This window comes from Anguilla anguilla, chromosome 19 (genome assembly GCF_013347855.1).
Source record: "Anguilla anguilla isolate fAngAng1 chromosome 19, fAngAng1.pri, whole genome shotgun sequence".
Classification (NCBI taxonomy): domain Eukaryota; kingdom Metazoa; phylum Chordata; class Actinopteri; order Anguilliformes; family Anguillidae; genus Anguilla; species Anguilla anguilla.
The window spans coordinates 10,742,995-10,885,614 of NC_049219.1; the positions used below are offsets into that span (position 1 = coordinate 10,742,995).

Below are 142,620 nucleotides of genomic sequence, written 5' to 3' on the forward strand. Positions count from 1 at the left end.
AAAAATAAATAAATGAAGTAATATTATACACACATATATATGTAAATATATACAATATAATATAATATCCACAGTTTGTATATGTCCTAATCAGATAGCTAATATCAGCTATTAAATATCATGAAATATTGTGTGTATATACATACATAAATGCACACACACACACACGTAGTGGTATTTAATGGCTGGTCTCAGGTATGTGTAGAGGCTGGGTAGCAGCAGTCAGAACGCTAACGGATCGCTTCTCTCTCATCTTCCCCGCGCGGCCATTTCACACGGCCCTCTTTGCCGCTCCTCGCTGCTTTTAAAAGCGTTTCCGCGGCGACGGGGCGGGTCTCAAGGGCCCTGCTCGGGCTCTGGGCTCTCCCCGAGCCGTGGCCTCGCGCGACTCCTCCGGCGGGCGGGGGGGGGGGGGGGGGGGGGGGACTCTGCACGGGACGACGCCGTTCGGTATGCGGGAAGCCGAAGAGCGAGCCAGCGCCGTGGGTGATGGATCGCCACGGAAACGCGCTTACCCCCCCCCCCCCCCTTCTTCTGGAGGAAGAACAGTCAGCCGCGCGTGGGGCAGAGCCTGCGGCTGGGTGGCGGTCAGGGTTTTGTCCCAGAATGCAGTGCGCAGGTGGTTTAAACTTTCCGCCAAGCACGCACGAAGAAAAGACCGCCCATTACAGGCCTTGGTCTCTTACACTCCCCCGCTCTCTCTCTGTCCGTCTCTCCCTCCCTCCCTTTCTTTCCCTCAGATCAAATGTCTCTCACTCTCACCATGTGCTGGCCTGTCTCCCTGTAACCCCCGTCACCCGTGACAACAGCAGCTGGAGTGAAACAGGAGAATCACGAACGCGTGGTCGCTGGAAACGCAAGGCGGCTGACAGACCGCGTGCGTTTTAAAACTGGGACTGACACAGCGGCGTCTCTGCCAGGGAACATCAGAGGAGGGGGGGGGGAGGAGTCTGGAGCAACCACAGCTCCTACAGAAGGGCCTACAGAGTGTGACTGCAGGGGGGGGGTTACTCTAGCAGTGGCTGCATAGCATGTGGGGCGACATAGCTCAGGAGGTAAGACTGATTGTCTGGCAGTCGGAGGGTTGCCGGTTCAAACCCCGCACTGGGCGTGTTGAAGTGTCCTTGAGCAAGACACCTAACCCCTAACTGCTCTGGCGAATGAGAGGCATCAATTGTAAAGCGCTTTGGATAAAAGCGCTATATAAATGCAGTCCATTTACCATTTACCATGCACAGTTGCCTGTAATGTGTGTGTGGCTGGGGGGGGGGGGTTTCACAGTCACAGTCCGCACCCCCAGCACCGTGCCGCGCCCCATAACCGCGAGGAAGAGGCGGGGACCATATCCCGACTCTTCGTCCTTCGTCACCGCGGGAAGGCTTTCCGCCGCTCTCTGGCTTTAGGGCCGTCTCCGGCGGCAGAGGAAAAGCGTTTCCGGCGTTTTCTCCCAACAGGAGCGTTGGGGGGGATTATGCAAATGAGACGTTAAGACCCTCCCTCAATCGTACGTGTGACCGTTTACACTTTTACCTTCGCTACGCGTGCGGTCCGGAGCCCATCTGTCGAAATTCCCCCCCACCGGAGGAAGAGCAGAGAGAGAGAGGGAGGAGAGAGAGAGCAGGGGGAGAGAGAAAGAGAGGGGGTGACAGAGAGAGAGAGAGAGAGAGGTGGAACTGACCTGCCGATGAACCTCTGACCTGTCACTACTCAAGGTCATCGCCAAGGGCCACCAGTAAACTGTCAACGACCCACCGGCCCCTGCCCCGCCTCCTCCCCTCTCCCTCCCCCCCCACACACACACACACGGTGGTGTCAGCACAGGGGGGATTACCTATCACACACTCTAATCGGAGCTTAAGGCAGAGCAGGAGAGGCCTCAGTGATACCTCAGATTACAGGCGCAAATCTTCCCTAATCTCTCACTTTCTGGGCTGCGGCCAAAGGAGGCAGCAGCCATGGGCGTGAACCTGCCCCTCACCAGAAGACGGACTGACTGACTGACGGACGGACTGACTGACTGACTGACAGGCTTGCGCACTAACAACGCTGTTCCACTTGAGGCAGCAGAGAGCAGGCAGGCCTGTGGAGGAGTGATAGTGGGGGATGGGAGGTCAGTCTGTCACTCTTACTCTACATACTGCACCTGCAGAGGAGCTGACATTCTCACCAGCACACAGTGGAGCCAAACACTGAAACCACACAGATACACACTACCCACAAACACTCACACTGACACTCACAGACACACAAACACACATGTACAATCCCCCACACACACACACACACACACACACACATATATATATAACACACACACTCCCTCCGTCCGTCCGTCCCTCCTTGGCACACACACACGCACACACACTTCCCTTTAAAGTGTAGGCCATGTGAGTGGGAAGAGAGAGGGAGACTCGGTGGGGGTGGTGGTGGGGGTGCGCGTGGGGGGGGGGACACGGGGGCGGACACAGCCCCTGGTGCAGACCGCTCTGGCTGCGCTTTATAAATAATCTTTATATTTAGAAACGTCCCCCCCCCCCCCCCCCCCCCCCCCCGCAGTCTCTTCTCTTTCAAAGAAGAGACGCATAAAGGCTCGCCCGAAATAGCGCTCGGCGGGGTGCTGAGGCACGTGGCGCCGCGGCCGCTTTCAAAGGCCGGCGAGTAGCGCTGCCACGGCGACGCAACCTCCCCCCCGCGAGAGAGAGAGAGAGAGAGAGAGAGAGAGAGAACAGCAGCAGGCCGGAGAACCACTAATGTCACGCTAACGTTCCGCTAACGTTCCACTGATGTTCTGTGAACGTTTCTGCTTAACGCGGCACAGAGCCGATCGGGCAGCCAGATTAAATTGCAGACTCGGAGGAAGGTTCTTTTTTAAATGTGGGTTAAGACGGTGGTATTTTTAGGCTTTCCGTGCCACTCCTCCACGCGTCCCTCTCTCTGAGCGAGCGCGGTGCTTGTCTGGCTGAGGAACATCTGCAGAGGTTTCCCAAGGTCAACCAGGACTACTAGGGGTCACTCAAGTTAACCAATCCGCCGCCACCACAGATCTGACTTCAAGAGGCCGACACTAAAGGATTTGACCCATACAATTAGACACAATACACGTTCAGCAATAATGCATAATACATTAAATAATGACAGTTTTTCATTTAGACAACAATTCTTTGTGCATGTCCTTTAAAATACTTCTCAGGTGAAAGCCGGAACACAAATGCCCAGGGCGTTGTTGCGCCAGGGTGTATTTGAACAGGCGCACCTCCTGAGTGGTGGCAGTGAGTCAGTATTGGATTTAGCTCCCCTCCTCCATAAAGTCCACAGACTCTTGGCATCGCTGTGACTCCCAGAGTTTTCCGCCACTGAGAGAGAATCCTGCTGACAGCTTAAGCAACGTAGCCACTATTCCTGAACAAGACACACACACACACACACATGCATGCACTCTCACACACACACACACACACATGCATGCACTCTCACACACACACACACACACACGCACGCACTCATACACTCTCACACACACACACACACACACATGCATGCACTCTCACACACACACACACACACACACACACGCACGCACGCACTCATACACTCTCTCACACACACACACACACACACACACACACACTTGCCAATGAGGGGGGACACCACCTAATCGCGCGCACACACACACAAACACACTCAGACACATACAAACAGCAACACAAGCGCACAAACGCCAATGAGTGGGGACACCCAATCTCACACACACACACACACACACACTCAGACACACACATGCACGCACACACGTACGCACGCATGCCAAAGAGGTGGGACACCACCTAATCCCACATACACACACACACACACATACACAGCAACACAAGCACACCCTTTCACTAGCGCCTGCTCAGCCCGCAGTCACATGCGTCAGACGCAGCCGCCCAGGCTACTATTGTGCTTATCTTGGCCAGGGGAGCCGCCGCCCGCCACGTGTGTAAACATCAAACTGCGCGCAGCGGCGTCGCACGAGGAGCGCAGAAACAGAAACTCAGGAGCGCCGCGGGAGAGAGAGGAGAGAGCACAGGCACAGAGAGAGAGAGAGAGAGAGAGGAGAGAGCACAGGCACAGAGAGAGAGAGGAGAGAGCACAGGCACAGAGAGAGAGAGAGAGAGAGAGAGCACAGGCACACAGAGAGAGAGAGAGGAGAGAGCACAGGGACAGAGAGAGAGAGACAGAGAGAGAGAGAGAGAGAAGGTTAAATGCCTCCCCCTCTATCCTGACATGGGTAAAAAAAAACAAATCAAGGCCACAGACCGACTGGCTCAAGTGCCATTTTGGTTATGGAAAGCAGAAGGGAGCAATCTGACATGGCCAGCATTGCTGGGCTGAATGGCCTGTTCTCATCATGCTATACTATGCTATGCTATGCTATGTTATGCTGTGCTATGCTATGCTAAGCTATCATAAGCTAAGCTAAAATAAGCTAAACTAAGCTAAACTATGCTAATCTATGTTATGTCATGTTATGTAATCGCACATTGGACGCCGCGTTTGTGCCCTTGCATAGGCTAAGCACGCTATCCCGCATGAATTGCCTCAATAAATATTCATTTTTGTCAACTGCCACAATTTAAAAATAATACATACACATGAAAGCAAGCCATCATGGATAAGGGCTTCCGCCATGCACAGTAAATAGAAAATAACGATGTGGGGTAAGTAGGGAGATCTGTTCCATTTGGGAAATAAATGATTGGATTACTTCCATGACCTCTTCGCCTGCGCTTTTACTATCTTTTTTTTTTTTTTTTTTTTTTTTTAATTTGACCAAAACCCCGATAATGGCCTCTTAAAAATGCCATCCCCATTTGTGTCCGTGTAATGACGTCCGCGTAAAAAATCTCCGTTTGTACGAACGGAACAAACAAACGCATGTGGCTAATTTACTGGGCGAAGTCGGGAACGCAAGCGTGCGCATTTAAAATGGCGCTTCTTCGGGACGGGAGCGACTTCTCGGTCCGTCCCGGGAAAACCTAATCAGCGCGTGGCCTACTTCACTGGGGTTGACCTGCAGGCTGGGGGGCGCGGAGGGGAGGGGAGGGGGGCAGAGGGGGGTTCAGCGTGGGGTTAATAATATCAGTGCAGATTAACCTGAGCCCAGCGAGGCAGGGGGCTCCATATGGGTCACGCAGAGGAGCTAAATTAACTCCGCCCCGCGCTGCGCCGTCTCCCAGCGACCGGAGGCTCCCGCGGCCCGCGGCCTCGGAGAAACACGAGCCGCCGAACCGCCGAACCGCGCACTCTCCCCTTCTCTTTGAAGACCGACACGCATCCAACATCAACCCCCTGCCAATCACCCTCCCCCGCTATTGACGCGCTGCGATTAGCGGCCAATCACGGAGAGGAGGAAGTAAAGCGGGGCGTCATCTGCGTTAAACGCTTCAGCGTAATCACCTCTTTTGCTTTTACGCTAAACAACGGATCGTTTGCATTTTTTACACCGAGTTTATCATCCTTTCCGACACGTCCGCGGGCAGACTCCTCATACGCAAACTCTGTGATTTATAGCTTATTTTCCGTCTGCATTTTAAGATGTCATAAACGCCGCCACTAAACACTAAACACCGCGATCTGCGTCTGCAAGCCCGTGCTGGTTTATCAACTGTGTAAAAGTTCAGATTTATGCACACGCCTCTGACTGCTGCACAGGCAGACGTCCATTTTAAATTTCCCCGTTTCCGCCCATAAATGACCTGGAGGTTTGCAGCATTTACATTGAAATGGTAACAAGGTCAAAGGTCAATCACTGACAAAAAAGAAAAAAGGAGAAGAAAATGAATGTCATTAAACACAAACGGTATCATAAAATCCCTGCCCCTGCTTTCAAAACACCAACAATAAAGGCAGCCTGTTCTCATTAAATGCTCTGTAAGTGTGAATTATGCATGAGGCTAACTTTGACGCGTACAAAACAAATACTCAACATCAAATGCTTACCAGCAGGTCCGTCCCCTTTGCTCCTACAGGACAGCGCTGTTTTGGAAATGAGCTGATTCTGCATACAGGGGATTGATTAAGGGTTCTCAAATCAACAACCGGGCCTAAACTGACAGGACACCTCTGAGGTAAATCAAAATAGCAGCTGATGCTTCCATTACCCCGAGGGCAAATCAATTCACGATACGTCACGCTCACGAGCGCGTGTGCGTGTGTCAATCAGCATGCGGCACGCAACAGGTGTTTAGGCTGGCCTGAAGCGTCGTGTTCAGACTACGTTTCCCAGAAACCCAGAGAACCCGCGCAGGAGCGCACAGGCTGGACGCCCCGCACAGAGGGGAGAACGCTGTGGTAGCGCAGTGCAGTACTGTGCGTCTGACCCAACACAGTCACCCCACGCACAGCTGCACAGCACTCACAACACAGGCGGAATGTCACTGCGTTCGGCACATTAACCCTGGGGTGCTGAACAGCTGGGCCAAACCTGGAACTTCACTCATACAAATTTAAAGACCAACACCGCGGTAAAGTTGTTAATACAGCACTAAAAAATACCCCATTTCTACAGGGTAAAAAACCTGACCCCTCCTCATGCCCAGCCCCCCCCCCCCCACCCCCCTCCATCTGGCTCTCTCTGATCAGCTCTGCTCCTGTAGGTGTACAGAGGGGGGGACACATCAAGCTCCCCGCCAGTGTCTGATGCAGCACCAGATCAAACGGGCAGGAACGGGCGCTTTGATCATGAAAGACAAGGAGGGACAGAGCACGCTCGCTCACGCATGCTCACACACACACACACACACACACACACACAAGCATACACAGAAACACACACACACGCACACATACACACACGCATACACAGAAACACATACACACAAGGATACATTCACACACACAAACAAACACACACCCACACAAAATCCCTCCCCTGTATTTTAAGCGTGTTTACGTTTCGCACAGACGAAACCGCAACGTAACCAAGGCAGCCTGTCAATCATTTCGGGGGGTGTGCCCCGGTGACTGAACGCCACACCGCTCAGGATTGGCCGCGGTTGTACCGGGGGCCTGGGCGCGGCGGCACCCGCCCTCCCGAACGCACCTGGCAGGTGCACAGGTGCGCTGGGCCCGTGACGCGGTGCCGAAGCGTGAGGAAACGCCGCTAGCCCCGGCGCGCGCGGGGTCGAAGGTCACGGCGCTCCCGCCGGCCCGGCTTTCCCACGCGCGCACGTTCCGCAACCAATGCGGCGCGAGCCGTCGCAGAGCGCATCCCGCCACGCGCGGGAATCAAACTGCAGCCAAACCGGCGCGGAGAACCGAGCTTTCAGACAGACGTGCGCTCGCCGCCGGTTTCGTTAGCAAACGAAAGACGCGTCACCGTGCGACCGTCCGACAGAGAAAAGCACAACGAGCAGGAAAACACTCTGAATAATATTCTGAAATTCCACAATATCCAAAACAGCGCAGTTAATGGGCAGCCTGTATCATAGTATTTTTAGCCTGTAGTAACAGTCGGAGTATTCAGTCGCGCTAATGGGAAGGAAGGTGATTCGCGCACACTCTGCGCCAGAGCATGGAAAATTCAACACTGAGGCCCGAGCGGCGGCGGCGGGAAAGTACACACAACCGCGGAGGGGGACTCTGATAAACGCAGCGCTGACCGACCGTCAAGGTGACGCCACCGGGGGAAAGTCGCGATAGCGGCTATCGGCGTCCGTCAAACAAGACCCCGGCCGACTGGCCAATCGCAGTCCAGAAATCAGAAGGGTGTGTGGGGGGTCCCGCACCTCCCCCTTTCACCTCAAACGGACGCAGCTGTTTGTATGGGACCCCGGGGCCAGTCGGCCATCGGCTCTTTGATGTTCCACGACAGAGAAGACACGAAGCCCAGCGCACAACAAGGCTTATGTAACTAGCTGGAACGCCGTCTCCACCATTTTGTGTGCTGCTTTTCCATTCACGGCTGAGGAACAAACATTTCACACAACCCGTGGAGGCCCATGGGCTGGATTCTCTCTGATTCTGCACAAATCTGTTTAACACACACCGGCCCATATACTGTTACCTACTGATTGCATATTCACCATCTCACAGTACAACTCCACCACCAGCTACTGCAGCGTCTGATTCCATTAGGATTAAAGTGTCCCCATTAGCCAGGGCCTGGTTATCAACGCTGACTCCTCTTTATGGATAATGACTCCTCACTGGTTCTGAGTGTGTAATATGATGTAGAATTCCCACTGTTTCGGGCGCAAGTGCCTTATATACACATTCTCAATGAAGCAAAGTTCAGTATGGCTCATGAGTGCAGATTGTTTTTTGTCAAAAACCCTACTGTGGTCATGGACTCCCCATTGGCCAGGTTTTGACTGTGCCATGAAAGCAGACTCACCATTGGCCAGGTTTTGACTGCGCCATGAAAGCAGACTCACCATTGGCCAGGTTTTGACTGTGCCATGAAAGCAGACTCACCATTGGCCAGGTTTTGACTTTCTCGTAAAAGCAGATTTCCTAGTAACTAGAACCTACCTGTACTCATAAAACAGCACCCAGCTGGGTCCCCCACAAACCAAGCAATTATACAACAAGGCACACCGTCGCACCAGGATATTCCTATTCACTGTGTGTGTGTGTGTGTGTGTGTGTGTGTGTGTGCGTGCGTGCGTGTGTGTATGTTTTGCGTTAGTAAGAGCCCGAATAACTTACGACTAAACCGCTTATTTCATTCTCTTTCAAACACACTAAACCACTTTCTGAGTAAAAGCTTCAACAGCCAGCAGCGCTACGGAGAAACAAAGAACAACATTTTTGCCTATTAAGCGTTCCCTTGATCCAGCAGACACTCTGAACAGCCCGCTTCCCTCGCAAACAAACAGGGAAATAACGAGAAGAGACATTTCCAGGAAAAGAAGAGGGGGAGGGAACAGAGAGTGGGAGAGTAGTGGAGGGAGGGAGGGAGGGGGAGTGAGAGAGAGAGAGAGAGAGAGAGAGAGAGAGAGGGTCTTTCCAGGTGTTCCGCTCTTTGAAGGAGGGATTCCTCCTCAGGAACAGGCTAAGTAACTAGCACCCCCACGGTTGCCATGCCAACCCACTGGCTCTCTCAGCTGCGAGTGCTCGCTTCTGTAATTACCTCAGTGTCTGGCCTCTGTGTAATTACCCACAACTGCATTTCTGCTTTACTTCCTGCACAGGGACCCTGGGCAGCACACATTTGCATAATCTGCAAAAAAAGATAAGTACCTTGTTTTTTAAAAAAAAAAAAAAAAAAAAAGGTCATGTACATAGCGCGGGCTAAAACATTAAAAAAAAGAAGAAAAGTTTAACAGTGACATTTGCACGAATTTAACTGGAGCGAGTCCTCTCTGGTGAAACCCACAGGTCCAGAGGACTGTTGAGCCGTGCATTCTAGTCCGTAGCGTGTCCTGCATGTAGCGCCCAAGGCACGCTCACACGCTGAGCTCATGACAATCAGGAGCGACCGCGCAAAACAACGCAGTCACCCACTGTTATGCCTCTCAGACGCCTTCCCATCATGCAATGGGCCGTCTTGGCTAAAACTGACCCAGTTCAAGTGGGCGGGTTAGAACAGAATGTCTCGGAGCACTTTGTGCGTACCGGCAAGCTACTGGTACGTTTGCCTTTCACCAACGTTCAAATTCCCGTGAATTAATTTATTATTATAATCAAACATGTCTCCTGGGGCTTCAGAAACACACAAATGGAAAGTCAATAAAACGTCAAGCAATCCGGCGGCGGATAAAAGCGACGGAACCACCAGCGGAAAACTCCGGAAGCTTCTGCGGCTCGAGCTCTTCCGCAGAGGAACGAGGGGGGCGTGGCCTCAAATCAGTTAACGGCTGAATTCCACACCGGACGTCAGGACGCATTTCAATCAAGCCGGGTTCCAAATGCGACCAATCAGCTTCACCCGGGTCGTGCAATGGAGGCGGAGACCAATGGAGGGTGCTCCAGGGCCAGGCCAGGTGCAGCGCTGGATGCTCTAATCTGCAGGTCAATGACGATCCCAGGCCGGCCGAACGGCCCACGCTGCGCCGTCACTCAGTCATGTGCCACCCAGCACAACCTCACTTCAGAGCTGAAATGGTGTCTTCTTCCCCCACCGCCCCCACAAAGTGGTGTTTGGGTAGTGTGCGTACTCCATCCATCAAAACATTTCGAGAGCAGGAGACCGTGGAAACTTCTGACTTGCGTTGACGCGCAACACCGCCTGACACACTTTGATTCGACCTTCTGCACGGGGGGGGGGGGGGGGGGCTGGGGGGGGACATGCTGACTGACTTCACTGCTGGGAACACTTCCTTGTTGACACGCTGCCCCTCATACTCAGTGTTCAACCAACCAAAACGCAATTCCCCCCCCCCTCTCACCCCCCTTCAATGAACTCCAATCAAACAATAAAAAATCCAGCGCCATTTCCACACAAGCCCAGGGCTTTGCTTGTACTTTTCCATCCCGTCGTGCGGTTGCACTTCAACGCGGTTTCTGAATGGGCAGACACCTCCCCATGGGAATGTTTGCCTGGGCCTTGTTGACTGTAGGCCAGGGGTGTCAAATCCCTGGAGGACCGCGTTGTCCGCAGGTGTCTGTGGTTTCCTTTCAAACGCCAGCCAACTGAGGCCTTGAGAACGAGGTGTACGGATTCTTTAGCCAATCAAAGGCTTAGATTAATCACTCGCGCCGAAACGTACTGAAGTGCCGGCAGACGCCGCAGCCCCCCAGGACTGGAGTTTGACACCCCCGCTGCACACTGAGCCGGGGCACCTGGCAGAATGAGCCAGCCATTGTGTTCAGCTTTAGTTCAGGCTTAAGGATGAATTACATTACATTACATTACAGGCATTTAGCAGACACTTTTATCCAGAGCGACTTACACAACTTTTACATTGCATTTACACCGTATCCAATAATGCTGGTTAAGAACCCTGTCAAGGGTACAACGGCAGTGTCCCACCGGGATCGGGCCTGTGTCGAACCCCTGACCTTTTTAGACCAACTCCTTACCCATTATACGACACTGCCGCCCAAGCACTGGTACTGTTAATCATTTGGTTCAGCTTTAGTTCAGGCTTAAGGAAGGTCAGTTACTGGTACGAATCTGGAGGGGGGGGCGGGAACTATATGTTGGAATAAAGTACAGTTTTGGCCTAAGTCACATAGCACCAAAAAAAAAAAAGAAGATGGAGGCCGAGTTCACGGTGAACTTCCCGTGCTCGACTGGATAATGTTCAAGTTAATCGCTCAATTGAGACGAAGAAGGAGCTGTTCCTCACAGTCACACATCGAATGACCCCCCGCCTCGCCGCAGCGTAAAGGCAGCGGAGGAGAAAGCCGTTTGATTTCCGCATTTCCCAGATCACACACAGAGGGGGGGGGACGTTTCCTGATGGCACCATTATACCGTGGCTCCCTTTAACCACAGCCAGATAAAATGGAAATTGAGAACTGTTGCGTTCTTTACAACTCTTTAAATATTAGGCGCCTATGTTTCATCCCTCATCCAAATGACCAAGATATAATGTTATACTTAATGAATCTGATGTACTGATTTATTCCAACATGATGGCATTGAGTGAGTGATAATGTTGAATCAGTGATCTACTGTGTAAATGCAATGATTTGACCCGAAAACTGGCAGCATCTAGGTCGGAAACTCTCTCCCACCGCCACGGACATCTCTGTCCGTCCGTCCGTCTGTCCGTCTAACCCCCGAGCGAGCGGCGCCTCACGGTGAGCTGAACCAGTCTGACCCGGTTGGGGAGGGTCTGCGTGGACAGGGCAGTGTGGATCCTCCCCTCTCTCCCGGAACCTCCAGCGTCGGCTGGTCGGCGGCGTCCGCCGGCGGTCCCACGGCAGCCGGCCTGTAAAACAAGCAGAGGATTCACTGCTTCAGCGTGGCGTTCCCATCATGCTTTACTTCCTGCCCCGAATTTGGACCAGGTAAGCCCCTGCAGTGTGGGAGGCCTGCAGACAATGGAGGGGGGGGGCAGGGTGCTCTAGTACCCCCACCCCTGAGACCGCAACTACTTAACACAACACGGGCCTCCCGGTAAAGACAGGAGCGCTAGGATGACCCCAGAGCGGCGTCGCTCCCCCGTGCTAACCGCTAACCTGCGCGGGTCTCCTTTCTGCGAGGGGCTAATCCAGCGGTAACCTGACCGCCACCTCGGGGCCAGTTCAGTTCCAACCCGGCTCCCCCCCCCCCCCCCCCCCCGGGCCAGATGAGACCGGGGGGTCGCGGGCCCAGCTGGCCGACGGCGCAGACTTGGCGGTATCCTGCGATGTCTCGGGTTCGGTAAAAGCACTTCACTGAATCAAAAAGGCCGCCAGTGTGCCAGTAATGGAGAGGGACAACTGATGCTGGTTAGCCTCCTCTCCTTTATAATATATTCTTACATTTGCACAAGGACATACCCTTCATCCATGATCAAATACTCAAACTCACAATGCAGCTTCACAGCCCACAAAGCACACACACGTACACACACGTACACACACGCACACTCAGACACACGCCCCCTTTGGACCCTGACACACAAACACAAAACAACTTCAGAGACATCCCAACACAAACATACACCTACTATGTCAATAAAGTGTGGACGGCTTAGCATTACTCATTAGCTTGGGCGACACCCTTTTGTGGAGCCTCCCAAAAGCTTTTAAATTCACCCATTAGCCAACCTGCTTACACAGCTGGGCAAGAACTGAACACACTGAGGATGGATGCAGGGCAGAAAGGTGGGTCATCTTTAGTCTCTGTGCTCCTTAATGATTAACACTGCAAGGGTGTGAGATCGCAAACGTGCAATCACAATGTTCTTAACTGAACATTCTAAACGCTGATGTCACAATGGAGTTCTAGAACCCTGGAAAAAAAAAAAAAGAAGAACATTCAAAAAAACCTACTCCTCAAAGGGTTAAACCACAGAAAGGAGGCACTTGTGTTTGCGTCCATTTCTCGTTGAGAATGATGATGACCGTTATCTGAATTTAGCACGGCGGCGCTCAGGCAAAGGGCTGCGTTGCATTGCATAACGTCGCATTTCATCACGTAACGTTAGCGCATCACGCGTAGCGACTCACGGAAACGCCAGCCCAGCACGCATAGGGGTTCCGAACCTCGCAGCCGCGCGCAATTACCGCGTCCCCTTCGCTAAGCCCCGCCCCACGCCAGCGCGGGCGAAGAAGCCCGTTCGCTCCGTACGGAACGGCGGCGGCGGCGGCGTTTTGGAATCCCACACCTTTGGCATTGCAAGGATTTCGTTGGTGGCGTTCCAGGCGGGAGGCAATTAAACCACCGCCCCCGCCACCCCCCCCCCCCCTCCGCCGCCCCGTGACAAAGAATTTATTTTGTGTAACAAGTGGCCTCGGGCATGTTCTGTGCGCTCCTCCTCACTCAGTTTACTGAAAACACCAGTCATACAATAGTCATTTCGGGACATTGTGTGATGGTCGATCCGTGCTGTAAATAAGGTAGCCTGCATCACATGAGTTTCAGCATAATCTGGGGCAACACAAAGTCTGCTGGGGTGAGGGCATAATGCCCCCTATCCACATTGATACCCACTCACTATGCGCTGGGGTGGTGCGGTTCACCTAAAATGGGGGCGGGGGATGGGGGATGGGTATGGTGTCACAGCCAGCAGACGCTCACATAGGTGTTACAGCTAGCGGTTAGCCACGCTATCAACAGGCCTGCATTGCTACAGTGTGCCTTAAAGCCTCCAGTATAGCTCTGTGAGAAGACAGCATTACAGGTAGCACACGGGTAGCACACGGGTAGAACACAGGTATTTGGGCACTGCCTCTGCGTAGCTCCAGAAGACTCCAGAAGGGAAAGTGCGTGCAGAAAAACTTTTTGTAAAGTCTTTCTTTATGCAGTATATATTTAGACAACGTGCCCTCATACATACTTTAGCCTTGCTCGACCCTGGTTGTGACAAGAATCAAACAAGTATATTTAACCATTTAAGGTGTAAGAATTTTGACAAACATTCCAAAAAATCCACTCTTCAAAGGGTTCATACTATCTTCTTTGAACACTTCAGTAAACTTTTTTTTTTTGTGAAAAAATCTTTACCAGGAGGAAAATACACGCCTGCATCTTGAATATTTTATTCGGGATAATTCAGTCAGCCACCCCCCCCCCCCCATGTTTTAAATGCACATTACCATTGCATCAATGAACAGCTTTTTGATTATGATTAATACCGCCCGGATGCGAGGGCACATCGCGTTCGCTCTGCGCCAGCAGCGTCATCCACAGCACGCGTGACACAGACAGACGGCCGACTGCCCGCCCGCCCGCTCGCCCGCCCGCCCGCCCTGTTCGTGACGCACGGCAGGAAGCTGTGGGCACGGCGGGAAGCTGCCCGTCAGGAGGCGACCGACGACCCGCGAGACGAAAGAAGAGTCAGACCCGACGAGCGCTCGCGCGGGGCAGGTGGATTATGGGATATCCCCGCCGTTACGCAACGTCTTTTCTAGATGGTAATTGGAACAGAGCCCTGGGAGCCCTCGCCCCCAAACCGACCCCACGCGGGAACAAACGCACCGTGAGGGGGGGGGGGCACTTTTCTCTGGGGTTGATTTAAGAAAAAAAAATTATTTTCGGCCCCAAGTTGCTTTACATTTAAAATTCATCCATCCATCCAACTATTATCTATACCCGCTTATCCTGGGCAGGGTTGCTAGAGCCTATCCCAGTGTGCATTGGGTGAGAGGCAGGAATACACCCATACCGCCAATCTATCGCAGAGCACACACGTCATTTCGAATTCAGTCAAAGTTTACTTATTTTATTTCCTCTACAGATGACCTTTAAGTCCTGTGCTACTGCAGAAACACCCTTCTCCGTGAGGTCCGGCCTAGTAACAAAAAATGGAACCAAAGCCAGAGGTTAGGTTGGCAGTCCCTGCCACTATTGTGGTGACACACTACCACTCAGCGCTTCGCTTGGTTTCCGGTATCCCAAAACAGACCGTAAATTACAGATATAGCTCAGCTCAGCTCCCATCGTACTGCGCGAGCTCAAAGACGAAGCCGGGAATCCGAGCAGCGGGAATTGTCGGGAATGCCACAGGCACCCGGAGCAGGCTCAGCGCGCGTCTCCTCGTCCGAGCAGAACAACGGGAACCGCGCCGACTGCCGCTCGCGCTCGAACTACGGAGTGAAAAGCAGACGCGCGGAATCCCTCTGAAGTGCCAGCCGGAAAAGCCCACACCGAACCAAACTGAGTCAAAACTACAACGAGGTTAAATGACACCGGCATGGTGTCACACAACTGACCGTACCGTCACCCAGCTAGGGAGCGGGGATGCCATTCTACCCCCCCCCCCCACAATGCGCATGTGACTTCGATGCTGCACATTACTGGCTTTCCTGTTCTCCTGCTATCAGCTGTGACAGAGCACAAAGGCTTTTGATGCGCGTGCTTAAGACAAACCCGGTCCTCTGTGTCTTATGAGATATGTCTGACAGTGTCCGACAAATCTGATGATGCTAATCGAATGAACAGGACTGCGCATAAGATTTAAAAAACAGCCAGCGTTCGACGACTCATACACCTGGGATGCGCACAAAAACCAAGGACTGCACACGCGTCATAAATCCCATGTTGGTTTTTCGTAGGAACATTTTTAAGAAAAAAAAGTATGAATAATTTCTGTGGAAAGTTTTGTGAACGAGGCCCATTGAGTGCAGATCGTTCCTGAATGTAGGCCCCCGTTTCAGAATTACCCGTTATCTCATGTACATAACTCTCCTCCAGATAGCGAGGTCAAGTACCGAACTTTACCCTCCGTTCCCACTCCCTGCTGATCTGCATTTCTCTGCAACCGAGGAATACCTGGAGTCACATTTATATGACCTTTACTTCACACTTAACATGTACCGTAAATCCAATTAGTTACTAATTCACTCGACACATGATTTTTAACTGGAAAATTTTCTTCCTCTCCCCCCTCCCCCTCCCTCGATGCACCAAGGACACTGTGCTTATGGAGGAGATTAAAATCTTCAGCACTTTCAACCATAATCCTATCCCAGGTTTTTATTTTTATTTTTTTTTACTGAGAGAATCAACTTAGGCACATTTCCAGCCTTGTACACCATAATCTAATACAAGTGAGAGAAATCCCCATTCACTTCAGAATGAACGGGTACAGTCAGGGAACAGGACTGGCGGCTGAAGACCTGGTGTTCTTTATACCATCTTGGACATGCATGGAAGACGCGCACGTGATTGGACCCCCCGTACAGCCCCCAGCACCTACTCTAAAGCCACGCCCACAAACAGGCAAACGTACACACAGCGGGACCCAAGACCAGAGGTCCTTGCCTGCCACGTGTGCCACACAAAACACACAGGCAGACGCAGGCAATCACAAGACAGATCCAGGTCACGTGACCAGCAAGTTCACCAACCAGTGCCCACACAATCTCTGAATGACACCCTCAGGTTTTCTGTTTTACAAGATCCCCATATCTACTAAAGCATTTATAGAATGCAGCTATACAGTTGCGATAAGGTCCCCTTTGATCTTGTACTTTCTGTCCTTTTACCCTATCGCACACGTGTTGGCTGACACTGCACTAAAAGATTAAACTTTCCGAATTGGAACCCAAGGTCATTTCAAACTTGTGGGTGGGTAAAAAAAAAAAAATGCACAGCAAGATTTAGCAAGAAATGCACGTGGGCATTCAGTAAGTTTCCATTTTTGTGTGTATCTGCAAACATTTTTCCATTGAAAAGCAATAAAAATCAATACTTCCACAAAGTCAACAAGCTGTGGAACACTTTGTTAGGCCCATTCAATGATGCCATTATTTGTCTGTACTACACATACCTTGCTTGCTTTCAACTAACAAGCACAGAAGTATTTTCAGGAGACACAGTGTGTTCCCCCTCCATGCAAATTGGAACACCAAACATTCTGTCATGTCATTTATTTAGCAAAATTGCTGCTCTTGGTGCAGAAGTTCTGATTAACATTCAAACAGGACATTCCCTTTAACTCTACTATAACAGGCTTTATGAATAAAACATGCCTGTACCCTTTGAACACTGCATTGAAAAATGCCTTGGCCTTTGCTATGTGAGAGGAACACTCGTGTTCCAGGTGCTAACCAGCATGTTGGTGTACTGCACTACCAGGAATCACAAGCGTCTTGTGTGTTGATAATGGTGCCACCTGGCACCTTATCACTGGAAGCCTGCTGACCTCAACGTAGCCATATACAACAGAAATACGGGTGGGCCAGTGGAACCCAGCGGCCTCACATCTCGGACAGACCTAGCGGGAAAGGGACGACCTGAAGACTGGGGCGTATATGGACGTATACTTGTGTATGTGTGCGTCTGTAGGCCCAGTATCCATGTGTGCGTGAGTACGGGCATATAACCAAACTGCAAAAGAAAAAAAGAACTTAACGTCCACAAATATATCACTGCAACCTGCTTTTACCGCTTTTGGCTATATAGCGTTGGAAATACAGCCTTTGTTTTGCTTGGCAGTATTTTTTACATTTCCGGAATGTTTGCTAGCTTGCTCATTTACCGAGCTACTTATTTATCCTATAGCTTGTTCAAGCTAACTATTACGCTCCAGTTAAATTAACATTACAAACTATCCAGGAAGAACTACAAATACAACTTAGATACGTCTAGTTGATGGGATACGAAACTTAATTTTAAGTTTACAAATAAAGTCCAATGGCAAGCCAATCAGCATTCCGAAGAAAGTAAACCAGATTCTGAGCAGTCTGTGGCTGACGTAGTTCTTAGGTTTATGTAATAACTTAATAAACGAATGTCATGGAAATTGATAGCAAACGTTATATGAAATACAATTAATGTAAGACATTACCACTGTAGTTTTTAGTAGTTATAATGAAGCCTGTAACAAAAACTTAAGATACTACCTGCAGTGCGAAATGAACGCCGAACGCCAAACACCGGAAGTTGGCAACAGCTGCTGACAATTTAATGTTGGTAGTCGCCTGGGTGAGTTACTGATTGTCAGAAAAAAGTCATATTATAAGTCAATATTTTTTATGGAAGATGGACATAACTGTTCCGGTGGAAGTTATGCATAAGTCTTCAGAGGGTTGGTAAGAAGATGCTAATTTAAGTGACTGAATATAGCCCACAAGAGTGTAAACCCTTGTTAAAGCACATATTTATAACGGAATCTGCATGTGAGAAAGAGCAATACAAATTTACAGAACAGTGCAATAATGTACATGGATTATTGTAGTTTTAAACGGGATAATATCGATTGTCACGATTGTGTTGTGTGTTAATGTGTCAGAAATTCCCACATCTTGTTGTTAGAATTATGCAGCACCACCGCTGGCTCTTTTCAGTTTAAAAGTTGATATATATATTTTTTTTTTTTACCAATAAGAGTAACGGTAAACGTTTTTTCGGCAGCCTTCCCCCTGTAGCAGAGGGATAGCTAGCTCTTTGTCATTCCTTGACAAAAGTCTAGACCGTTTACCTTAGGTGGCCTTTAAATTTAGTAATGTCTTTTTATAAAGCCATTTCTCGTTTCATAGACAAGGTCTAATGCACAGAAGAACTAATGCTAACATATAGAGATTACTCAAACGGGGGAATAAGCCAGTGTCTTAAAATATCTCTTTAATCCATTTTGCCGCGTTTCAGCACCCTCGCTCCAATTTCCCATGCGGTGCTTCGGGAGGCACACATCTGCAGAGGACTGCAGAAGAAAGGCGGGGGAGGGAAAAGGCGCGTCTCGGAATTCCCGCCACGTGCCCTCAAATCCTCCCATCCTATGCTAATAACTGTTTCCCAGTTGGTCTGGAAAGAAGCTACGGTATCTAGAGTCGCTGTTTGATTGGTCTGAATCGCAATGCCTATGCAAATCGTGTTCTATTTCGCTAATGAAACGCAATGCAAAGCCCTCAGACAAGAAATCCTTGCGCGTCTAGTACTATGTTAAAGTAGTGCGCGTAATTTTATTGACATATTAACATACTAATATTATATAAAAACGTATCTACCATTCATGTGGATTTAAAACGCCTAATCCTCGATAATCCTTGTCGACCGTATATGCATTTTCAGTAAAGTTCTGGTAAAGGTTATACCTAGTTGGCAAGGCGGAGGAATATATCCACCCCTCCACGCGTCAAAATATTGCCGTTAAGTAGGGGCGACCTCACGAGCGAAAGCCCAGACAACCGAGAACGGGGTTGCGCATGTATCTACCATACTGTAAACTGATTGTTAGTTTAGCTTCTGCTTTATTTTAATGTTAATTTGCAAACGTCCTGTTTTTTAAATCAGGATTATTTTGGACAGAATTTGTTTGTGCAGTTCCTATACTTGGTACTGGGAAATCTTTTTACGGATTTTTTTTTCTTTTTGGACCTGGATCTACAGTAACTATATCAACGTTCGTGCCAGACTTGCGGTGGATTTAGCGCACTGGATTGACCCAATCAGCTTGCTAGCAGGCAGCGAGCTCATTTATCTGAACCCTTTTCCTTTCCCCGGATTTGGATCATAAACTACCGATCATTGGACTTTTCGTTGTTTTGAATACGTCTTAATATGCTGTTCGGCTCATTTTCCCATATTTACAGCCCGACGACTATGGATCACTTGCCGGTGAAAATACAGCTTCAGCCAGGTATGGAGGGTTTTCCATAAAAGTTAACAAGACATTACACTTAGCGAACTACTGACCGACTGTACGATGTACAGTGTAACGCTAAACAGTATGCAGCTGCATTTAATCTCACCCAATAGATCGAATGAGCAACTGAATTCCCCTAATTTGCGATGCATCTTTGCATGGACCGCCGAAGATCAGTGTGCCAGTGCATGGTCTTATTCCGTGACTTGACCTTAAAAACCTGAAGCCATTTTGATGCTTGCTAGCCAGGGGTCTTGATTAAAACTGTGTTATGTATCTTGTTCTAATCTTGCGGGGTTTTTTTTATTTACAGTAAAAGTGGAGAAGGAGCCATTTGACAAGGTTTATCAGTTTGGATCCGTATTGGGCAGTGGTGGATTTGGAATTGTGTACGCCGGTAGTCGCATTTCGGACGGGTTGCCGGTAAGGGACCCCTCTCTTTATTTCGAATACAGTGATGATCTGAGCACGTGGCGCTATGCCACAAAAAAATGCATTTTGAATAGCTGGACATTTTCATCTATTTATTTTATTCTGTTTCTTTCAGGTCGCCATTAAACATGTGGCCAAGGAGAGGGTGAACGAGTGGGGCACGATTGTAAGTAAAGAGACGAATTTACCATTTTACGCCGTTTTTATGTAACGTTAATGTAACCTAGCTACAGATACCATTTTAAGTGCATTTGTTAGTTAGCGTGTCCGATTCGATCATATGTGGCTAATGAACGCAATATGGGTTTTCCCCCTAGAATGGCGCTATGGTTCCTTTGGAGATCCTGTTGATGAAGAAAGTGGGTTCCACGTTTCGAGGCGTGATAAAGCTCCTGGATTGGTACGAGAGGCCAGACGGCTGGCTCCTCGTCATGGAGAGGCCCGAGCTGGTCAAGGATTTGTTTGACTTCATCACCGAGAAGGGCGCGTTGGACGAAGAGACGGCGCGGGGGTTCTTCCGACAGGTCCTGGAAGCCGTCCGGCACTGCTACAGCTGCGGAGTGGTCCACAGAGATATCAAGGACGAAAACCTCCTAGTGGACCTACGCAGCGGAGACCTCAAGCTCATTGACTTTGGTTCGGGGGCGATTCTCAAGGACACCGTGTATACAGATTTCGACGGTACGCGCACTGCTGGATTTTCGTTTCATTGCGTAAATCATATACCGAGAAATCGCAGATTATACAGCGAGTGCAGTAGAAACAGGGAAATTGGCGAATGCTTGGCGTTAGTTAAAATGCATTAAAATCCTGTGCTTTTCTTCCAAGTTTTTTTAAACTAGACACCTGGCTATTAGCAACTGCAAACGTTGCACTATTTTTAGGACAGTATCGAAGTGCATTGGTAGTGATGGATAAGGATGGTTAAGTTTGAATCGCCAAATATGGTCGCTCAGCGATATGGATGTTCTGCTCCTCTGAGGTATCCCCAGAACTGTGATGCAGCAACATCTTCGCGATGACCTTAAATGTTGTTCCGTATAATTTAACCCTTCCGTTGCGAACGTTTGTACGGAATACAAAATGTGCTAGTACTTTACGTGCCCTATGGGCTTATGTTGGGGGAAAATAGCCGAATGGGTTCAGTATGAAAATACGTGTTTTACTGGGTTAGATAGTAAAACGTTGTTCGCAAGTGTGTTTTTAGATTGTCATATGAGTCTCGCATATATGCAAATCATGCTACGCAAGCACCTTCCCCCCGCATCCATTTTAGTACTGTGGAAATACTCAGCTGACACTTCACATCTGTTTGTTGTGAAACCTGAGCACGCAGTCCACGTGATGCGCACGTCACAGATTCGTGTTTTTGTTTGGTATCCAAGATACTCGTGCCCTTGGAGAAGGGGCGGGGCTGGGGGGGGGGTGTCACGCAGCTTTTATTTCCCTCTGGCTGGGGGAAGAGACTGGGCTTTGTTTAAACAGAGGAGCGGGTTTAAAGGTTATTCTCATATAAGGACTGAAAGTGAGTTTTCAGTCTGGCGCCCTAAAATAGCCGTTGAAACTCAGCAGCGAAGTACGTTTTGCCCTCCGAGTTCTTCCTGGACTTTATTTTTGGTTCGCTGGTTGTTTTTCATAATCGGCTGACCAGGGTTATGTCGGGGGGGGGGGGGGGGGATGCGGGAGTCTGGTCTGATCCTGGGCCAAAAACGGCTCTGTTACAAAAATGTCCAACAACAAAAGAGTGCGAAACCTCATCAGGCTTCAGAGAACGAGGTTTTCCGCGCTTAAAAGCATTGTGTAGGGGACTATGGCGGTAATGCAGCGCTGTAACACCGTAGCATCACGACTAATGTCTGTTTGTTCGTTTTTCCCCCTCCTTTCCACATTTGATCTTGCGTGCAGGCACGAGAGTGTACAGTCCTCCGGAGTGGATCCGCTACCATAGATACCACGGGCGCTCGGCAACAGTGTGGTCGCTCGGCGTGCTGCTGTTCGACATGGTCTGCGGGGACATCCCCTTCGAGCAGGACGAGGAGATCCTGCGCGGGAGCCTCTGCTTCCGGGGGAGCGTCTCTGCAGGTGCGCATCCCCAAAAAAAGTGGGGCCGCCCCCCCTCCCCCCCACCCCCCCTCCCCCCCTGGCCGCCGTGTTCTGCGACGTAGCGTTGTGGACGTAGCATAACCCCCGCTCTCTCTCTCTCTCTGCCCCCCCCCCCCCGCCTCCCCCTCAGAGTGCCAGAAGCTGATCAAGTGGTGCCTGTCCCAGCGGCCTTCGGACCGGCCCACGCTGGAGCAGGTCTTCGACCACCCGTGGATGCACTCGAGCGCCACCGCCAAGACGGACGACCGCGACGCCATCCGGCTGCGCGCCATCGACGCCGGCGCGTCCAGCACCAGCTCCAGCAAGGAGAGCCTCTGAGACCCCCCTGGCCCTGTCGGGCTGGTGGGCGGGGCTCACGGTCCTCACGTTCACACTGGGCTGCTAGGACATTCACCTTCCTGTCACATGTACCCTCCCCCCTCTATTTTTCAGTTTTTTGAAACAGAATGTCCCCCCCCCCCCCTCTCAAATAAGTCCTTTTATTGTTTTTGTACTTTCGTTTCCTCATGGGGAACAGTAGTGTTTGGGTGGTCTTAGCCAGCATTTGTTCATTTTGTATTTAATTTTTGTTTTTTAATTTGTTACACAGATGGTCTAAGAGTCTAGAGACCCTTCCATCCAGACATGCTGGCTGCTCTTATAGAGCGCGGACAACTTTTATTTGCGTTTGTAATTTTGTCCGGTTTTCGTTTTGAGTGCCTTTTTGAAAGCTGCTTTTGTGGGATTTTGTCTCTTTTTTTTTTTTTGCCAGTTATTAGCGTTTGTAATTTGCACACTATGGAGCGGGGGAGGGGTCTCTCCCCTCCATATGCAAATTTACAAGCCCGAAGTGGGATTATTGGAGGGGAGGGGGCAGGGCAGGGTCATACAGTTTGTGGAGTACTTGAAACACACCCTCACTGCCTCTTATTTTGCTGCTCACTCACTTCAGTCTGAACTGGCTTTTCAAATGGGACCCTTTATTTATTTAATTTTAATGTTGTACGTGTATACCTTTTTGTACTTTATCTGAATGTGTACTGAAGACGGCCCTGCCCCTGTATCTTAATGTAGGGGTGTTTGTGCCCCAGGAGTCCCGCGCTTTTATTTTGCTTTTTTCCTCCCCTTTCCCCCATTTTATTCTTCTCACGATGTGTCTCTTGTCCAGGCTTCTCCTGGCTTGGGCTGTGAAAATGCACGATCAATGCAATATTCATAGACTCAGTTATGTTTAGTTTATTTTGTTTTTTTTAATACAAATATTGTATAATATATTTCTGCTCATTCCCCTCCCCCCCCCCAGTATATTTATTTGTATTATGTAGACATTCCACACTTTTGTGGTTATTTATTTATTTATTTTTTGTCTCTGCTCAAACGAGAAAAGAAATTCCCAAGATCACTCCTCTTTTATATGGCCTTTTGGTTGCATTCCTGAAAGGGGGGAACCATTTAATTTGACCTGTTAACTTTGAAAATGTACAAAAGCTGTTGTTTTGTATGAAAGTTCAGGTTTACATTGATTGTTTAAAAAAAAAAAAAAAAAAAAAAAACAGTTAAGAGTTTGAAAACTGCAAGTTTCGTTATCCTTTGCAGAGTCTGGGATAGTTGCATCTAAAAAAAAAAAATCAAGCAATGTTGTTTGGATAAACGGTTAAGTTACTGAACCAGTACGATCTCCTTTTGTTGAATTCCGGAGAGCGAGATTTAATTTGGGAAGAACTTTACCTGTTACTGATGCATTGTGGCCCAATGTTGGAGATGTCTTTTTTCAGTTTAGTAGTGTGAATTACAATTATGGAGATCCTATTTTTATACAGAAATTTCAATTAAATCATTTTGTTCATAATGTCTGGTGTCCAGTCTGATTGTACTATGGGCGTTCAATGACGTAACCACAAGCAGCTGCTTTCATATAAGGTCAACAGGACTGGCCTTTCACATTTTAGAGAAAGGATCACACACTCGACTTTGACTGGGTGCTCTATTTAAATGCCCAAATAATTGTATGGTAAGGCTAATTTTCCAGATCTTTTCTTCCTTGCTTACAGATAGAACATGAAAGGAGACTTACTACATTTAGTGACCTTTATGATAATCACTGATCCATCATTGGAACTATGTTTGACAAAAAGGAAATAACAACGGTTGTGTTTTCTGAACCACAACAGAATAAATTGGGGGCAGGGTGATCCTTCATGAAGAACAATTGAGTATTATTTCCGTAAAACAAAAGATGACAGTGAACGTTCTGTCCAACTCTTGGTTTCTTTCCAGCTAAGGTTAGGAAAACCCCGCTTTGAGAAATACACAACAAAAAAAATGGTGCTAGCATCTGTTTAATTGGATGAAAAGAACTTAATCATATTAAGTTCAGTAGGACAAAAGGAAAATAATTTGAGCTCGAGGGCTTAGTAATATGATCCATTAGATCTCACCGGCCTCCATTTTACTCAAACAGGGCATTACTCGTCTTTACTGTTTGGGCATGTGCCACAGCTTTGTGATTTTGATAGTAACCAATGACTTAAGAACAGGAATGCCTCACGAGCAGTTTAAATCTGGTGGGGTAGTGCTGCCCCCTATGGACTGACATGAAACACTTCCACGTCTGCCGCTTGAGCTATATTAAAGGGGGCCCTTGGCCGTTCTTTGAAAAACGCAGAAAATCTACGTCATAATCGCAATCAAGCGGTGCTCCAGAAGGAACCCACGGGGGGGGGGGGGGGGGCGTTGAGTGAGGTGCCCGAAACACACACGGAGACCCGTTGCGCTTGCAGGGCCGATTTTGACGTTTTCCTCTCAGCTATTTTTTTAGGTCTCCCATATCAGTGAATTTTGGGCGTGATGACACCCTCCACAACCAGTAATCTCCCTGTTGGGAGGACCACGTATTCCAGAGCATCTGCCCGGTAGTCTTGGCGATATCTTAAATTGGCATATGTCCCTTGTCTCGGCTTTGCCACGGTGCTGAATAAGAATTGGAATAATGTTCCAAGTGGGTCGTCCCTGGGTTGGCGTGACCCTAAACTAGCGCTCCTCTCTAACTTCCTCAAAACCCTTCAACTACACCGTCACTGGACGCCTACATGAAAGAGCAAATTTTGACATTTTAACTCCTGCAAAACGCAGGAGTTCCTTGCGTTCCTTGCAAAAGAAAGAAATTCAAACGTGATCTCGGATTTCACTGATTCCCCCTCGGCTAAGTAGCTGGGTCATCTTCTGTGAATTGTCAGCTGTTTCTTCCGAGTGCCGTGGGGGAATGGGGCATTGTCTTTGCGCCTGGGGGGGCTTTTGACATGTAAATAGCGTACTTAGCTCAATCAAGAGGCCTTCTGTCAATGGGAAGGGGGAACACCCCCTGGTCCTCACCTCAGGGGTGCCCATGAATTCTAAAGCGCTTCATTTTTTCCAATTTTGTCTCATTTACTGGGGCTGTTTCTGATCAATGGCAAGGTTCATCTGTAAACGAAACGCCCATACTCTCAGCTGAGTAACTTACACAGCCGAGCAATGGATTCATCAGTGGTAATTTACCTTCATTTTGTACATGGGAGCAAGATTGCCTAGATTTTGATACATTCCACATTATGAAGCTATTGCCACCCTCGTTTAGTCTGACTGAAGTTGAACCAACAATTGATGCAATGCACAATACAATACAATAATACAATAGTGCACAGTGCCAATAGAAGTCGCATCACAGTAAACACCCAAATGACTTAATACGCAGCAATAGAGTTTCACAGTGCTGTCCCCTTTTATCACACAGGAGATCAGGGTCCTTTTTACAAGCTTGACCCGTCTAGCGTGATAAAGCTAAACAATAGATCCAATTGAATTCCCCATTAAAACATAATCAATACAGGTACAGTGCGGGTCAGTACTCAAGTGGAGTTGATGAAGACAGAATGGTTACGCTGCAATGTATAGACGGTGAATGTGCGGGACAGGGAGAGTTCCTCTCAGTGTGCGATTTCGCATTACAGTTGGGCAGCGGTGGGAAGTCCAGTGGCCATCACGTCCCTGCCTCTTGATCTGTGATCGTTTGTGTGACCTGTGCGCAGATCTCTCACACAAAAAAAGATCTCTTTTTTTTCCTTCAGTTTAGTAGTGTGAATTGCAATTATGGAGATCCTATTTTTATTCGGGAATTTCAATGAAACCATTTTGTACGTGATGCCTGGTGTCCAGTCTGATTGTACTATAGGCGTTAAATCTGCCTGCTTTCAGATGAGGTCAGCAGCTCTTGCCTCTCACATTTTAGAGAAAGGATCACGTACTCAACTTTGACTGGGTGCTCTATTTAAATGTCCAAATAATTGCGTGGTAAGGCTGATTTTTTCTTCCTTGCTTACAGCTAGAACATGAAAGGAAACTTACTACATTGACCTTTATAAAAAATCACTGATCCATCGCTGAAGCTCAGTCTGACAAAAAGCAAATAACAACAGTCGTGTTTTCTGAACCAGAACAGAATAAATTGGGGGTTATCCTTCATGAAGGATAATTCATTATTATTTCCGTAAAACAAAAGATGAAAGTGAACACACTTGCCTGCTCTTGGTTTCTTTCCATCTGAGGTCGGGAAAGCCCCGCTTTAGAGACTGCACCTCAAAAAATGGCGCTAGCATCTGTTTAATTGGATGAAAAGAACTTAATCATATTTAGTTCAGTGGAACAAAAGGAAAGTAATTTGAGCTCGAGGGCTTAGTAATATGATCCATTAGATCTCACCGTCCTCCATTTTACTCAAACAGGGTCTTAAGACTCTTCTTTACCACGCTTGGCCTAGCCTTGGAGTGGCTGGTATAAAACAGAGAATGGATTGATTGATTGATTTGGCCTTGAATTCGAACTGGACTGGCTTGTAGATTGGGTCGATCGTTTCTGAAATTTTATGAAATAAACTCAGATTTGGAAATATTTATTGAATTGAACTGGAGTTGGCTTGGATTTGAATGGATTGAGAAATTGGATTGGATTTGAATAAATAAATTGGTATTTGGATGGGATTCGGTAATTGTATTTTGAAATTTTAGAGCAGATGAAAAGAAAGTCAAAGGGTCAGAAAGTAAAAGTCCTGCCATGTGTTTCTTCCACCCATGATCTCAGCCCAGCTGATTTCACTAATTACTAATCATCTACCTCCTGGCTGAAGAACTGTACTAATGAGCAAATCCAGGCGATTGGAGCAAAACACTGGGGAGGACTTTCTGCTTTCCGGACCTGGATTTTCCACCTCCGCAGGGGAGCCCAGTCCTCCTCGGTCGGGTGACACCTGTCTCTGCAGGGCTGCGCAGAGAGTCCTGTCGGTGACGCGGGGCTGACGGGGCCAGGCAGAAAGGCCCCGCAGGCTGGAGGGGGGCGCGAACCGACGTCCTGACTGACGTGACGGAGGAGACCAGATGGGGGGATCGGGGGCGTGTGTCAGACGGGCGCAGATGGGGCGGTGGGCGAAGCGCGGCCGACGCTCGGTTGGAAAGGGAGAGAGAGAGAGAGAGAGAGAGAGAGCAAAGCAGTCTTGTGCCTTACCCCCAAACCCCACCCCCACCCCACCAAATTCACACCAGCAATGATGCAGCCAAGTACTTCTACTACTCACCCTAATGTGCACCATTTATACAAGCATTTATGCGTTTCTGTTTGTTAGACTGACAGACCGCAATCTTAGCTTATAGGGTCTGCGCGTGTCGTGTGTTTGAGGGCGCATACGTCTATTTGGACGGATTTCGATGCTGATTGACTGTATTAAGCCGGCCACAGTGTCCCAACGCTAATATTTTCCAGTGCAAATATCAGTCCCCACACATCGTATGACATGATTACTAATTGATGAGAGTGGCAGAGTGGCACTCTGGTGGACGGGTGACTGAACCATTACCGAGTTCGCTGGAATCGTTCTCTCGAAGGGTTGAGCAAGGAGGGCAATATCTGTTTCTGGATTTCAGACCTGGTAGCCCACTTCATTAGCCCAATTATTCCATGGTATGAACACCAGCTGAATGAATGAATGTTCTTGAGCCTGTACGCCTGTATTGTAATTGTGGTGCAATCCACAAATGAATCGGTGTTGGTGTACATGACTAATTAGTTGATTGAGACAGGATCATTGGCAACAAAATCTTGGAAACACACTGGCCCGCCAGGACTGGATCTGCCCATCAATGCTTTGGCGTTAATGCGGATAGCACCGTGTCGTTTAGAGCGTTATCATGAAGATCAGCTTCAAAAGCTTCCTCAGTAGTTCAAAAGACAACCCAACTCTGAGATCGATCTAAGTGCTGGTGCCGTCGTACTGAAATGCAATCAGCACAAGAGACCTGCTTCTGCAAAGAAGGGTGAGTGAAAATAAACCCGGTCCCTCTGACACATCGCCTCGTCTCACACAGAGGCTCCGTGAAAGTACAGCACGTTCCACGAGAATGCCTTGTGCAGACACCGCGCGCGCGTACGGTACGTCTGGTACCACGCAGTCTGCACTTTCTCGTCTGGTAATGAGCGATGCTAATAATAAATACAATCCAGTGCACCTCGCAGCATTCACAGTATGAATATTCTTTTGTGCCATATAATGCACCGTTTGAAATGCGATTTAGATTACTTCCTCCACGAAATTACACGTTAGCCTATATAGAAGACCAAGTAGCTGTACGATTTCTGAAAGTCTGTACCGTGCAGACACTACATGCTTATAATTGCATTTCACTTTCAATATCATTATGAACTCGTCATATACGAAAAAAGAGAATAAAGCTTATTATCAACACCAGACGAGAAGAAAACCTTATATATTGGAGAGTACAATATGCAGAGGATAAAGCCGTTCAGTCGTGGGGTTATGATTAGGAAGACAAGTTTGAATGATACCTTCCAGTTACACACATCCAAATACAGTATCATAACTGTGTGTGCGCGCGTGTGAGTGTGCGCGTGCGTGCGCGTGTGCGTGTGTGAGCCTGTTGTGAATCAAATATCAGATACAAACACTGAATCTAATACATAAAAAAGAATAAAATGTCCAGCATTTAGGTTTTTGGGTGCCTTGAAGCTATGGAATGTGGGACCAAATGTTATGAGGTAAGAGTTGGATTAACACTGGGCATTTTACTGTGTGTGCTTATTTTACTGCGTTTGAAGAAGCTTACACCGTTTTTTTCTTTTAACTGGCTAGAAGCCTATGAGAATGACAGGAAATGAATATGCAGTAGCAGTGTTCCTGCAACAGCTTCAGGAGATGCTGAGGATTTGATCTTTAGGGAAGGAGGCACAATCAGTCGCACGCGCAAGTTGTATTGCAGTCTTACCACTGGCCAGAGGCAGATCAGTCCGAAATATTGTACCAGGGTGAGAGCAGCCAGTTTAATTGGAAACAGTGGCAGCCCAGTGCCCAATTAAGCGGCTTCATGACGGTGTTTCCATTTCCTAACATAGGCTTGCTTGCACTGGTTCCTAGCTTGCAATTTTCAATGTGTGTGCGTGTGTGTGTGTGTGCGTGTGTGTGTGTGTCGTGAGTAGCGGGTGGGGGGGGGGGGGGGGGTCGTAGGGGTGAAGGTCAGAGCACAGAACTGACCTCAGGCTTTGCTAAGGTGGGGGTAGAAATGGGGGAAGGGGGTGCTTTCTACGGACGCAGGCTTCCTCTCGACGGAGGTCGTCCTCTTCCTCGCCAGCGGAGCGCCTCGTTGCCTTCTCGTCACCAGGGAGGAAACGGCGGTCATGTGATCCCAGGAAATCTGTGACACCACACCCCTACCCCCACCCCCACCCCCCACAAAGTGGAAATGAGCGTGTTGCTGCCAGGGGTAATGCGTGCTGATTGGTGGAAACCATTTTATCCCAGAGGCAACATCCTCCAACCCCCCCCGCCCCCCCATTCATTCACATTCCTGACCCCATTCACAACCGAGCTCTGCGATTTTCTGCACCATTCAGGGAAAGGGGGCTGCAGTCATTTCATCAGCAGCGATGTCACTGTCCTGCCAATGATTGCCATGAGCTCCATGAATGTCATGTTGTTATCTGCCTAATTTATCTGGGTGTGTGTTGCGCATGAATGACCCGGTTTTTGGACCCGGTTTAGCTTCTGCCAACTTGAATCAAGCAGCTATGTGCTGGTGTTGTGGTTAGCTGTTGCTGCAGTATGCTACATGACTTTACCCTTTTTCTCTTTACTTGCTCAGGTACATAATGTACAGGTACATGCATCTTATTTTCTTGTAAACTGGCTCTTTTCTGTAATAAATAAACACATAAACATAATAGATAAGCACATAAATAAACTATATTAGATCTGACCACTGTTCTTAAGAGGGCGAAAAAATAGCACAAACTTATTTGTAAGTGAAAGTTCAGGAAATGTGATGATTGAAAGCTGGTCTGTATAGGCTACCTTGCTGTTTCTGGGTGGATATGAATGGCTTTATAAGTACCATTTACACTTAGCCTATAAAGATGAACTCCCTCCATTCTCCCGTTTTCACACTGGAAGGTCCGTCCTTGCAAGAGTGAAAAGCCGTCCTTGGCGGTACCGAATTTAATCTTGGACAGGATGTTCTTCAAGTGCAAACGATTGGACAGCAGCGTGTGGCAATAAACGGCCATTGTTCTGAGTCCGGCTCTCACAGAGGATGGTCAGCTTGCTGTAATCCTCCTGTGACCCTGTGAGAATGTCATGTGCCTGCCGAGTCATGTGACCACAGACTGCCCCCCCTAGGCCTTTCATTGGCTGTGGGCATTGGGTTAATTTAACAAGCCACTGTGCACTTCTTCAGTTCCAATATTCGATTTTGAAAATGTATGTATGTATGTACAGTATGTATGTATGCATATATGTATGCATATACCGTGTGTATTCATGTATGTTTTAATTCTTTCTTAAGGCTTTTTTTAAACTAGTATTTTCTGGGGTCCTTTCACATTCTTAACACATGTCCTCTATTGTCCAATCAGAGGAACCGCAATGGAGTGTTCTTCATTGCAGATTGACCAATCAGAGGAATTTAACAAACCCGACCCAATAGAATAAAGCCCTCCACCTCTATGAGGAGAGAGAGGATGAAATCCTCTTTTTCATTTCGATATAAATATTGTAGTAAAATATTGTTTTATTTAAAAGTAATTATTTCAAAATTTTCTCAGCCTTTGCTAAACTGGGCATGTTTTGGCACTGGCCCGTGGGGGGGACTTCAGGGGAAATTTAGATGGGGTGGTTGATGGAAAAGAAAAATATACAAAATATACTGTGGAAGCCAACGGACTCTCGTGTTGCTTTGCTATCAATCAACCCCCCCATCTCTACCCCCTCCCCCCCCCACCCCCACCCCCACCCCTTTCCAATCTCTGTATCACATTACAGACAGAAGGCTAAGCCATTCTGAGCATCATTTGAGATTTGAGTCCTTTCAGCTTCAGGGTCGATCGCAAATGTTAAATGGAATACATTACAAACACATGCGTTCGTTACATTATTACATTACATTCGTTTGGCAGGCCTTCAGAGTGGTCTACTAAGCAAGTGCACCTGTATGGACGACTGAACAATGCATTAAAACAGGACCGCTGCGATTAAACAAAAAAAAAAAACTCCTGAGTCCTTAAATGCTCTCCCTGTCTCTGCCTTTTGAATTTTATAAGACTGCTCTGACATGCTGTTCCTCTACACAGTGATATAATTTCCACCATTTAAAAAGAGAAGGAAAAAAAACTTTAGAACATGAACAATTAGGAACATTATGAAAGGTAAGAAATGAAAAGAGAAAAATAATATTTAAAAAATGGTCCTCAAATGACACTTTCATCGTAAAGTTTTTTTTTTTTTTTTTTTCAAATCCACAATAGAGGCACTTTATGTTTCTACTGTTGGAGAGTTCACAAGTTGCTGTCTTGCTCTTCCCTCAGTTTTTATCTTACAAGAGCAAACCAAGGCTAGTGGAATAGATTGCTATGAACGTGAAAATCAAACTAGATAGAATATCCACAAGGAAACAAACAATGCTACTTGTTTTTTTTTTGTTTTTTTGTTGTTGTTTGCTTTTTGTTCTTTCTACAGAACAGGATGCTGGCAGAGGACCTTTCTGGAGTGGGCACCGCCTGGAGTGAGAGGGAGATTACCCAGAATGCTCAGCGGGGGGGCTCGCCAAGCGGCCATCTGAACGTTGCGCAATGGCATTCGAAGCAGAGAAAACAATCATTAAAATGACAGCACAACAATTATTTAGAAACTGTCCTCTTTTACATGTTTTTCTGTCATTTACTGACTGTCATCTATTCCTATTACAATCTTCAACTAATCACTAATAAATAAACAATGAGTGATCTGCAATGATTACTCATTTATGAGAAATAGCCCTGTACCATACTGCACGGGAAGGCTTGTTTATTTACTACATGAAAATAGGTTGAGAAATGTTTGTTTTTTTCCTTTGCTCCAGGAGACCCCCCACATGCACTCACACAACCCCCCCCCCCCCCCCCCTCGCTGTCCTCGTGCTTCCATCACATCTCTCATGCCCTGGCCGCCGCGGGGAGGGAGTGACTCAGAGGTCATCTCTGCGTCGTGCGTGCGCCAGGACGGCGGGTGATGCCTCAGCCGGAGACGCAGGAATGTGACTGCGGCACATGCGGCCAATCAGGTGGGGGGGGGGGGGGGGGGGGGGCACATGATCGTATTGGCAAAGCAGGTACCCTTTATCAAAACAGGGTGTCATAACATGAGGCATTCGGGCACTGTACAGCGTGCCAAGATTAGATGCGTAACATGGGTAACATTAAACCCTCAGACGTACAAGCAAGTGTGTCTGTATCAATGCTTGCCTTCTTAAAAAAATATCCTTCCATCCCAGCATAATATTCTCCTGACCCTGTGTAATGTTCTATCTGTTACTGAGTAATGTTCTGTCTGTTACTATGTAATGTTATTCCATCCCTGGGTAATGTTCTGTCTGTTATTGCGTAATGTTCTTCTGCCCTGTGTAATACAACATTGGCATGCATCACTCACTCAGTCACTCACTCACTCACCCACGCACACACTCACTCACTCACCCACGCACACACTCACTCACTCACTCACGCACACACTCACTCACTCACTCACGCACACACACGCACAAGTACACGCGTGTGCAAACGTGCTCCCGTTCGTACAAACACATAAACACATTCTCTCCTCATGTCTCATGTCCTGATGTAATTTCCCTCACTGTTTCTTTTACTTAAATAAACGCTGGCCTTGTGTCTGATCTCTGGTGTGCTGAAGTGAGGCTAACAGAGGCTCCCCAGTTCAATGTGTGGGTAAACAGAGCGAGTGGTTACGGGGGGCCAAGCACGCTGCTGGGGGCCTTGCTGTTGGGATGGAACAGTGGCTTTTTTGTTGTTGCTGTTAGGGGGGTGGGGGGGGGGGGTCCTGCACGTGCTAGGAGATTACCGTGCTCCTGCACTGAGGGGGGGAGGGGGGGGGGGGGAAACTCCCACTGTTCTGGGACGAAGGTCAAAGTTTGACTGGGAGGGACTTTATTCGTGAGGGGGCATGAACAGACACGGGTTCACTCCTCGTGTTTTACCTCTCCTCCGCAGCCATGTCTCCCTCCCTCTGTTTACACCACGTCTCTGTCTTTCCCTCTTCCTCCCTCTCTCTCCTCCTCCCTCTCTCCCTCCCTTCCTGAGCCTTCAGGCTTTATTAGCCCGACAGAAGCTTCGCTGCGGTGAGTGTTTTACAGCGCAGGCATGTACGAACTGTTCCTCCGTCAAAGAGGAGTTCGCTCCAGCGCTCGCTCTGACGGGGAGCCGGACGCCCCCCCCCCCCCCGTATCACATGGCCTCCTCTGCGCGTCTATCTGCTCTGCCCCCCCCCCCCCCCCCCCCCCCCCCCCCCCCCCGATCTCGCCGGAACAGAACGTACGCACGGCACCTGCCTTCCCTCCGCAACCAGCTGGAGCTCGTTAGCGCCATCGCTCGCCCTCTGAATCGCCCCACGCCGCCTCTCTCTCTCTCTCTCTCTCTCTCTCTCTCTCTACGCGCCGCGCGCCGCGTGTGATGCTGGCGCGGTCGCCGTCCAGCCCGCGGGGGGGGGGGGGGTTACTCACAGCGCCGAACCGCCCGGCGCCTTCGTTTCAGAGCGTGAGGCCGAAAGGTCGTGGAGGAGATTTCGGGGGGGGGGGGGGGCTGCCCGCAGCAGTACTGGAGGGACACCCACGCTCGGATGTGGGCGGGCAGAACACGGACGAGAGCGCATAATATGCCATTGTTTAGCAGGAAATGTGAGGAATTGGTTGCAGATGGGGGGAAAACAGAGCCAAGATGGAAGAGGCTTGGGGACACAACGTGAACGGTTTTACGCACAAGTATTGGGTAACACACGACAGTTTTGCCCACATATTCATGATTTAGAGAAACACACAATCACCTGGCTCTACTTTGGTAGAGAATCATAACAGATACCATCTTGTTGTGTGCTGTTGTGCAATGTATATACTACAGCGAAATTAAAAATGGACGCTCGGTTTGTTTGTGTAAAGAACGGGCTGTGATGAAGCCGTAAGCCTTTGAAGAGGAGGTTTTTTTTTTTGGAATGTGTTGTCAAAATTCAGTGTTCCAGAAATCTTTTTGCACTCAATTACCTTCTAGTGATGGTAACATCGGCACCAGAGTGTTCAGTTAGGAACACACTAACCACACACACCTGATCTGACAGAGTAGTGACGTGTTTACAGTAAACAGCCCTGGCGCAGGTTATTGTAGGTGAGCACGGTTACAGTGCAGTGCCGGCGCAGGTTATTGTAGGTGAGCACAGTCACAGTGCAGTGCCGTGGAGCGGGTCTGCACACAGGGACAGGGCCCGGTTTGTTTTGGCACGGGGTGCGGTGACAGAACGTTCGGTGACAGAGCCCAGGTGTGACGGGGGGGTAGGCCTTGGTCTAAATGAGCCGTAGCTGTCAACACCGTAAGATCATAGCTGGTTCGTGCTGTCTGTGTAGCGTTCCGTCAGCGTAAGTTCCCTGGGTCTGACGCTTTGTCACAGTGTCACGCTGCGCAGGAGGAAGACTGTGCTTCAGCCGGGGTAGCCTCCTTCCTCTTCAGCGCTGGAGTGCGTGCCCTCACGCCCGCTCCCAAAGTCATGTGATTCCAGGCGCTGTATGGAACACCCTAAATGATCCACGGCTGTACCAGGGCTCTACATGACCAGCATACGCGCGGTGGAGACCAAAGTCACAGACTGATACAGAAAAACCTGGCCAAACGGATTTTGTTTTTTTGGCCCTGTCCTTTTTGCAGCGCGATCGCCTCACACGACCTGACGAAGTGGGAGTATTTGTCGGGAGGCATGTTCAGTTTGACAAAAAAACACTAGAGGAGGCCCCTTTTACAAAAAAAGCACTTTGTGTTGACTGTGTGTCACACATCAGGAGAGATCCCTGGGGCCGCCAGGCCGCCTGCTCGTAATTAACCTGGTCCCCATGGCAACGGTTGTGGGGAGCGGGGGGCGGCGGGTGGGGTGTGGGGGGGGGGGGGGGGGGCTCTGACGGCTCTCACTCACCTTTTTGTTTCCCGGGGAACGGGCCTGACGCAAATGGCGGGGCCTCTGCTGCTGATTGTGAAGCCCTCTGTGTGCCAGGGAGAGAGGTGCTCACGCCGGCTACAGAGGGGAGCTTGTTTTGGGTCTGAGGGAAAGGGGAGGGCGGGGTGGAGGCAGGGGCGGGGGTGAGGGCAGGGGCTGGGGGGGGGGCGGGTGAGTCCCTGCCATGGTTGGGTCCTACATCTGTTCTTATTTAGCCTTTCTCTCTTTCCATGGAATCATCATCTGTTTCGAAACAAACTCTATGTATGGCACACTCTGTCTCTCTCTCTCTCTCTCTCGCTCTCTCTCTCTCTCCCTCTCTCTCTCTCATTTTCTTCCACGGTATGCCAAAGGTCTATAGGGTGTTATCAAAGTGTTATCAAAAAAGAACAAAGTGCTATAAAATATCATATCAGGCGATAACCCAAACTGCCTTGTCACGCATCCCGTGATTTTTATGAGTCAATGAAGGAAACCCAAAACTGAAACTGTCCCTCAGCAGGAGCGGTGCGGTTCTCAGACTCGGTCCAGGGGGACCCCTGCGTGTGTTGCTTTTTCATCCCAACCGCAGTAGCAAACCCAGAATTTTTAACAAGCTGTTAATTTTTCTTAATTACGCTTCTGGCGTACTCACTGATTATTCACCCTCTCAAGCCGCATTGTGTCAGACATGGCTGTGCACGCCATGAAGAATAACAGGTCGAAATTCACAAAAGAAATTAACATTATTAACTGATTTTTATTCACCTCAGTCTTTTAAATCAAAGACTGGGGTGAATCAATAGGCCCCTAATTGTGTGAAATGTGGACACCTGGCCACTGACGATGATGAAGACAAAGCGATGATGACGAGCCAAACTTGCGTTGTGTTCATTTATTGATTCTGGGGTTGCAATTTGCGGTCGGAAAAAAAAACCTAGACATTCCGGGGTCCCCCAGGACCGAGTTTGAGGGCCAGTGCAGTGGAGGGTGTATCCAGGCAGGGAGGGGGGGGGGTCACTGTGTCCTCACCTGTCCCTTCCCTCCAGTCTGTGGGGCAGGGGGCTGCAGCGCTGGTCCTGGAGGTACTGCTGTGTGTATCTCAGCAGAGCTTGAAGCTTTGGTCAAATCTCGGTTACCTTCGTCCCCGTTCGTTCCTGTTTTCGCCTGAGCGGAAAGGTGGGGCAGGAGAGTGACTGGGGCTGTTTTTTGTGCCCCCTTCAGGCCAGGGCAGCTGTTTGGAAATGGGAGGCGGTGAAGTCTGGCGCTGGGTGTGCCCTGGAGCGGTGTGACCCTACCCGCTGACAGACGAGCGGCGTGTGGGGGGCTGATCCACGCTGACGCTCGCCGTGGAATGAGAGGCGTTTTGATGAATGGGAGCGGCGTCGCCGTGGATATGGGAAGGGGGCCGGGGGTGTGTTGTCATGGAGACGGGAGGGAGCTGGGTGTCGCAGGCCCCTCTCCTAGGGGGCTGATATATGCTCCCAAACTGCTGATCCTGCCTGTCCCGCTTACCGCTGACCCAGCAGTGCTTTATCCCAGAGGAACTGGACAGCCAAGTCATCAGGATCTCTCTCTCTCTCTCTCTCTCTCTCTCTCTCTCGCTCTCTGTCACTCTCACTCCCTCACTCACTCACACACACACACACACACTCACTCACACACACGAATGCAGAAAGACTGGCGGAGATGAGGGCAACCAGGTGGGCTGAGGTTTTCGGAGAAAGGCCTTTTGGCGGCCGCTGCGTAAGTCTCCCATTGAAAAGCGGACAGCTGACCTGCAATGGAGGGCAACACATGGGCCAATAACTGCAAACAGACACGCGGCCCACCTAGATCCAGGGGCTGGGGTTGGGTGTCCCTTCTGTTTACTTCCTGAAAGTCAGTCGACCAGTTTGTGCAGTGTCCAGCTCCTTAAGAGACGGCTTTTCTCACTAGGGGTTTTTACACTTCAACTTTTCATAATGAGGCCTAAATACCCACTTAAGATCGAAAGAAAGATTGCCCTCATTAAATTATTTATCTGGCATTGGCAAAACTTGCTATCCGGAAGACCAGAAGAAACTCACTTTTCGTTTTTTCACAGTTCAGTCCTCAGAATGAAGTCGGGTCATATTCAGCTATAACGCCATTTTCTAGGCGGTCAAAATGGAGGTCAGTGCTTCTGCTGAGCTCCCGTAAGTCCTCAAAGAGGAACAACTTAATTTAAGACCCCACCTGGGTTTCCCTTTTCGGATAAACCAAGTGCATCTGAATTAATACTGGTCAGGAAATTACATTTCCAAGAGAACTGAGAGGTCTGTTTCATTTTTGGAGAATTTTAATAAATCATAAAATAGCAGCTTGCACCCTTTACCCACATGTAGGGCTCCTCGTTTCTCTCCAGTTTGGCTGAAGGCGGGGACAGTTTACGATCAGCGCACATTTACGAAAAAAACAGCGAAGCCTGATTTATTATTATTATGATTATCATTATTTTTAGTTTTTTTGGCCAGTGTTAAGTGACACCAGACTATGAAAATAAACCAGACTGTGAAAAGAGCAAAGCACAGTGATCCTGTGATAGAACACCGTGTCCACACTCGGAGCCTGCCTGCGCGGTGACGCTGAGCTTCCTGTGGACGTTGCCATGGCGACAGACTGGAGTTGTGACCGTCGGAGACGGGAACGTGTCGGAGTTAGCTCCTCGCGCGCGACCGCTCTTTATTAATAGAGGAGTCTGGCGGACCGCGTCGGACGCCGCGCGCTCCAGAACCCGCGGCTCTGCTCCGTGCCGCGGGCGCTACGACGCGCCTCCTCGCCCGCCGAAACGCGCTCGCGCGGGGCTCTCTGTGACCCGCGCAGCGGCGTGGCCCCGGGTTCCCAAAAAAACAAAAAAAAGGGTCTGGCCAATCCGTACGAGGCGAGGCTTGTCCTCGGTTACCTCTTCAAAGAGCACCGGCGTCGCCGCGACGACGGCACTCCTCCCGTCAGCTTCTTGATGACAGCGGCGGTCAGATGAAATGGACATGGCCTCGGGTGTTTAATCTCGAAGGTCGCAGGCCAGGAGAACCGACAGGGACCCCCCCCCCCACCCCACATTGGCATTCTAAGTGGCGGTCATTGGCAGGTAGATGGTTTAAATGGATGCTATGAGCTGGGTTAGCCCGGGAGGCGAGCGCGTCTCTCCAGGCCGCGGCTCGGCTGTCCCGACGGGAGTCTCCGCGCGGTAACCCCAGCCGCCCCGCTTCCACCAGGCTCTGATCCGCCACTCTTGATTGGCCGCTGAGGTTTGATGTGCGCCGGAGGGGAAGCGACTATGAGAGAGGGGCACAAAGTGTGGGGGCGTAGGGGGGGTGCTGGGGGCATGCTGCAGCTGTGCCCCCCCCCCCACCCCCCCCATGCCAAATCTACAGCCCTCAGAAGCAGGAGCAGCCGCCCCACCCCCCACCCCCCAACCGCTGCCTTCTGCCACCAACCCCTCAGTCAGGTTCATTTCAGGCCAGACCCCCCACTCAGCACTGCCCCCTCCTCTCTCAGTCACACCCCTCATTGCTATATGGCCCAGTCTACAGCAGCGGGGTCTTCAAATCCTTGTCAAGCCAGTTTGTCAGCTGTGGTCCCTTCTCTATATGTTTCTGTCCCTCTCTGCTTCCAAACTCTCTGAATAAACAAGAGAGATTTGAAAGGAGGATGGATTGTCCTGCCCCCTTCAAAAAAGTACAAACCAAAAAAGATGTATAAACAGCGGCGGCGCTCCACTCGTCCACAGGGGTCACGGTTGGCGGGACACACCTTTGGCTCCAGAAGAGTGGTGTTCCTATGGAAACCCCTTCATATTTGTCTGCTAACCAACCGTCAAAAACGGGCAGAAGGAACCCGTTCCCGTAAATCATACCCCCAGCATTACGTCGTTTCTCGCTCGGTTACGAGTTGGAAGGCGCTGTGGAACTTGTCGACAGGCCTGTTGGGACCCAGACGCATACTTTCCTGGCGAAATCACGGCGATGACTGCAGGCGGTGGAATGACTGCGATGCTCTGTTGCTCATGCTATCACGCTGGGACATCGCCAGAACCTCCAGATCAATCCTCACCTGCTGGTTCACTGGGTCAAAAATGAACTGAACAAAACAGTTGTTTTAGAGGACACTATATATATATATATATATATATATATTCACACACACACACACACACATATATTTAATCCAAGTTGCATTTCATGTATTATATATTCATAGATATTGTTATTTTTCCATATCTTTTAAATATACAACAATTACAACACTGAATCAACTTGGAATTTAAGTGGGAACTACCTATCTATATACTGTATCTGTCTGTCTTTCTGTCTATCTATCTGTCTATCTGTCTGTCTGTCTGTCTGTTTATTGTTGTTACTATTATCATAACCATTATTATTATTATTATTATTAGTAGTAGTAGTAGTAGTAGTAGTAATAATAATAGTTGCAGAATAGTAAGAGCAGTAGTAGTATTAGTTACCATCATGGATATGTATCTATTATATGTGTGTGTGCGTGCATTCTTATCCAAATGGCATGGCAACCATTTCATAGCTTCATATCTGAGACTGAATGTCATTTCACCTCACAAATAAAAACAAAGCTGTAGAAGGTGATCAGAAATGTAGAGGATGGTGTGGATGGGTTAAATTACTCACAGAGTTTTCCAAGACGTGAACCTTGAACCCCGGAAACGGGCACACACACGCACACCACCAATGTTTGGATGCCTTATCTGGCAGAAGACACTGGAAAAGCAGCGCTAAAAAGATGAAGGAAGACAGAAGGAGGTTAAAGGGGAAGAGGAGCAAATGACATCAGCGGCGGAAAGCTCCAGAAGCCCTGGTCTTGTTCCGACAGGTCCCCCTCTACCTCTGCGGTCGTGAGCCATTTCCAAAACATCCTGAGCTCAATGAGCTCACTGGAGGCGCCAGGTACCCCAGCCGCCGGGGCTAGGAGGGGGGAAGGGGGCTATTAGGCCAAGACATGTCCAAATCTGCCTTCCAAATCTGACAGATATTGTACAATTAAGTGTGTGTGTGTGTGGGCGTGTCTGTGTTTGTCTGTCTGGAGGGGAAGGGGAGGTTCTTTTAATTAAAAGGTCAGATATGTGCAATATTTTCAAACAGAGGGAGCCTCGATTTTTCTGTGTGATTCATAAATTAAGATTAACATTGCTGCAATGTAGGTTTTTATCTTTTGGCTCCCCCCTGTGGTGACTCGGATGAACTGCAGAAATGTCCCATTGTGGAGCAGCAGCTTCCAAATGGCAAAATTTAATCATTTTTAGTCTTTTGGCTCTATCTTGTGGTGAAATTGAGGTAATGGTCGGGGGGGAAAGTTTCCCCTCGTTTCTCTGCGATTAATTATTGGTTCTACTGATTCCCGCTCTTCACTCACCAGTTGGGTTCTGCAACCACTGTCTGGTACAGCCCACACATCAGCAATGGCGAACGACAGACAGACATTACTTGGACCCTGTGAGTGTGGACTGAAACCCTAGTCGCTGGATGGGTGACACCAGTGTATTTACCCTATTTTGATTTCCTGGGAATAGCTGAAATAATGTGCAAGCTTTTCCTCGCCAGAATTTGACACTGGCACCATTTTTACTTAAGTGATTATAAACTGAGTAAATAGCTTGTGGATGCTTGGAGGGAAGCTAGCCCCTTGAGAACAGGGGGTTTAGGCTGATTCCTGATACATTATGTACCTGTGCGCTGTAATACCCCATTACCTGTGTAGAGAAAGTACACGCTGTTCCTCTGCTCGTTGATGTACCCAATCCATGCAGCTCAGGCAGAACCCCCCACCCCCCTCTTTCTCCCAGGTATCCATAGTTACAGCTGCACCTGCTGTAGCCTGACCTGGTTCTGTCTCTCTCGCAAACACCGTTGCCATAACAAGGTCACTCAGAACATCCCACACAGACCCCTGGCAACGAATGGAGACAAACTTTAGGACCTGACATTCATTCCTACCTCTTCAGTAGCACTGGGATTTAAATATTCAGCAATTACTTTATAGCTGTTTCTTGGCCTGAATGATCCAATCAGATAAAAAGAAGATTGACAGGATCCTCTTGAGAGTGGAAAGAAAGAGTTTGACAAATGAAGATGTCTCTCTTGACATTTTTAAATGCTGTTTGAAAGTGGTGTAGATAAAACCTTCAGTAAAAGAAAAATGGTGCTTCACTCTTCTTGTTGTGGAATCACCCTAGAGTCAGGGTCTTACGCATCAGTTTGATGAAAGGTGTGACCAGGTCTCCTTAAAATATCTGATGTGTCACTGTCTATCTCTCTCTTTTTTAAAAATTAACAACTGTTTATTGATTTGTGTGTCATCATCCCTTGGACCAGTTCTCAAGATGTTCCTCCCGTTCCAGAAACCTGTGGCTGGAATCTCTTAATGACTGAGATTACAGGAAGCTCATCATCTCAACATCTTCTCATTCCACGCATGACTTATCAGTAGAAGTGTGCAAAACACGTTTTATGTTTTGAGGACTACATAAAAGTCTTTAAATGTTATAAAGTAATATATTGTAACGTATTGTATGCAGTGTAGTGCAATGCATGTATTCTCGGTATTTAGGCGAAATGTAATGACTCAAACAGCACAGAAATGACACAGACATCAACAAATCATTATAATATATTTTTAAATATATTAAATATTTAAATTTATAGCTTAATCTGAACCCGCCCAAAACGCACATACAAGCCCCTCCCCAAAATAAAACCATTCATAAAATATCCTGACCTACGCAGTCCAATGAAATTTCATTTGTGATGACGTGTACGTCAACTTTGACCCGGTTAAGCGCAGCATCATGGCGGAGAAAAGAAATTCGTCTGGATGGCCTCTGCTGTTTATGTTGATTTCTGTTGTTTTCGTGCATTTGTTAATATGTCCTTTTACAAAGGTGGAGGAGAGCTTCAACTTGCAAGCGATGCACGACATTCTTTATCACAGACTTGATTTAGAAAAGGTAACATAAAAGCATTGCCATGTTGCCAGCTAGCAAACCGGCTAGCCACGTCAAAGCTCTTATGCTCAGTACTGTTGGGAAATCCATCTAATATGACACTTTTATGTACACAGTGGTCAGTGTTGTTCGTTTAATTCTCATCGAACAGACAGTCACAGCTTTTTTGAGCGTTTTTGTATGAATACAGTTGGCTTTCTGATTGCATGCACCACAGTGGGATTGATATGGATCTAGCTAACGGTGTTTCTGCTCTCTGTTGCAGTATGATCACCACGAATTCCCCGGCGTGGTCCCCCGAACATTTATTGGACCTCTGTTCATTTCAGCGATTTGCTCTCCGGTGGTGTATGTGCTGTCATGGCTGGATGTGTCGAAGTTTTACACGCAAATACTTGGTAACATTATTAAGAGTCTAAGTTGTGGTTGTAGAAGCATAACAAGCAGAACCATCAAGCAGTGTTGGGATTACGTGGAAAATATATTCTAGTGCTGATTTCAAATTGCATTATGTGAAATGATTTGATAATATTTTGGATGACTCAAAAGATGTTGTCTAATCTGATTACGTCCAGTTTCATTAGCCAAGTTCTGCAATAAATGAGAAAAATACATTAGTTTGTGTTGTGCATGTGTGTGTACATTGTTTATGAAAGTGATCCCAAATGCAATCAGGAAATCTTTAGGAAAGTAATTGTAAACAGATTATGCACATTTGAAGTTTCCTGGACTGATGAGTTACTGCTTTTTTGTCATCTGAGTATGTAATCCGTTTCTGCCCAACACTAACCATCAGTGTGGTTTAAATTAATGTTACTCAGATGAAGTGGCAGTTATTTAACCCCTCCATCGCTCTCGTTGGCCAGTGCGTGGGTGCCTGGGCCTGTGCGTGACCGGTGCGCTGTGGAGCCTGCAGCGGGAGGTGCGGAAGCAGTTCGGCTCGACGGTCGCCACGCTCTTCTGCCTCATCAGCGCCTCGCAGTTCCACCTCATGTTCTACAGCTCGAGGCCACTGCCCAACGTGTTTGCCCTCCCCATCGGTAGTGACATCACAACGTGACTGTGTTCGGCCTCAGAGAGTCTATAGCGAAAGCATTGAGTAGCTCTTGTCGATTAGCAGAAGATAGTCCGTAAAGTCCTCAGCTAGGGCAAGTAGCAAAGTTAACCTGATGGGTACAGCAGTATGCAGCTGATCTCTGGGCACATGCCAGCCCAGGTGGCAGGGCAGTGTAGCATAATGGGTAAGGAACTGGTCTTGTAACCTAAAAGGTTGCAGGTTAGATTTCCCTGGTAGGACACTGTCGTTGTGCCCTTGAGCATTACATTACATTACATTACATTATAGGCATTTAGCAGACGCTCTTATCCAGAGCGACTTACACAACTTTTTACATAGCACTTTACATTGTATCCATTTATACAGCTGGATATATACTGAAGCAACGCAGGTTAAGTACCTTGCTCAAGGGTACAACGGCAGTGTCCTTACCCGGGATTCGAACCTACGACCTTTCGGTTACGAGCGCAGTTCCTTACCCACTGTGCCACACTCCGTCCCGGCAGTGTTAACCTGCATTGCTTCATTGTATATCCAGCTGTATAAATGGATGCCATGTAAATGCTCTGGATGAGAGCGTCTGCTAAACGTAATGTAATGTAACGTTCCCGGCGCTTTCGGTCAGCTGATCTGCCTCGCCGTTGCAGTTCTGCTGGCCTTCACTTCCTGGATGCAGCAGAGCCACGGCCGGTTCATTTCCCTGTCGGCCCTGGTCATCATCGTGTTCCGCTCCGAGCTGGCCCTGCTCCAGGGGCCCATGCTGATGATGTCACTGCTCACCCGGCGCTTGGGCGTGCTGCGGCTGCTCTGCGTTGCCGTGCCAGCCGGCCTTGGCTTTTTAGGTGAGACCACCGGGTTTGCCTTTATCCCCTACAGGAGCAGCAGGGGACTTAGCTTAGGGAACTGGGCTTGCGAACTAAAGGTTGCGGGTTCGATTCCGAGGTGGGACACTGCTCTTGTATCCTTGAGCAAGGTACTAAACCTGAATTTCTATTGTAAAATATCAAGCTGTAAAAATGGATATTATGTTTAAAAAAAAATAACAATGAATGCATTTTGAAAGTTGTGTAAATCACTCTGCCTAATGCCCATAATGTAACGTAAAGATACTGAAGCGTTCCACGTTTTGTTTAAAGTTTTTTGTTTTTTTTTGTTCAGCCCTTACAGTGTGTGTGGACTCGGTGTTCTGGCAGCGGCTTCTCTGGCCTGAGGGTCAGGTGCTCTGGTACAACACGATCCTGAACAAAAGCTCCAACTGGGGAATATCCTTTATGGTGCCGTGCCAGTGCCGTTACTTACAGTACACCTTCAGTTAAAATTCGCTGTGCTACACGCACCTGGCAGTGTCACTGATCCTTGCTCACACAGGCAGATGAGCTACAGAGGTCACATAGAAAGTACAGGTTAAACAGAACGTGCAGCAGTATGTGGGCATTAAGGTATAAGCACTACGTACCTGGTTAAACGTGTACATGTGCATGGCTTTACAGTGCTCCCATGCTAGGTGCATTTGCTCCTGGAAAATTGACGTGTGCCAACTGAGAAAAATAATTTAAGAAGACTTGAGATGTGTTATTACGAGCACACTAACACAGCACTGTTGCCTCACAGCAAGAAGGTCCTGGGTTTGGATCCCGGCCTGGGCCTTTCTGTGTGGAGTTTGCATGTTCCCCCCCGTGTCCGTGTGGGTTTTCCTCCGGGTACTCCGGTTTCCTCCCACAGTCCATATTTTTTTACTTGGGAGCGCACGTGCTCCTTGGGCGAAATGTTAGCGTGTAGCGTGTAACACCTGCCGGAGTGTCTGTGGGAGTTTGGAACGCGTGTTGGGAGTAGGGGAGTAGCTGTTTGCTCTGGGAATGGCGTGTGCTGCCCAGACAAACAGAGCGCGGCGGCGGCGATGGCGGTGGCGGCGGCGGTGCTGCTCCCTTGACTTCTCTCCCTCAGTAAACTTCCCCCTTCCTGTGGTACTGGTACTCGGCCGTGCCGCGCGCCCTGGGCGCCTCGCTGCTGTTCGTCCCCCTGGGCCTGCTGGACGCACGGGCGCGGGCGCTGCTGGCCCCCGCCGCGGGCTTCGTCCTGCTCTACTCCCTCCTGCCGCACAAGGAGCTGCGCTTCGTCCTCTACGCCTTCCCCGTCTTCAACGCCGTGGCCGCCCGGGGCTGCTCCTTCATGTGAGGGGGGGGGGGGCGAAAGGGGGGGTGGGGTGTTTGCTCCCTCGTGTGACCTTCTCTTGACTTCGGCAGTGCATCTTACGCCTCGTCTGTAAACAGAGCTGCGCATATTTACCGAAGAGGGTCGGGTTTACGTAGCTGGCACACGGGCGGGATTTGAACTTGTGACTTCGAGTGTAACGTGTGTGCCCTTTTTTTTTTTGCAGCCTGAACAACTACCACAAGTCTTGGATGTATAAGCTGGGCTCCTTCGTTGTGATTGGCCAGCTGGTGGTGAACGCCGCCTACTCCGGCGTGTCCCTGTACGTCTCCCACCACAATTACCCTGGCGGGAGGGCGATGGTGGAGCTGCACGCGCGGGTCCCCACCACGGCCGGTTAGTTCCGGGGGGGGGGGGGGATGGGGGGCGGAGAGACTGAAACAACTCTGTATTCTGTATCTGGGTGACTAGCCTGGGAAAGGGGTCACAGTGATTTTCACCTGAGAAACGATGGGGGGAGTGTAGTTTGGTGAACGGCGGTTGTAGCTACATCATGTAGCCTGACATACATTTAATAAAAAACTTTTTTCCCTTCCTCCCCCCCACGCCTCAAGATGTCTCTGTTCATATCGACGTGGCTGCTGCCCAGACGGGCGTTTCGCGCTTCTTGGAGCTGAATGGGAGCTGGAGGTGAGTCCGGAGGTGGTGGTGGTGGTGGGGGATTGGGGGGGGGGTTGCTGCTTTGATGGAGTTTTGGTGTTTCCCTTTTGTAGGGGTGCCGTTAAGAGTCCAGTCAAATGTGCTTTTGCCTCTCAGATATGACAAGAGAGAAGACCTGGTGCCTGGGGACCTGAGGAACTACACCCACATCCTGATGGAGTCGGACCCTACCCGCATAGCCCTGCTCAAAGACTCACATCGACCTCTGACCTTCATCCAAGGGTTCAGCAACCTGGAGGTCCGCCCGCTGCACTTCCCCCCGCTCCGGCTCAGGATGAGTGACAGGCTGGTGCTGCTCGAGCCTCGGAGGGCCCCCCCCAGTGAACAGGACTAATGGGGGGGGGGGGGGGCAGGGTTTATGTAAATGAAGCTCCAGCCTGGTCGGTGATTGGATGTGGGCTCTGGGTGCACGCTGAGTCATGTGAGCCAGGTGTTCTCACTGACAGGCTGTGCTGGTGGTGGTAGTTGCGTAACATATATCAGTTTACTTTATAGACCAAAGATATGAAGATGTAAAGATATTTACAGTGAGTTGCGGAATTACGATCTTTTCCAATGTTCAACTTTGAGACAAAAAAACAAAAACAAAACAAAACGGACATTTAAAAAAAAACTGTGGACCAATTTTTCAAATGTTTTTTTTTTTTCCCCCAAAATGACTTCAATTCAGTTTAGACTGAATTCAGCCAATTCAGACTGCATCTTCTGAGCCATCCTCCACACTTTATACTATGCGCTGAATACAGATTATGTGCTGTCTTAACCCTTCCCACAACAAATAAACCTGAAACTTTTCGAACACGTGATGCTGGTAGATGACATGTACATTGCTGTATTATCCCATTCTATTTTAGAAGAACAGAAACCAGTTGTCTTCTCTGTGGTGCCAGCCGAAGAAGTATTTCCTGCTGAGGTCTGAAACGTTCGACAGCAGAACGCACTGAGAGGAGACCAACTGGTTTGTCGTATTCAAAACCCGGAGCGCAAATTACCTTTGGCCCCAAAAAAAAAAAAAAAAACACCACAATTTCTAGCCTGTTGAAAGAAGAAATCCCATTTACACAAAACCAAACTGAGCTTTAAGGGTCTGGGGCACTTATTCATAATCCACCTGAGAGCAGGAGCTCTGAAGGAGAATCAGGTTTCCCCTGCCTATACCATAACCTTATCCTTTATGAGCTAAAAGGATCCATGAGCCAAGGTGCAGTACAGGTAGGTATTATGACGCATATCGAAGACTGGCTTTTCCATAGTCTAATGCTGCTTATTTTACTTCCCGTTACCTCAAAATTTGTTTGACTTCATTTTACAGTGACGGCCTGTGGAAATGGAGTGCACGGAATGCTGCAGTGTAACTGTTGTCTTGACGACAAACTAGCAGGGCAATTAGGAAGCCATATTTGAGAGGGCAGCGTGGCAATGTAGTAGGAACTGTTTCTAAGTGTCGTGAGACCTGGGCCTTTATCCTGTCCAAAATACACCTCTTACAGCACAGGTACCCCTCCCACCCCCATCACTGCACTGGAAACTGGCTCTTCACTTAGTCCATTCTAGCGAAGACCGGCCCCCGTTTGCCTACCGACACCACATCCAGGAGCTGCCCGTTTGCCAGGAAGTCCTCCATCCTGGAGTCGACCTGGCCCGGCCCCAGGTTGCTAGCACACGATGGTACGGTGAGAGGCTCGGAGGGTACGTGGCCACTCTGTGCTGTGTGCCATTTCCCACCACACAGGACAAACAGGTTATGAATAGGCTCGGCCGAAAAGCACCCACCCCCACCCCCACTAGTGAAACGGTGCAGTTGGAGCACTTCCTGTTAAACATGGCCAATGGGCCGACACGCACTTAGACGCACCAGTATGTCGCAATACGGTCACTTCCCATGTCTGCTGAAGCCACCCCTGTGGTATTTTTTGCCTAAATTGCCCAATGAAACCGAAAAGTGAATTTTAAACACAAAAGTCTCCGATACAAAATTGCAACTGAAATGCAAACGTTATCAAGTTAACACCTTATTCTAACAGAAGACAAATGTGCTGTGCAAGGTGCAAGTAAAATGAAAAAATAAAAAAAAAAGGCTAAAAGTTGCTAAAAAATGAGAAAATACTCAACAACTAGTACTACCTCATTCTGTTGTCAGTTTGTCCAAGAGCATATTAAAGTCAGGGTTTCACTATACAGTGTATTTATATGCATGATGGTCAGTTGAAAAGAGCCTCAACACAGGCAACCACTAACACCCCTACCACGCCACTCTCTCATGACGTTTGGACGGACTTGGTTCAGATGCATGATGATAAGCATCAAAGCAACAGAGAAGCAACAGACTGGGCCTCCTACCAAACCACATCTCTGCCGGTTCCTTAAACACAGGAAAGGGGCTAAAACACACCACACAGACCCACACAGGAAGACTCAAACACACGCACGTAACCCACACACTACTTGCAAACTACCGACAGGTAGGGGAAGAACAAATAACTAAACATTTGATACGAGGTACATATCCAAAGGAAAGTTTTTTTAATTACAATTTCCCACAAAATTGACATGGTTCCAGTATGAATGCTTACACAATTATCAAATTCTGTAAAGAAATTTGTATTTATAAATGTACAGTACATTGCATTAACTCACCAGTGACCCATAATTTATTCCCTCTGAAGTAGACTTTTAATTGTGCTTAAGTACATTTCAGATTGCTTAAACTGTAAATAAAGCAATATATTACATTGTATTTTTAGAAATATTTTTCAGTAAATTTAAAAAGAAGACTAGTTCTAACTGACAGTACCATGAGCCACAAAGTCACAATGAAACAACAAAATAACTAAAAAAAATAATAATAAAAAATAAAAAAATCTTTCAGTCACAGCATTTATTTTTGGGCCATGTACTCATAAAAACAGTCAGTGTCTAGGTTCTATTATACATAATTAATTAAAATTTAAAGACTACAACTTGATGAACATCAGTTAAGTATTTACAGCACTTTGACCTGAAGTAGTTTGCATAAGGCACAAGGATAAAGATGACAAAAAAAATACAGCAACAAATACAAACCCCACATACATCTAGTTAACACACTCTCCCCTAAGACACTCTACAATGGGTAGCAGGCTTAATCCAGCAGTCAAGTGTTCCGACAGTAGTACACACAAGACATGATTCAATTTTCACCGAATGCTCAACTTAATCAACTCTAATTGGCCCAAACTTTCCACGCAATGCATTTTCAGTTAATTGGCTTCAAATGCACGTTCGCCTAATTTGGGTGGGGGTCACAGCAATTCATCCATGATGTTGGTACCCCAAATATTATTCCGATTCAGTCCATCAGGGACTGAATATTTTCAAATCAATTCAGTACTGAAAAAATATCAATGGGAGGTTGACTTTTAAGAAGATGAGCTCCTCCAAGTTTTCTAGCAGTGGCCTGGACTGACTTTGGGAACAGTTAATACTTGCTGTGTTGAACAGAATCTCGGCCGGGACAACACTTGGGGGGCAGCTCACATACCTAACAGCCACCTTGGCCAGGTCTGGCCACAGGAACTTCTTCAAGTTCCAGTAATCCAGTGGATCACAGCTTTGATCGAGTATCTCTTCCTCGAGATACTCCAGCACTGCCAGCTCAGATGATCTGGGCCGTTCCTCTTGTTTGATCGTGCTCCTGATGTCATCCATGAGCGCCCAGAGGTTGTCCTTGTTGCTGAGAACGCTGTTGGTTGGAGCGGGGACCTCGCCGCATCCATTGGGAAGCAAAGACTTTGTTTCGGTTGAGGTAGATGAGGACAACTCCAGTTCTTGTATGAGGTCTTGTTTGCACTGCTCAGCTTCCTCCTCGGTGAACAAGGAGGTCTTGTACCGAGGGTCCAACATTGTCGCCCACATGTACCTTGGATCGTGAAGCGTTGAGGACATCTGGCTGACCATAGCTTGCTTCAGAGACTTGAGCATGTTGTCTATGCCCATAGTCTCATCAAAGAGCATGTCTATCTTTCGGTTCAGAATGTGAACAAGTGGTATGACTTGACCTAGCGTGGCGGTCCGATTGCTCATCTCCCTGCAGGCCACCTCGAAAGGTTTTAAAGCATTGCACACTGACTGCATCACTTCCCATTGGTCGCAGCTGATCAATTCCCTGAAATTGCACTCTATGGACATCTCATCAATGGCTTTTTTTTGTTCCACTAACCGTTCCAGCATGTAAAAGGATGTTTTCCACTTGGAGGGAATGTCCTGGACCAGCTGGTTTTCGGGCAAGTGGTACACCTTTTGCAGTTCCGCCAGCTTCTCCTTCGCTTTCGCGGAGCGGTGAACGCGTTCACAGATCTTTCGGGCGATGCTCAGCAGGTTCTGAACCATCCGCTGGCTCTTTATGGCTTCGTTCACGATGAGGTCAATGGTGTGCCCGAAGCACCGCAGGGCGGCGTGATCGTTGTCCTCCACCGTGTTGCCTATGCTCTGATTATCGGTCACGGTGAATCCGATCTTCAGCCCCGAAGAGCTGATCCAGGCGTCCCAGAGGTACTCGAGCTGATTCTGAACATTCAGCACGTTGTAGTCACAGTCGATTGGGGAGATGCTGAGCAGGGCGGAGCAGTGGAAATCCTGGCCTTGGGGTCGCACGCAGGACTCGTACGTCACCCAGTGGGCTGTCAGGGTGAGGTACTCCCGAGTCTGGCTGCTGACCCAGATGCTTGCAGTGAAATGGACAACGCCACCTTCTGCTTCTTTCAGATGCATGATGACAACCTCCTTCACCCTCTTGTACATCTCTGGTATGGCAGTGCTCGTGAAGTAGGAAGACGAGGGGAGGGAGTATTGCGGTTGCAAATATTCCAGTAAGCGATTGAGGCCGACGTTCTCCACCAAGGCTGAAGGCTGGAGGTCCAGTGCAAGCATTTCGGCAATGAGCTTGGTGATTTTTTTGGCAACCGGATGGTACTCATCAAATCTTTCACTGTTTTCTTCATATGAAGACGTGTCCATGGGCTCCTGTTTCACTTGAACGTCAGTGGAGGACACAACACCTGAGATGCTGCTGTTGTTTTCAAGAACATGTCCGTGAAATCTCTGCATGTGCCTGAATAAACAACTGGTGCCAAGATTTGTTGTCTTTTTGCCCCGACTTATTGTGCGGCTACAGTGCAAACAAACTACCTTTGTGGGATCTGTGGTGGAAATAGAAAAATGATTCCATAACTTTGAAGTCTTTTTGCCAAAAACAGGCAAAGTGTGTGGTTTTCTCTCACTGGGAGGACTACTGGCTAAATTAGTGGACAGAGACTCTGCAGCAGCAAGGGTGGCATAGGGCGACTGAGGTGAGGCAGTTTTGTCAGGTGTGCTTTTTTGGCTCTTGAGAACATTGGGATGGCGTCTCATGAGATGTCTCATCAGACAGCTAGTTCCAAAGTCTCCTCGTTTGCCTCGGCTTATAACACAAGGACAGTACCGACACAATGCTTTGAGCTGATGATCAACCGGAGAGACAATGAAATGGTGCCACACCTCTGACTTGACCCGCTTCATGATTTTTTTGTTTTGCTGGAAAACCGAACTCAGACCGACGATGAGGCTCGAGCCCTCAGCGAGGTCGTCCGGTGAGGAGGTCAGAGACGAGTCCTTGTCGCCTTTGGGTCCCAGTGACAAATCAAGCGAGGTCTCCTGTCCTGACTGACACGGCCCTTTGTCAAGGTCCTCTCTCAGCACATCCATGTTCTCACTTAAAGTTTGGGGCACCTCGTCAGATGTCGTCTCGGGAGACGATGATGCGGAGACGGGCTCCTTTTTCAACTCGCCTGCCTCCTCCAGCTTGATGTGAGGCAGCAGAGTAGGAGGATTCGTGTAAGGCGGTGGGATGTTGGAGCCCTGCCCGTTTTCCTCGATGACAATGTCCCGGTGGGCCCGCCACATGTGACGAATTAAACAGCTCGTTCCCAGATCTTTGCCGTTCTTCCCCCGGCTGAATTCATTCATGCAGTGTATGCACACAGCCTTGGAGCTGTCTGCCGGGGACAGGTAGAAGTGTTTCCACACCGCCGATCTCCGACGAGAGTTTGAGTTTTTGGGAGTTGAAACGGTAGGCTCGGAAACTCCGTCCACGTTATCTTCTTTATGGTTATTGCTGGAATGTGGGGGGGAAGCCGTACAGGTGTCGCTTTTGGCACACTTCTCTAATTTTGGTGTAACTTCAGACGCTTCTTCGGCTGCAACCTCGGTGCTTTCCGAAGAAGAGACAGGCGGTGAAGAACTTTTCTGCAAAGTGGGTGTTGAGTTAGCTGCCGATTCCCTGCTATTTGGTGAGCTGACGGGAGGTATTAAGGATGAAGCAACAGAGGTTGCCAGAGTTCTAGAAGAAACCTCACCGTCTTGTAAGAGCACAGTGGGGTGAGCCCTTCGCACGTGTCTCATCAGACAACTGGTGCTGAGATCTTTCTCGTTCTTACCCCGACTGAACTCCTTCATACAGTACAAACAGATTGCTTTGGTGCTGTCTCGTGGAGATATGAAGAAATGGTTCCAGGCGGGGGACTTCTTTCTAGCGTTAACAGGATTTCTAATTGACGACAACAGACTCTGGGTCACAGCGTCCATTGCAACATCATAAAGAGTACTAGTGTAACCACTAAGTAAATTACCATAATCATCATTATACCTGGTTGCAAAAGGGCCGACTGAGTTGTCAAAGGTTACATTTTCATCTTCTTGGATACCTTCATCCACGGTCATTGGTTCTTCTTCTTTGAAATGTGGATCTCTTTCTGCTTCCAGTGGTTCGTCCATCTTTTTGTCTTCTGACGAAAGGCTCTCGTTTGAAGCCTCTGGAGAAGACGGCTGGTCACATGTCTCCTTGAGAGAGGACAGTTCGCCGACTGCTGGCGGATCTGACGGTGGCGAGTCATCCTGTGGAGATGTGCCTTGTGAGGGCTCCTCAGGGGAAGGGGACACAGAGGAGGAATCTTCAGCCAGCATCTCAGCGGAGCTTGTTTCAGGTTTTGCTTCCATAGTCTCATGAGGGGTAAGGCTGTATGACTTAAACACGTAACCATCTTGCCCTTCGATTTTCAGGCACATTCCTTTAGCTTCTTGTTTTTTGTCATTTGCTGTGCAGTCATTATGTTCCAGGCCCCCATCATCACTACTGTGAGAGAGGTCCTCCTCACCGTCCATTTTAGGAGACTAAAATTTTGCCTGAGGAAAAAAAAATCCTTTGCTTAATACCAGCCAGTTAGGTAACAGAGAGTCATGAGTGAGGGGGTGAAGGGTCCTCACTGTGTTCCTTAATATTTTCCCTGGTCCCCACCAGTGTTCAGTTATTCAGTGTGCTAGTGTCCATGCCCAGAAAGACCAGTCTTGTTCAAATTTTCCCTTTGTCATGCAAATGTGCCAGAAGTCCCTGAGAGGTACAGTTCTTAAAATCTGAGAGGGAGGGGCAGAGAAAGAGAGAGAGAGAGAGAGAAATGTCAGTTTCATTTGTCTTTCTTTTCTGATCTGTGAACTTAATGTAATTTAAAACTAAATACAATGGAATAGTAGAAAAAACAAACGACTATAGCAATTGCAATTAACTAAGTTCATTACATTTTGTAAAAGACAAGATCATAAATTAATTACAATTCCATTTTAAACCATTAATAATAATAATAATAATAATAATAATAATAATAATAATAAATTCAAATGCAACTTTACCCTAAATGTGCTTTATATTTTATGTTGTGTTGTGCATGTTATAATGCATGTCAAACAATGAATCCGATTCAAATGGATACCAGTGCCAGATGTAACGTACCAAATCATCCTTGATAGAAGTGTTCCTGTTTGTGAAATTGTACATTTAAAACTATAAAGAGAGGCAACACATTCCGCTGAGAACAAAATCATATCCATTGAAACCAAGCGCTTTCATTATATGTATCGAAAAAAGAAGACATTCAGTGGTAGCCGGAAAAACAAAAAATATAATTAATATTTCTGAAATACTATACTGTGGGCTCAAAAGGTTGATATAAGGTCTGAGCCAGGCGTTTCAATGCAACAGTGACTCAAGCAATAGTGAGTTTCGTGCAGAAAACCTATTGTTACGTTTCACATAATCGCTGGTCCATAGCGTTTAATTTTCAACATAACATAAAGGTAATAAATAGACATATACATTTCCTCCACATCGCACGATCTGAAGATTGTGTAAGTGCTTCGATACTGTAATGTCAGCAAGTTGGATTTACAAGAAACGGTTCGGACAGATGAAAGTCAACTGGCATTCGTGTCCTGTACTTGGTAATTCACTAGCTACAGTAGCCAGATACTCGGTTCTTAGTTCAAAATATTAATTTGCTACTGAAAGAAAAAGTGATTCAACTATCTTGGCAAACAGTTAAGTTTGTATCCGCAGCACCCGTAACTAAACACATTAACTTACATTTTCTGAACCAGCTCAGCGAGTGTGAACAATCACTAGCTAGCCAGCATAATATCTGGATACACCAAGGCGTTTTGAAAACTGATTAATGCAATTTATCAAGACATCTAGATCTGCCATAATATCAAGTTAACCATTGGCTATATTAAAAGATCACCAAGAAACCCGACAAACTCGCGACCACTGTCGATACCGTTTACAGTATGTTCACAAATGAAGTGCCTCGATGTTAGCTTTATGGAGCTCACTTTTCCGGGTTTATGCAATTCTTCCAGTCGTCTGATGTGCCCGATCTTTCCACAAACCACATGCTAACGTTACAACCTTGTGTTTTTCATGCCTAACGGTGTGAATAACCACTCTGATAGAATGAACTTAATATTCAATAAACCAGTATTTTCAACAAAAGCTTTTTGCTGCCTGCACATTAAGTCAATTTTAATTAAAATCCACTGTTATGCTTGAAAAAATCTGAGTGTGCACAATTTGATAATCGCTCTGCATATCCAAGGCTCAAAACTGCTAGCCACCAAGCAGCTATATTGTTAGCCAATTGGATATATAAACGTTAGCAAGCTAGCTAATTAACAAATCAGTTTAGCTAGCTAACAATGGAGGCCTAGATAGCTGCTAGCTAGCTACGTAGCTCCGTCACATGTCAATACAACACAGACAAAAACAAACAGGCAGGATCAAGCTAACGTATGCTCAGCTACCTTGCTGTCAGAGATCCAAGAAGAGAGAAATCTAAAGTACAGCAAACTTATCCCTGACATTTCCATCTCTGATACGGAAAGAACTGGTAGGGGTTAAAGACTAAGTCTCGTCGTAAAGTCGCTGCCACTGTAGCCAGCTAGGCCACACAGGAACTCGACCTGGTGAGGCAGAACCAGATCCTGGCAGTAGAACAGTGGAAGAACCAGCCAGAGAACCGGATCAGCCCAACAACCTCACACATTTTAAGGGCAAGTCAACCGTCCGCAGTCAATTTCACAAATACAGTGTACATACCTGAAAGCCCTGAGATCAACTTCAGTTAGTTTTGGTAACTAAACAGTTAAATAAAAAAATATATTTAATTGATCTGAAGAGGCAATTAGTTCGTTGCTTTGTCTCCTCTGCAATTCGCTAGCATTGGACAGCAGGAGCTCCACACAGCGTAGGACGGAAGGAACGTGCTTTCATGACGTCATAGGGTTTAAGGGTTTCCAAAATGGCGACGTAGTAATAAAAAGGAAAACAAAACACTCGTCTTACTTGGTGGTTACATTTCCTGTAAGCAGTCTCTTAGCATGTTAGGATATCCCCTGATCGTAATTATTACACATAAAAACATTTTCGCTTTCCAGTGCGCTTTGATGCAATCCTTTAACTTTATTATGACGAGAAAATAAATACATATAAGACAGCATGCTTTGTTTTCCTTCTAATGCTGCACTTTAAATTATACTTTACACGGGGTTTCTTGACCTGGACAGACTCTCAGGGGCAAGGAGGCGCCATAATGGGTGGGGCAAAACAAGGCACGCTTTGCTATTTAAATACAGCGCGGATCCTATTGTAAGGTGGATTACTAGTAAACGGACTCCCAACATCAGTTTCTTGTACTATAATATCCATGAATTACTCACAAATGAAACCTATCACTTATTCCGGTGTGATGATTTGCACTATGTATCCAATATAAACTGAATTGACCATTTTGTGCACAAGGTTGGACAATTGAACGTGAGCATAATAGCAAGGAGCAAATATGAGTTGACAGTGAACAAACAAAAATATGGTCTTTGCTAAATGAGCTAAACTCTCGATAGCTAACTAGCTAAGTCTTTCACGATAGATCTAATGAAACGTTGTAACACAATGCATTGCACCAATATGTGGCATCCAGTGACAGGAAAAACAGACGCTGAACTATGAAAATAACACATTTGACCGTTGGACCCAAGCTGACTGGTTGGCTTGGGACACCAGCAATACAAAGGGAACTCTGCATCATAAAAAAGGGTTCGTTGAATATTAGGGAACTTCCTGACCCCCCTCATCCCGCTGCTACGCAATCACGCTGTACGAGTGGGTGGGGCCTCGAGTGCAGCCGCATTGTTGTTGGGGGAGAGGGCAGCCCGGAGCAGCTGCCGTTCGTTATTAGAAAGCGGACAGTTAAATGCACAAATGTTTTTTTATACAAATACTTAAATGCCGCAGATAGAACCGAGGCCAGAATCTGGACGGTTGCCGTGGATACCACGCTTTATCTTTCACATTTTCAGTTGAAAGCTCGAGCGGCGTCCGTTGGATGAGAAGACTGTGCGGAATCTCAGGCGCTCTGCAGGCCATATCGCCATTGCTTTTTACCAGCGCTGCTGTCTTCGGCAAAAGCTTGGGATCTCTGAGGTATGGGCTCCTTATTTTCACTCTCACTCACAGATCTACTCACTGGTATTGTCTAAATGCTACCGACCAACGCAGGTTGCCGTTTGTTTGGGAAAACATAACTTTAAGTCGCCTTCACTTTAAAGGTTTCTTGTTTTTTGGACGCCATATTTGCCGTTGCTAGCTAGCAAAATGTAGCTAGTTGGACATTAGCGAGTTGTAGTATGAACTGCCCCAGTTTCGTTACCTCAGGCCGCCTAGCCATGGTCGCTGTTCACTCAGCTGAGCAGTTCTCGGCACAGTGTGTGTTTAGCGAGTATTTGTCTGACAAGTTGGCTAAATGGACGACTGCAGCGGGGTGATCCACTAAGTGCAGGAACATCATTTTTTTAGCTGGATAGTTTAACTTCACAGCAGTGTTAAGTAACAAATAAAATATTTTAACGTAACTCATTGATCTAAACCTGCCGGCACCTATGTTATACGGAGACACCAAATAACCAGACATTTTCTCAGTCACAATAGACAGCTGGCTAACTTGTTCTGTTTATTAGTAATCCGGCCAACTGTCGCTAAATTCTTGGTTCGTCTTTCCTAAAGGATAGGAAGTGCCTGCTAGTTAACCTAGTCAGTTAACTTCGTAAAGTGGTTAAAGAGACGTACGCCCCAATTGCGGATTTCGAGCAAGCTTGATCGTGGATATGTTGCTATGCCACCCAATCAATGGGTTGATCTTACATTGCTATACAATGCATGCAATATTCAAAGGCAATACAAGTTATTTAATCAATTATCTAGTGTAACATGCCTTTTTTGCAGGTCATAATTAATGTTAACTAAATAATATTAGCTAAGTTAAACATAAATAGGGGAGTGCTGCCACAGGAAATGGCTAGCTACACATGCTAGCTGCCTTAGTTTTATGAGTAAATGTTCCTTTTTATTTAATTATCATGTTGTAATAAGAGTATTTATTTACCCCTAATGATTGGAACTGAGTTCTTGCAGAACTCGTTTATTTGTACTTACCTAATCGTGTTAACGTTGGCTCTTCGAATCCCCTATGTGAAGTTCAAATTAACTTACCTACTTACTGGTGGTGTATGTTTGATCACTATCTTGCACTTCATTAATAGTTGTGCCTATGTTGTCACGGGAAACTGCTTTTAAAATTGCACCAGGGAGCAGGCTGTCATGATAGGTAGGCTCTTCCGGTTGTCTTTCTCAACATCGCCCCCAATTAGAACGGCATTTTGCTCACTTACCTTTTGAATTGCATTAATCACTACCATAATTTGACCTCGAGAAAAGATGGTCTTGACACGAGCTCGCCCTTAAGCTATGCGCATAACTGCTATTCGAAACTTTTATGGGGAAATGGACTCCCCCTTAAGTATGGGGTGTTCTTAGAAGTCTGTAGAATGGGCTTGTTGCACACACTCCCATTCAGGTCCTATGTTGCAGAATTAGTTTGCCTGAAAAATTGGAGACATGGTTTTGATGAAACCAGGACACTGCAGCTATATTTTCATGCAAGTCTTCGGTTGTGAAGAGTGCTTATAATTTGGCGAACAAGACCTGGGCAATTTCTGAAGTCGCTCTGGGGAGAAATACATTAAATATCAGGAATAACAAGAACAGTGAAACTGAACAGCCAGTAACCTGAAAATGTGAAAATCATATGCATATGCAAAACGTATGCATTTAGTTTGGAGTGTTTATTAGATAGCAGAATTGCGTTCTTGGTGTGGCAGGCATGAAAATGAAACTAGGGTAAATTTAACATTGCTAGCCTGGCAAAATAAAATCCTTGCCACAAAAACGGAACTGTTAATTTTTGTTTGACGTATTTGCATGTAAATTTTTTTCCCTCCGTGTCCTTCCTTCATCAGACTTAGACGAGGTTCCGATTTAAGTGCGCACGTTTGTGTCCCCGGCCTCGTCTAGGTCGTCGGCATGAAGAAGAAAGCCCGGAATCCCCGGGCGCCGCAGCGGGCCGCCTCCCCCATCCGGCCCTCGCCCAACCGGGAGACGCTGACGTACGCGCAGGCGCAGCGCATGGTGGAGCTGGAGCTGGACGGGCGCGTCCACCGCATCGGCATCTACGACAAGCTGGAGGTGGTCGCGGACGACGACCCCACGGCCCAGGAGATGCTGGAGTGCAACAGCAACAAGGAGAACAGCGAGAAGCCCCAGCAGGCCCCGGTGCGCTCGGCGCGGCTCAAGAGCAGCCGGGAGAAGAGGAACGCGGCCCTGAGCGAGGCGCAGGCGGCGCCGCCCGCCCCCGCGCTGCCCGAGCCGCGGATCCGCACGGTGGAGTACAACCTGCCCGCCGTGCCCCGCCGGCCCTCCGTCTACTTCACCTACGCCGAGAAGACGGCCGAGGAGCTGGACGAGGAGGTGGAGTACGACATGGACGAGGAGGACTACGCCTGGTTGGACCTGGTCAACGAGAAGCGGCGGGCCGACGGCTTCAGCCAGGTCTCCCAGAACGTCTTCGAGTTCCTCATGGACCGCTTCGAGAAGGACTCCTTCCTGGACGGCCAGGGCCGGGGCGGGCGGGAGCCGCTGGTCGACGAGGACGCCGTCTGCTGCGTGTGCATGGATGGCGAGTGCCACGACAGCAACGCCATCCTCTTCTGCGACGCCTGCAACCTGGCGGTGCACCAGGAGTGCTACGGGGTGCCCTACATCCCCGAGGGCCAGTGGCTGTGCCGGCACTGCCTGCAGGCCCCCTCCCGGCCCGCCAGCTGCGTGCTCTGCCCCAACCGGGGCGGGGCCCTCAAGAGGACCGACGACGACCGCTGGGGCCACGTGGTGTGCGCCCTGTGGGTGCCCGAGGTGGGCTTCTCCAGCGCCGTCTTCGTGGAGCCCATCGACGGCGTGCGCAGCATCCCGCCGGCGCGCTGGAAGCTAACGTGCTACCTGTGCAAGGAGAAGGGCGTGGGCGCCTGCATCCAGTGCCACCGCGCCAACTGCTACACCGCCTTCCACGCCAGCTGCGCCCAGAAGGCCGGGCTCTGCATGAAGATGGAGCCCGTCAGGGAGGGGGGCGGCGGCGGCGGCGCCTTCTCCGTCAAGAAGACGGCCTACTGCGGGGCGCACACGCCCGGCGGCTGCGCCCGCAGGCCCCTGGCCATCTACGAGGACGGCGAGGCGGAAAACGGGCGCGCTCGGGCGGGCGATGCGGGCGGCAGGAGGACGAGGTTGAAAAGCAGGAAGAAGAAGAAGAAGAGCAAGAAGGCCGTGTGCGAGCCTCAGGGCGTGGTCCCAGCCGTGACTGTGCCCAGTATTTCACCAGAGAGGTAAGTTCACAATCTAATAAGACCACCAATGATTGGTGCAAAACAAATACCTTGACCAATCATTGGTCGTGTTATTGGTTTTGCACATGCTAAAGCTCTTAGTAAATCAGGTCCCAAATGTGCATCAGTCTTTGTACATATTTGTGCATAAGCGGTGTAAACAATGACACGTTGCAGGACTCAAAGCTGTTTGCTCATGATCAAAATTGTAAAGCTTCCCTCATTTTTTAAATTTTATTTGTCCTTCTGGTTGCTGCTCAGGTTGAACACCATCCTCGGTCAGGTGTCTGTCCAGAAGAAGAAGGTGTTTGTCGAGCGGGTGCTCAGCTACTGGATCCTGAAGAGGCAGTCGAGGAACGGCGCCCCCCTGATCCGGCGCCTGCAGTCCAGCGTGCCGTCCCAGAAAACGGCCCAGCCGGTCAGTGCAGTAGCGCCTCGCTCGGCTTTCGTTGTGTTTGTGAACGTGTGCGAGTCCTGAGTGGAGGCCAGGGCATGATGAGGTCACTCACACCTGTGGAGAAAAACAACTGACATAACATTTTTCAGCAGTTCTGTACATCTGTGTGATTTGTTTTTACTCTAAAACTAAAAGTAGCTTCTTGCAGGAAGCTTGTTTTTTTTTGTGCATCAGTATTGGAATATTCAAACACGTACATTTGTCTACGTGTATTTTTTTGAATGCTGTAATTATTAGGAAGCATTGGCGTTCACGTGTGAAATTTCAGATGAGCTGTCTTGACTAAGCGGTGCTGTCTGTGTTAAAAGATGGTTAAAACCCTGCGCCCCCTTCAGAAGGAGACGGAGGAGGAGAGCCGGGCGCTGAAGGAGCAGCTGAAGGACTGGCACCGGCTGCGGCACGACCTGGAGAGAGCCCGCCTCCTGCTGGAGCTCATCCGCAAGAGGGAGAAGCTCAAGAGGGAGGAGGTACCGTCACTCACAGCCCTTCTGAACTTTCAGCCAATCGCTTTAATGCGCTGGTACCGACGGGCCAATGAGAACGCAGAGCTCAAACCCGCGCCGTGCTCTTGCTCTGCAGATGAAGCTGCAGCAGTCGGTGCTGGAGGTGCAGCTCACCCCCTTGACGGTTCTGCTGCGGGCCGTCCTGAACCAGCTCCAGGAGAAGGACCAGGCCAGGATCTTCGCCCAGCCCGTCAGCGTCAAAGAGGTCAGTCAAGACTCTGAAATTTCAGTTTTTATCCTTTTCTCACTCCGTTAAAAACTCTTAAGTTTCAGTGTGTAATGCATGTCTGGGCATTCCCAGCTGGAAGAAAAGAGGAAATCGTTTGGCATGGTGTGTCCTTATTGGACATTTCCAAAGGAGGCTTCGCGTTTTGATTGGAGGCCTGACGTGTGAGTGTGTGTTCCCGTCTGGCAGGTCCCGGACTACCTGGACCACATCAAGCGGCCCATGGACTTCTCCACCATGCGGAGGCGCGTGGAGGCCCAGGGCTACCGGGGCCTGGACCAGTTCGAGGACGACTTCAACCTCATCGTGGCCAACTGCATGAAGTACAACGCCAAGGACACCGTCTTCTACCGCGCGGCCGTGCGCCTGCGCGACCAGGGCGGGGCCCTGCTCCGGAAGACCCGGCGGGACGCCCTGGCCACCGGGTTCGACTTCCAGAGCGGGATGCTCCTGGCCGAGCCGCCCAAGCAGGAGGCTCCGCCCCCCTTCGCCTGGGAGGACGGTGAGGAGCGCTCCTCTTCAGATCAGCTCTATCCGTCTCTCTAAATATGGACAACTAGTGCCCAGCCTATTAGGTTTAAGCATTCATTTGGGTCTTCGAGGAGAGGTTGTGAAGAATGAATGGGCGAATGTGATTGGCTACAGTCCACACAGGATGACTGAGAAAGTTCAGATCTATATGAGGGTTAGGAAGCTATATAAGAATTTCAGACTTAACACTGCTATTCTTCTCATAACAAACAGGGCCAGGAAATTAACAAATGTGCACAAAACCTATCAGAGGTTTAATAAATGAAAATGGATAATTGATTTGAGAAAAAAGGGTTAAAAATATCTTGCATATGTCAAACAGCACGTACGGTCGCTAATGTATGTTATCTGTACACAAACGGCTGTTATTTTGGTTGTTAGTTTGAAAGCCTGCAGGCCTGTCGCTATTTGGCTCACGAGCGGTTGTGTTGCAGTTGACCGGCTGCTGAATCCAGCCAATCGGGCGCACCTGTCTCTGGAGGAACAGCTGAAGCAGCTCCTGGAGAAGCTCGACTTGACATTTGCCATGAAATCGAGCCCGTCGCGGAGCAAGCGCCTCAAGCTGCTCAAGAAGGAGATCGGCGACGTCCGCTGCGAGATGAGCCTGAAGAAAGCCCCGCCCTCCAAACCGGAGAGCGGCCAATCGGATGCGAAGGAGGCGGGGCCTGCTGAGCAGAGCCTAGTGGAGGACGGTAGGTATTCGAGGCACTGGTCAGAATGACCTAGTCTGACTCCATTCATTTTGTAGGGATTCTGGCTACATATTTGCCCCTGTTTTGAAGTTCTTTGACTTAATGGAAACCATTTTGTTCGACAGGGGACAAGTCCGTGCCGCCGAAACTGGAGCCGTCGGATTCGTCGCCGCCTCCTGTGAACGCGGAGAGTGACCCGGAGCCGCCGAAGCTGAAGCCCGTCGAGCGCCAGCTCAGCGCAGAGAGCAAGTGCCACAAGTCCGTCAAGTTCAACGGCGAGGACGGCGCCCCCTTGAGTTCGGAGGCGAAAGTGAACGGGCACGCCTCCGACGGCGAGGGGGGTGTCGTGACGGTAGCCCCCGCCCCGGCGGAACCCGCCAACCCCGTGGGCAGGCGCACGGCCGTCCTCTTCCGCAAGTCCAAGAGCCCGGCGAAGCCCGCGGGGCCCCGCGAGGCCCCGCCTCCCCGGCCCCAGCTGGGCACCAAGACCTTCCTCTCCGTGGTGATCCCGCGCCTGGAGACGCTCCTGCAGCCCCGCAAGAGGTCCCGCAGCGCCAGCGGCGACAGCCAGCCCGGGGACACGCCCGCCAGCAAGCGCCTTCGCCAAGGTAGGCCCCGCCCCCTGAAACCACCATCGTCCCCTCGCCACGGTGCGCACAGCCTGTCGCCAGCTGTCATTGGGCCTGGAGCTAGCATTCTGCAATACCAGCCAGCTCGCTGGTCAGCGTTTCACAAGAAACTACAAACCTCTCTTCTTTGACAAGATCAGTTCTTTTAAGTCTGAAAGTACTAAGTTAGTCTCATCTTAGTGGGGAAAACGTTATATGCCCGGTTTGTAGTAGAGAGCTGAAATTGTTAGTCTGGGAGGCGTGCTTGTTGCCAGTCCAGGTGTGAAGCTGCAGTCAGGCTGGCTGCATCGCTAGTTTCAGGAGGGTTGAGAGATGGCGTGTGTTTCCTGTTAAATAAACTGGAGGCTTGCTCAGCATGTAGAATTGCTATTGCGGATAAAAGATCAGAATGGAAGAAAGATGGTCACCTTGAAAGAAGCAGCTGCAAGGCTAGATCTTCTGTGCGAGGGGAGAAAGGGTATCACTGGAGAGGCTGAAGTATTGTGCGGTGTAGTATTTGAGAACCCTTTCATTTTCCAGTTTCTTTACCGAAGGGCATTTTAATAAGCTCTATTTCTGACATTCAGCAGTATTTGAATGTGCCGACGGATTGACAGATTGATTTAATTCGCGCGGCCCTTTAAAAGTTAAAGGTCCTCTCGGATTCTTCTGTAGCGGCGGTTCAGTGACGGGAGAGCACACACGGACGAGAGCAGGCCGGTCGGCGCAGGCAGACTGATTGAAATGCAGGCCAGGGCCCGTGCAGAGTCCCATCAGGCCTGGGCTTGCACACTGAGCGGGTCTGAGCCTGGCGTGACCCGGCAAGCTCCTCCGCACATTCTCAGCTAGCGTCCCGCTAACCCGCGTGGAATGTGCCCTGCTGTAAGCGCTTCTGTGGAGCACCCCGTCCCCCGCCCCCGCGCGGCCGTGCTGTAACCGCTCCTGTGGAGCACCCCTCCCCCCCCCCCGCGCGGCCGTGCTGAGGGCTGGGGGGCGGGACTGACGCTGTTCTCTCTCGTCTCCAGGACTGTCTAACGGCTTTGTCGTCGCCCAGGAGAAAGAGCTCATTCCCAGCAGGCAGCTGGAGCCTCGCCGGAGGTGCGCCTCTGAGTCCAGCATCTCCTCCAGCGGCAGCCTGCTGTGTAGCCCCAGGTACGCACCGGCCCCGTGGCCCCGCCCCCTGCCCTGTGGCCCCGCCCCCTGCTCTGTAACCCTGCCCTGTGCCCCTGTGTCCCCACCCCCTGCTCTGTAACCCTGCCCTGTGCCCCTACCACCTGCTTTGTGCCCCTCTGTCCCCACCCCCACCCCCTGCCCTGTGCCCCTGTGCCCCACCTTGTGTCCCAGCCCCGCCTCAGACCCACTGAATTCCAAATTCTCCATTGTCTCGAGCAGCCTGTTCAGACGGGGGTTTCGTGTGCTCACCACCCGACCACAGGTCCTGCTGCAAGGCGTGGCTTTAATGAACAGGATACACGTCCCTGTTAGGCCCAAACCACCGCAGCCCTGTTTGCTAACAGATTTCACTTCCTCTTCCTCTATTCTGCCTGTGAAATCCCAACAGTGTTCTGCATTCAGAAACTAGCAGTGAGGTGGACGGAGGAGCGAGGCTAACGCAGTTTGGTTTGTCGCTCTCCCGTTGCCGTAGCGGCGTCAGTCTTCCGAAGTGCGGGAGGGGCAGGTCGGCGGCGGCGCGGAGGAAGACCACGGACGACAAGAAGGAGCTGGTGGCCCGCGTCGGGACGGGGGGCCTGGCCAAAGCGGCGCGGCTCGCGGCCGGTGAGAGGCCCGCTTTCACTTCCTCCCGCGCGAGCGGGCGTGGCGCGGCGCGGGCGAGCGGGGAGGGAAACGCATGCGGTCCCTCGCACTCCCGCCTTCCGGCTTCTCCATTTTGCGATCGGCTGGAAGCTGAGAGGGGACAGCTTTAATGACCGGCTGTAGGCGTTGTACAGCAGGGCCGCCCATCCCTGCTCCTGGAGCTCTACCATCCTGTAGGTCTTCACTCCAACCCTGATAAAAGCACTCCTTATTCAACAGATAGAGATCTTGGAGCGGCTAATTAGTAATTAGTAATAGGTAAGTGAATAGTAGGGTTGAAATGAAAACCTACACGGACAGTAGATCTCCTGGAACAGGGTTGGGCAGCCTTGGTGTACAGCCTCCTCATTGCAGTCCAGTATTCAGCCTTGATACCATCAGTGATGGCTACTTAAATCAAAAAAATTGAAACCCAATCTTTTCTTCTCCGTTGTTTTTCATTGAATGTGTAACCAAGTATATGTACTGATACCGGGAGTCCTCAATCTTATCCGGAAAGTAAGTGGAGGCTTTCATTCCAACCAGACCGTTACACACCTGATTCTGCTAATTAAATGCCAAAGTCGTTGCTAAGGAACGTAATTTTTAGAATCAGGTGTGTAGCTGCTTGGTTGGAACAGAAGCCTGCTCCCACACCGGCTCTTTCTGGATAAGACTGAGGACCCTTGGCTTGCACAATCCATTTTGGATGAGCCTTGGTGTGCTGGAGAAAGCAACCCAAGAAAGTAACACTGGAAAGGAGTGTTGCCTGTGTGTTTCCCTGTGTGTTCGAATGCCTGTGACGTGTCTCGTGGGTGCTGCCGGTCTGAAGCATGGCTTTTGGAGGTATTTTTCTCTGTTTGCAGTGTAGCCCGCGTAACTTTATTTGTCCATTATTCCTGCTTTCGTAGAAGTTGGCAACAACAATATGTGGATGTCCACTAGTGCCACAACTGTTGCACTGGAACCTCTAAAACTAGTTTGGGCAAAATGTAGCGGATATCCTTCCTACCCTGCCCTGGTGAGTGTGCGTGTGAGAGTTACTACCCTGCCCTGCCCTGGTCTCTGTCGTTCTGTGCGTGTGTGTACTACCCAGCAGTGGTCTGTGTCGTTCTGTGTGTGTGTGTGTACTTCCCCTGCAGTGGTGAGTGTGCGGGGGACTGTGCATGTGCATGCGCATTTGTGTGCGTGTGCATGCGCGCGAGTGTGTATATGCGTACTCTGCCGGAGTTGTGTGTGTGTATGTATGCGCGTGTGTCTGAGCATCTTTTATCATTCCCTCCTTCATCTACATGATGTTGCACACACAGCCACGCACGTGCACACACACACGTATGCATACTGAGGGCTGTAACGCACATTGCTCTCTCAGCCGTAAATGGGTATGGTTTAGAACTCATGCTAATGCGGCGTAGCGCCTCAGACTGCCTGTAGGACATTTCTGAGGTATGAGCGAAGAACTGGAACCAAACCCATAATGAAGAGTACAAGAAGTCCGGCACATCCGTGTCATTTTTGTCACTGACCGAACAATTTCACAAAAAACCGTATCGCTTAGTTTGCATTCAGCGCCATAGACGTATGTTCGCCATTCTCCCAACGCATTATGGATTAGGTCTCTGACTCGGCTTGGCCACGCCCTGTTCTCTGTGTGCTTCTTCATTCCACTGAAAAATAAAACAGACGCTCGGGCAGAGGATCGTCTGTCCTGACTCGGGATGCTGGTTCTTTTGATGATCATCTCTCTCTGGTTCCTCTGTGCCTCTGGGAAAGGTGTAATCCGGTATTTAGACCGATAATGGAAAAACCCAGTAGTGCTGGGACTGGTCCTCCGAACAGCGGCAGAACTCATTCAGGTGTCTGAGTAGTTTCCAGCTCTCCGGCTGACTGAAAATTCACAGCTTAATGTCATGTCTGGTAACTCTTTCACTACCTAAAACTCAGTTAGCTGCAAGCAGGGTTTTTTTAATGCACTGATACCGGTGCATATCTCTGTTCCGGAAATTTCCACACCAGCTATGCTAGTGTGCACCTGTGTATGTGCGTGCGTGTGTGTGTGTGTGTGTGTGTGTGTGTGTGTGTGTGTGTGTGTGTGCGCGCGCGCATCTGTGTGTCTGTACCTACTGTACACAGGAAGTGAAGTCGCAGTGTCAGAATCTTACTTTCTTTCCCTCTATCTTGCTATCCCTCTCATCCCCTTTACTCCGCATCCCTCTTTCTTTCTCTCCCTCTTTCTCCCCCCCTCTCCGATCTCCCGGTGCAGATAATCGACCCCAAGATGCCCCGGGCGGGCTGTCGCCGCAGTGGGGCCTGGATCCCGATGCCCCCCCTGAGCGTGCTCCGGGTTGGAGAGCAGATGCAGTACAAGTCCGGAGAGAAACTCTTCCTCGTCCTCTTCTTCGACAACAGACGCAGCTGGTGAGAGGGGCTTCGCGAGGAGCGCGCTCGAGCCCGAGTGGTCCGTCCGCCCGGGGAACGGTAGCCCCCCGCGGTGCCAGTTCTGTGTTTGGGTGCGGTGTGCGTGCGGGCCACTGTTTACCCCAGCTGTGATGGCGGAGTGCTCTCCCGTTTCACTGTTAGCACAGCTAGCGCGGGGGCTGTGGGCGTTTTAACTTCGACTGATTTCCTTTTCTCCATCTGATAATGGGGGGTTTATGGGCTTTCTGAGCAGTACATACAGAAGAGGAGATGTAAGACTTGTACACTACACTGGGGTTGCAGTGTAGTATAGCAGTGTGGCAGTGTAATGTAATGGGTAAGGAGCTAGTCTTACTGTTGTGCCCTTGAGCAAGGCACTTAATCTGCATTGCTTCAGTATGTATCCAGAAGAGCGTCTGCTAAGTGCCTGTAATGCAGCGTAATGACTATAAAATTGGCTTTGTTTGCGCAAATCACAAAATGGCCACGAGCGTTTCCAACAGTTCCTGACCCCCCTGCCCTGCTTTCCCGCAGGCAATGGCTTCCTAAATCCAAGATGGTTCCGCTGGGGATGGACAAAGCCGTCGACCAGGTGAAGATGGCGGAGGGCCGCACCTCGAGCGCCCGCAAGGCCGTGCAGACCGCCTTCGACCGCGCCGCTAGCTACCTGAGCCGCGCGCGCGACGAGCCGGCCAGCGACCTGAGCGACCTGGACTGAACCGCACACGCCTCGCCCCGCCCCCCGGGGGCCTCGTCCGGGACGCCCCCGACCTCACTGTTTACCCGCCGGGCGTTTTGGGGGGTCCGCCCCGCGCCCGTGCCGTCCCACCCCCCACCCCTCTCCCAGCCTCGCTGGTCTGATGGCTGGGCTACTCAGAGAATGTTCCGGAGAGTTTGAAATCCTCCGCGACCGTGCTGCAGGACTGCTGGACGAACGCTGTAAACCCTCACTGCCATGACTCCATTTCCCAACATCCTCTCTGTTTCCACTAGTGAATAGCTCTGTATTTAATGCACTGTGTAAATACCTGTACATTGGCCGACACTAACTTATTCTGTAGGGGTTTATTTTTTTTGTTGTTACTTTTATCGGAACTGTATATTACTTTTCTTAATATTTATACGTATCGGTGATTATGTTCTCAATATGCCGCAGTCTTTGGTGCTATAAACAATGTCAAGTCCGAGTTAAAATGGAGGACTCGAGCGTGGGCTGAAAAATACTGTACTGAAAGTATTTCAGTAACTTTTTTCCATTTGTTTTTTCTCATAAGTTATTGAAGTTTATTTACATCGTAAGCTTCTCCACGTGGCATTAACGTTTGAATATTATTTTGTACGAGAATGTTTTTGTTTTTTTTCTTGAGAATTTTAGTGTGTTTTGTTTGTACATATTTATACAAATCTATATCTGTAAACTTCCAATCGTCACATGCAAAATCTATCGTAGCTACGGAAACCGAAAGTGCGTCGTTCTTATGAAACCAAAAATAGTCGTTGCCCAGATTTTTTTATTTCTGTTTTTTAAACCTTCAGTGTGATTGTGTGGTTTGAAAGGTGTACTGTTAAACTGTCTCCTCCTTCCTTTTTTACTCGGTGGTGTTTTTTTTTTTGACTGTGTTACAGGGACCTGTTGTAACTAAAGGAGGACATTTTTATTTATTGTACACACAAAATATTTGCATTACTTTATATCCGGAGAAATTGTAAGAGCTAAACCGAAGGGCACACTCAGCTAGTTGTGTTGAAATTTTACTTTCATTATAAATGACAGCGTGTTATTCATATCCTGTGATTTTACTGGTTGAATGGTGGAGTCTGTGATGTTTATTTAGTAGGGTCCTGGGTAGCCATGGATACAGTTTTGAATACATTTTGTATGGTTTATCTGTACCATTTTATTTTTCTTTGGGGAAAACCACGTTAGGTACTGGAAGTGGTTCCTGGGATTTCCCAGTAAGTTTAATTTTTTATATATATATAAATGACTATATATAGCTCTGTATTCATATTAATATGAATACATGAATACATATATATACACACACTGAAACATTTCTGGTTGATCTTAATATGTCGTGGAAGATTGAGATCTATGATAAGTGAGCAAGGGTAGAGAGAAAAAAATCAATGTGTCCACACTGTCTATGCCAAAGTAGTTTATTTTATCTGCTTGCAAATACAAGGTTGAGTTGCAAAGGTTTTTTTTTTTTAATGAAAGAAAATATTTAAGTGTAATGATTGTTGTTTGTTAAAAATAACAAAAAAAAACATGAAATGTGATCTATTCTGTAGTGGGGGTGTTGGAGTGCAGAACATCCACCAGACGGTGCCATTGCACTGCGCCAAAATGGAGAGATTTATGGGTGCTGAGGGCCTTGCTTTCTGTTGCGCTATGCTTCTGTCAAGACATAATGGTGACCGGTTAGCCAGCTGTGTGAGGGGGTTTTGAACTTTTATGGCACGATAGATCAAATTATCTTTGGAATCAATGCATAAGTTGACAGGTTCGTGGAATCAAAGTTGAGGCGTGAGGTCACTGAACAGACGATTGTAATGAAAGCATTTATTCTAATGGACCCTTTTCTTCGAGCGGGGACTTGGAATTGCCAGTACCCGTACTAAGCAAGGCTGAGCTTGGCTGATTGGTACATGGTTGGGCAGTCATGCATACCAGCCTTGTATCTCTCCGCTAATAAACCTGGCAAAAGCTGTGAAAGTCGAGAGTTATAAACAGGGATGCACCACCTTCAGTGCAGTTTGCTGGGGCAGCACCGTTTCACCGTACACTCAAACAGACGCTGTAGCCGTTCTAGCTCGTCAGCAGGAAACAACGCTCAGGGAAGGCAAATTAGCCAGAGGAGGGGGGGCGTGTCATACTTGTAATACTTGTGCAACCAGCCCTCGGGGAATTCCACCGCTTTCATTTCCACCTGTGCCTATCACTCCTGCCAGTAGTACTGCTCCCAGAGCGCGAGTTAGGCCCTGAGCTCTGGAGAGGGTCCCACCATCTGGCGATGGAGGCTAACCTACGGGAGAGTCCTGTGGTAAAGGACGCGGTCTTGTTCTTTTGCCAGTAGGGGGCAGTCTTCCCTCTCAACCGAGTGGAAAAATCAGTGCCGCTGTGTTGTAGCCGACTCATCACGGTCTCTTGGTGTTTATTACAAAGAGTAGAGGTTTGCCTGGTGTCCTGGCGAAGTTATCTACACCAGTCTGGCCATCGAATCATCTCCCGGTTTAATTGGATTAATTCCCCAGGTTGTTAGTTTAGCTGATGTATAGGCAGTTCCCCAAAATGGTGTGGTTGCTGCTCATTGGTGATGGATCGAGGTGTGCTTCCACCACTTCCTTGGTCTCCAGTATATGAATTCAAACCCTTATGACGACTGTGGTTTTCCGTTTTGAAATTCGCATAGTGCAGGTGCACAATGTTGGGTTGGTGTTTACTGACCGTACTGTTACGTGTGCAGTTCTTTGAATGGTTTTGCACTCCACTGATAATTGCAGCACACCACTTATGCACACACACACACACACACAAATGCATTCTCAAAAGTGCAGTGCTGAGGGTTAGTTGGATACCTTGTTAATCAACCGCAATACTTTCAAACCGCAGTGCAAGGACAGGAGATTAAGTTTGACATTGGTCGAAAAAACGTTAATGTATGTTGGAGGACAGCCTCTCAGAAGTACACACGTCTCTGTGCGTTCATATCCTGGCTTTGTGCTAAAGTACTAAATGTGAACTGTGTGCACGCTGGAAGACTCTGGTAAATTAGAACAATGCTGAATGAATTGTATTATTTTGATTAAAAGTATTGAAGTTCTGTATGTGAAGATTTTTTAAAGTGCTCTGTAATATGCCCCAGATAACTTTTCAAATTGTAATGGCAAATCTATAGCCTACTTGCCTAATCACATCTAATCTACCACATTACACTCCCCCTCCGTGACCCAAATAAAATCGATAATTTTATTTTTCAACCAGATAAACGTTGCCAGTGGTCGTGTCTGATGTTTCTAAGCTCGAAAAATCTCACACTCTTGAAACTTGAAACTATACTGGAATGATGCAGAGCAACCAAGTCCTCAAGTCTCCTGTGTCTGTCTCTGACATCACTGCTTCATCACATTGGTTTGACTGAATGACGTGTCCTGGTTGGCCAGGCCTTGCCAGCCAGGGGCCGGGAATTTACCTTCGAAATCCCAGCAAATGAGGCTGCGTGGCACTACAGGAATTAATGCATTACTTCCAAACTGAAAGCGTCGCCTGTTCTGTGACGGTTCAATGAGTGAACGTCACCTCATTTGCTGATGTATACCTGATGTATTACAATGCTGAGAACATGCATGCACCACGCTGTCAAGGCTGAAGTAAGGCTGTCTAAAATAATCATAATAAGGGTGGCATAATGGTGCAGTAGCACCCACCAACAACTGGGTCCTGTGTTCCAATCTCTGTTCTCAAGCTTTCTGTGTGCAGTTTGCATACTCTCCCTGTGTCTGTATGGTTTTCCTCCCACAGTCCAGACTCGTGCAGGTTAGGTTAATTGGACAGCCTAAATTGGATGCAGGTGCGAGTGTGAGGTGCTCAATCCCGTAATCAAGGCTGAGGTCAGTAGGGCGTTTGATTTTGTTAAGTAATTAACAAAAAGTTCAGCAGACCGAAGGGGAAAAGAAGGAGAAAGTGTAAACGACAAAGGCCAAGACACTGTTAAGTTAACGTATTTATCTGTTGTTTTATGTAGTCATTTTTATTTCCAAGCGCAGTGTCTCGCGACCACAGAGAATAGTTTATAGCGCTAGCTAAGCTAGTCGGGTGTTTATGCTTTGAGCTGGCAGAGGATGTAGTTTTAGCAAACATTTATCGTGTATTTATCAACTTTTGACCACAACAAAGCTTCCGCTGAAAGAGAGCGTTTAGTAGAAGCAGAGAAGTTGCATTTTACATGTTTTAAGTCTGGCTTTCATTTGAACAACGGAGGCTATAGTAGCAAAATGGTTTGCTACTGAGTGTCTCGTGGAAACTCGCGCGTGGCAGAAGACCGGCTGAAAAATGATTACGCTTAACGTAACCCCAAGGTTTTGCTATCAAATGGAAAAAATATAAAATATGACTTGTTTGTTTTTATAATTGAGCATTGCTTTAAAATGCTATTTCACGAAAATGACATTTTCCCGTCGAGTCTAGTCCGGAATCGCTGGTGTTTGGTGAGCCAATATGTCTACTTAATGTGACTTCGAATGGTGAAGGCTGTATACTCGGGGAAACCGGCCATATTTCGACTTAGCATAGTTGCAAGGCGTTCTCTTAGTGATTGAGTTCGCACAGTAAACTACCGTTGTTTGGTGCCTCTTCGCTATATATTTATGCGCCTTGCTGTTTTTGAAAAACTTTTAAAGCTTACTATTTGTGTATTTGTTTGCGTTCGTGTTTGGTATCAAGTCTAAACTAGCGTAATATGTATACAGAAGTTTATTAAACACACTGGTAAATTGTTTCCCACTTGCATAACGTTAGTAGCCTATTTGGGTTTCCTTTGTAATACGTAGCTAATGTATAGACATAAAACTCCTTATAGATGCAACATTGATACACGTGTGATGTGGGGCTTGAGATATGGTGGGCCTCATAAGTTATTCTGGACCCTCACAAAGCAAAAACTGCTGTGAACAGAAGTCTGGATTCAAGGTGGTAAAGGTTCCCCTGTTTTTTAAATTTCTTTTAAAATTTTTATTTATTTTTGCACAATTTTGTTTACCTCTGTGTCCTCAATCGACATCCTGTCACATCTCTGTTTGATTGGCTATGTCAGGGTTCTCAGAATCCAGACCTGGGGCCATATGTATCAAACTTCTTAATCACACTTAAGAATCTCATAAGAGCTTACTTTGGAGTGAAATCATTCTTTGCTTAAAGTGGTCGGTAAAACATAGTTGTCAAGCAGCTCACACTTTCTCATAGGTAAGCGTTACTCTTGAGAATGTCTCAAGACTTAAGTGTGTTTCTGCGACAATCACAGGTGCTGCAAACAAAAGGATTACGATGATGTCGTCAACTGCTGAAATTTCTAAGAGACAAGAACCAATCAATCAGCTTTTGGGAAATCTGTGTTCTATTCATGGGTCAACAGAAGTTTTCAATAAAGTTAAACACCCTCATTATGAAAGATAAAAATGTATTTCTTACCCAAAATGAAGGTTGGCACCTGGAGGGCCATGGTATCTGCTGTTTTGTGTGTGTGTGTGTTTCAGTACCTAAAATGATTAATTGAAGTAATTGATTGGCCATGGCGTCCATGTACCTTCCCAAGGTCTAAGTTAGCTACTGACTGAAAGAGAACCACGAAATACAGCAGACACTTTGCAGCTCCTGGATATGATTTGGACTCCCCTGACCTACACTAAGCCTAGCCTCCCCGCTCCTGTTAATAATAATATGGCGCACATGCGTCATTCACATACTGGCTAGTGGTGGCAGGGGTTCTGCTTTGAGGCCTGTAATGGCATATTTATATAGCAATTTATCTTGAACAAGTCAGCCGGGGATTCTTTTCATACACCTGAAGGGGAAAACTGAATTCAAGCCTTGATAATTAACAAGGTGCACTGAGAGCCATTGGCCGATCTGTTATCCGTGTGTCTGTTTCCCACGGGCTTGCTTTCTCACGCAGGACGGGACACATTCACCTCGTATTAATTTCTCTCATAAGCAGAATGCATTATGGACCACATCTGCATTATAGATAGATAGATCCCCCATGCAAGGCTGTGTGAATTGAGCGGTCGCTGGAACGCAGACATCATCCATATGCACCTGCGAGCGCTGGAACGTGCCAAGGCCGCAGGGGCCGTTTCAGCTCCTCCGTTAGCCAGTCAGCGAGCGTCGCCCGTTCGCCCCGGGAGGGAACGGGGAAACGCCGGATCCCGGCGGCGGGCGGAGTAGCTCCAGACACATGAAATGGTTTCCCTTTGGCTTTTATCCGCGCAGGCAGGGCGCTCTGACAGCCCTTAAGTTCTCAGTGCCATGGCATAAATCGCGTGTTTGCTTGCAGGCCTGGGACCCCCGTTAAACCGGCGGTCGAAACGCGGGCGGTGCGCAGGTGCAGTTCCCCAGAGTTGACACAGTGGGGCAGCGTTGCAGTGGCACAGAACTGGAGGAGGGGAGAAGCTGGAGAATGGTGAGTGGAAGCAGTTATTTGCGTCGATTGAGAGGTGTAGACTTGGTCTTCTGTAAACGTCAGTTATAGTTTTCTGTAAACTTGTTCAGTTTTGTGAAATAAAGCACACAGTCAAATTGTCTCATGTACATGGAATATTCACTGTGTGCATATTCTCTTGAGGCTGTGGTGGGATAACAGGCTTGGCTAAATAAATATGCATGCGATTCACTCTCTTGAGGTAAAACTAAAGTTGTTGGTAAATTTTCAAAGGTAAATTTAAATTTATGCTGCTGGAACAAACATTACCTGCACAATCATGTGATTTTTTTATTTTTTTAATTATTTTTTTAAACGTGAATATTAAAAGTGTGTTGACCTGCATGTATGTGGCCCAGAAAGACCTGATGCAGATCTTGAGGCTTGAGGCAATGGATCGTCATCCCTTTATACTATTTAGTGTATGTGTCCGCAGCTTTTCTTTATAGAGTTGTTTGCCTGGAGGTAAGTTCTTGGGTGGTGGTGGCGGGGTGGGGGAGACTGGGGGGGGAGGCAGGGGTGTAACACAGACAGTGTCAAACAGGCCTAAAGAGCTCTTAAAAGTTGACAAGGGTGACAGAGGAGCTCATCCAGGTTATAAATGATGGAACGTTAGAACGATGACTCTTGTATCCTCGTCTCTCATTGATCCAATTCAGCCCGGCCTCATCCATTATTCATGAGGCCCTCTCAGGCCCCTCCCACTGTGCACCTCGATCTTCACTTTGGCTGACATTTGGGATGTGTTATTACCTTTACAGCACCTAAAATCCACACCGTGAGTGATTAGAAAAACACGTATAAGTAAATAAAAAAGTGACAAATGGGTCCACTTGTTATTCAAGGTGTCAAATGGCCTAAGAGTAGATTAAAAGTGGATTTAAAGAAGAAAGTGTGTGTGTGTGTGTGTGTGTGTGTAAATACGTATATATGTAAAATGTATATGAATGTCTACGTGTACATATGCGTGTAAGTTTGTACATATATGTTTATATATAAACACACATGTAAATGTATGTATATCTAATTTCACATAATGAAAGATTATTCGTCTTGCTCAGCTGAAATCCGTGTCCAGGGGAGCTTATGCCTGTGTTAATTTGTACAGCTGTATTTGAGCTGAAGAGTTTGAGGCTGAGTGGCTGCTGATTGGGCCGGCCGCTGCGTCCTGCCCAGAGGCCGCAGTAGAGTTAGCGATTGGCCCCGCCCCTCCCCAGCCGCTGCCCCTCCATTACCAGGTGAGGCGGGATGCCGGGTTGCCCTTCTCGCGCGCTCAGTGGGAGAGCCCCGCTCATACACCTTAATTAATCAGGCTGTTAATCAGCCCCCCGTGGATATAATTAAGGACTTGAGTTACCGTCTACACCCGTCAGGATGTAGAGCCAGTCGGGCTTTTCGTACGGTACCCCCGCCGCCAGTAACACACGGTGTCCTACAGGAGAGCTTGCTGCTGCTGATTGGAGGAATAGCACTGGTCTCTGATCTCACCCGGTAGCCTGTTAGTGCCTGCCACGCCACTGGGAGGCGCTAATGCAGGAGTGAATGAAAGGAACCCGGCTGACCTAAGCCCACTCTGTCCTGGAGGGACGACGCCAGCACTCAGGGGTCAACAGCGGTTTAAGTACTGCAGTGTAAATGCAATGTGTACACAGCTTAAACCCATTATCACTCTGTCAGCTGTGTGTGTCTGTCTGTGTGTGTGGGGGGGGGATTACTATGTAGGTCTGTGGTAACCAACTCTGTTCCTGGAGATCTACTATCCTGTTGGTTTTCACTCCTGTGCTAATAAAGCACACCTCATTCAACAGCTAGAGATCTTGTTTAGTTTCTAATTAGTAGAGTCAGGTGTGCCAAATTAGGGTTGAAATGAACTTACAGGATGGTAGATCTCCAGGAACAGAGCTGGTTACCACTGACCTAGATAGTAATCCCCCCCCCCAACACACACACACACAGCTGACAGTGATAATTGGTTTAAGCTGTGTACACATTATATATAGATACATAAATTCTGTAGCGTGTTGTATTTTTCAGTGTGAAGTGAGTTCAGTGTGAGGTGTGTGCTGTATTTTGCGGCGTGAGTAATGTGTATCTCCAGGTTGTTTGTGACTAGCTGTGTGCCGGGGCCCTCTGTGTGGGAGGGTGGGGTAGGGTGGGGTGGGGTGGGGGGTGTGCTGTTGATCTGCACTCCTGGGACACCCTCCGTCTCATCCCAATTCCCGTTTTCAGGGGCGGCCGCCTGAGTGACGGGGCTTAATGCGGATCTTTCCGGAATCAGGCCCTCGTCCCCCCCCCTTCCTCTGCGGGGTACGGGACTCGTCTGCGCTCTTATCTGCGTTTACACTCGCTCTGAGCAAACAGCAAACACGCTCCCGAAGCAGAATTAACTGTGTGTGTGTGTGCGTGCGTGCGCGGTGATTATGCATTGGTGTGTGTCTGTGTGTGTGCTTAACATAACATAATATAATGACGAGAACAGGCCATTCAGCCCAACAATGCTCCATTTTCCTGACTAAATTAGTGCTCTGATTACCTTCAGACTAGATAGTGTCTAACACTGTATCAAGCCTTGTCTTGAAAATCCCCAGAGTTTCTGCCTCTACTGTGTGACCTGGCAGCCTGTTCCACACATTGACTTCTCTCTGTGCTTGCCCAATAAGGATTCGATTGAGGGCTGCTGAGATGGATCAGGTGTGCTGAGATCCAGCAACCCGGCCTCTACAGCCCACAGTATGTTTTGTACAGTAACCCTACGTTGTTCATGTCACTCATTTCAGTGACGGTGACGTGTGCTGTAGCCACGCCCACTTAAGGGTGGGGGAGGAGAGTGGCTGGTTATCGACACACTTTGTTGAAACGGCTCCAGTGGGAAACCATAGAAACGCGGCTGGCGTTAATCGGTGCAGAGTGCGGGGCAGCGCTGCGCTCCTGTGCCGCTCGTGCAGTTAGCCTCCATTCCCTATTTTATGACCGTGAATCCGCTCGACGGACGGCTTCATTCAAGGTGACTCTTAACAGCAGCTGGATGTTTAGTGACTGTTGAGATTAAAGGCCTTTTTTTTTTAAAAGCTTTTCATGGTGGAGCCCCACCTGGGAATCAAACCCATGACCTTCACGTTGCAGAACAAGTGCTTCATAGGCCACACTGCAAACCTGTTTTTTAATTTGTTTAATGGGCTCGTTTTGATTGGTTCACTTATTTATTGGTTTATCGTGATTGGTTAATTTATTTATTGCTTTATTTTGATTGGTTTATCTAGAAGACGCCGTGTGCAGCTTATTTGCGGTGCCCGGGTTGGCTATGAAGCTCCCTATCCTCTGTAACCTCGGACAGAGAAACATTGAAACGTCACAGAAAAACAAGCAGCAGCAAAACACAGCTAAATTCTAAATATAAAAAGAAATGTAATGCAAGATTACATTTACAGCACATGGTAAATGTGATAAAATGTTTAGTGAACCATAACTGTGCTGAACAGGTACCTCCTTGTTGTGGCTCTTGTTCAGATTTTTTTTACTGCACATTTTTACTAAAATGGTGGTAGTGGGTACAAGATTGTATTTTTATATAAAAAATAAAAAGAAACAGCAGACAGGCATCTTTAAAGAACATGCCCAGTGCCGATAGAGTGGTTGTATTGCAAAGGCAGTGATATTTTGGCATCGTTTCCAGTATTTTCATGGTTTGTTTACTTGGTTTTTACGCTGGTTTCGGTGTGGTAACCCCTTCTTATATGGCCGGTGTATAATGCAGTAAGATTGGTGGGGGAGCACTGTTGAATGCACGTACAGTTTGGGAGCTATTATAGGCGTTTGATTCCTTAATATATTTTATTTTTCTCAACCGTGATTTAACTCTTTAATTTTAATAACGAAGCTCTTTAATTTGCTATATTAAGAAACAGATTAGGAGTCAGTAAGGCTCCCGAGGTGTTTAGCATGGCACACAGCCTTAATCACCTCCCCTTTAACTAGTGTGTCTGGCTGCTGTGTTTGGTTTTTATTAATGGTGGGGTGCACACACCATTCTGCTGACTTCTAAATGAGCGAAGACGCATTAGTGTTCGGCATCAAGGGCTATCAATAATTTACGGGCTCATTTACAACCTTATTAGGTGCCCCGTGCGGGGGCGCGCTGTTTACTGGACTGAACCGGACTGAAACTTGCTTTTCCACATTAGAACCCCAGTGTTTCAAGGACCGTGGCAGTAGTAAGGGTAGTTGAGAGAGAGAAGTTATTAGGAATGAGGAAGAAATCTGGGCTGAAAATGATTAATATTTATCGGTTTCCCCCCTTTTAGTAGAGTAAGTTCACATGCTCATCGGGAATAAGCGTTAGCCCCACGGATGAGTAAAAAAAATACGGGTTAGTGCAGGGGTTCCCAAGGTTGTTTCTGACGCGACCCCAAAAGAATATTCACATGTTTACGTGACCCCACCACCTCGCCCACACACGCGCCTCACCGTTCAGCCATGACTGGGCGATATATGACGGGCTCGCAGGCCTCATTGCTTTATTATAGTTGGGTGGTTGTGATGTTCCACATGTTGTAGCCTACATTCATATATTTTAAATAAATGATGAATATATATTTTTAAAACTTTTTTTCAAAATTTTTTTAGGCAACCCCATCCTCGACAGGGGGATTCGTGTGGCAGACCCCCAGTGTCTGGCGGCTGGCGGTTCAGCGGTAAAATGAGCGGCCTGTTTCAGCTCAGGTCCGCCGCACTGCAGCTGTGGGTTTATCTGTGCCATTAACTCAGCCCTGTGCATTCGGGGCAGACATTCAGACCGCCTCCCGGGCACCAGTAAATAACTCTGCGTCGGCCAAAATTTAAATCAGATTGCGGGGATTTTTTTTGGCAAAAACCAATCTCAGAAATGATGGTCTCCATTACGAAGTGGATGTGACTTTGACGCCTGTGGATGAAGTATGCCTTCTCTTTGTGCGGCGCGCTTGTAATCCTGATTAAACCCACCAGATTTAGGTTCGAAATACATCATCGCCTGGCAACAGCAGAACGACGCGTTTATGAATGCATATCTTTTTTTTGATTAATCACTTGTCATCACTTAACTGAGAAATTCAGACGGCTGGCCAACTGTAGCTTTCCCCGGCACCATCCGTCCCGTCCAGCAGGTTCAGTTAGGCCGCGGGGCGAACTTGAGAGGGACTCGAGAGCGCGCCTGCGTGTCCCGCCGGGCTCACCGAAACGCCCCGTTTGGTTTTTAACCCTTTAACGGCACCCAACGCTGGTGATGTCATTATCGGAACGCCAGGGACCGTTTAAGCGTGGCCTTAAAGCGGAAGGGAGAATTTCCTAATTTAAATGCACCTGTCCGCAGGCGAGCTGACCCCCAAATCAGAGTTTCAGCTTTTAGGTGGGGGGCGGGGGGGATGGGGGGTTGCGGGGGCGTCCGCGGCAGCGAACGGAGCTGCACTCAGCACGCAGCTTTTCGTTTTTTTGTAGGAAACACACACTGGCACTTTTTAGATTGCTTTTTTTTTTTCTTTTCTTTTCCCCCCAAAAATGTTCTCCAAATCAGCCTGTCCATTTTTACTGGAGCAATATTCTTCATCCGTGGAAGCAGTGACGTGTTTACCCAAGTTAGTGCTGGAGGTGCACCTTTTGCTCCACCACCAGCTCCTCCTGCAGTACTCTGCAATATCTCTCTGACCCCCATGAATATTATTTCTGTGTCTTTTTTAGCCTTTTTTTCCCTCTCCTCTCTCTGAAGTTGTCTTCATGTAGACTGAATGAGTGGGCATCTTTAGATGTAACAGCTGGTTCCTGACCCGGTGACCTGGTTCTAACTGACGCGGGTCGATTTGAGTGAGTGATGTCTACTTTGTAGAGTTGGAGGTGAACGGGGGGTGGTGGTGGGGCGGTGTCGGGGGGGGGGGGGGGGGTGGGAGGCGAGAGGTACGCAGAGACGGACGTAGGGAATACTACAGAGGGAGAGATAAAAAGGTCACCTTTTGAGTTAATCTGCTCACCTGTCTGAGGAGACCAGTGCTAAAGAGGCACCTGACACACTGGAGAAGGAGATAAGGAGCCTCTCTCTCTTTTGGGAGGGGGGGGTGAGTGGGGAGGCGAGGCCCGGACGTGTCAGGACTGTGTCCGTCCCGTGTAGCCTCCCCCTCCCTCCCGTAGGCTCGATGCTCCATGGCCTTGGGGAGGAGCGTTCTGCATCCACAGAAGTGCAGTTTATTTTGCTTCGCGATGTTGTACGAACTGGAGCCAGAAACTGCGCAGTAGGGAAAAGGGGGGTAACCTTGCGTGGGCATGGAGTCCGGGTCGTCCGTGTGAGACCGTGAATCCGCAGTGACGCAAACTGTCACTGATTCGTTCAGAAAATAGTAAAGTATTGTCCAAATATCACAACTTAACAAATCAGCACCTGGGGAGGTTATTAGACGAAGGAAAAGCACCTACTGTTCGTAAATTTTCTTGTGGGGAGAAAAGTATTGAATCCGTATTTTGACTGTATTGTTACCATTGACTTGCATTGAAACGGGTGGCTGAAACACCTCTACTGGAGCCTTTCCTGAGCATATCCAGAAGTTTGAGGAGATTTTTTTTCTCCTCAAACTTCATCATGTCTCAAAACAAATGGATGAAGGTTGTGGAAAATCCATCCCACAGGAGTCATCCTCTCACTGAAACCTTTCTGCGGATATAAAAAGTTACTCTAAAAAACTCTTTATAAAAAAAAAAAAAACTCTGAAAGTTATCAAACTGAAGCTGGGTTGCTGTAGCACAATTCATTTCCTTTTTTTCCTTTCAGTCCAAGGGCCCACTTTTTTCCTTTGGAATGGGCTGTGTGTGTGTGTGTGTGTATGTGTATGTAAGAGAGAGAGAGTGAGTGAGTGTGTGTGTGTGTCAGTGAGATGTGTTTGGGAGATGAGTGCAGCTGATCCTAATTCTAACATTGGCTCTAAAGATAATGGCACATCACCCATCGTATGACATTTAGAAATGCCATCTACCACACGTTCAGGTGTGCAACATTACCCTCGACTGTGAGGACAGTCTGGAAGGCACGACGGGTCTCCTGTGGTGTGGGCCCCGCCTCCCTGTAGTCGGGTGTGACTGCTGGAGTGCGGAACTGAAAAGAAGAAAAACTAAAGAGTTGCACTTTGTTTCCATGGCAACACGCGACAACACATCCTCTTTTTATATATTTATTTATATATATATATATATATATATATGTAGAGAGAGAGATCTGTAAAATGCGCCTTGAAATAGAACAACCTTCATGGAAGATGTCATTTTATTTTATTTTATTTTTTTTCCCCTCAAGCGAATCTCCAGGGAGACGTGTTCGCTAAAAGCAAACCTTAAGTGTACTTTGGTCAATTAGGCGTTGACTTTCGCCTCTTCTCCCGCACTTAGGTGCAGCGTTTCACCTTGAGGCACAATCAGGTAAAACAAATTTTTCCTACTTTCACAAAAACGTCGTCTTTTTTTTTTCTTTTTTTCGGTTTTCACAATGACAGAAGGGCACCCTAACGACAGCTGTAAATTTGTGACCGGAGTTGCTTTAGCCCTGAAGAGCGGGCCTGGCGGTGCAAGTAATGCCTGGCTGAAAGCTGCGTGTGCGCGTGTTGAGCGGTGAACGATGTCTTTTAACGCTCAGCAAGCCTTAGAGTGAAGGCCACAGCGTGTAAGAGCTCTGTTTCTCTTTCGACGTGCGTCAGATCGGCATCAAATACGAAGGTTGCGCCGTTTAAAAAGAAAAGGTTTACCGGTCGCTTTGGCACTGTTCAAATTTAAGGGACATATTTAGTAGTTGAGTAGCTGAAGGATGTTTTCCCGGGTTTGACCCCTGTGTTTATGACAGAGCTCGGGCGCTTCGCTTGGGGGTATTGTGGGTAATCGGCGGCGCGGCGGTGTAAAGCGATGGCGGTCATCGGGCTGTGGCGCGTTGCAGTCCTGTCAGCGTGAGCTCCCTGCTGCTGTCAGCCTCCCGCCTCCGCGTGCTAACGCCCTGCCATTCCAGCCACTTCCCCTGCCTTTACCAACGAACACGACTGCCAACGCCAAAGGACTGCTGCTCCTGTAGCGCACACACGCGCGCACACACACGCACACGCAGGTTTGTTTGCGCGAGTGTTGTCAGACACGGGCCCTCTCGCTGCCTTAATTACCCACGCGCCTCCTTTCTGCTGCTCCTCGCTCGCCTGTCCTCCTCCGGACGGCTCGGCGGCGAGCTAGTCATTAGCGCGCCTGGGCTCGCCGCGAGGAGGTGGAACGCCGCTCCTTTAAGTCAACGGAGTCGGGCGGAGAAATAAAAAAAACCTTAAGTGGTGGAATATGCTAATAAGAGACGCTAGAGGCCATAAACAGTCATCAGCTGAATTAACTTGAAAACTGACAGCTTTATTAGCATCTCTGTCTGCGGTCACCTGATAAGACTTAGGTTTTTTTTTTTGGGTCATTAATAAAAAATTTTAAAAAAGAACTTCATTAATTACCTCATTAAAAAAATTCAATACTTTCTACCGACTAATGATCAGAACCTGGCTCTTCGTCGTTACCACTAAACAATGAGGGGAAAGCCGATATCTATGTGTGCGAACGCGTGCAACGGCCGCTAGTTTACAGGTAGGCCCGGAGTGTTCGTGTTTTTGTCGTTTCCATGGCAACAGTGAGAGCAGGAGGGACTTCGATGTTTTTAGAATTAATTTGACGTGCCACTCTAATTTGTCTTGCCACTCTGCCCGTTTAGGATCGCTTTACTCTGTACTTATTTAATTGGCGCTTCCTTTTTGAAGAGGTAATGAACATCGACCTGCAGGCCTGGATGTTTGGAGACTGCAAGCTAGGCGTAGCAGTTGGAAATATGAAGGATAGTATCCAGTGGGTTGGGGGGGCGGGGTCGCTTTAGTATTCGTCATTCAGAATAGGACGTATTAGCCCCTGGCCCCTCCCTTTTAACACCTCCTGATTAACGTTTGACCTTTACGGAGGATTAGGGTGTGCAGGATTCTCATTGTGATTTTAAACCCCCCTGAGGTCTGGTGGGAACGGTGATCACTTAAAATAATAGCGTTTCCATGGTTGCTGCACCGAGCTCAACTCATCACTTCACAGGAAGTTATTTATCCACGCAAAGCTCTTTGAAGGTGCATAATATGGGAAAGGAGCAAGGCACAAAGCTGTCTGTGGAAGAGAGAACTTTTTTTTTTTAAATTAACATTTGAGCGACCATGACCCATTGACAACATCAGACTATCCAAGCTGCACCAGGCAAATATGGTGTCTAAGGCTCCATGTAAACCTGAAAGCAGTCAAAACTTTAAAAACTTGGAATGCAGTGTTATTCACAACAGAGTATTACTGATAAATTCATGGACCCCTTCGAATCATTTTAGTTTTTTTTTATTTATTTGTTGTTGTGCGATTTCTCCTATAGGCGGTTTATGTGGCTTGAAAAAAAAAAAACACTTAGGCACCCCGCACAAGGCATTTCAATGCAGGAAAAACCCTTTATACGCATATATATATCAGATGTGTACTTTTTGTGTCCTGTTACTGCTTGTGGGAATGCGGATGCATTTTTCTGAGCGTATTATTGTGGTACAGGATGAAAGGTTGCCTTTATGGACGCGGGCTGTCGTGGTGAGGGACTCTTCGCACAGCGGCGTCAGTCATTCCTCCGGGTCGCGCTAATCGGTAAAATAAATTATTTTAAATTTATTTACGTCTATTTCCCCCCGTAAATGCATCGTGGCTTCGGGCTTGTTTTTCTTTCCGAGTTTAAATTTGAACGCGTTTTTTTAACGAGACGCCTGTTCGCCTGCTTCGATTTCCACTCCTGGGGGGGGGGCCGGGGTTAAATTTATGCAGAGTGGACGATCGGGACGCCCGGAGCTAAGAATGCAAACATTAAAATGCAGAATTTAATCAAACTCTTCTGCAGGGATGGTTACAGTTTAATTGGGTCAATAGTCAAATGTGTAGCGGGGTGATCTCGATTTTTTTTTGTTGCGTTTAGCTGGAAGGCATTTTAGCAAAGCGCGCACAGCACAGGAGAGCTGAAATGTGAAAATACAAAAAACAAAAGAAAGCTGTCTTCATTATATTATGTTGCCATGGTTTCAACCTTTTTTTATTTTTGGCTGTTTATTATAAATGTCTGAGCTATGGCTGTTTAAAGCATTCCATTATGGTGTGCATGAAAGCCAGAATGCTTTTCAGCTTCATTTCTGGTCTCTCTCCAGTAAAAAAAAAAAAAAAATGTCTTTGGAAATTTATCCCAAAATCTGGCTCATAAAACGGGTGTGTTAGCCTCCCCCTTTGCTCTTAAAGCCCCTCTCCCCCGTGCACCTCTACCCTAATGGGTAATATGGCACCCAGTCATGTGCACGTGTCACGCCCCCGTCACCTCCTGCACGTGGCCAGGCCCAACCACAGCCCTTTTCCTGTTGGGCGCTGGACAGAAGGTGTTATTTCCTGTCTGGTGGTAGGCACAGAGGGTAACGTCCTGTTGAGCACAGGACACATTTTTTTTAAAAGCTGTGTTGTGTGACTGTGATGTCCTCAGTATGGGACTCATGCATGAGGCTTGTGCTACACAGGTGCGCACACACACACACACACACACACACACACACAAAGACAAGCAAAGCTATATTCAGATATAATGGTAATTTATTTGGGAAGCTTTCAGGCCCTCCTCCTGTGTTTCTCCTCCGTACCCGCAGATTCTCCGGGGTGTCTGTGCTGACCGTTAAAAGCGGCCCGTGTGCGTACGCTCGTCGTTCCGTCGGCAGAGCTGTGCGTTCGCGGCGGGCTATAAAGACGCTAACTCAGGAACGAACTGCATCGCATCGATGTTACGTTTCAAATCCACGTTCCCCCTCCATCCTCTCCCGTTTCTGCAATTAGAGGGGCGAATAACGCTACGTCAAACCTGCTTGTTTCATTTGTGAATCATTTATGGCGCTGGCGCTGATTGCGTTTCGCAGGTGAAGCTTCTCAAAAAAAGTCCTACGACAGTTTGTCTTAATTATTCCAAAATGTATTTATTTTTTTGCTCCCGTGTTGTTGATTTCCTCCCGGTTTCGAGGTGGAGCGGGCGGTACTGATGCACAGAGCGTTTCCACGGCAGCAGTCTCTGTCTCCGGGCACCGCCATCTCCCCACCCCCCCCCCCCCCCCCCGTGCGACACCGGGGGGCTTGGCCCAGCCCCGTCCCAGTGCTATTACGCATAATACCTTCCGCTGAATGTACATTTAATGAGCATTATCAGCGGCTAATGAGAATTGTAATTAGTCAGATGAAGCTGATTATCGCCGCATAATTAGCTGTATCTGTCTGGCTCAATTAAGTTGATGGAAGTTTGGGAGCCCAGTGGTCCTGTGCAGGCGAGGGGGGGCGAGGCGAGGGTGTGGGGTGTGGGGGGGGGGGAGTTTTGGGTCTTAACTGGAACAGGGTGTATTAAGAATCCCTCTTGTCCTGGGACGGGTGGAGCTGAGAGTGAATCGGCGTCCGTCCTCAGCGTCGGTTGGAGCTCTTCCCAGTCCTCCAGCGAGAGAGAGAGTCTGAAAAGCAGGCTTCTGAGGAATCATGTTCTTTTCTTGCATGCGTGGCTTTTCTTTTGCCCGCTTGATTACATTTAGTTTGATCAATTTGCTTTACTTACGGCAGTTTGGGTTTTGGGTTTGTGGTTGACATAACTGTGCAGCTGTCCTCGTGGCTGTAGTCGAAATGTAACGGCTTAATAGATTTGCACTCTGACTATTTCCTCATTTCTACGAACTTTTAAAAAGGTTTCGGTATGTTCTCTCATTCTGAAATGCACTCTAACTGACAAATGTAAAGCACCATTTCCGGTGTTTATCTTTCAGTCTGTATGTTTGCTTTAGCCTGTTAAATTCATGATTATAAGTAAATGGATTTAAATGGCTCATGTATCCATATTCAATTTACATAACAGCCTACACTTCTCTCTCAAAACACCCTTTTTATGTATCAATTTCGGGGGTTTTCATTGGCAAAAGTGGGATTCCCCAGGACCCACAAATATTTATCCACAGTGCAGAGTGCGGGCCCTCAGCCCTGTAGCCGTTTTGCACTGGCAGGTCGAGAGTGGTTTCCGTGGTTACAACGAGGTAGCCCCATAAGTGTAGCCGCTGCTACTATTTTCAGATGCAGTAGCCAGCTAGCCTAGCAGCTAGACTTTGAAGTCTAGACCGCTGAAGTTGCTGCTCCTGCGTTCATCGTTGCTTCTTATCGCTATGCTCGTGCGAACTATGCACAAACAAATTGCAATGCCTTCAGAAAAAAAAACTGCTTCTACATGTTTCCCAGGAATTGCAATGCAGCGCAAACCGTGTCTCCCTTTAGTGTCCAGTATCACCGAACAGGGGACAGAGCTGCAGTAAAAGCAGAGAAAATGAGTGATCAAAATGGCTCCTTCGTTTAAAGCAGGAAGCAAACCAGGTTCATCTGCATATTTCATAAGTTCTCAACACAAGCTGATCTGTCTTGATTTGTGTCTGTAATAAACAAGTGCACAAAGGAGCTGACAATATGACCGTAAAGTAAATGTAGCTTATAACAATATTTCGCCGTTGTGGTTTTGAAAGATATTGTGGCCCATAACTGGAGGAGGCTGCTGTTGAGATGATGGCCTCCCACACTCACTGACTCACTGACCGACTCACTAACTCACTGACTCACTGTCCGACTCACTAACTCACTGACTCACTGTCCGACTCACTAACTCAATGACTCACTGACCGACTCACCGTGACTGACACGGCTAATCGACAGCACACGCTGGACTCACAGTAGTGAGTGGCAGTTCCTTGTTTTACCCCCAGGGGCTAGTGTAGTAGTTGCACTGGTGAACGTTTGATTCACTTGAAATGGATAGTCCAGTTTCTGGGGTTTTTATATGTTCTTTCAGTCTTAATGTGTGTTTTTCAAATTGGCCCAGACAGATTTTGTGTACAATGAAGGATATTTTAGATACATAGAGGACGTTTTAACAACCACCCAGCTTTACGACTTACTTGCTTTCCACCATGAATCTCTTAACGCGAGTGTAGGGCGTTAAGGGGTTCACAGTCCAAAGCAAGACGATGCGCTTTGAGTAACTGCAAAGCAACCTGTCCTTATACAATGTTACGCCTCCAGAGTGTGTACATGTACATTACCCATTTATTCTACGAAAAATTGCATTTAATACGGTTTTCAGTTGGAAATGTTTCCTGTGGCGCATGTATCCCTGAGACCACTGAGTTACCAGGTCAGTATAAGGCCGCTGACGGTTACGAATAAACACCATGAAATGAATGTGTTCGTACGGACGGCCGCTGGAAACACAGCTTTGCTGTGTGAGCTGCGCTGTACTTATCCGATATGTGTTTTCTCACTTTTGACCCCTGGTCCCCAGATGCCCTGTACACACCCTTTGTAAAAGCCGACAGGTTGTCTGAAATACACCGTCGTTCATACATTAAAAAAGCGTCCGGGGCCAATCGAAAACCGCCCACTAAACCTGAAGCAATATCAGAATAACTCCAGGTAATGAACGATCCCTTTTGTCTGCGTTCCTAAAGGAAAAAAAATAATTAAAAAGTCTTGTTATCCGGTAACCGAGCGGCCGAACGGACGTGGTTTGAGAGAAGAGCGCTGACAGCTCGGGGTGTGATTTCTCCGGGAGCTTTCTTACACGCCGTGCGTTTCTCCCGCAGAATAATTACACCTGTGAGCGTCCGATAAGTGCAGTCACGGCCTCGGCCTTTTGTTTCGGAGTGAATAGGCGCGCCGGGCTCCCAGCTAGCCGCGCAGGCGTCGTCAATCAAAGGGGTCTGCACAATCAGGGCTGCGGGGACTCCATTCTGTTGCATTAAAGCACCTGCCCACAGCACCGGGCAGATTCAGATCTGTTAGTCAGTCACTTCCTCAAAGGCAGGTCGTGTGATTTAGCTGCTGCGCGGGGCTGCTGCCCGTGTGACCGGAGGGCGGGGCCTGTACTGCTCGTGCTCTGATGTGACCTCCGTTCACCGTTCGCGGCTGCGATTTGCTGGCAGAGGTCTCCTGGGGGAGACGGGCTGGAGCAGGGGAGTGCTTATACTGCGGCAGCTTCAAACCTCGCACGGCGTTACGAGCACCAATCACAGGGCACCGCGACGCAGGCCCGGACGCGTGAAGCCAGGAGTCCGTCGTCTCGTGCCGGCGGTTTCGCCGAACGCAGCGTGTCGATGACGCGCGGTCCCGCGGTCGTTTTGGGTTCCGCTCCCAGGATGACGGGAGGGATTTAGCTAATGTACTTAAAGCTCGCCTTTGCTCGGGGCGATCGATGGGTCGCTGAGAGAGAGAGAGAGAGACGCTCGTTTTTACTGACTGGCATGGCGCCGCGTCTGAAGACATACACATAGGTACACACACACTAAAGCAGATACACAAACATGCATGCACACAAACAAACACAAACACACACACACACACACACACACACGCCTGTGCACACACAGCTCTTGCACACACAGGCAGTATGCATATGCATACATGTTGTGTTTGATCTGCACGAACCAACACTGACAGTACATCACACGCAAAACCCGTGAACCCGCGGGCCCGTACACATGCAGATCCCATCGCACACGCTCACAACACTGCTCCTCATTGGCCGGATGCGCATCCTGAGAAGCAGAGCGCTCGCGCGTCCTTGCTTTTCAGGCGGGGGCCCCTCATCCCTCCTCTAAGAAGCATATATGAATACAAATACCACTTAAGCCTCTGAGCAGTGGCTTCTGATACACGCTCTACCCGTTTGGCGCAATTAACCATCTCAATAGAGCGTAATTACACGGCAATTATCACTTTGTTATGTAAAGCAAACAGACACACAGCCCTTTTATGGGGGTGAAGCGGGAGGGACGCGGAGACGAGGCGGCGTATGAATATGTATGTTTCTCTCTCTCTCTCTCTTAATGAATCGGGCTTTCCACCGGCTGCATTGTTCCACGGGCGCTTCCCGCTTCTCGCTTCTCGCTGGCTGTGCGTCGCGTTCTCCTTCGACGCCTCCGTTGGAAATCCGCGAAGCTAGAACGCAGGCGGTCAGACTGAATTTTAAAAAATGGCCGACCTGTCCGTTTTGGGTTTCCCCCCCACCTCCCCGACGGCCTCTGGACGGGAGCCCCCCCCCCCCCCCCTTCCTCATGCTGTTTGATGCTAGCACAGGTCGGCATATCTGGTTATGTTTGTCCGTACGTCCGTATTGAACTGAGGGTGAAAGTGGAAAAACCTTAAAGAAAATAAAAGGGTGATTGAAAGTCGATAGATGGATAGACAGCCTGATTTTATTTTCGGGAGAGTGGACAGTCCATCCTCCTTTTGGTATTTCCTTTTTTTATTCAGACGGGGGGGGGGGGGGGGGTTAAAGCTGAGAGGGTAACAGACAGAGAAGGGCTGGACGTGTGGCTGCTTAGATGCTTTTTGAGTTCCCACTGGGGGGAAGCTGATTCATCAGCAGAAGCAATGTGCGCACTGTGACCGTCTGCGGGGAAGAAGAGAGGCATTATGGGTAGCTCATCCAACTGCTGAGTCAAGTCCAGGCACTCCGTCTTCTGGAAAGGAATCCCGGGCGTCTCTGTAGCAGACTGGTGATGCTGGTGGGGGTGCATAATTGAGCACAGCGTCTCCTGGAGAGGGGGGGGGGGGGTTTGTTTCAGCAGGATCCTCCGCACCTCGTCGTGTGAGAGCGCGTCTGCGGCAGCTGCAGCCCACCTGCGCAGCTGCACTGCGAGGCTGCGGCACGGTGAGGCTCGTCTGCAACAGCTGCACGCCTCCACTGCTGCGGGAAGATGCGGAGAACTGTAATGTACTTACGGGGGGGGGGGGCGTAACCAGGCAGTCTCAATTACGAGAGAAGGGGAAACAAACTGGAGAGACGGAGAAAGGAAGATTGCGTGCAGATATGCGAGATAATGCCAAATTACTTCTGAGGCAAGATTTCCCGGCACCTGCTTCATTGCCATCATTACGTTGACGTTCAATTCATTTTTTTTTTTACGCGTGTTCTTTTTGTTCTTTTTTCAATTCTATCATTTCATTCCGGAATGTTTTCACTCACTTTCTCCTGATTGAAACTCCACAGCAGCGAATGATTTGTTTATTCGTTCTCTTATTTGGCAGACGCTGATACTGGCTGTACGCAGCATACTGCAGGAACAACAGCTTCAGTGTTTTACGGCCAGGAACCTCGTTGTGTAGCATCAATATTTTTAAAATTAAAAAAATTTTTTTTTTTTTTTTTTTTTGCAGTGTAAAATTGGTTCAAAAGTATTCCGCATGCATCTTGTTCCAAAAATATTCCAATATTATTGTTTTAATATTCCCTCTCGAGTTTGATCATGATCAGAGATATGTGTACGGTTGCTATGGTGCAAAACTATGACCTATGAGGGCAACATTGCAATGTAATGTCACACCTGTACACACAGTTCGTGGATTTGCAAGAAAAATGAGCTGGTGATTCTGTGTGTGCACTGGTGTGAGTGTTGTGTGTGCACTGGTGTGAGTGTTGTGTGTGCACTGGTGTGAGTGTTGTGTGTGCACTCGTGTGAGTGTTGTGTCTGCACTGAATTGGTACATTATCCAGATCCCCATCTGAATTTGCAATGCTGAAGGACGAATCAATCAGTCAATACAGACTGACTGATAATAATGGGCTACCAGGCCAGGAGGTTCAGTCAATACCCACTGTCTGATAATAATGGCACACCAGGGCAGGAGATAATCTCTTTAGGGTCTTTCTTTAGCTGGAGAACGATTGACTGGACGCAAAGGGAAGTCAACCGGAAGACAAAAGGGTTACTTTCGACGTCTGTGCAGAGCCCAGAGCTGATTTCCCTGGACACTTAGTGACATTCAAACGGTGCTCACCTTTGTTTAAATGCGCCTACGCCCCACAAGGCCACACGGTGCATGCGGAGGAGTCATGGTGTGGAGTGTGTGTAGATCTGGCATACGACATCAGTGTTTACAGTCACTGACACTAACTTCTTCCAAATCCACCGTTCATTATTTATTATGACTTAATTATTACATTTTTTTCCCCCATGTATTTTTATTCCTAATCTCATAAAATAGTCACTCTGTTCAGCTGAGACCAGTGAAATCACACTTACTTACGAGAGGTTCTGTAATCCACTGTCATAAAAATCATACTTGTCTTAAAAATGCCCGTCTCTAGTACTCTTGTGAATTTTAACGGTTTAAAGCTTTGGATGATAGCCTCAAGTCCCGACGACATGCCTGCTTTGACAAGGGTCTCTCGGCTAGTTACCCAAATCTACAAATTCTTTCAGGTTTTATTATTATTTTTTTGTCTTTTTGCAGATTTTTATTCTGTATGTGTCAAACGCCCCTTCATACTCTTTGTCAGTTTCAGTTTCAACAAGACGGCCTAAGCTGTCAAGCCTCCTGCAGTCACTGCGTGTGTTTTGACAGCTGTGCCCGCCAGCATCGGCGCGGTCCTCCGCTTGACCACAGTAAAACCTTTCCGCCCGGTCTGTCGGATCGAGAAACGCTTGAGCCCGTTAAATAAATACTCACCCGAGAACCTAACGTTTCGCCGTAAAATCGCAACCCAATATTGATTCCGGCTAGTTTTTCCTTCGAGAGATTGCTGTGAGAATGTTCTGACCCACTTTTGACTGGAAATCTTAAAAAATACGAGAGGCCGTTGTGTGCTAGACTTTGAGTGGGGAAGCAGTGCACTCTGGGAGTTTGCGGGTAAATTTCAGTTTGTCAGAGCAGGAAGAGGAGCTGCGCTCTCAGCTCCAGATGCAGCGCTCAGTTTTGACAGTTCCGTGGAGAGTCTGGGAAAAGAGAGAGACTCTCGGTTTTGCATTCAGACCACTTGGAAAACCGTGTTTATTATGAAACGCTGCCCTGTTTGGTTCAGAGCAACTACCTGCACTGTCAGTCGCGTCAATATCATGTTGATTCCTGAAACTTTTGCCGTTAAGCTGATTTGCTGAAAAACTTTTCTGACATCAGGAGAAAGCCGCCTGTCCAGGTCGTTTTGACGGTACGCTGCGCACTGCCGCTCTCGTCCAGCGCAACGACTGCGCAGTCCAGCTGCGCTGCAGCGGCTGAAGAAACGTGGCTGCCTGGTTCGTTTTGTAGAACAGTGATTTAATATCCTGTCATATCCATTCCAGTGTACCATGTGCATCCAATTTAAATAATACAAAGGTAATGCTTACTCACAAACTTACCAAGCTGTGTGGACAAACTGATTGTTTATATTAATAAATGTCTTTAAATAGGATGCAAAAAATAAGTAGTAGTTGAAAGTGAACAGTAGAGCAGACGTTCTCCTATAGTAACTGTCTAACAGGTGGCCCATGGGTATCTTCAAGCAGCAGAGTTTAGTCTTATTGATAACTAATAATGGCTGATATAATTATGGTGGAATTAGTGTACTCAACAGCAGCAAAGTATTGGAACAAGAATTTATCTTATTGAATTCAGAACATTGCTAATTATTATTTCTGAGAATGGAATAATGAGAGTTTTAAATGTCAACCGTTTTCTGTAATTGGGTGCAATATTCTGTCTAAAGCTCTTCTCTCTGTTGGAAATTAATAGGCTGTGCTTTTGTCTCTTTGTTTTTATGTTTTTAACACTTGGTGCTTTTTCAGTACTGCCAGCATATTGTTAATTCCTTTGCCTTTTCAATAAAAGTAAAGCTTATTTTCATGGGACTAATTAAGTGCTAAAACAAAGAGACAAAAGCACAGCCCGTTCGTTTCATGCAGACGAAAGAGAGTTAGATGAGAGCACACACTCCATTATGGAATATTGTGAGAGAAAATGGTTGGCATTCAAAACTATTCATTATTCCATTTGCAAGAATAATAATTGGTAATACACTTAACCCAGTCAGAGGAAGCTCATGTGCCATTCCTCATCCCATCACTTACAAAAGAGAGGAATTGATCTGTGATGCACTCTAAATAAAGAAATGCTGGATCTGTAGCATCATTTGGCTTGGTTTCTTCCCCCATTTAGTTTTAATCATCCAATTTCATCCAATTTCTGACATTTCTTCTGGAGCAACTATTTACTGTCTTCTCAGCACCAGTAGATGTTTTCTGTCATAGAGTTTTGATACTTTTCAGTCTCCCCTGATTGGCTGGGGCTGATGGTGGGCGGGATCATGTCTGAACATGGGCATTGCAGTGGCTATAAGAGGAGGGGCAGCTCTCTGTGGTTTGAGGGTGTTCTGTTCTCTGTGCCTGTGCTCAGCGTGGCTCATTCAGCACTGTGGACAGCTCTCAGTGATCCCGCTGGTTAGAGAGCCTGAGCTGAAGTGCGCTCCGCGCACACACCCCTCCGCACACACACACACACCCCTCCACACACACACACACACTCCTCCGCACACACGCACACACCCGTCCGCACCCACACACCCTCCGCACCCTGTCTGTTAGCGCCGCGGGCGTGTTCGTTTACACACAGCCGGATCGGAGAGAGCCGCGAGTGCGCGGTCGCCGTCCCCCGGCTTCCTGGGTGTTAATATCCGTTGCTGGTGCACGAGTCGGGCCTTTATCCGTGAGGTCACTGGGTCCGAGGGTCATCAGTCTCACTATCGCGCGACTGAGACCGGAGGTGTGCGGGTTTGGGGTTTGGGGATTGGGGGGGGGGGGGGGGGGGTCTCCTCCCCCCGTGTGCAGCGGTACTAATCCCTCACCTTCCCCTCATCCTGACAGATAGAGAACACACAGCTGAGACCGGGCTAATCCCTTTCTCTGCGGATTAATGTCCCCTCAGCGCCCCCATGCCCAGCCTGATAATGGAAGGTCAGAGTGATGGACTGTGTATTGTGAGCCGAGGGGTTGCAGGTTCAACTCCTGGTTGTGTCACAGCTGTTAAACTACTAACTCTTTGAGTAGGTTATTCCAATGTTTTTTTTTTCTTTTTTTTTTTTTCTCCAGTCAGTGTTGTAGAACTCCACTGCTTTCAGTTACCAGTAGTGATTGTTCCATCAGCATTAGAATGTTCAGTTAAGAACACTCTAATCACGTATTTGTGATCTCACTCCTTTAAGTGCTACCTTTCTTAGTCTTTTGGGAGCGTGTGTTTCTAACCTGTTATGCGTGAGCGCTGAAACACGGTCCGCAGATTAGGCTATTCCTCGTGGCCCTGGGCCGATCGTCACGCGGTTCGTTCTTGCTGGAATGTCCTGCCGCTGACAAGTGCACTGCCTGCATGTCACCTGATTATACTACGCCTCAGTGTACGCGGTGTGTAAAACTACAGAGATGGTGCGTTAGAAAAGCAGCGCTTTATGGAAGTGTGGTGCGCTGGAGAAAAAAGCCTAGTGGCGAGTGTATGAATAAGGGAATGTGGTTATTAACGTTATTATTCACGGGCAGCAGTCCGGCGGGCGGCCCCTGTGGTGCAGAAATCACACAGCGTTTAGCTTTATCGGCCTCTGGTAAAAGGCAAAGGGGAGCGTAGGCGAAACTCTTCCAGACGTTCGAAGCGAGAAACAGAAGAGAAAGAGGAAAGCTGCTCCCTTTGCTGCTCCCTTTGCTGCTCCCTTTAACCGAAGCCGGCGCATTAAATTACGCTTATCCTTCCCGCTGACCGGGGTCAGGCGTCTGGCGAATGAAATTTAGAGCCGGGGTGGGGGGTGGGGGGGTCCCCTGCAGGTGATTAACGGCGGTTCATTACCGGGAACGGGGCCCTGAAGAGGGGGAGATAGCCGGAGCCGGAGAGAGCGCCTGAGGCGAGGGGGGAGCATCGCGCTGGTTAAGCCCGTCTCCGACCGTGCCTCGCCCCCCTCTGAGCCTCCCAAACTGCAGGTCCCGGCCGGGCCACTGAACTACAAACCGGTCAAAAAGTGTTTGTCTGCCGTAGCGTTACAATTATTGTGATACTTTTTCAGAGTATTGAAAATAAATGAGTCGCTCACTGTCCCATCACAAATGAATAAAAACATTTAGTTTTAATTCTCCTTCATATGAGGGGAATGCCATTCCTCACCCCCCCCCCACCCCCCCATGTAGTTCTAATGAACCCTTGTGAAGCACTGTGATTGGCTGTAAGGTATGTGTTTCCGTGAGGTTTACAGTATAAGCCTCTGCTGGGATTAGTGGCTGTGGCGTGACATGCTTTGTCATATTTCTCTCCGTGTTCGGGGCTAACAAGGAGCTTAAATCACGAGGGAACATAAGAAATCTGTATCTGAAGATTAGCGAATGGAAAAACAATTATGCGTTTAATGAGAATTTGTTCTGTAATATCATTGCATTAATCCGTTTGTACGAGCATTGATTGCTTATTATGGGTATTAAGCCAGAATTTAATTAATATATTTTTTTTAGAGGATTTTGCCTTCCATAATCATGACGGATTTCATCACTTTGGCTTTTGATGAGCAGTACAATCAAAGTCTCTATTTTTCTATGTTTTTTTTTTTTGGTAAAATGTTTGCAAGATGTTTGCCTGGTCGCAGGGTGTGTGCGCATCTCACGTAGTTCCGGGACTTGTATCTCTGTTGGAATAGGTGTGTTTATTATTCTCCTTTGCAGTTATATAGATACTGTAAAAGTCATCGCTCTCCAGCAAAAGGCTCGGCTCTAACTCACCCCTGATTTTATTCTGCTCCGGACTCGTGAACTCTGTTTGAATGCAAAACTTTACTGGCGTGCGTTAGAGCACCGCTGACGATCGACAATAATTGGAATGTCGAAGGAGGGCTTTATTTTTATTTATTTATTCATTCATTTTTTAAACGATTGTACTGCTGGGGCAGAGCAGCAGTTTAATTAGGGCTGGGAAATATTCCTTCCGTTCTCTCTCTCCTCGTTCCCCATCCTCCCTTCTCTTTCTCTCATTTCTCTGTGCGCCTTCCTTCTGTTCACTTTTACTCTCTCTTTCCGTCTCTCTTCTACCCAGAGAAACACATGTGTGACAATCTTCTCCACCTCCTCTGTGTAATAGAATCTCTCCCCCCATCTAGCCCCCCCTACACCCTCAACCCCCCGGGCAGGTGAAGGCTGGCCTGACGCCTCGTACTGATGGCGGATCTTCCCCGCCCGCCACTCTGGTGTCACTCATCGCTCTTTGTGAATCCGATTAACCCCCAACGTTTTAACCTCTCCCCCCTTCTCTAGACCCGTGGGGCAGCGGGGCGGGCGGAGGGCAGGACACCCCTCTCTCACGGGAATGGGGGTTACAGAAACAGTCTGTCATCACCATCATCATTATTATTATTATTATTAGTATTATTATTATTATTATTATTTCCCCACCCGTTTCTCTCTTTGTGGGTAATTATGAAGCATCAGTCAGGCTGAAAGGGATCTAGCTGAAGCCACAGGCTGAACAAGGGGCCTGGCAGCCTCTGACTGTGTGAGCTGGACACGCTCTGAATATTACCACTATGCGGAGATTATGAAGGCATCTAACCTTTTCTTCGCAGCGTTTTTTTTCTTTCCCCCCCGATGCCCAGTTTAACAGCCGACGCGGCACTGAAAGTTTTGAAGTCGGCTGCCTTTGGAGTCGGTTTGCAGATAATGAGGCAGCTCTGGTGATTTAAAAAAAAAAAAATGTTTCTCCAAATGGATCATTTTTTTGACAGTGGGTCAGAAATTGGTCTTTAGCACGTCCACTCTGTGTCCCCGTTAGGAAAGCACGGTTGAGACTCTGTGGAGCGGTGTGAGGCGACACTGTGATCGTCTTCACTGCCCCTGCGCTCTGTCTCCGTTTGGAAGGTCCCCGTTACCGTTGGCTCCACAGGGGGAGGTGTAATGTGTAGCGTTCAGTAGCATTCTCATCTTCACACTCCAGGACAAATTTAAAAAACGTTCAGGGTCAGGGCTGCCCCAACCCCCTGTACCTGGAGATCTACCGTCAGGTAGGCTTGCATTTCAACCCTGATTTGGCACACCTGATTCTACTAATTAGGAACACAATGTAGTTAGTGGCAACGTTACAGCCTTGACAGAACATTCCAGTAACATGAGTGAAGACATTTTGTGTGTTAGCTGGGGTCACCCTGGATAAGAACGTTTGCTGAAGGAATGCAGACTTAAATATTCGCAGGCGCACCACCCGTTTCTCGACAAGTTGCTAGTTCTAGGAACTTTTAAGGAGAAGAAAATTAACATATTTGTTGTAAAGAGGAACATAAAAACAACACAACCGAGTAAAATGAAGGCAGCCTGTCGTCGTGGCAAAGAGGATTTTTATTAGCAACGAAAACGGCGGAGAGGGAAAAGTGGGCGGGAATCGCGGCGGCGGGATGAAAAAAGCGCCAATGACCATGTGACAGAACACCGCCGCCCGCGGGAGAGAAATGAGACGGATCGAGAAACAAATGACCATCGATCACAATTTCTGCCAAAAGGGAACAAAAGCATTAAAAAAGGAGAAAAAAAACGGCCCGAGGCGGTATTGAATAAAAGGGGAGGAAAAATGGCGACAAGGAGAATCGGGAAAGGTCACCGGGGGGGGGGGGGGGGGGGAGGAGGAGTCTGTTTCTCCTGACAGGCTGTTTATTTAAAATGATGGAAAGAAGTTTGAGGAGAAAAGAGGAGGCGTCTGATCATCTCGCCACCGGAGTCGCGGTCACGCTTGAGAAGGAGAGGGAGAGAGGGAGAGAGAGGGGGAGAGAGAGTGAGACCCCGGAACCTTTGGATGGGGTGATGACTTTATGATGATGATGATGAAGGAGGGGGCGTTCCTCCAGCGGAAGTGCATGCGTTCCTGCGCTGTGGTGAATACAGGGAGCGAGTCGGCCTGGCCGTGAGCCTGGAAGAGGCTCTACAGGCAGTCTCGAGTCTTCAATTAGCCTACCGCACGTCTTTGGACTGTGGGAGGAATTTTCATGTTCAAAGTTCCGTGCGTTCCAGAGTTTCAAACGACCTTTGTGCCCAATGCGTTTGTCTCCGAGGCGTGTCCGTGTCTGAGAACGGGATTCTGCCGCGCTGTGGACAGCGAGGGGCTTATCCTGCGGAGGATTTGGGGGTCTTGTGGTGCGGAACAGAATGCCGTGGAGGAAGGGGGTGGGGGTGGTTAGGGGTGGGGGGGGGCAGTACGATCCGGGACGAGCTTTAAGCTGAAACCGCTTCGGCTCTCACCACGAATGTTGTTTCCATGGTGATGACAAACGAGGTGTTTTAAATGAAAGTGCACTACTGGCCCGATTCGGCTCGTGCTGGCGAAGCTCCGTTTTCACTATTTCGGTCTCGCTTTTTTATATTTTTTTTTTTAGCGTGACTCTCGTTAATTAGTCAAACGACCCAATGAGCAAAACTTGTGTTACGCGACAAGTAGTGCCTCTCTTTAGCCCTGTGCGTTTTAAACCGAACGGTCGTTAGCAGTGAGGCAGCGCTGCGATGTTTCCGGAAAGATCCGCCGTCTTCGAGCCCGACAGGCAGCTTCCTCCGGCGCTGCGCGGGTCAGATAATAGGTTTCCCTGCAGCTCTTTGACAGAGCTGCTCTCTCTTCATCCCTTTCCCCCGAATCCGGCAGCCAGGTCTAGGGAATGAATTTAAATGGGGGGGGGGGGGGGGGGGGGTGATATTATAATATTATATTATAAATCTGATTAAAATAATATTCCCCGTGATGCAGAAGAGAAGCTGAAGGGGAAATGAAAGGGAGGAACGTCCCAGCCCTCTCTTCTCTCCGTTTTTGCCAGAACCCGGGGCTCGGCGTTTGAGTTTAAATAACGTCGAATAATGTATCGCTTGGGAAATTAGATCATTTCTGTAAAATAAAAAAAACAGAAAAAGGTTCTCGGGTGTCGGCTCGGGTGCTTGGTAATTGCTGCCGTGGAGATTTAAGTGAAGGTTTTCTGGCTCAGAGACGACTTTCATGTGTAACCTTCTCCCCTTCTCGTCCAAAGATGTGAATTTTATTTATTTATTTATTTTTAGTTTTGCACAAGGGCTTCTAAGCATTTTCTGTTCTCCTCTGAATGCACGTGGCTACATATGTTTGGTGTGAATGTTAGTAAGTGTGTGTTTTGTCTCGCCATTCGTATTTGGTCTCGAGACCGTCCCTCTCCAAAACTTCTGAGGGCGGTCTGTGGGCGTGGCAGGTACTGCCTGCCGTATAAAAATAACAAAAACCCTGTAAAAACAAGGTGATTGTGTTATGGGCTGTCGTCCATTTGCTGCACTGTGCAGGCATTGTTTGGGGGCTGTAAGTGTGTAGGAAATGTGTTTGGGTGAAAATTGGCCTCTGGGATGAGCTGAGTTTAAAAAATATATATATATATTTTTTTTTTTAAATCCCATTTTGCTGGCTTTTTGGGGAATAGATAAGGTTCTCATTTTCAGGTGAGTTGTGTTCCCTATTTGTTTATCCACGGTGGAATAAAACAAGATGTAACAGGTTCACCTCCAGAGCAACTGGAGAACAGTAATACCTGGTCAGCCCAGATACACAGGGCAGGTTGTTCTATCAACCCGCCCGATTTCCATTGCACACTGTATTTACCGTCCAGTTAAACCGCATTGTCGAGTGTATAAAAAAAGAGCAGTTTATTAACATCGTAATATCAGAGTCTGCCAGTTTCTGGGTATATGGAACGCGCCTTGCACAGACGTTCTATTCTATTTTGAATGTAATCGTAAAAAAAAAAATAAGTGGCTGCGTTTTTGTTAAGCAAAGGCATAACCTTTTATATAGAAGTGTAATAGTATTTATGTACCATAACAGTGTGACCTGTCCTTCAGCACTGCTGCCAGCTCACAGCATGATTCCCCTGCTTTATCAGTGGTGCTGAGCACTGTGGCGTGCTGTTAGGAAACGCATGTTTCACTCACTGCCTCCTGCTCTGTTAATGCGAACGCCTTTTGGACTTCAAGTGTGTCGAAGCATAGCATGGTGACAGGGCGAGCAGCACACACACACACACTCTCATTCATGTGCTCACATGCGCACATGCACGCACACTCCACTCACACGCACTCACGCATACACACACGTGCACACACACACACACCTGCTCACATGCGCATACCCACTCACGCACGCGCGCGCACACATTCACTCACACGCGCACACACACATTCACTCACACGCGTGCACACACACACACACACACACATTCACTCACACGCGCACACACACATTCACTCACACGCGCACACACACACACACACATTCACTCACACGCGCACACACACACGCACACTCACTCACACGCACACGCACACACTCACATTCATGTGCTCACATGCGCGCGCACGCGCTCACACGCACACCTGCTCACGTGCGCATACCCACTCACGCACACCTACACATGCACACGCACGTACACACACACACACACAGAGCAGCAACTTAAAGCTCATTTCAGGCAGTGAGGAGTGAAGATGCCGCCATGCCTGAAGCCATCTGCGGCGCAGTCGTATGTCACAAATAGGTGTCAGCTCCTATCACAGCGAGAGAGGAAAGGCAGAGAGATCTCACGGATCGGACACATCGCACTCCTGCACCGTCCCTCGCCCCGACAACTCCAGAGTCGCTGATGGTATCTTAAATAATAACCCACCCTCTAATAAGGGTGCGTGTACGCCCCTGAGACTCAGATCAGCCTTCTCTGGTGGAACAGTGAACCGTGTGGCCTGAAATAAGATTCCATGAGACTGTCCATGAGATTCGGCTTTCCATTGACGATTGGCACCTAATTAAACATCGCAGTAGAGATCTGAAAGAGGAATAATGAAAACCGAGTATGCCGGGATGTTTTATAATGTACTCACCTCTGAGTGCTCGTTGTATGAATGCTAACCGGCGATGCAATCCGTGCAGTCTTTTTCAAATTAAGAGCGGACAGACCGTCCAGCGATTTATCTTCCTGCACTGCAGGAACTCGGACTTTAAATTAGACGAATGTGTCACAGTACGGAATGTGCCGTCTTGCTGATTACCAACCTCTGAAAAAGATGCATTGTGGGTATTATAGAAACGGGCAGTAGGAGTAGTCTAATACCTGAGAGTAATTTCCATTTGTGTCACATACGGAAAATTTTAATTTTTGCGAACAAATGTGAATCAGTTTCTCAGTGGGCAAAGCAATCATGAATCATATGTAAATGGCTGTACTCCTTCAAATATAAAAGGTGCCATTATTGTCTTTTGAATGGGGGGTGGAGAAGGGAAGGGAACGGTGAGTAATCTTATTCAGATCCAGCTGGAACCGGCGGGGTTTGGGGCAGCCGTGCGCAGTCCCAACCCGTTTGAGCAGTTGAGAGGCCTGTCAGTGAGCCAGAGGTCAGGGGTCGGAAGGATGTTGCTGAGATGTGTGACCGCGTGCGCGTGGCTGGACCAGGTGCTAGGTAACTGCCGTGGTAATTTTTTTTTCAAGGTTTTTTTTTTTTGGGAGCTGTGTTTTACTGTTAGGACAGAAGTGAGTAAAGCGGCTCTCCAGGGAGCAGCCCTTAAATGGCTCCCCGGGGCGGCTGAGTGAGCAATCAGGAGCTGCCGGGAAGTTTTATTGTGCTGTTTGCCGTGGCTGTTCTGCTTCCGCCTTTTGAAGAGCAGGTCTTTTTTGGAATGTTTTTTTTTATTTTTTATTTTTTTTTAAGTCAGTGTTCTAGAACTCCACTGCTTTCAGCTGCCAGTGGCGATTGTGACATCGGCATTAGAACGTTCGGTTCAGAACATTCCAGTCACACATTTGTGACCTCACCTCACTAAAAAGTTAAACGTGCCTCGGTGTGTGGGCCTGCGGCACTGTGCCGTTACTTTGTCCCATTTCCCCCCCCCCCTCCCATTTGGAAAGCCCAACGTTCCCGTGTTCGTTAGTCACGCCTGCACCCGACCTCCTGCTTTTTCTGAGTAATTGTTCAGCGCTCTGTGTGCGCTGAAGGAAACGCGGTTGCGTGCGTACATCTTGACACTGTTTTGCAGCTTTGCTGTCAGTTCCAGGCTCTTGTTATGTCGGGCCCTGCAGTAGGCGTGTAGTCTGCGGCCGGGTGAGCGTGAGCATGTGTGGAGCGCGTTAATAGACGGGCTGATAAATTTGGGGGGGGGGGGGGTAGGCGGCCGTGCGATGGAGCGGGAGGCGTGTGCAGTGTTGAGTAGGGGCAGCCATCACAGAGACCGGCCCCAGGGGGCTGTGTTCCCCCCCCATCCCGCTGAAAACTGTGTGTGCGGGGAGCGTGTGTGAGGCTGGAGCTCAGAGCAGCGGCGTCAGTGCGGCGAATGGCTGTTTGTCACGGGGCAATGGTACGGAAACCCCCCCCCCCCCTTTTTGTCGTTTAAGTGCATCTTTCACCTTTTCCCGCTCCGCTCATCGTCCTTTGGAGGAACACAGCAATCGCGCGACATTAAAGAGGAGGAGTACAGCAGCCGACAACGACTCAATCGTGAACATTCAGCGAGGAGTCCTCCTTGTTCGACGTTTATTGTGCTTTTGCCTCCATTATACAGATTTATCGCGGGGAGAGAGAGAGAGATTCTGTTAAACTTGACGGTTAAAAAATAAAAATAAATAAAAACTCCAGGCCCTGTTGTTAGCGAGATTCTAAATTTAAATTTTGAATTCGGTGTCATAAGTCAGTCCTCAAAACTGCGGGTAGTCCCGAGCAGACCGTGTCGTGAGTTTTACGGTGGTGCGATTTTCAATTTTGAGCAAAATGTTAACTGTCTTCTCTTCCGGCTGTCGCCTGCTGTTCCAGCCATTAAAGCGGTAGCTGAAAGGGATGTGCCTAAAAGCTACAACTGTGATAACGTGGCTGCTGTCACTTTCAGACTGTGTTTGAGGGGCTGTATTTTTCTCTTGAAAGCACCCAGTTGTTCTCAGGCTTTATCGTACTGAGGTCGTAACATTAACGTTCTTACAGTGGTCTGCCATTAAAAAAAAAAGATGAAAAAAAAGAAAACTGGATTAAAAACCACTTCTCAAATTTAAAAAGGTGTGAATATTTCATATTCGACCTAAAATGGGTGCAAATCCAGCTTGGGAAGTTTGCGAAATCCCAGTCTTTGGAAAGGTCTGAGAGAAACTCTTCGGACACGGCTGCCTCGCATATTTCACCTTGGTGAAAACTTTTTTTTTCTCTGGGTAGTTTATGTTCCAATTTGGGAATTCATAAACGTCCAACCCCCGTGCAACCCCCCACCCCCCACTCCTCTGTTTACCGCTTGGCTTGCTTTTTAGCATGATTAAATGGCTCTTAACTCTGAGACGACGAAGCTTGCGCTAAGTAACCAATCACAACAGAGCTAATTAAACATGCAAGATATGTTCATTTGATTTCAGACGCGCCTGACAGATATTCAATATTCATTTCATTATACAAATGCGCAATAGGATAACATTTTTGCTGCGCTCTATATATAAACGGAAATGAATCGATATTCATATATGGAGCGAGGTTTAATTGTCTCTGGAGAACGCTGGAATCGACGCGGACGCTGCTGGACTGCGCTGCTCCAGATTTACAATGCCCGAAACGCACAGAGCAAGTATTACTACAGTTTGGGTTCAATCTGCTGTGATTTCATTTTCCTGATTCGATATGTTGATTTTTTTTAATAGATTTTTTTTTTTTTTTTTGCTTTCTTCTTAAAGAACGCCCCTCCGGCAAAATGGTGCCCGAGGGACCTCGCGGGTCAGCGGTGTATTTTTGACTGGGGTGCAGCGCTGAAAGTGAGCCGGCTCGATTAAACACCCGCGTCCGGGGACTTCTCTTATTAATAGCGTCGGTTGCGGCGTAGTGAGGTGGTCCTGCTTATTTTTAATGGAGCTCAGACTCAGTTTTCGGAGGAGCGAAACGCGTTCGGTGGTCGAGCGTTGTCGATGTGTGCGCTCGCAGAGCGATCGTCGTCCTACTCCGTCTCCCCTCGGAGGAGGAGGAATATTCGGGAAGGGCGCACATCTCGCACCGGGATAAGACTCCCCCACAGACAAAAATCACATCCATTCCAACCCCTTTTTACATGGAAATGAGCGATTCTCTTCTGAGGTGCGGACCCAGTTCTGTTCGACCTGCAATCAGAGCTTCTGGAACATTCTGCTGATGCAGACGGTTCTTTATTTCATCCTAATGGGGTTCAGGCTTCTTTTAATTTCTCTCTCGCTCAGGCCTTCCCTCCCTCCCTCTCTCTCTCTCTCTCCTCTCTTGATCTCTCGCTTGCACGCTCTTTTTCTCTCTCCTCATTTCTTCCTCTCTCGCTCTTTTCTCTCTGCCTCGCCCTCTCTCTCCCCCCTCCCCGCTCTGTCTGTCTGTCTCTCTCACTCGCGCTCTCTCTCTGTTCCCCCCCCTCCCCGTCTGTATCTCTATCTCTCGAGCTCTGCTTTTCTTTCAGTAACCGGTGTAATTTTTAGCTTTCATCTCCTGCGCGTCGATCCATCTTCGCACCCGGCTCTCCTCTCCTCGCCGATGAGAGAGGGTGGGGGGGGGGAGGGTGTGGGGGAGTGGGGGGGGGGGCGGATTGGAGGCCGCGGACGTCTCCGCCGATCAATCTTCCCGCTGATCTATCGCCACGGCGACGAGCCTCCAGCATCAGCACCTCCATCCAGCCCAAAAAAAAGTCATTTCACCCCTCCGTGCGCCGTGCCGCCACGGACCTCTCCTCTCCGAGACGGACGGTCCGTTCCGCAAGAAGGACCACAGGCCGGGCCACGCGGCCTCCCTCCGCCATTTTACCTTCACCGTACGCAAAGCCGCCGTCGTGATTATTTCGCATCGTATTCCTCCAGTACACGCTCCATGGCCTGCGCTTTTTAAAAAACGGCCACGTTTAAAAAAAGCCTGGAGAGGTCTAGTCGTCTATCCTTATGAATCCAGCTCACTCAAACTGATTTTAACTTTAACAGCCCCATAGACTGAATGGAAATAATACAGGTACAGGTGACTCATTACGCCTGTGAGTCACCATCTCGGCTGCTGCCCCGTGACTGTGGGGCTGAGGAGCCGAAATGGTCCCCTGCATATTTTTCCGAGTTTCCATTTTGGATTCGGCTGCTGCCCGGTGCCCGTTTCTAGTGTTGATCACAGCACGGCTCTCGAGTGAGTTCTGCAAAAAATAATTTTTCAACTGGTTTATAAAAATAAATTTAAAAAAAATTAAGAAATTATAGAAAGGCATACAATGCAGTCCGTTTTGCTCGCAGTCGGTATAATTAAACCGAATTCTTTCCTTTATTTGATCTTCAGGTGACGGCCTTCAGAAAGCGGAAATGGGTTTTTTATCGAAACAGCGCGCAGCCTGCAGGTCCTCTCGTTAGCCGCTGACGCACAGTTTGCAGTGCATCGCCCGCCCGCTGTCCCGCCGGCCTCCAGGTTCTGAACCAAAGCGCATTTTAAAAACCGCTGCAGGGGAGTCCAAGTGGACATCAGTCAGTCACTGGGGCTAGAAGTTGTTTTTTCTTTTGGAGAAAAAAATTAAAATAATTTAAAAAAAAAAAAAAGGGTCTTTTAAAAAAAAAAAAAAAGGGATTTACATCCTGGGTTGGATGATGTTTGATTTCCAATGGCAGTCTACTGTTGCAGTGCAAAGAAGGCTAATATTCTTCGTTTGTTTTTCGTAATAGCAGATTTTCATGTGTTTTTGATCAACCTACCTACCTATAAGTGGAAATAACGTTTTTTTTAAACCGCACACCTTTGCAAGATATTGATGTCTAGAAATGAGTGCATATTTATTTTCTGATGGCTGATTGTGGTGCCCTGGGCTGGGGAAAAACTGTTGGATATCCAATCCGTAGATTAGCCTCTTTGAGAGGCAGGCAGTGTAACTGATTGGCAAACCTGCACATAGTGCATGTAGCATCCTCTGTGATTAAGTAGCGTGCTCTGTTTGCCCAGGAATGCTTTCTCTCTGTGTGTCTGATCTCTCTCCCCGATGAGTGATTAGAATAACATGCCCTGCTGCAGGTTTTATCTCTGTACACACCTGGGGTGTCTGGAGTTCTCTCTCCTTTGACAGTTCATTACTTTATTAGTCTGATACACCGGACACCCAAACTGGACTCAGAGAACCAGCTGCCTGTAAAAAAGCTCTTTTTAGGTTTGAACATAATCTGTGTCTTTTCATTGAAATCATTGATCGAAAATCATAATGTCTACATAGATAAATGGTTGTTGAGGCCTGCTAACTGAAATCTCCATTTTTTTAGAGCTGTTCCAGTTTCAAGCAGAAACTAAGGCTGTGCTATTTGGTTTTGTTACATCAAAGATACTTTGCCTGAGGGTGAAGATTGCAACTGGTGGGATTTAACAAATATTTGTCTACAGATATCACTTTGTTTGTTAGAAGCAGAAGTTTTTGTTTGAGCTACATTACCGCCTAACATATTCATGTTTGCTCTCATTATAAAGACCATAAGACAATGGATCTTTTAATAATAGTAATACCATCATGCTTTGGCATAATGATATCATAGTGCTTTCGTGTAATATTATGGGAAACTGTAGTCTTGTAACTGAACAGGAAGTTGCAGAGGACTCATGACAGCATTAAAAAAAAAAAAACAAAAAAAAAAAACTGAGTGTCGCCTGTTACCGCCATAATCACAGAATGCGGGATGGTGGGTTTAAAGCGGTGACACCGTCCAGCAGACAGGTGGTAGCCGAGGGCAGTTGTGAGATATTTACTAACAGCAACAGACAAAAGGCAAAAGGCGGGTGAACGGCCTGGCCGATTTTTGGCCGATAACTCCCCCCCCCCCCCCCCCCCGCCCCCATCCCTCCCCCTGCCCCCTCTCCGGAGGGCACAGGTTAATTTGTCGCGTTTGACATTTTCAGCCGAGGGAGTTTTTTCAGGCCCAGTGAACTGGGGGGGGGGTGGGGTGGGGGGGTTGGGGGGGGGGGGGGGGAGTGACATTTAATTACTGGTGAGCAGTCGCACGGCGGGGCTAATTACGGTCCCCGGAGTTTAGTCTTCATATCTAATTAACTTCCACTTTCATGAAAGCTTAATGCCGCGCCGTCGCAGAGTGCCACAAGATGGGGGGGGCAGGGGGGGGCATCGACAGCGGCCGGGTATTAATTCCAAAAGACGACTTTTTAAATGTATTTATTTATTTATTTATTTATTTATTATTTTATTTGTATTTTTTTGCGCGCGCTATCCTCCAAAGGCTGGCCATCTGGCCCAGAACAATGCAGTCGCTTAAAGTCGGCAGGGTTCCCGTTCTGCCACCCAGAGCGCACCCTGGGGGGCCACCTGGCTCCAGTACAAATGGCATTACAAAAAAAACCTCGAGTGCAAATGACACCCGTGAACCGCTCGTTTATTTCTTAATCTCTCTGTCCGTGGAACCCCCCCCCCCCCCACACACACACACACACACCTTTCGCCAAGTGCATTATGGGTAAATAATTAACGCGTTTGTATTTTACAGGGGGGTTGTTGTTTTATATTCTTATGGGCGATGGTGATTGCAGACGGTCTTTAACCAAAGGAGGCTGTGATTGGCCGAGCCCCTGAGTGTGGCGCAGTAGAGGGCAAGGAGGAGACGGGAATGAGGACGAGCTGTGGCTGTGGCTCGTCTGCTTGGCCTGAGAGCCAATGAGAGATGCTGTGGCTGATCAGCCAATCAGCCTCAGGTGTGCGAATGGGGGAATTTTCCGACCGTTCAGCTTGGACCGACATCGACTTTTCAGCGCAGGGTCAAGGAATAATTTTCCGGTCGTGTGCTTCCCCCACCCCCGCCCCCCTCAATCAGCCCCAAGCGGTGTGACAAGCGGTTATCTTTTTTAAATAAAGCTCTATGAAAATAAAGAGTAGGCAGTGTGGCTGTGGGTGATGCTGAGCAGTGTTCTACAGCGGTAGGGGATGAGAGGATTCTGTGATTGACAGGTGGGAAGTGACAGAAAACGGTCTAATCTAGCTGGATTTTGTATACATCCTCCACTTTTCTAACTTTATTGTTTTAGAAAGGACCCTTCTTTTTTTTTTTTGTCCATTATAGCCCCGAACGGTTGCTTTATTACCATCTCATCCTAGTTTAATGGTGAGCGTTTTCAAAAGCAATTACTGTAAAAAGGGCCCGCGCGCTTGATGTGCACACAGCTGCTGGGCGTCTTTAAACTTCCTGCCCGGCGTCTTTAAACTTCCTGCCCGGCGTCTTTAAACTTCCTGCCCGGCGTCTTTAAACTTCCTGCCCGGCGTCTTTAAACTTCCTGCCCGATGTCTTTAAACTTCCTGCCCGGCGTCTTTAAACTTCCTGCCCGGCGTCTTTAAACTTCCTGCCCGGCGTCTTTAAACTTCCTGCCCGGCGTCTTTAAACTTCCTGCCCGGCGTCTTTAAACTTCCTGCCCGGCGTCTTTAAACTTCCTGCCCGATGTCTTTAAACTTCCTGCCCGGCGTCTTTAAACTTCCTGCCCGGCGTCTTTAAACTTCCTGCCCGGCGTCTTTAAACTTCCTGCCCGGCGTCTTTAAACTTCCTGCCCGGCGTCTTTAAACTTCCTGCCCGGCGTCTTTAAACTTCCTGCCCGGCGTCTTTAAACTTCCTGCCGGGCGTCTTTAAACTTCCTGCCCGGCGTCTTTAAACTTCCTGCCGGGCGTCTTTAAACTTCCTGCCCGGCGTCTTTAAACTTCCTGCCCGGCGTCTTTAAACTTCCTGCCCGGCGTCTTTAAACTTCCTGCCCGGCGTCTTTAAACTTCCTGCCCGGCGTCTTTAAACTTCCTGCCCGGCGTCTTTAAACTTCCTGCCGGGCGTCTTTAAACTTCCTGCCCGGCGTCTTTAAACTTCCTGCCGGGCGTCTTTAAACTTCCTGCCCGGCGTCTTTAAACTTCCTGCCCGGCGTCTTTAAACTTCCTGCCCGGCGTCTTTAAACTTCCTGCCCGGCGTCTTTAAACTTCCTGCCCGGCGTCTTTAAACTTCCTGCCCGGCGTCTTTAAACTTCCTGCCCGGCTTTGCGATCCGCACACGAGCAGTTTCCATTGACCCACTTCAGCCACATCTGCATGGAAATGCAGCTTCGCAGCTTTCACAAGGTTTTGTTTTGAGGGCGTAGCGTTTTGGGGATTGGCGAGCAAGGCGCGGTGAGCCCCCCCAGCCGGAGAGGCATCGCCCTCGCCTGCGATTCCCCCGTCTGTCTGCCGTCCCAGGAGGCCCCTGTGCCTCCCGTGTCGGATCGGGCCGTGGACGCGTGTCTGGGGCGCCGGGTCAGCGGGTAACGGGAGCGTAGCGCGGCGGCGGGGGAATGCTAATGAGGGCTCCAGATGGCCTTCCCAGCATGCTCGGCGCTCATCGATTAGCCTACAGCCCCTCAGGGACCGGGAGTGCCGTCTTTGCGGAAAGGGGGGGGGGGATCCTGCTTTGACACCCACGCCTGGGGAGACTATGGTTGCCAGATACAGAGTTTTTATCAAAAAACCGGACAACCTGCGCAGCCGGAAACAAACAGATGACCTGCATCGGTCATCGGGCCGCGCAGATTCATTCACAGAACACTGGTAAACCTGTTCCATCAGCGACCGGGACCGGGCCTTACGCTGTCCGGCCGAGCTCACCAACCCAACAATTTGAAACCCGGACATTCCGGTCGACGCCCGGACGTCTGACAGCCATAGGGGCGACCCACCACAGGGAGGGGCGGGGAGCGGAGGAGAGGGCTCTGCTTCCCTTTTTCCCCTCTGCCTCTGCAGACCCCCCCCCCCCCCCAGGGCAAGGTGGCAGATGCACGCGCTCATAGGTCAGCGGCTATCGAGCCGCTCTGGTTAATTACGCGGCCTCTCCACGGGCTGGCGGAGCGTAATGAGCTTGGGGGGCGCTGACAGGGCCTGTTGGAAGTGACAGAGGGAGAAAGGTGAGATCTAATCTGGGCCTGGTTCTCATTAAAGGTGATTACTCACCCCCCCCCCCCCCCCCCTTACTTGTTCTGCTTGAATGGCCGCCGTCCTCCTCGTGGGAAAAGAAAGGAAAGGCACTCCGCCTCACCTCGGCCCGGGGAAAACGCTTCACGAATAAAGTATTATTCAGGGTCCTCGGGACCTTTGTAATCTGTTGCCGGGTAAAACTGATGAAAAAGAAAAAGGGGAAAAAAAAAACCCAGACCTGAGTCTCAAGGTGTTTCTCTACTGATTCAGAAGGAAAAAAAAAAAAAGAAACTTTTCGCAAACGAGAAAAAAAAATGTCACGCTCGGATTTTTGGAAAAAGCGTTCCGTGTTCCTCGCGTGATGTTCTCACCTCGAGGTAGCGAGGCACGGGGGACGGCGCGTGAGAGAGAGTGACAGCCGTCACTCAAATGTGCCCCCCCCCCCCCCCCCCCCCCCCCCGCCCCGTTCCACAGGAGCAGTGTGGAGCCGGCGCTGCTCTCTCTTTTGAGGGCTCCTTGTTATGCTAATCGGGGAAGTGTCGGCGGCGGCACGCCGGTTGTCGACACGGTTGCCGAGCGACTCCCGAAAAAGGGGGGGGGAGCGGGTCGTAGCGATGTCTGGGGAGGAACACGCGTAGCCGTGTGACTACCTTTCATTAACGCGCACCTCCACCGCCCGCTCGCTCACTGCGACTCCACAGTATTAGGCCATCAAGTGTGACGTTTTCATAATAACATGGGGGGGGTGGGGAGACATGTTGAACATGATACATTTTTTTTCCCCAGTTCCCCTTACTTTTTTTTATTAATTATACATACAGGCCAAGTATTGTCCCTGCATGACTTGTAAAACCAATGCTGTGTTAAGATGCTATGTGCCTTGTTAAAAATGCATAGCTTTTTGACATTGGCACCCTTTTTTGGACTTAGTGAATAATGCAGTTTTGTTTGTGCTCGGCGTCCTGCTGCAGTTTCTGCCGCGCGCTGCTTTCTGGTCCCGCGGTGCTCGTTGAACAAGCCCAACTTTAGATGAGGTAAAAAAAAAAAAGAATAAATAAATACAAAACCAACAACCCTCAAGGAACGAGAGGAGGGGGGGGTTACGCTGTGGAAGGATCTAGCCTTAACTCCGGAATGATCCGGAATCAGAACGGCCGAGTGGAGTCCGTTAAGTCAGTTTTAATGTTGCGCTCTTATTGCCCTTCTTCGGGACAAATGAAATGAGATCCTTGATGGCATTTTTTTTTTCCTCATTCCGGCAGAAGCAACATTTTCCATGACATCAGCAGGACCCCGGGGCGCTCTCAACTTCTGTTAACTTCTCACTTAATTTGGGTTTAAATCGAGCGAAATGGCGCGGCGTCCTAACGGACACCCGGGCACGCGCGCGTCTCCCCCAGGCCCCGTTTGGGCTGAGACGGGCCCTGCCTGGCCCCGCCCGGGTCCCCCTCTGCCTCCTCCCATGGAATAAAGGTCAGGCGATCTGGCATCTGGGAGGACGGCTCATTTGTCGCTTCACCCTCCCGGGTCAGAGAGACGCTGCTCCCATTGATGTCACGGAGTTTACTTGCCTGTCCCTGGCGACTTAAAGGATGTTCCCTGTTCATTTGGGCCAAAAATCTAATCAATTTCTCCTTTGTGCCGTCGGGAGTGGAGAGCGAGTGGCACTCGCTCATAAAAAAAATAAATAAATATAAAATATTTAAAAATAGCGTTTTTGGCCATTATTCAGCCTCAGTCTGAGTTATTACTGCAATGACAAACATGGAACATTGGGCAGTTTATAATATTAATGCACAGCAAATTGGGTTTGTACGCAGTGACCTCTACCTGGGGGAAGTGCGCTCTTTCAGACAAGCTTACAGCTGGGCCTTGGCTTTAAGCTCAATGAGGTCCCCTCCTCAGTCCTGATAACGAGGTTTTCTCCCCCCCCCCCCCCGTCCCGCGCCCCCGCCCTGCGCCGTGCCGTGTCCCGGAGTGAATAGAAGTTTGAGTTGCAAGGGGGGGGGGGGGGGGAGCACAAGTATTATCCATCCCCAGCCCTGCGCACTGACAGACAACCTGTCAATTAAACCCAGCCTCCGACTTCAAAGAGAAATCCTGCCAGCCCTGATTACCGCGAACAGCTTCTGCTCCTCTCTATTTCTGGAAGGGGGAGGGACGCGGGACCCTGTACCGGGACCGTGGAGCAGAGTTTCAGCGGCAGGGTAAAAATGGCGTGTTTTGGACGGGGGTGGGGGGGGGGGGGGTTTGCAGGCACCCATCCGGAGCCTTGTTTTGGAGATACGATTGCAGGGCACGCGTCGGCTCATTCCCCCTCCCTGGCAGAGAGAGCTTCTCCTGTCAGACCTCAACCCCCCCCCCCCTCCACTCCACACCGCCAAGTATTTGTGTAATATACACTGTGCCAGGCCCCGAGACAGCAAAGCATTACTGATTATGCTTTCCATTTCCTTAAAAGAAACTATGTATTCCGCAGCAGAGCTGCCCTCGGGTACTGAAACAAGTATGCGCTCGCCACCGACCCACACTGATGAAGGGGTGTTGCTTTCGGTCAGGCGATATAGGCCAGGCCTGTGACTGAACCCCAGCCCTTACTGACTGATAAATGATAAACTGATTAAAAAAAAAAAAAATTTCCCCCCTCTGCTGTTTTTATATAAGCGCAGCCCGCTAGCAGGGAGAGAGCCTGCAGACGGACAGACGACTGACCCAGCGCGCTGTCATTATTTCTAACGCTCGCCCTCGCCGTCTCCGAGAAGAGAGAGTGGGGGGGGTGGGTGGCGGCGGAGAGAGAGAGAGAGAGAGAGAGCGAGAGCGAAGGAGGGAGAGGCGGAGAGGGAGAGGCGGAGAGAGCCCACTGAAGCGTGAGAGGCCGTTGTTCGAGAGGCTCCTTGTTGCGGTGAGCCTGGCCGCGCTAACCGCGCTAACAGAGGGAGCCCGGGGCCTGTTTACCTTCCCAGCCTTCGGCTACGCAGCGAGAAAGCGGCTCGCGCACAAACACCTTCATTTCTCATCCTCCTGCTGAAGGGGAACGCTGATGTTCTGCCCTGAGCACAGCAGCCTAAACTTATAAAAATATAAAGGTTGTTTTGTTTTTTTTGTTCAAAAAAATATCCTTTAGCAGCCTGGAATGTGCTTGGTCCAAACGTGGAGAGTAAATGGGCTTTGAGGCTTTTTCTTTATTCCCGCGTAACCTTATCCAGGTGTGTAGGTGTCACTTGAGACGGAAGGTCAGAGGTTGCCACGGCAGGAGAGTGAGAGACTAACCTGCCGCTGATGTGTGGAGGGAGCGTCTGCTCGGCGACACCAGGTCACAGTGTGGTCTGGCCTCTGTGCCTTCTTGGTGACACTTCGTTTTTGTATGCCTGAGTTATGCTGGTGTCATCCAAGTCTGTAGGTCACTCTGAATAAGAGCGACTGCCAGGTATTTGTAGTGCAATGGATTTGTTAGCATTTGGCCACGACCCTCATAAATATTCATACAGAGGGAGCAAATCGGAACACATTTTTCTTTCAATTATGTCAATGGTGCAATGTGTCATGTTATGCGTGGTGCGCGAGATGTACATTCAGTAAATATAGAACGCTAGTCCTTAGAAAGGTAATGGCCTCGAATGGCATGTACGGCTTCTGCATTCAGTTAGGCTGCTGGTGCCAGCCACTGTTGCTGTGTGATAGATTCCACCTGCTGACCTCTAATTTTACCCAGTAATGATGTAATTCACTGCCGGAAAGTGTCACTGCTTTGGCATGCAGAGTGTTGTAAGCTGCAGGGTCAGGCTGTCAGGTCCTCAGTTTCTAATCACTCACGATTCGACATGTCAAAGGCTGACTGACAGGAAAGACGAACGATGACAATGGAAAGAGTGATGCTTCTTCAATGGCGGGTTAAGAATGATCTCTTCTCTCATTAACACGTGTTTGTGCACAGCACCATGATTTTATGAACGTTTTTGAATAATTCTATCATTCAGTGCTTGACAAACAATGCTCCTCTTTATTTTCATATTCTGATGTGAAACTGTACTTATTATATGATGTCCAACAGCCAGGATCCGTTGGCTGAAAATAATTTCAGGAACATAAAATGTGAACGTTAGACATCAGAATAATGGGGGGGTGGTGGTGGGGCTGGCAGGCGGGTGTGTTAGATGACTTGTTTTTCTTAAATTATTCCCGAAATTGATTAGACATAAATTGTTAATTACCTCTGTTCAGGCCCTACACGAGCAACCGTAGCCATTTGCACAGACAGAGATGGGCGTGGCAGCCTGTCTCGGTCACTGCTACTCTCCCGCAAAGCCCTCTCAATTAAGCCACTGCTTAGCTGCATAACTTTGCGTGTTTTTGTCGACAAAACGGTCTTAGAAACGGGCAGTTGGGAGAGAACCGCGGAGTCAAAACCACGCTTGCGGGTCTCCGTGGGAACCGTGTGAACGCGATGGAGACTGTGCTCAGGGACTCCGTCTGAGCCAATCACAACGGAGCCGCCGTTCGCCCTCAGCCGCCTAAGCCCTCGTAACTGCCTCGGCGTAGCGGTATAGCGCCTTCGGCTAATTAACAGCCGGCGCAGCGGGACGGCGTGGGGGAATTGCGGGGTTGCGGGTTCGATTCCCAGGTGGGGCATTGCCGCCGCGCCCGTAGGCAAGGCACTTGCCCGGGATTGCTTCAGTAAATATCAGGCTGAACGAATGAGCGGGACATTAAACGCGAGTTTCAGAAGTCTCCTCAGCAAATAAATAACGGACCCGTGAAACCCCGCAGCTTCAGCTTAGCAGAGAGAATTAAAATGATTGATTAATGTGCTGCCCGGGGGAGGGAATTACTGCAGAAATGGCAAATTAAATGTTTCTGGCCACCAGAGGGTGCAAAAGGCTAAAATCAATAAGCATTAAGTAAGGAAGCATTTCCTCTCCCCCCCCAACCCCCCCCCCCCCCCCCACAACTGTGATTTTCTTCAGGAGTTCTGCTGTTGTATTATTAAAAATGTGTTATCTTACAAACTATTTAGCAGCATTTGTTCCAGTAATCTATATTAAGGAATGATTAAATTAGAAGATTTGACCCATTTGTGAAATGGGATTTTAAGTGTTTTTCAGCTGGAAAATCGTTTTTTGTTTTTTTTTTGCAAAGCTGTGAAGTCTCTGTGAGTTTAGCTCCAGGTGCATGGTTGCATACTGTACTTCTTTCTTGGAGGAGACAAACGAAGCCTGATTTGCCAGGAGACAGAAGTTCTATGTAATGTCTTCTCTCTTCTGCATCCTGAAGGAGCTGAAGACCCAATAAAATTTTAGCTAGCGAGCATAGCCTTCTGCCTGCAGTTTGCTTGGACATGAAGCCCTTTGGAGAAGTGGATTATTAGCCCATTTTCCTCTTGGTCGAGTCTCATTTTTTTATTTTTTCAGCCTCATTATGAATAGATCCCAAAGCACTTGACAGTTAAATCAGACCCCCTCATCTTCAAAAGGTTAAGTGAAACCATTTCATTTAGAAACGGCTTCTCCGTCCCAAAAAAAAAAAAAAAATAGGGAGAAACAAACGTTTCTTTATTGCCTCACGTACGGGAACGCGCCCCGCCAGATCGCCCTCCGCTTTTGTCGATAAAGCTTGACGCCGTTTTCAACGCGTGGCCATTTGAAGTTGCGCCGTTCGCCTTCTGGCATTTTCTTTCGCTTCGGCTCGGCGCGGTGAATAACAAACGCTTTCCCGCCCTTTTGTTTCATCTGCTTCCGAACGAGGACGGCCACAGCGGCAGACCCCCACCAGTGATGCGAGGTGTTCACCAGCTTTATTACAGGGACTGCAGTGATTCACAGTACCGTAGCTCAGCGCTCGCTGGCTATTGTTGCGTTTCATATTTAATCACGGGTTCCGCAAATACGATCAACACTGCTTACCTGTAGAGCAACGTTGCAGGTCGCTGGGTGTTTGATTGAATTGGGTGGGGGTGGGGTTTTATTGTCGAGAACGCCTCATGCTAATTAAGCAAACGTAAACCTAAAAATAAACGACAGTCGATTAAATCCGTGTGTTTACCGTAACGCTATAAAATGGACAAGTTTTATACGCTTAACTGCGTGGAAGTGTGTAAACACGTATAAATTAAATGGATGCGTAAATTTTTATAAATAAATAAAAATTTCAGGCAGAATATTTACAGCCCCCCCTGTTAAATATACATGAGACGGCCCCTTTTAGTCGTGATCAACGCGAGCGCTTTGGAAAATGCAGCCACATATAATGTGGGGGACATTATCCAGCGCGGCCGTCAGGCTGACAGGCCTATTAAACGCCCCATCTGATTTATGCTGTCATCTCTGACGGGCGGAACGTCTCACCAACCGTTCCCTCGGCCACCGCCCGAAATATAGTCCGGGAGGGGGAGTGGGGTGCGTTGGGGGGGGATAGAAATGCGGTTGATTTGGCTGTCGACAGCTCCTTTCAAACCGTGTGTATTTATTCGTTTTTGTTTATGGCAGTTTTATTTCATTGCGTGTTTCTTTTTCCAGTACGGCTTTCTCTGCTGCTGTGAAGTGGTCACTTCAAGGGCGCGGGGATTCTTGAACGCCCTTCAAGCTCTTAGTGCGAGTTCTGTTAACGGTGCATTGTGGGACACGCTAATGTGCCTAGTGCCTGTACGCTGTGCCAGCGCCTGTGCTCAATCACGTGGATTAACTTTCCTCAAAGAGGAGGCGGGGTTAAACAAGCTGTCCGTCATATGTCCGTATGCAGCGCTACGTCTGTTTTAGCCCGCTTCTTTTACAGGTGTGCGCTTGCGTATTCATTATTTAGATTATGGAATGTGCGAACAACGGGTGTCCGGTCTTATCCAAAAAGGGCCGGTGTGGGTGCAGGTTTTTGTTTTAGACTTTAGTTTAGCAGAATCAGGTGTCCCAGTACTGGGCTAGAGCAGAAAGAGCCACCCTAAGTAAAAACTATCAGATTGCCTGCTATGCACAATATCTGTTGGTAGGCTTGGAAGGATTGGAATTCTGTCCTTTTCCTTCTTAATAGCACTACATTCTCAATCTCTCTCTTCTTCACCTACTGTGACGTTTAATTTAACGCTGAGTACAATGTAACAGTGAGATTACAGTAAGATGAATTAAAGCCTATTGGCCCATTGCTATCGGTTGTGATCCTGATGCCTTAGCACCAATCATTGTATGTAAGCACTAAGTGCAAAAGTATAACTATATGTGTGCAAGTGACCTCTTCAGCCGCAAGTGCTGGATTATTGGGATTTTGTTGCTTGGATCATCATGGCTGTGGCGTAGATGCATTTATTGTCTATTTATGCGAAACTTGCATAAACTTCTATGTCTTTTACGTTTATTTTGATTACCTGACGGTTGTTTGCACCATAGAGTTTATCACTCTAGTTTCTCTGCTGTCCTTGAGCAGGCATTAACCGAAAAAAAAACATCCTCATGGTATTACAGTAGAGCATTGTAAAGTGCATAAAACTCAACAATATCCACAGTTGCACAGAACACGTTACTGTACATGGCCGATCTCTGAGTCGCAGGCAAACTGACCTGTAACTAGGCAACTGAGCGGGGCGTACTGTGCCGTCAAAAAGTATTTGCCCCCTTCCTGCTTCTCTCTCATTGCATTTTTGTCGCACTGGATGGTTTCAACTCTTTTTGACAAAACACATTTATCCATTATCGTTTAAAATTGGTTAATTGAGTTACTAAGGGGGGCCAGTTACTTTTTCGCGGCGCCGTGGAGCTCACCTCCGGTAGCATCGGTGTGCCACGCCCACCCCAGCGAGAGAGACACGCAGTGCGCAGCTGCTGAGGAGGAGAGCGAAGACCCAATGCGCATCCAAGATGTTCAAGTGCAACGTATTACCGAGAAGGTGTTCGGAATGAGTTCCAGTGTGACGTTTTTTTTTTTTTGTGCTTTTTTTTGGGGTTTTTTTGCTAAGCGGTCACCTAAGGCGAAGGGAGTGTTTAAACAGGGGGGAAAGCGAGGAATCAATTCATCCTCCCTCAACAGAAGGGAAGGGTCTGACATCACAGCTTGCGGCAGCAGATTGTGATTCTCCCAGAGTCTAAAATCGCAGACAACTCCGTGATGATACGACCACTTGAGATGCAGCTCAGGCTTCTCGCTAAAAGTTTTTTAACGTGCGGGCAACAATTACAACTTGAAAAATGATGGGTGAGCTGCAAAAAAATATAATAAATAAAGGCAGTGGTTGTTTTTTTAAAGAAGTTTGATTTGGCAGTGCAATTTCTCAACGAGAATAGATCTGTTTTAAGTTTCAGTGTGACACTTTGATATCGGAGGACACTGCGTGGGAAAAGGAAATTTGGCACTGAAACATCAATAATTTAACTGACAGGCCCTGCTAACACGTATTGAACCTCAGAAGTTTGTGCACTTGGAGTGTACTTTAATTTGTTTGTCATTTGTTAAAATGTTTTTTTTCACAAATCAGTTTGTCATCCTTATGTTTTTTCTGTCCTCTCGTATCTTAATGGCCAATCTTTTTTCTTGTTTTCTTAAGGAGAGCGAACCATCCACCCTCCTTCCGGTTTTTAAAATTTTTTTACAATTTTTTTTTTGTGGCTCCCAGTCAGCCAGAGATTTGGACTCTCCAACCAACAGGGCGGCGCCGTTGCAATTCGTATGTCAACCTGTAACTGCTGGCTACGGCCAGCCCTGATGATGAGCCCATTCCGCTCACCAGTGTGCTTCACTGTACTGGGACAGTGGGCCTTACACAGTCACACATGCAAGTGACAAACCAAGTGCCTGGCCTTGACAGGGCGGGCTAGTGAATGCTTTTTGAATCTGGCCCCAAACACCTTTTCTGGTGCATGTATTTCCTTATGGAGTCCTTTGTGCCTTTAAGCCAGAGCGGGGATGTGTGTGAGGCTGTGAACGGACTGTAAAGCAGGCCAGGTAGAATGCCCTGCTGTGGCCACATTTTACATCAAAGGCACACGCACGCACGCACACACTCGCACGCACACACACACCCACACACGCACGCACGCACGCACACCCTTACGCACGCACACACACACACACACACACACACACACACCCTCACGCACACACACACTCGCACACACGCACACACTCACGCACACACACACACACACCCACACACACACGCGTGCGCTCGCTCTCTCCCTGCCCATAAAGGACGAGGAGAAACGCTCCGCCGCTCAGAACGCGGGGACTGCTTTACGAGCGTGTCTCGTGGTGTTCGTGAAAATTGAGAGGGATTCGTGAAAATTATGGAGACAATGGAGAATGAAATGGTAATTTTGTTCTTTAAAAAGACGGAGGGAGGAGGGGGGCGGTGGTGTGGGCTGTTTTAACAACCTGTATCAGATGTATGACAAACACACTCTCCCTCTTCATTTGGCTCTCTCTCTTTCTCTCTTTCTCTCTTCCTCTCTCTTTCTCTCTCTCTTCCTCTCTCTCTCTCTCTCTCTCTCCCCCTCCCTCCCTCCTCGTGCTGTCCTTATCGGGCACAAGGACAATGCTTACCCCAGGCTGTGATTAATCCTCAGCAGCTGACTCTAATCACAGCTTAATTAATAGTAGATTTTGTGGCTTAAAAAAGCAGCAGAGTCATTAACCTTAACTGCATTGATTCTCCTTTTTCACACCCTGACCCTCTCCTTTTTCTTTCCGTGGCCTGACAGATACGCACACAGCACTTGCGCATGCAAACGTTCACAGACACAGACACACACACACACACACACACACACAAGTACACCAACAAACACACACACACACACACAAGTACACCAACACACAAGTACACCCACACAGACACACACACACGAGTACGCCCACACAGACACACAAACAGAAGTACACCCACACAGACACACACACACGGCTACACACACACACACACACACACACACACACTCTCTCCCTCTCTCTCTCTCTCCCCCTCCCTCTCTCCCTCAAACACATGTACATACACGCGTGTGCGTGCACACACTCTCTCTCACACTCACACACACGGCACTCACCTTGCATGTGACGTGCGCACGGAAAGCCAGCTGGGGACCCGGCCTGCGCGTGAGGGTGAGGGTGAGGGTGAGGGTGAGGCTGCCAGGACATGCCCCGCTGCCCCGGGCCTTCAGTCCCTCGCAGCGCGCCGTGCGCTGCGCGTTGTGTGGCGCACGCGGGAGACAGGTGGCTGTAATAGCCTGTTAATTATGTCAGCGCCGCGCGGCTGGTTTCACAGCATATGGTCCGGATTCAATCGCCGTTTGTCCTTTAAGTTTGACTTACGAGCAAACGCATGTTCTGCTTTCACGCAGCGCCAGGCAGGCAGGCAGGCGGGCGGGCGGGCGGGCAGGCAGGCAGGCAGGCTCGTCCGTTCGGTGTTGACGTGCGCTTTTTTAAAATCGCGTGTTTAGAATGGGCGTTGATCGAATCCAGGCATGAGCAATGGAGAGCAGAGGCTGCTGGGTTAGGAATGCGTGAGGCATCGTTTGTGCTGGCCTTGCGGGGGTGAGTTGGGTTTGTGCGCGCATCTCCTTATCTTTATTATTTTTTTAACTTTATTTGTCCAAATCCCCCTCCTGCCACTTTCTTGCAAAAAGTGATAAAAAAAATACAAGTTTTAATATGATTGAAAAAAAAAAAAAGAATTTTCTTCAGAATGGCACAAAGTGCTCTGCGGAGGGTTATGAATATTTCAGTACTTGAATAGCTCTGTTTCCCCCTTTTGCTTTGAAAAGATTGTGAAGCAATGCATGAACAATGGGATGAAGGGAGTCAGCGGCCAGGCAATTTCCCTGTTAAACACCAAAGTGCTTATGGGAAAGAAAAAAAAACCCTACCCTAAGCATCCCAAAATGTGTTTGTGAATGTTTTTAACGGTTTGTTCCGCACACACTGGTGCTTCTGGCATTCGTATCGGGGTTCAGGGTGTTTTTGTTTGTCCCAGGTCCTGGAGAGCCACAGGCTCTGCTGGTTTTCATTGTTGCTCTGGACTTAATCAGTCAGTTAGAGCAGTTAATTACACAGTTAACTCAATTCACCTGATTGCTTGGGCCTGAAGTGGGTGCTGATTTTAAGGTGAAAACAGAAGCAAGCAAAGCTTGTGGCTCTATAGGGCCAGGGTGGCCGACCCCTGACCCAAAATCGCACTGAAGCCCCGTCAAACATTTTATTTTTTAAGCTCATGCGACTTTGGACTGTGGTGGATAAAATTTCCCTGCCGTTAATGATAGAATTCTTACTGACGATGAAAGAAGTCAAACTTTCTTTTTGTTTTTTTTTGCACTAATTACAGGTGCACGCTGAATGGCCACTTTTTAAGGTAACCTACCAAAGGGTTCCCGCTGAGGATGATGGGAAGAAAAATCTAACAGGGAAGACATTAAACGGAAACCCCTTGGATAGAAATCATATGTCTGCAAACAAGCAGGTCTGTGCAGTGCATGTCCTTCAGCAGCAGCAGAAATATGTAATTTAGGTCTATTGTTCTCAAGGACATTAAAGCATTGCTCAGGTAGTCCCTGGGTAAATACCCAAGCGGCTGGTTTGCCTCTTATCCCTGGTGAAATCCAGCTCAAAAATATCTCCGCATTAGCATTCAGCAGAGTAGCAGATCAATTGAGTTATGTTTCATAATCTCCTTTTTCATTTTATTGTTTTGCGAATTCTGCTCTCTGAAGTTCTCCAAAAGCCCTGTGAAGTTTTGCCTAAATTAGATTTCAAAGAAAGGCGTTCATCCCCCGATGTTCTCACCTGTCTTCAAAAACAACATAAACCCCCCCCACCCCCCTGCCCCCCGCACCCCGCCCTCCTCCCTCAACTGTTCCGCAGTTAAATGAGGTGAATGCATTTTGGGGCACGATGCAAACTTGAGGAAATTGAAGAGATTCGTCTGCTGTGAAAAAGAAGATCTGCGCAGCGTAAAAAAAAAAATAAATAAAAAGGGGGCGCAGAGTAGCGGATCTTGTTTTCTGGCTTGATGATCTCCGCTGTGCTCATTGAGCATTCCGAACGGGGGGCGGCGGCGGCGAAGATGGCGAAGGAAGACGTCGCATTAGATGTCCCGAAATGATGCAGTGCCGCGCCGTCGGCGCGGTCGGAATGCTCAATGTTACAGTGTTCCGGAATTAACCGGGAGCGGGGTGGGGGGTGGGGGGCAGGAGGCACCCAGTCTGTGCTTTTCCTCTCTGCTTCATCATGCAGATGACACGCAGCTGCCTCAGATTCAGAGTCAATAACTTTATTGTCCATTAATGCAGGCAGTTAATGGAAATTTGTCTTTGTCTTCGACGACGATCTCTCAGCCTTTCCCACGCCAGCCCGCCCCTGTACGTACGTGTGCGTGTGCGTACACATGCAGACAGGGCTACCCACGGATCACGCATGCTAACTTTAACGCGCCTTGATGTCGGCGCTTTGTAATGTTACACACGGGGGGCTCAAAGGCCTTTACAGACCTGCCAGCTTTTAGAAGTGAATGGACTCCAGAGACTGCCTGCATTTCAGTGCTTTGTGCTGTCTAGGTAAAGGATACCTTTGGTGCTGGGTCCTCCGGTAAACTGATTAGCTCCTGACACTGTGACATGATCCTCCCCGGTGTTACTGCAGGGACATTTAAATGGATAAAAGGGATAACGGCAGCATTCATTCTGTCCATCTCTCCTCTGATGTGCGTGTCAGCTGAGATTGTGTTTTTCCGTCTGAATATATCCGTCCGCTTCTGAATGCTGTCAATGCAAGTCAATCTGTCAGTGCTGAAAATGTCAAGTCCCTTTTATTATTATTATTATTATGAGAGAGACTGCCTTCAGGAATACTGCACCTAGCTCAAGACACAGCTCTGCTTGAGCAGACTTTGAGCAACAGAGAGAATGAGCATTTAAGGCAGCGGGTGTGGTGCATTTAAGGCGGGAGATGTGGTGCATTTAAGGCGGGAGATGTGGTGCATTTAAGGTAGTACATGTGGTGCATTTAAGGCGGGAGATGTGGTGCATTTAAGGTAGTACATTTGGTGCATTTAAGGCGGGAGATGTGGTGCATTTAAGGTGGTGAAGTTCCTCTCGAAACACAGAGGTTTTTAGAAACATTTGAGGAACACGTTTTCAAGTGCAGCTTGGCGGGCAGACTTGCCTGCGCCTGATTGGCCAGGGCCTGATTGGCCGGCGCCTGATTGGCCAGCGGGATGTCGTCACTCCGCGGGGGCTGCCAGTCGCGGTTGGCACGGGTCCGAATTTAATACCAGAGCGCGGGGCCCCATCCGCGCCTCGACAGGACGGGCCTCCCGGCGGCTCTGACATTTATGCGCTTTTAAGCGTCACGTAATAATTAAGGCTCCGCGCGCTTAATGGCCGTTACTTAGCCAGACAGCGGCGCGCGCCGCTGCCCTTTAAAACTGGGACTCAGACGGAGCCCGCCGCCTGCGTAAATGGATGAATCAAACGCGGAAATTAGGACCCGTGGGGTCTTGTCCCGGCCGCTCCGCGCGCCCCCGCTCGTCTTTGTAGGGGGGCGTAATAGAGTTATGATGTCGGCGCATTCGCCCGTGATCCCACGCTGCCATCCTAGCCGTCACGCCTAAGGTCGCGCGGGATAGCGGGAATGAGCAAGCGGCGGCGGCGGCCAGCCCCGACATATCAATAAAAATGAATTTTTTTTAATTAATTTATGCATAAATGCAGGTAATTTAAACAAAAAAAAACCAAAACAAGTTAAAAGATTATTTTTATGTTGCTGTTGTGTTGCGTCTCTGTACCTAGTTTCCCAGCATTCCTCTGGAGAAAAGGCTCTGTGCTGTATGAAGAGCGGGTATTCTGTGTTTGTCGCCTAGGGAGCAACGTATGCACGTTTCCTACAAAACTCGAACAGCTTTAAATAGGTTATCTATTTGAGCCATGTAAAAAAAAAAATTAAAATATACGCTACAATCTGTTTAAAAATAATCTTTTGGGGTTATGCAAGACTACCGAAAGGTATTTTTTGTAATTAATCCACGTGAGAAACAAAATTTCATTTCAAGTTTTTCCATTTTGAAGTTTTCAATTAATTACCAGATTATGTTTCCTTAAGCACAAACTTGGTTTGCCCTAGTTATGCACTTAGAATACTGTCATCATTTATCCTGGATATTTACATTGGAAAAAGGGGATTTAATTTAATCCATTTCCACTGAATTCAATAAACTATTTACATTAAGCTGTATGTGTGCTGTATGTATTTACATTACGTTGGTTGTCTCCTGTTGTACAGACACTTTGACCACACATCTGTCAGTGGTTATTGACATAGGCATTTATGAATGTCTGTGTAGTGCTTATGAAGGTACTATGTATTGCTTATAACGGAGTTATATAGCTCTTATGAAAGATCACTCGTAGAAATGTAACGAGAACATCCCTAACATCCTCTCACCCATCGTCCCCCCTGACCCCCCCCCCCCCACCCCCCAGTCATGTGCCCTGCCGTTCTGCTTGTGACATCATTGGCATTCACTCCCCCTTTTTTGCGCCAGTCTGTATGAACCGGGCCCCGGCGATGGCTTCATCCGTCACTCAATCTCACCCTTAAACGGCTCTGTGAGAGAGCCATCAAACGCAAAATTAAATCATCGTTTGCAATAAAGGAACGTGGGTCGTTATTTTTTTAAATTATTTTTTAAAAAGCGTTAACCTTCACGCCGTGTCGCCGCGGCGCTGATGAGGCCGTTCCCCCTGTCACATGTCAGGGGGCTGATAAATGAGACGTCTCCGCCGATGTGGATGACGCGACCTCTGCCTCTGACGACGCGTTGGCGCTGTCATAACAGCGGCTGTCCGGAGGCCCGCGCCGTGACCTCTCTCCCGCTGGAGGGAAATTGCGTGTCGTCCGGCGAGAACTTTAGCATTTAAACGCGCCGCGGAGTCTCTCTTTTCCGCCACAGTTCTGTGTCATCGGCGGGTTTTGTAAAGCAAACCGCTCATTTTCACACGCTAATGTTTAATGTCATTTGTTTTTATACCAATAAAATGCTGCTGCCCTAGTCATAACTGAGATTTCAACTCCAGATGCATTTCATAACATTGAATTACATATTTAAGTTTGGGTTTTTTTTCTCCAGTTTGTTTTTTTTTTTAATGTTATTTTCGGAGTCGCCAAATATTTATTATTGCAGTTACAAGTGAGAGTTCTTTGCTCAGCAGTATGGACTAGCGGCACTTCTGTTGGCTTGAATGGCAGCCTATTGTAAAAAGTGGGCCTCCCTGAGCTGTACGAATCCTGGTCAGTGACACACCGTCATCTTTCCCTCTCTCTCTCCCTCACTCCCACTCTCCCTCTCTCTCTCCCTCCCTCCCTCTCCCTCTCCCTCTCCCTCCCTCCCTCTCCCTCTCTCTCTCCCTCCCTCCCTCTCTCCTTCCCACCCCCCCCCCAGCTCTCTCCCTCTCTCTCTCTCTCTCGCTCTCTCCCCCCCCAGCTCTCTCCCTCTCTCTCTCTCTCTCGCTCTCTCCCCCCCCCCAGCTCTCTCCCTCTCTCTCTCTCTCTCGCTCTCGTCCCCCCCCCCAGCTCTCTCCCTCTCTCTCTCTCTCTCTCTCTCTCTCTCCCCCCCCAGCTCTCTCCCTCTCTCTCTCTCTCTCGCTCTCTCCCCCCCCCAGCTCTCTCCCTCTCTCTCTCTCTCTCTCGCTCTCTCCCCCCCCAGCTCTCTCCCTCTCTCTCTCTCTCTCGCTCTCTCCCCCCCCCAGCTCTCTCCCTCTCTCTCTCTCTCTCTCTCTCTCTCCCCCCCCCAGCTCTCTCCCTCTCTCTCTCTCTCTCTCCCCCCCCAGCTCTCTCTCTCTCCCCCCCCCCAGCTCTCTCTCTCCCCCCCCCCCAGCTCTCTCTCTCTCCCCCCCCCAGCTCTCCCCCCCTCTCTCTGCGCGGGATCTGGGATCCGCTCGGACAGCTGGCACCCAAACCGCCGGTTAGGGTCCCCCGCGGCGGGGCCGTAAAACCCCAGCGCTCTGATATTTACTCCCGTAATAAAGGTGGCAGAAATACGGCCGGCCCCCTTCTAAATCAGGACCCCCGGTAACGGGTTGCCATGGCAGGAGAGAGAGAGAGAGAGAAAAAGAAAGAAAAAGAAAGAAAGAAAGAAGCTGTCCCCTGATATGCCTTATTTATTTTTTGTCGTTGCCGTGTTAGACACAACCAGGCAACGCAGTACCTGTTTGGAGCGCTGCAGACACTGAAACCACCGTGTCTCCTCCTCCGTTTCCTGTTGTGACCCGTGTGTGCGCTGCGTACTTCCTGCCTCATGCGTGAAGCGTGGACATGTACCGTGACCCGGTCTTACACTACATGGCCTGAAGTATGCGGACACCTGGCATCCTGCGTCTCATCCAAAATTATGGGCATTAATCCTGCCGTCGTTAAATTTAATGCAAATGCCACGTCAGCCCTGGACTAGAATGACTGATGACACCTGGCAGTCTGGCTGCATTTAGGGTAATGTTGGGTAACCGCTGGTACTTAATGCAAAAGCTTGCTGGGGTTTACCTGAGTCTGAAACGCAGTGGGGGAGTGCACTTCTGTCTGATTTTGGGTTGAGCGCTGCGTAGTGAAAACTGTTTAGCATCTTTTATTTCACAGGAAATAGTATGCCATATGGTCTCTGGTCTCTTTTGCACAACACCGGGTGAGGCCTGAGCCGTAGAGATGATGACGGAGACGGCCGATTGGTCATCTGATTAATTGCGGATTTGCCGAACGGCCACGCCCCCCCGACCCGTGAGATCCCCTCCCCCCCCGGCCGAGCCGGGTCTCTCCTGGGACGCTGCTGACATTCTCGAACCCGTGTCGCCCGTGTCCTCCCCCCTCCTGAGGGACGGGGCCGTCTCCGCGGCGACGGGGCCATCCGTCACAGCGTCAGCGCCAGGTGTTGCTTAGTGTGGGGCTTCCGCCCGACTGCTAAAGGTCAGAGCAAAAGGCTCTCATCGGGATCCCTGAGTTACTAAACCCTGAAATAAAACCTGGAGGATTAAAAACGATAAACTGCTTTTTCCCCTCCCCCTGCACAATTATAAAAATCACCCATACCTCCTGCGTCCTTGCTGAACACCTAACAAGGACAAAGTATTGCTCTGCTGCATTTTAAGCCCTAGGAAAGAGACGTTAAGAGAATAGCAAGAACACAACCACAGATGTGTGTGGAAATGGTTGTTCCTAAGATTTTTTTTTTGTTTGTTTTTATTTTTTTTAACATTTTTTTTTTTGCTTCCGTACGAGAAGCGTTGTTTTTCCACCTCGTCATTTAAAAACATGGATGAAAGCAGGCCTGGAATCACTGGGGAACAGAGATGCTAAGGTGTGCCCTGATTGAGGGGAGCCACAGTCTGCCTTCTCTGAAACACAGAGTAAATCTGTTGGGTTTTTCCTCTTCAGGGTTATATCAGGAAAAAAGATATCGAAGCAGCGCCTCTGCTTCTTGATGCTAGCTTGCTACCTACGGTTAGAAACGTAACCGAAGAACTTGTGTGTTTACCTAGCTCGCTAGTTCAGAACTAGTGTTTACTTAGCTCACTAGCTCAAAACGGTCTCAATGTTCTTGTGTTAGAACGCGCAGAAACCAGCGTGTATGCTAACGGCTGAATTAGCTTTTCTTAAAGGTTTTGCAGTTTTATGACCACCAAGGAAGTCAGCAGTAACAGTTTTTAACAGTTAAAAACCAATGTTCATATGAAGCACCCTCAGAACTTTTTTAACATTTATTTTTACTTGATTTTTATATCGGCAAGTGGCAGCGTCTCCAGCAAGCCTGTACAATGCAGCTCAACGTGGATGGTAGCTGTAATAACTTGACAAAGTGCCTGTCGCCGTAGAAACCAGCAGGACAGCTGCAACAATAAGTTATCCTGATTAACAACAATGGAGCCTTGGCATGTTTCACTTGGAGACTAATTATACTTATCAAAGGAATTAAGGGCTGCACTTTCAATAGATACGTCAGGCTTTAAAAAAAAATGTATATATAACGCAGTCAGATCCAGCAGGATCTGTGTGGGCTAAGAGCACAAGCGGTTGTTTTTTTTACACTTTTATTTAACAGTGAGGACGGGAGGATGAGGCCCTGGAGGAAACTCAGTGGGCAGTCAGGGATAATGAGCTGTAGGTGAGTGATTAAGGAGACTAGCGGGGACAGTCTCAGATCAGAACGCTGGAACGGATCGGTGGAAACAGGTTTAAAGTTGTCCGTCGCAATGAAAGGCTAATGCAGGTTTGCCTCGTGGTTTAATGAGTTATTTTCATTCTCTGGTTTTCACTCCCTTTATGTCACGGTAGGGAGCTGACTAGCACACCTGTGGTCTGACGTGCGTGCTGCTGATGGCCAATGCGCAGTCCTCCCGCTGAGCTGCGCAGTCCTCCCGCTGAGCTGTGCAGTCCACCAGCCATTGTTAGGGTCACGGATAGGGTCTAAGTTAATCACAGTCAGGGCCACAGTCAGAATCACGGTTGGATTCTGGGTTCACATCATTGCACCAGCTCACGGCTAAGCTGGATGTGCCACGCGGGAGTCCTGCGTCAGGCAGTTTTTAATAATGTGGAAACATCACTGCCCCCCTCCTCCCCCCTGCACTCCCAAATAGCTGCACACTGTACATGCTGCAGATGTCAGAGGCCTGCTATTCCACTCAAGGCAATTAAGGAATTGACGAGTGTTTTCCGTGAGGCTGCCGTTGTCAAGAACTGGCTGTGTTTATGTGGGGTGAGGGGTGGGGGGGGGTGACATTATTTAGGTCAAAGCGTCTTTCCTGTAACACGTTGCTCCCGGTTCCCACTTATAGAACAGATTGCGCTGGGAATTTGGTCCTGATGCCCGCGTGGCAGCACAGATTAGTCAATTAACCTCCGTGTCACTGTAATAATTGAGACACTACAGCCAAATGAATTAATTTCCCGAAAGGGCATAGAAACAATATCCTCTCCCCCCCCCCCCTTCTGCTACGAAGTGAGCGAGCGCTGAAAACTCTTAACGGAGCGAGCGAGCGAGAGAGGGACGGGAAGCTCAGCCGTGCCGTGCTGTCTTTCACGTGGCGGGAGCCGGCCAGGCGGGGGCGCTGGTCTGATTAGCGTTTATTAAAACGGCTGCAGGTTTCTTCATGCGCGTTTGAGCTTTTATATCCGCCACGCCGTTCTCTCTGCTGGAGAAAAATCACGGTGGCTTTTTTTTTTCCTGAAGCGTCGCTGTTAATGTATTATGGCTCGACGTGCCCGCCTCCCCCCCCCCCCCCAAAGGGGTCGCCACGCGGAGGTCAGGGCAGAGTCTCGCCGGCGGGGTCGCCGCGCTCTCGCCCCTTTGGTAAAAACACTGGGGCCGTCTTCTCCCGCCCCTTTTTCCCAGCATCCCTCATCATCATCACCGTTACCATTGGCCGGCGGGCGGCGCAGGCCATGCGGAAAAATAATAGCCCGGGGCCATGGAAGGACCCTGTGAAGGACGCGACCGGCGGCCACCTGCTGCATGGCCCGGTGAAGGAGCGGGGGGTGAATGACACACATCCCATAATCACAGGCCGGCTCTGTTGCTGTGCACATTTCACAGACATTTTTTTTTTTTATCTTTGCGAGTTAGTTTTTACAGGAGGCATTAGTTAGGAAGCGTTTTTATTATTATTTTTTTCCTCTGTGTGAATGGCAGGGGTGGGGGGGGGGGGTGGTTTTTGGGGCGGGGGGAATTCTCTGCTGTGATGGGGTGGTAATTAAATCACCTGCTTCCTCTCCGCTCTCCGTCTTTAGCGGCCGTTAGCGCTAATCGAATCTCGAGCTAGTCGACGCAACGGCGCTCGCGCTGAGAACGTGGTGCCGGGATAAAGCCGGGTTTGAAATTCGGGGGCGAGGCGGTACCCTTGTGCCTTTGCGGAAGCACCCTTTGCCGTCTCTCCCTGAGCTTCAGGTGGCTCTGTGAAGGAGACAGGGCCTCATTAGGTCTCTAGACCTGTCCTAGACACAAATACATGTTTCTGTAGTAACCTGTAGTGAGACGGAGAGGGAGAGAGGGCGATGGAGAGAGAGAGGAAAGGGGGGGGGAAGAGGAAGAGAGAAAGAAAGAGAGATAAAGGGGAGAGAGAGGGGGAGAGAGAGGGCGAGAGAAGGACAGAGAGGGAGAGAGAGAATGAGAAGCATGGCAGCTCGTCAGGGATGTACAGCAGTAGTTTCCTTTGTCCTCTTTCAGCATACAGATCCTGGGGTCTAATTGCTTTGTAAATTGGCGAGGAGATGAGCAAAGCGCGTTATTCCACAGCTGGAGAGCGGCGGCCAGCTCCTCTGCAGTCTTTCCTGTTAGAGGGAGCGGTCTGTGGGTCTGGGGCACCAGATTATCTGGGGGCCGGAGGGGTCGGGGGCATCAATTCGGGTCGGGTCGGGTCGGGTCGGCGCCGACAGCCTGCTCGGACAGCGTCGGCTCCGCCCCGTCTCAGCCCAGACCCGACCTTCTAAAGGTACGGGGTCGCTATTAGCAACGTGGCAAAAAAACCTGTTGGGAAAACTGTGTAGGTCGGGTTTGACATTTTGAGCGTGAGGTCACGGCTCTGGCCCTCAAATGGCAGCACGTAGAACAGCGCTTACAGACAAATGTGGATCTCGTACTAGTGCACTTTCAACCTTTCAACATTTTGTGTGAATCTTCTTTTTCTTGTGGCCATACGCTCGGATACACACGCTGCTTAGATACGCAGGCTGCTCGGATATGCACTCCGATCAGATGCGCACCTTGTTCTGATGCGCACCTTGCTCTGATGCGCACCTTGCTCTGATGCGCACCTTGCTCTGACGCGCACCTTGCTCTGACGCGCACCTTGCTCTGACGCGCACCTTGCTCTGATGCGCACCTTGCTCAGACACGCACGCTGAACTGATCACTGTCACAGTCCATTGGGCAACGATCACCTGTGAAACTCATTCAGGTAGTCACGCTGGAGGAGACGTTTTCATTACTTTCTCTCTCTGTGTAATATATATATATTTGAAATTGGTTTTCCCATCTATGAAATTGCTTTAAATTTATTGGACTTCGTTTGCGAAATGGTTACATACGCTCTCTGTCTGTGTTTAATATCGCAGCGGGTTGTTTTTTTTTTTGCAGTCGCTGCATGTTATTTTTCGTGTGTTTTTGTAAAGGCCTCATACATGTTAATGATGCTCATTAAGCTGTGTTGCCATGACGAGGAGGGCTTTGTGTCCGTTTTAACAGACGCTAATTACTGGCCCTAATTAGGTCATCGTTCCTTTTTTTCCTTCCACACATTAAAAATTCAGCCTATTTTTGACTTTTTCTTTTTTTTTTGTTGATCATCCTCCATCCATTCTAAACAGCCTAACAAATGTCTGTATTTGCACCAAGCCACACACAAAAAACACACATACACAATGTGCATATTATCTGTGAACCATTTTTGCCTTGTGAAATAGCTATGTAAAAATATTGGTGCCACAACTTTGAAAGTATTGGATGTGAAATAATTTTTGTCCGGTCAAGTGATCAGGCAGAAAATGACCATATCTCGACAAAGTTAATGAGTATTACTGACACGCAAACGGCAAACAGCAGGGCTGTCCTTTATAGGGTTCAGAAGGTTCGGCTCGGAGCGATGAGGGAGCAGGAGTCTGAACGGTGTGGATTTATTAACGTTGTGTCTGCGGAGGGCCGCCAGAATGCCCTGTCCCGTCTGCAGACCGGCTCCTCAGACCTTCGGTTTGTCCTCCTGTTCCCGCTGAAGGACAGATGGCCGTAAGCGGGTGGAAGGGGTCGAGTGACCCCCCATTTTTAGCTGTAGCACCCCCGGCTTTCCACGGACGTGCAAGCGCGCATTTGCACTGCGCAGTTCAAACGCATACGTGGCATATGGAGTTTTTCCCTCCGTTGTTCTTTGCTCGGTTCCCTTTTGTCTTCTTCACAACCCGCTGGCGTATAGAGGCGTGATGCTGATATGAATATGGATGAGAGTTGTGAATTTTAATGGCGCGTTTCATTAATTAGGACAGTCTTACTGGAGTCTGAGAGGAGCCACGCGGACAGAGCCGTGCGCGATAAACAAACACACTTATAACAAAGGCTGCGACATCAAATGGAAAAATATAATTAGCCCCCCCCCCCCCCACATTCTTACTGCGGGTTCCAATTTTTTTCTTTTATTTCTTCCATAGCGGCATGCGTATGGTCTTTGTCCAACTTTGAGGAGTTAGGCATCCAACAAAATAATGGTCAAAATTTTTTAAATTTAAGGTCTCGTTGTTTATATTCTGTCCATTTCTATAGCTGGATGTTTACCGAAGCTCTTGAGCTTAAGCACCAAACTCAAGGGTGCAAAAGCAGGATGAGAGCGTCTGCTAAATGCCTGTAATGTAATGTGATGAACACCGGCCAGTCTTACTGTAGACATTATTGATGACAGGAAAAGTGGCTCCTAAATGCAGATGCTTCGGCGTATCCCGAAAAGCATTTGAAACAATTAGCATGTCTTGATATCCATGCCGCTGCTCCCGAGTGTTAATTATTACGGCTTGTAGACAGAGGTTCGTTAATGCGATTTCGACCCAAATCGGCAAAGAATCAATTTGAAACCCTCGATGAATAATTAGTAGATGGTCTGTCTTATCGCATCTTTTTTATTATTTATTTATTTATTTATTTCCCCCTCCAAAAAATGCCCAAAATCCATTTAATCTTCCTTGTACCCGCTGCTGCGGATGAAAGATGATTAATTCTGGTAATGGAGGCGAGAGCGGGGGCGATTAGGCACGCGGAGCGAGGGGTTTAACGGACTAATGGAAGCGTGGCTGATGTGTAAGTCCTGGGGTGGGAGGGAGAGGAACACCTGTGCGTCTGGTGCCCCCCCCGGGCTTCCGGTACCAGCGTCTGACCGCCTGTAGATCTGAACAGGCTGGGCCTCCGTTCAGTTTCCCGCCAGAAGACTCGTCTTTTACACCGCGCCGCTAAACGCGCAGCTCACACGCCGCGGGAACCGCCGCTTAAATCTCAAACCCTCCCCGTGGAAACAGAGTCGCTGGTGGACCTGGAAGGAAAGCCGGTGCCCCGAGCGCACTGATTGGAGACGTGCACCAGGGGGCGCTGTGTTTAAGATGAAGCGCTAGGCCACGTCAGGTCGATGCGTGTGGGGGGGGGGGGGGAGGGGCGAGGCTTCAGAGGCTGGGTCACGTTTGGCTTTATCCCTCCAGGGGTGGGGGGACGAAGGTTCAGGCTGACGGAGGTTCCCTGGATTAGCGCTGCGCTAGCTCCTCTCAGCAGGCTGCCTGTCGTCTTGCTTTGAGAGGTGAGAGTGAAGGTCAGCGCTGGACCTTCAGTAGAGAGCCTCTTCTGGGGCTGGAGATGCCTGTAGACACACAGCCTTTTCCCAAAATTGTCCCTGTCTATTTTGGGGAGGAGGCGAGCCGGCTTCCTCCGCCCCGGCCTGCGTCTGCTAGCACGCGCGGCGGTGTTCAGATGTGTAATTCCCGGCAGTTGTTGGTTTAAACCTGTTGTTAAACACTCTCTGACAGCGCCGCAGACAGATGGCCCCGCGGATCCACAGGCTGTTATTACGCACAGCCCATCTGCCTTCGCTCCGCGCGTCACACGCCCCTGCCCGCGCGCAGGAAACACTGGCACTGCGCCGGGGGGGGGGGCGGGGGGAGAGAGAGAGAGGGGAGGGAGGGAGTGGGACAGAGGGGAGAGAGAGTGAGTGAAGTTGAGTGAGAGGGAGGGAGGGAGCGAGAGATGGAGAGAGTAGAGGGAGGGATGGAGAGGGAGATAGAGGGAAGGAGAGAGTGAGTGAAACTGAGGGAGGGAGGGAGAGAGAGGCTGTGAAGTTGAGTGAGTGGGAGAGAGGGAGCGAGAGATGGAGAGAGTAGAGGGAGGGATGGAGAGGGAGATAGAGGGAGGGAGAGAGTGAGTGAAACTGAGGGAGGGAGGTAGGGAGAGAGAGGGTGTGAAGTTGAGTGAGTGGGAGAGAGAGAGGGAAGGAGGGAGAGGGAGAGTGAGTGAAGATGAGGGAGGTAGAGGGAGCGAGAGGGGGAGGTAGTGCAGCTGGAACAGAACACATTTCATCACGGCCGTGTCTTATTAAACAGGACAGAGTGTATTTCCGCCGTATCACAGAGAGATATGAGCTGAGAGACGGCAGATACTGATCTGCAGGTAGCCGTGCTCTGATTAAACCCAACCGAGGCGGGAGTCGCCACGACGACGACTCCGACGACTCCTGCCCCTCCTAGAACACTGAACGCTGAGCCCGAGCCAGAGAAAGGCTCCTGACACTCCCAGCCCAGCAGAGTCTGGGCTTAACCCAAACTGGAGCACTGCAGCGGTGTGTGTGAATGCCACGAGGTCATCAGGACCCGACAGGTTCTGAGGGTTTTTCCCATTTGTCTCCATTAAGTGACAAGGCTCAATAAATTTCATATTTCTCATAAAATAAGTACCATTGGGTTACGAAGGGTTTGCTGCCATAGTGTTTGTTTTTTTGTTTTTAAAGGGGAAGTGGCTTCCAGCCTTGTTCGGCTGGCTGTTGGATCTGGGTCACAGCCCTTTGACACGGACACAAAGCACAGGCTTAATGTGTCCTCTGCCCCCTGCTTTCAGCCCCCCCCGGGGTCACAGTGACGCAGATAGGGGTGTAGGGCGCCATTTTGGTGACGCGTTAAGCCCGGCCGCGAGGCAAGCTGATGGTTGGGATTCAGCGGGCTGGCAAAATGGCTGCCTTAGCCATCGGTCAGGATGTCGTCGTGACCACACGGAATTTGAGTGGCTGATTTCTGAGACCGATACGATCATCCGGTTCGGTTATGGACTGAGCGTGGAGAACAAAACCAGTAGACCAGAATTAACGCAACGTTAAAGCCGTGCGAATAAAACCAAATTAACACAACATTAACACTGTAAGGGAAAACAGTCTCAACACAACGTTACAACTGCGCGAGCGAAATTAATATAAAAAAGAACGCACGGAGGAGGACATAATTAACATCAACAGTAAGAAACTCTCATTAGCAGATAATGCAAAACCTAATGTTTTTTTTAATGTGGTGTGAAAACAGAGGCACAGATAACAGCTTTCCCGCAAAGTGAAGGCCTAATTACAGAGCCGCTTTTCAGCTAATCACGTGAGCGAGACCCCCCTCTGCACTCCTCCTTCCTCAGGAGTTCCCACTCCAGGTAGAGCCTCTGTCCCACAATCCCGGCTGTGTTGGGGTAGACGGGTTAGAAGGACTGGTGTCAGATGGAAAAACCTGCAGACATCGTAATTTAAACAGGCAAACAAAGAGGCAGAAATGTTGCTGAGTGTTTTTTAAAATTTTTACATATAACGGTAGAAGTGCGGGCTCTGGTTTAGAGTTCTGTCTCTGTTCTCACTCTTAGGGGACCGCCTGGCTCTCCCCCACCCTTGAGTGCAACAAGACAGAACCTGTAACAGCAACCCCTGTTCGTCTGCAGTATGGTGTGGACTGTTGGGTGTAAAACAGTCCAGCTGTCCTGTAATACTGTGTGACTTGTTGGGTGTAAAATAGTCGGGCTGTCCTGTAGTACTGTGTGACTTGTTTGGAAAAACAAGTGTATTAAGACCTGAAATGTACAATAAGTTTTTATATTTAAACCTCAGATTTCCTGCAGAGTTCTGTTAAATGTTCTGTTCTCTTTTTATGTCCTTTTCTTAAATACGGTCAAAGAAATCATCTGAGCAAGTTCGCGTATTGAATGAACTGGGCATTAATTATAGTTTTGAAAAAAAGGATGAGGACAAATTGCTCTGTTCTAGCTGCCAGCCCCTGTCTGTTCTTAGCCGTGACATTAAGATAATTTGCAGAGCCCTTGCCCTCAGACTGGAGCCTGTAATGCGCAAATGAATCCAGACCAGACCAGACCGGTCCGGACCGGATTTATGAACGCCGGAGCCTCGAAGGCTACTTAACACGACGCACCTCGTTAAGAGCTGCTAATCACCTTCTGGCTGGCGGGGAGGCGTTTCTATAGGGTCGGCTGACCCTTCCCCTCATTTCGCTTCGCGCGGCTTTGTTAACGATTTTTATCAGCTGGGTTAGAGGGCCGTTGCTCGTCCCCCTAGAGCGTCTGTAGTCTGCGGTGACGCACAAGACCCTTTTACCGCCACCGTTATTCGCCGTGTTCACCCAACCGCCTGACCGTGCCGTACCGCGGAACGGTGGACGTATGGAATGCACAATGACAGTGAGCAGCCAATCAGATGAGGAGCTTAGGCTCCTGATGATGTTTCGTTTGTGTGTTCAATACACGTCTTTAGTGCCGATCCTAACTCTCGTGAGTACTACATTTTCGACCAATCGTAAGATGAGTTTAGACTGTTTCATTTAGCACCAGTCCTAATTCTCGTGAGTACTAGTTTCAACCAATCATAAGATAAGCTTAGACTGTGTTGATGTTTAATTTTTTGTGTACAGCACACGTCCTCAGCGCCGATCCTTACTCTTGTGTGTACTGCTGGGAAGGCGCCTGAATGCAAGGTGAAGTTGTCCCTCGCTTTATTCCAGCAGGGTTGCCATGCCGGATTAATCCCAAAATCCAATCGGCTCTAAGCTTGAGAGAGGGGAAAAAAATCAACAGATTTTAGAGTAAAGCAAAAAAAAAAAAAAAAAAACGCTGTGAAATAAATAAATGAAAGACTGCAACTGTAAATCCTTCAGAAGCAGGAGTAATGTGGCCGCCTCTGCTCTCCAAGTCCGGGCTGATCCTGCTTTTCCTCCTCAGCTCGGGCTCTTTATCGCGGGGGACGCTGAGTGGGGGGGCGGGGGGGGGGCCATCGCCCCTTCCTGGGCGGACCGCTGACCAATCAGCCTGTGCCCCTCTGTCCCCTCAGTGCCCTGCCGGTCCCCAGCCCAAAAATCACAGCCCCACCCCCCCCCCGTATTTCAGCCGTAATGGAAGCCCTGCGGAAATCCAGCCGAATAATCAGGTGCAGGGTCACCCCCGTGCCCCCGGTCACTAGCGCGGGGGGGGGGGGCATGGGCACCCCCGTGTTCTAAATGTGGATTTTTAAGACGCCTGTTCACAGATGGGCGTAACCCTATTGATGTGCATCTTTAATAATGTTCCTTAGCGTCATTCCCTACAAGACATCCCTTCAGACATCAGATTTACTCATAACTTCACTAAAGAAATTCAGCCAAGGCAAGCAACCCAAACCCAAATCTACCTCGTCCTCTCCCCTGCAGAAATATCCCGGCAGAACATGCCGTCTCCTAACCCTGTAGTGTGCTCATCGCCTCGGACCAAGTAGCTTCTCTGCTCATAGAGAAATGGATCAGTGAGCTGAGGGGGAACGAGCATCCCGCCCCGTCCCGTCCAGCGGGAGAACATGCGCATCAGTGGGTTCAGAAATTTAAACTTCGGGCGTCACTGATTCTGAAATCCTGATACATTTCCAAAAGTTTATTCAGTCCCCTGTTAATGTGGGATTGTAAAAAAAGAAAAAAACAAATATAACTTGAATTGACGGTTCCAAAAAAAAAAAAGAACTTTGCCATTTCAAATCTTTATTTGTGGGACTGGTATTTTAAATAGTTTTAGAGCTTGAGTCATCCGAATATAGGCCTACAGTAGATGCTTGTACTTTTGTTCCTTTTTGTACAGTTCTAAAAACTAGCGACGCTTATGAGAGAGATTCTTCTTCTGAGGTTGTTTCCAGTGCGCGTTTCCATAATATAGATCGTACATTGAGTGCCCTCACTGCTGTTCAAACTCAAGAGCTGTGCGCTCTCACATTAAGCGCTAACTGCTACTGTCGGAACCCTCCATTACTTGAGTGAAAAATCATTCATTAAACCGCCGCGTTTGCGATAGCTTCGCTTCGCAACGGACGCCAAACATGTAAAAAAAAAAGCTCTGCTGCGATTTCAGCTGCAACAAAGGTTGAGTGATTGCGGAGGAAATGGACTGAGCCGCTGTGGTTGTGGTGCTATTTGTTATTTGTTTCGCTGGCTTATTACCGGAGGGGCTCTTCGTTAAGGTTCTGCAGTATTCCAAGCCTGTGACGTGTCAACCAACCTCAATCAACCACGTACTTATCTAACCCCGAACTAACTTCCAATCAGATGCTCGGATAAAGATATCCATGGGTGTTGGAATCTTGACAGCTGGTTTTTCATCGGCAAATCAGCATCAAATATCAGTTGCTTACGTCGGTTATTAGAGGGTGTCGATGTCTAAAGCAGGGGGCTGCACAACAAGGGCTGATTGGTTTTCAGCATTTTGTGCCGACTTCAGCTTTTAAGTCTTTAATTAGCTCACTCATATCTCTGTCTGCCATTGGTGTTAGCATCAGCTACAGCCACGGACTGCAAGTGCAAGTTTTTTATACCGTGCTCAAGTGCAGGAGTGAATCAGGGTAGTTTAGAGAGCTGTCAGAACACTAAAACTAAGGCAATTGGTTGGAACAAAAAACAGCACGTAGACCGGCCCTCCGGGATCGGAGTCGTGTGCCCCTGGTGTGCAGGGCGTCATCCCCTTGCTCCAGTGCTTGATTACATCTAGTGTGAACACACTCCGGTCCGTTCTTACATGGACCAGAGAACCGGCCAGTAATTTCACCGCTCGGCGTCTTAGAGAAACCTTTGGCATCTGAACCAGAATGCAAGATCCTGCATTCGATTAAACGTTTTTGTGTTGTTGTTGTTGTTGTTGTTGTTTACCGAAACTGGTAGGTCAGTGAGTCTCAGGTGCAAAGAGAAGCTCAACATTTAACCACAGTCAGTTCGGTGTTGCTAAGAGTGACCGTAGTCATGGTAACCCATCCGAAGCAGCCCTGGTGGTTCTGGTGCCATTCGATGAGCCGAGTGATTTGCAGCGTTGCCATTGGCCGCCCTCTGTGGAAATACGCACGCACAACGATCGCGTGCGTTAATGCCATTTTGCCTTTAGCTATCTTTTCTAATTCCATTTTTACTTCGCCTTAGTTTTTTTCCCTCCATTTTTATTTATATTTTTATATTTACAGAGGTATCGCTCAGAAGCCGCACAGGGTATGTAAATGGCTTTCTGGCACATGGAATTACTGAAGTAACCACTCAGTGTTGGCCTTGGTGTCACACACAACGCAGTATGTTTCCCCCAGAAATGTCACCGTGCATGTTGGTATTCTGAATTCACGGTCGCTGGGCTGGCTGGACCCGGCACTGCTTAACAGATGGGAAATTAAGTTTATTTTTTTCCCCCTCCGATATAATTTCAGTTTTACAAGAAAGCCATTTGACATAATAGATTAGCTGCCATAACACAGGAGGAGCACATAGTGGCTCTGCCTGTGTTCAGGAAGGGTAGCTCAAGCACTGTGCTGTGCGGTGTTGTGTGCTGTGGCGTGTGGTGCTGTGCTGCGCTGTGTGGTGTTCTGTGCTGTGCTGTGCGTTGTTCTGTGCTATGCTGTGGTGTGTGGTGCTGTGCTGGGCTGTGCGGTGTTCTGTGCTGTGCTGTGGTGTGTGGTATTCTGTGGTGCTGTGCTGTGGTGTGTGGTGCTGTGCTTTGCTGTGCTGTGTGGTGTTCTGTGCTGGGCTGTGCGGTGTTCCGTGCTGTGCTGTGGTGTGTGGTGCTGTGCTGGGCTGTGCGGTGTTCTGTGGTGCTGTGCTGTGGTGTGTGGTGTTCTGCGGTGCTGCGCTGTGCTGTGCGGTGTTCTGTGCCGTGCTGTGCTGCGCTGTGCTGTGCGGTGTTCTGTGCCGTGCTGTGCTGTGCGGTGTTCTGTGCTGTGCTGTGCTGTGCTGTGCGGTGTTCTGTGCTGGGCTGTGCGGTGTGCTGTGCTGTGCTGTGCCGTGCTGTGCTGTGCGGTGTTCTGTGCCGTGCCGTGCCGTGAGGTGTAATTGTGATGCCTAAGAGAGGCTCTCGCCCGGGTCCTTCTCCAGAATATTCGCAGTGTAATCTGTGAATTCTGCTCGGTCTCATCAGCTCCCGATAACTGGGAACCTGGCCTCTTCTTTTATTTCAAGCTTTCTTCATTTCCTAAAATAGAAAATTCTATTCTCTCTCTTGCTCTTTCTCTCACACTCTGTCTGTCTCTCTCTCTCTCCAAGTCAAATTCAAATTCAGAATGCTTCATTGGCATGACACATTTTGAAATAAGTATTGCCAAAGCGTGATTGTCAGAATAATAACAATGATGAAAGGAATACATCTCTCTCACGCTCTCTGTCTCTGTCTCTCACTGTCACTGTTTCTCATTCTCTGTCTCTCACTCTCTCTCCCCTCTCCCTTTCTTATTCTTTCTCACTCTCTCTCCCTCTCTCATTCTCTCTCTCTCTCCCCCTTTCTCATTATCTGTCTCCCTTCCTATCTCTCTCCCTCTCTCATTCTTTCTTTCTCTCTCCCCCCTCTCTCTCCTCTCTCCCTCTCTTCTCTCCCTCTCTCATTCTTTCTTTCTCTCCCCCCCCTCTCTCCTCTCTCCCTTTCTCATTCTTTTTCTCTCCCTCCCCCCCCTCTCTCTCCCCCCTCTCTCTCTCTCCCCCCTCTCTCCCTCTCTCTCTCTCTCTCTCTCTCCTCCTCTCTGTAGAACAGTTCTCTGCGTGCCGTTTTCCCCCGCGCTCCGTGGCTCTGACGGGGAGCGCCTCCTGTCTGTGTCTGAACCCGACGGGGGGGAGGGGCCGGGCCCCAGAACACGCGACGGCAGATTAATTCCGTTGTCGGGAGCGCGTTCGGGGGGGGGGGGGGAGCACCGCTGCACATCCTGTCGGGCGGCCGCGCCGTCTCCGCTAGCGCAGCAGAGCTCATCCCGGCCCCCCAGCCTAAATGTCAGCCCCAGGTTGTTAATAAAGCCGCGCTGTGCGCTAACATGTCCCGTTGAGGGAGGGGAGAGCTTTTAGACGTTCTTTATCTCCTCTGAACTTCAGCTGGGCTCGCTCACACACACACAGCATGCACGCACACGCGTACACACACACGCGCACACACACACACACACAGACACACACACACAGACACACACGCACACACACACACACAGACACAGACACACACACACACACACACACACACAGGCACACACACATGCACACCTGTACACACACAGGTATTTGCAAACACACGGCAGTGGCTAATGATGATCCTCTCTGATTGACACGGTATGCAAAACGGTTTCCTCAGCCCTGCGCGTGTACCTTTCACCGAGAGATTGGCACCGACACGTCTCCTGCATCTCCTCCGGGGCCTCGTTTCAGACCGACTGCTTTTCAGCCTGACAACTCCTCGCTCTCGATTAGCGTACGCGTGTCCCACGAAGATCAGCGCGGCCGTCTCTCACGGCAGCGCCGCGACGGAAACAGAAAGGGGAACGTGGTACACGCTAACGTGCTCCTTAACGGCGACCGTGGCGCCTGCGCTCCACGGCTTTACATCGCTGTTAATAAACCCAACTGGAACTGGCAGACGCTGAGGATAAATCCTGAGTGTAAAATTTTCAACTGCGGCTCCCCCTGTAATTTCCTGCTTTATTTGTTTTGTTTTTTTTTTTTTGTTTCTTTTTTTTTTTTTACAATCATTGCATGGTATGTTATTTTTTTTCCCACCTCTTCACTTTTATTATGCATCACCGTCTAAAGATGGTTCATGTGTTCTCTACTCGCTGCAGTGCAGTGTGGGTAATGCACAGATGTAAATACGCACACGGTTAAACCATAGTAAAATGGCCATAAAATAAACGGTTCAATTAAGCTGCTCGG

General features: G+C 48.7%; 4 protein-coding genes across 12 annotated transcripts; 3 read left to right on the forward strand and 1 right to left on the reverse strand.

Annotated features, from left to right (window-relative positions):
* Nucleotides 1-19,133: 19,133 nt before the first annotated feature.
* On the forward strand, nt 19,134-24,033 carry LOC118218674 (serine/threonine-protein kinase pim-3-like). Its single transcript, XM_035401254.1, has 6 exons — nt 19,134-19,664; nt 19,984-20,093; nt 20,218-20,268; nt 20,420-20,783; nt 22,008-22,184; nt 22,336-24,033. Exons 1-6 carry the CDS (start codon nt 19,586-19,588, stop codon nt 22,521-22,523), a joined length of 969 nt encoding a protein of 322 aa, XP_035257145.1. The 5' UTR covers nt 19,134-19,585; the 3' UTR covers nt 22,524-24,033.
* Nucleotides 24,034-42,510: 18,477 nt separating this feature from the next.
* alg12 (ALG12 alpha-1,6-mannosyltransferase) lies at nt 42,511-47,444 on the forward strand. The gene is made up of 9 exons (XM_035402518.1): nt 42,511-42,715; nt 42,978-43,110; nt 43,579-43,752; nt 44,417-44,611; nt 44,928-45,031; nt 45,717-45,940; nt 46,147-46,316; nt 46,535-46,610; nt 46,737-47,444. The coding sequence occupies exons 1-9, from the start codon at nt 42,557-42,559 to the stop codon at nt 46,972-46,974; spliced, it is 1,473 nt and encodes a 490-aa protein (XP_035258409.1). The 5' UTR covers nt 42,511-42,556; the 3' UTR covers nt 46,975-47,444.
* Nucleotides 47,445-49,140: 1,696 nt separating this feature from the next.
* On the reverse strand, nt 49,141-56,518 carry zbed4 (zinc finger, BED-type containing 4). Of its 3 annotated transcripts, none has more exons than XM_035402507.1 (2): nt 56,080-56,518; nt 49,141-54,065 (listed from the first exon to the last, which is right to left on the reverse strand). In XM_035402507.1, exon 2 carries the CDS (start codon nt 53,814-53,816, stop codon nt 50,004-50,006), a length of 3,813 nt encoding a protein of 1,270 aa, XP_035258398.1. In that variant the 5' UTR covers nt 53,817-54,065; nt 56,080-56,518; the 3' UTR covers nt 49,141-50,003. The 3 variants fall into 3 exon arrangements, with proteins under 3 accessions (XP_035258398.1, XP_035258399.1, XP_035258400.1); XM_035402508.1 differs by lacking the exon at nt 56,080-56,518 and adding an exon at nt 55,785-56,021; XM_035402509.1 differs by lacking the exon at nt 56,080-56,518 and adding an exon at nt 54,439-55,717.
* A 498-nt stretch (nt 56,519-57,016) lies between these two features.
* On the forward strand, nt 57,017-71,964 carry LOC118219377 (bromodomain-containing protein 1-like). Of its 7 annotated transcripts, XM_035402517.1 has the most exons (13): nt 57,027-57,462; nt 59,389-60,746; nt 61,008-61,164; nt 61,539-61,670; nt 61,783-61,911; nt 62,122-62,434; nt 62,898-63,155; nt 63,281-63,763; nt 64,789-64,915; nt 65,409-65,539; nt 66,469-66,578; nt 67,821-67,975; nt 68,510-71,964. In XM_035402517.1, the coding sequence occupies exons 2-13, from the start codon at nt 59,398-59,400 to the stop codon at nt 68,691-68,693; spliced, it is 3,528 nt and encodes a 1,175-aa protein (XP_035258408.1). In that variant the 5' UTR covers nt 57,027-57,462; nt 59,389-59,397; the 3' UTR covers nt 68,694-71,964. The 7 variants fall into 7 exon arrangements, with proteins under 7 accessions (XP_035258402.1, XP_035258404.1, XP_035258401.1 ...); XM_035402514.1 differs by lacking the exon at nt 66,469-66,578 and having other exon boundaries at nt 57,035-57,462; nt 61,512-61,670; nt 68,510-68,665; XM_035402515.1 differs by lacking the exon at nt 66,469-66,578 and having other exon boundaries at nt 57,035-57,462; nt 68,510-68,665.
* Nucleotides 71,965-142,620: the final 70,656 nt, after the last annotated feature.

Bases quoted from the DNA above. Each gene is read 5' to 3' on its own strand.
- LOC118219377 (XM_035402511.1), top strand. From the start codon at position 59,398: ATGAAGAAGAAAGCCCGGAATCCCCGGGCGCCGCAGCGGGCCGCCTCC. The intron at 60,747-61,007 runs GTAAGTTCACAA...GTTGCTGCTCAG, and splicing joins CCCAGTATTTCACCAGAGAG to GTTGAACACCATCCTCGGTC. The intron at 61,671-61,782 runs GTACCGTCACTC...CTTGCTCTGCAG, and splicing joins AGAAGCTCAAGAGGGAGGAG to ATGAAGCTGCAGCAGTCGGT.
- alg12 (XM_035402518.1), top strand. From the start codon at position 42,557: ATGGCGGAGAAAAGAAATTCGTCTGGATGGCCTCTGCTGTTTATGTTG. The intron at 43,111-43,578 runs GTAACATTATTA...CTCGTTGGCCAG, and splicing joins GTTTTACACGCAAATACTTG to TGCGTGGGTGCCTGGGCCTG. The intron at 45,032-45,716 runs ATATCCTTTATG...CTCCCTCAGTAA, and splicing joins ACAAAAGCTCCAACTGGGGA to ACTTCCCCCTTCCTGTGGTA.
- LOC118218674 (XM_035401254.1), top strand. From the start codon at position 19,586: ATGCTGTTCGGCTCATTTTCCCATATTTACAGCCCGACGACTATGGAT. The intron at 19,665-19,983 runs GTATGGAGGGTT...TTTTATTTACAG, and splicing joins GAAAATACAGCTTCAGCCAG to TAAAAGTGGAGAAGGAGCCA. The intron at 22,185-22,335 runs GTGCGCATCCCC...CCTCCCCCTCAG, and splicing joins CCGGGGGAGCGTCTCTGCAG to AGTGCCAGAAGCTGATCAAG.
- zbed4 (XM_035402507.1), bottom strand. From the start codon at position 53,816: ATGGACGGTGAGGAGGACCTCTCTCACAGTAGTGATGATGGGGGCCTG.